The sequence below is a fragment of the Natrix helvetica genome, assembly GCF_964273705.1.
Source record: "Natrix helvetica genome assembly, chromosome: W".
In the NCBI taxonomy this organism is placed as follows: domain Eukaryota; kingdom Metazoa; phylum Chordata; class Lepidosauria; order Squamata; family Natricidae; genus Natrix; species Natrix helvetica.
In genome coordinates, this window is record NC_138555.1 from 31,111,841 (window position 1) to 31,256,019 (window position 144,179).

General features: G+C 44.2%; 1 protein-coding gene across 11 annotated transcripts; it reads left to right on the top strand.

Annotated features, from left to right (window-relative positions):
• Positions 1–39,152: 39,152 nt before the first annotated feature.
• On the top strand, positions 39,153–100,039 carry LOC309400672 (uncharacterized protein; the record flags this gene model as incomplete). 11 transcript variants are annotated; one of them, XR_014176690.1, is made up of 16 exons in its annotated part: positions 39,447–39,607; positions 41,049–41,396; positions 42,389–42,493; positions 42,655–42,822; positions 43,182–43,259; positions 43,412–43,474; positions 46,120–46,170; positions 46,256–46,342; positions 46,436–46,625; positions 47,097–51,877; positions 56,350–56,583; positions 65,738–65,863; positions 65,959–66,075; positions 76,049–76,212; positions 77,938–78,092; positions 81,739–81,878. XR_014176690.1 is itself a non-coding variant. In XM_081969257.1 (16 exons), exons 2-16 carry the CDS (start codon positions 41,158–41,160, stop codon positions 81,858–81,860), a joined length of 2,499 nt encoding a protein of 832 aa, XP_081825383.1. In that variant the 5' UTR covers positions 39,450–39,607; positions 41,049–41,157. The 11 variants fall into 11 exon arrangements, 10 of the variants coding, with proteins under 10 accessions (XP_081825385.1, XP_081825387.1, XP_081825381.1 ...); XM_081969257.1 differs by lacking the exon at positions 76,049–76,212 and having other exon boundaries at positions 39,450–39,607; positions 47,097–47,517; positions 51,535–51,877; positions 81,739–82,817; XM_081969259.1 differs by lacking the exons at positions 39,447–39,607; positions 76,049–76,212 and adding an exon at positions 39,153–39,422 and having other exon boundaries at positions 41,122–41,396; positions 81,739–82,817.
• Positions 100,040–144,179: the final 44,140 nt, after the last annotated feature.

Below are 144,179 nucleotides of genomic sequence, written 5' to 3' on the forward strand. Positions count from 1 at the left end.
CAAAAGTCAGATTAGGAACACAAATTGAAATAGGGAAGAAAATGCTAAGTGAGCACCTGTCTACCTTAGAAGACTTCAAATCACCAGGACCGGGTGGATTACACCCCAGGGGTCTGAAGGAACTGGCAGATGAGATCTCAGAACCACTCAACTATATCTTACAGAGATCCTGGAGCACCGGGGAACTGCCAGAGGACTGGAAAAGAGCTGATGTGGTTCCCATCTTCAAAAAGGGAAAAAAAAAATAGGCCCAGGAAACTATAGACCTATCAGCCTGACCTCAATGCCAGGAAAGATTCTGGAAAAGATAATCAAGCAATGAATTAGCGAACACCTAGAAGTAAACAAAGTAATAGCCAAAAGCCAACATGGGTTTGTCAAAAACAGATCATGCCAGACTAATCTTATTGCATTCTTCGACAAAGTGACAAAATTAGTGGACCAGAGGAATGTCGTCGATATAGTTTACTTGGAGTTCAGTAAGGCATTTGATAAGTTAGACCATAACCTACTACTAGATAAAGTAGAAGAATGTGGGTTTGACAGCATCACCACCAGATGGATTCGTAACTGGCTGACCAACCACACTCAACGTGTAGTCCTCAATGGAACTGCATCTACATGGAGGGAAGTATGCAGTGGAGTACCCCAAGGCTCTGTTTTAGGCCCAGTACTCTTCAACATCTTCATCAATGATTTGGATGAGGGAATAAATGGGGAACTCATCAAATTTGCAGATGACACCAAGCTGGCAGGAATAGCCAACACTCCAGAAGATAGGCTAAAGATACAGAAGGATCTTGACAAACTTGAACATTGGGCACTATCTAATAAAATGAAATTCAATGGTGAAAAGAGTAAGGTTCTACATTTGGGCAAGAAAAATGAAATGCACAGGTACAGTATAGGTGGTACCTTGCTCAATAGTAGTAACTGTGAGAGGGATCTTGGAGTCCTAGTGGATAACCATTTAAATATGAGCCAGCAGTGTGCAGCAGCTGCTAAAAAAGCCAACATAGTTCTAGGCTGCATCAACATGGGGATAGAATCAAGATCACGTGAAGTGTTAATACCACTTTATAATGCCTTGGTAAGGCCACACTTGGAATACTGCATTCAGTTTTGGTCACCACGACGTAGAAAAGATGTGGAGACTCTAGAAAAAGTGCAGAGAAGGGCAACAAAGATGATTAGGGGACTGGAGACTAAAACATATGAAGAACGGTTGCAGAAACTGGGTATGTCTAGTTTAATGAAAAGAAGGACTAGGGGAGACATGATAGCAGTGTTCCAATATCTCAGGGGTTGCCACAAAGAAGAGGGAGTCAAACTATTCTCCAAGGCACCTGAGGGTAGAACAAAAAGCAATGGGTGGAAACTAATCAAGGAGAGAAGCAACTTGGAACTGAGGAGAAATTTCCCGACAGTTTGAACAATTAATCACTGGAATAGCTTGCCTCCAGAAGTTGTGAATGCCCCAACACTGGAAGTCTTTAAGAAGATGTTGGATAGCCATTTGTCTGAAACAGTATAGGGTTTCCTGCCTAGGCAGGGGGTTGGACTAGAAGGCCTCCAAGGTCCCTTCCAACTCTGCTATTGTATTGTATTGTATTGAATTGTCTGTGGTGAGTTGTCCCATGGCGAGTTGGCTGCAATGAGATGACTGGCAAGTTGGCCGTGATGAGTTGGCTATATAGGATATACAGTATTTTTCAAAAGGGAAACGAATAGAAGGCAATGTATTAATCAGTACACTGATGTGATGGAAACAAGGATGAGTTAAAGTAAAAAGGCATTAATAGCTGTAGTAAATGGTGTTGGCATCAATTACTATATTTTTCAGACTATAAGATACACTGGAGTATAAAACACATCAAGATTTTGAAGAGGTAATTTTTTTAAAAAAAGTTTTTGCACTTTGCAGGCCTCCCAAACCCTCTGCACGAGAGTTTAAGGAGCCTGCAAAGTGCTTCTGGGGGCGGGGGGGGGGGGGGGGGAAGCAAGCAAAAAAGGGGGCGGGTTTTTTGCAGAAAACAGTGCATGCATAGGCTTTGGGAGGCTTGTAAAGTGCTCCTGGGGGCTGGGGGGGGGCAAAACGAGCCAAAAAAACAGCCCGTTTTTGCAAAAAAACAGGACATGCATAGCAGGGGTGGGTTTCATTTTTTTTTACTACCCATTCGGTGGGCGTGGCTAGGTAGGCATGTGACTGACTAGGCGTGGCCAACTTGACATCACTCGTGCACATGCCCACTCTGTCACATCCCCCCCTCCCACTTAGCCACATCCACCGAAAATTTCTGTTTTGCCAGCTGGGAGGCTGGCAAAGAAGCCTCCCTTTCCCTGCTGCCGCCAAACGGTCCGTGCCCTCCCCCTACAGATTGATGCTGCAAGAGGAAAGGAAAGATGCTGGTCTTGGGAGAGACCTTCCTGTTTGCCCAGCACTCGCTCAGAGACCTCCTAGCTCCTACCCCCACCCCCCCCACCCACCCCCCAACAGTTTGGGGGGGGGGGCTGGGCACAGCCACTCACTGGTTCTTTCTTCTTCTGGTTCCAAAATAAACCCCGGTTGGTTGGTTGATTAAAGTGTGGGTTGGATCCTAATATTCCATCACTGGAGGCTTTTAAAAGGGATAAATTTTCGGTGGCTGGCTGGCAAAGAAAGCTCTCAGCCATGACTGGCACTGCTGACGCTGTGAAAGGGAAGCCTCACGGAAGTGGACGGAGGCTATGGCCTCGGTCTGGCATGAGCTGCGGGCCTGGTCTGGGGAGCGGCTCTCCCGGGCAGCTGCTGCGACAGCTGCGGGAGGAGCACCCCTTCTTGCCTCTGACGGGCCTTCCCCGCTCCTGCTGGCACACTAAGCTGGGCCGCAGGGCCAGCCAGGTCCCATCCTGCGTGTTGCCCCAGCCTTCGCTCACGCCTCTGTGTCATCTTTGGGCGTACAACACACGGGAGATCCTAGCTGCAGTTTACTCATGAGCAACATCACCCAGTGAAATACTAGAACAGCGATGGCTAACTGTTTTTGGATCATGTACCAAAAGTGGGGGGAGCACAGGGGGGTCATGTGCGGGCGTGCCCACACCCATAATGCTATGCACACGACACCAGTGATAGCACATTCGCTGCATTCAGTGTATAAGACGCACCCAGATTTTCACCCTTTTTGGGGAGAAAAAGGTCCGTCTTATACTCTGAAAAATACGGTAGTTTTTATTAGATTTTCTTTCTTTTTCTCTTACCTCATTGTTTTTCTTCTGCTTACTACCACTTGTTTGCTCCAAAGGGCAATATGGAAAAGCACCCCTAGATGAGTGGTTTGTGAAATATTTTCTTTGTGTTACACACAGGGCTATAAACCACAATAATTTTATTTATATATTATTTATGCTGACTCCCAATGACTAATACAAATCATAATGGCTTGGTTGGCAAACTATGCTCAGTCTTTTCTGTCCCCCAGAGCCTCCTATCAAGGACCCCAAAACTGGGCTATTTTAATTTCTGGGTTCAGAGACAATATTAAGGAGCAAATAAGGCAAGAGAAAAAGAAAGACAATCTAATACAGTCTAAGCCAACACAATTCATCTTAGCTCTTCATGCTTTTCTACTGTAAGGCTTACAGAAAGTTAGCGATCAAATGCCTTAAGTTACTCAAACTGTCCAATCCTTTATAAAGCCATCCAAGTTGGTATTTGGAGTAGCCAGGCTTTTGTTTGATTCTGTAGAGCTCTTGAGACCTATAATATCTTTTCCCATTTGGTCCTCAGATGAATTGGGCTATACTTCCCAGCAGTCTGGGTTTTATGGCCAATGTCTTGGGAAAAGGAGATTGTCCATACTAGAATATAGGATATTGCATGGGTCGAAGCAAGGCTGAGAAGATATCTGCAGATCACTCACATCCTGGACATAAACTGTTTCAACTCCTCCCCTCAGGATGATGATATAGGGGAAGGGGTGTCAAACTCAATTTCATTGCAGGCCAGTTCAGCATTATGGTAGCCTTCAAAGGGCCAGGTGGGTGTGGCTGGGTGGTCATGTGACCAGGTGGGCATGGCCAACTCGACCTGGCCCACTCAATGTCGCTCACGTCGAGGGGCACCTGTGATGGGCCAGACAAGACTGGGAGGGGTGATCCAGGGTGAGGGCCAAAGCCTGGGGCGACCAGCTGAGCATCCGCACTTGCATGAAGCTGGGGAGGATGCCTGGAGGGGGGGTGTCAAGCGGTGCTGGGGTGCAGGGTGGGGTGTCGAACTGCCCATTCGGTTTTAGGCTGGTGTCCAGACACAGAGGCAATGGTAGTGGGGAGAGGTCAAAACGGGAAGCCCCTGTCCACCACTGCCTGCCCATTACCCACGGCGGCTTCCCATTTTCACCCCTCATCCCCATTGCAGTCCGTGCAATACTGTTCGACCCCCCGGCACCCTCCTCAGCCACACACAAGCACCGATCCCCTGCAGTTCGTGCAGTACTCTAGTGCAAGATCACACAAGATCAGTAGCTCGAAATCTTGCACTACCAATCTCACACTACAGTAGTTTAGGTCTCTGTTCTCTGCTGAGGCTTGTACCAGATCCAGCTGAAGAGCGTTTGTAAGACAATGAGATTTTGGGGCAGTGAAATCACCTTGCTTGAAGCCTCCCATCGGCTTGAAAATGCCTTTCACACCGTTCCAGTCTCGGCACGAAGTGTGTTTACAAGCTCATGGGAGGTTTCAAGCAAGGCAATTTCACTGCCCCAAAGTCTTGGCAGCTTGCAAACACTTTTTTAATGCTGTCCCAATCTTCCTCCGCACTCAGGAAGGGATGAGGGAAGGGGGAGAGATTGGCAGCACTGCTGCCGGCCGTGGCTTTCCCACGCAGAGGCAGGGTGATCCCAGTGAAAGGGGGCTGTGACGCTAGGCTGGCAAGCAGGGCATGGAGGTGCTGGTGTGGGCATGGTGCTGATCTACAAATTGGTGTGGCCATACAGGCTGGAACATGGTCAGCCTTAGATCCAACCTGCCCAGCCACCCTGGAGCCAGCGAGAGACATGGACAGCCTTAGATCTGACTCAAGAGGCTGCCCCCCTCCCCCCCACCCTGGGTATGTGCACAGGAGGTGGCGAGTGCTGCCGTCCTGGATGTTAAGTACTTTGAATATGTTAAGTACTTTGAATGCATGTAGTTTCCATCAAAGTCCTCTACTACCAGCAGGAACTCATTTAAATCTGATTGGCCGAAGGCCCTGCCAGAGCCCTATAAAAGGGCTGCTGCAGGACAGAACCTTTGCTGGATTGTAGATAGCAGTCACTGAATAAAGAGCTGTTGTTACTGAGCCGGAGTCTGCCTCATCCGTTCACCCGATCTAACACTGGCGACGAGGATGGGATTGGAAGGCAACTAGGCACCGAAAGAGTACAAACAATCCAGCAAGTAATCCAGCCCGGAGCGAATCGGGGCAGCAAGCAGCCATCTCAAGCAGAAAATTTGAATCGACTTCAACCAAGACAAAATGACTACACACACCCCACCAGCTCCGTACGACCAAGCCGCCGAACACTGGGAGTCCTACATGATGAGGTTCGACTGCTTCCTCGAAGCCAACGACCTCCTGGGCCTGTCCAAAGGCTGGAAGAAGGCAATGTTTCTAAGCTACTGCAGACCAGAGGTGTTCGAAACAGCGAAGGACTTATCCAAGCCAACACCACTCCATTCGGTCGCTTGGTCAGTGCTACAACAGACGCTGTGAACGCACTATGCTCCCAGACCATCTAAATATGTGCGGAGGCACAAATTCAACCTCTGAAACCATAAGGCTACTGAGTCCTCAACCAAGTCGACAGAAACATTGCAGAGACAAAGCAGCCCGAAGAGCATGCAGAAAACACCAGCGTGCATCATGAGACCATGGAGCCAGAAGCGTCAGGTAACGATGACGATATCTACCGCATGCGCACTGACCACAAGAAATCGGCGCGGAAATTCAAATTACATTCTCCACCCTGGACAGTTTTTCCCCTCGTGCCATCACTCTGCTGAACACCTAATTCTCACAGTGTTGTCTATGTATATTTACCCATGTAGTGTGGCTGTAGCAGGTCCTAGGAAAATAAGATATTTTAGAGAATGTTAAAAAGACAGAAAATTTCCCCTAAAAGGGAGGGAGAAACTCACACACGGACACCCCTTGTCAATGGGCCATTAAGGCCTGAGTCAGTCTATTCTACATAACAAAGATCTACCCCCTTCAGCTCCAGGATGATGGGATTAATACATGGCCCTCGGGACATGATAGGATTAGCCTTCTACCCATCTAGCAACAGAACTCATCACATGGCACCTGGGGAGATTACATCACCCAGCAAGATTCAGCCAGGCCTGAGACACAGTCAGCCTACAAAGTTAGCTAAGACCCCCGCCCCCTGGGAGTCTGTCAGCCAATGGGTTACATTTCTTGGACAGGAACAGGAAAACTCAGGCTCTCTCAGCATCTCTTCCCTTTTTTTTTCTTCACCCAACATCATCAAGGCATGTGATCCTGTCCACCATTAAAAACCATCTTTCCAATCAGCCTCCATGTTTCCAATGTCTTTTTCCCCACTTGGAACTGAACCCAAATGGACATTTCTTCCAACAACGTTTCCTTGCATTTTGCCCACTGTAATGCAGATTTTAAAAATTAATACTGCCACTGTAAGGTTCGAGAATACTTGAGATCCATAGAAGTTTGAGAATACATCCAAGTCACAATGAGCCAAACATGAGACTTAAAACGGAGGCTTGAATAACAATCATCATTTAATCTTTTATCAAAGTTTAAAGACATGATGGTCAGTTGTTCCCAACATACCCCAAGGATATGCAGGGAAGAACTACCCTTCAGAGAAGGTGTAGCTCCTTTTTATACAGTCAGAGACATAATCACTAGCCTTATCAGTCTTATCTGATCAGTCTTATCTGATCAGTCTTATCTGAGGAGAAATTTCTTGACAGTTAGAACAATTCATCAGTGGAACAGCTTGCCTCCAGAAGTTTTGAATGCCCCAACACTGGAAGTCTTTAAAAAGATGTTGGATAGCCATTTGTCTGGAACGGTATAGGGTTTCCTGCCTAGGCAGGGGGTTGGACTAGAAGACCTCCAAGGTCCCTTCCAACTCTGCTATTGTATTGTATTATCTCTTTCCTGTTCTCACGATTGGCCATTTGGCCCCCTGTTGTGAAGGGCACAGATCAAAGGTGAGATAGTTCTTAGGCAGAAGGGGGACAGATCAAAGGTGTCAGTTTTACAGCTCCATTCTGGGACAAGTTCTATGCCCATAGATTGCAGATTGATAAGAGTTCAAATGGCAAGGATCACACTTTTTGACATTTGCCAGGTAAAGACACTAATAACAGGGCCACAGGAAGTCAGTTGCAGGGAACAAAAGGCACTTACAGCATGCAAGCATATACGTTATAAATACAAGGCATAATATATGTGTGTTACAGAAAACAAATGTTTTTACTAAAACCAACAAGTTTGTATCCTTATTACTGAAGGGGAATAGTAATAAGGATACAAATTTGTTGATTAGTAGAAATATTTGTTTTCTCTAACACATATATATTATGCTTTGTATTTGTAACATATAAGCTTGCATGCTGTAAGTGCCTTTTGTTCCCTGCAACTGACTTCCTGTGGCACTATTGTTGCAGAAATGAGACTAGACCAGCTCTTTGTTAAAGCGAAAGGTTTATTGCGCAAGGTTCAGCAGCGATTGGTCAAGCAAAATCTGAACCCCGAAGGGCAGTCGTTTACAAGCTTTTATACTCTTTAACCAGAATATCGATCAACCCAAAGTACACTGTCTTCCTGGGTCACATACACCTCTTTCCTGTGTCACGTAGGCCTCGTACACCTTCTCCCCTACTGTGACAGAACATTTGTTCAACTTACTCAATTGCTCCCCAAAAGGGAGTATTTGTATCAATATCCTGGTTTCTTTGTTTTAGCTTGGTGAAGCAGACAGAGTGATTGACAGAGTGATTAACCCTTGCCCCGTTTCTCAAGGGAAGAAACTTTAATATCTAGCTCTATTTATCTAGTTGTCAACTTCTCTTTGATTCCCCCCTTTGAAACTCTTCCGCCTTCATAGGAGGAGTGTCACAATCGTCTGTACCAGCTATTTTCTCGTACTCCCACATTGCCATTACCTGCGTCACTGCCTCTCTCTTTGCTAATAATGATAGGCTATTAGTTGTTTTTACAAAGATAGGGTGAACACATGGGATGACAATACAACCTGCAGCAATTAGACCTATTAGAGCTACTATAGCTTGTAAACCAGGCAGTTTAGGAAACCATTCGCCAAAGATTTCTTTAAAGTTATATCCACTCCATTTCTGATCAGCATTATGAGTGAGTTGTCTCATTTCTGTTGTCAATTGCTTAATGACCTTTCCCATCTCGTCAATCTGTAGACAGCAGTTAGAGAGGTTGAATTTTCCACACACACCTCCCTCCCTAGCTAAAATATAATCCAGGGCCAATCTATTTTGATATACCGCTATCCTGAGTTTGTCCGTGGCTTCAGATAATATGTTTAGGGCCTTATCTAGCCTTTTACCAACTAAATCTAGCACTGCTTGCAATTGGATAATTCTGTTTAACATATAAATAGGTGTCCTGTATCCATATGACCCATCTTCTGCCCAAGTGGCTTGTCCATAAGTACAGACTATTCTTTCAGAGTCCCAGATGTCAGTCTTCTCATATTCTGCCAACTCTTTACAGGGGAAGTTAGAGAAGGCCGTGTCCATGTCTCTTCTACGCCTCTGCAGGCCTACTGGGTCATAAACAGGGACCCCTAATACCTGCCTAGATTGGATGGGTAAAAGGAAGAAGGAGGGCTTGATCCACCCAAGAACACAGGATCCTGACCAATTTCCTGGTAATCTCTCATATGCCAGGTTACCACATATCCAATACATATTGTCCGGGGCTATCCACACTTCTGATTTACCACCCAAATAATGAAGTATTGTAGCGTCAAATTTTTCAGGCTCTGTTCCATTATTAGGAGACGTCCAGAATTTATATTCCTGGTCCCACAGCCCTAAACATATGAGGTCTCCCACCGGTATACTCTGGTTTCTCGTAAAACAGTTTCTTCCCACTGGGTTGGTTGATAGAGTCCAGACAACACCGGCAAAGCGAGTTCTGGCCGTAATGTTTCCTGCTCTAAACATGCTATTAAAGACCTGTGAGCTAGCTTCCAAGACTTCCCATGGCCACTGCTCACCCATGTTTGTACCACCACACACAAAACAGTTCTTTACAGTCAGTGTTTTTGCTACTTCTTCAGCCATTTCCATAATAATAATAATAATAATAATAATAATAATAATAATAATAATAATAATAATAATAATAAATTTGGATTTATTAGCCGCTCCCTTTCCAAGTAGGACTCGGGGCGGCGTACAATGGAGCATAAAACATAAAAGATATATAACAACACAAAAACGTACATACATACACAACACACATACATACACGGAGGAGGAAACAAATTACATCATTAGACAGTTAAAAATCAACTTTAAAATACCCCAATTGTAAAAACCCAATAAGAATTAATATTTAAGGACAATTAAAAAACAGTTAGGAGGAATGAGGAAATTATGATTGCGATTGAGCCAGGCCAGATAATTGAAAGAGGTGAGTCTTCAGCTGTACACGGAAGGAGCGGAGATCGGAAGTAATCCTGATGTCACGGGGGAGGTCATTCCACAGGGCTGGGCCCATCACAGAGAAGGCTCTGCTCCTGGGTGTCGCCCCCCGGCACTGTTTGGCGGACGGCACCCGGAGAAGTCCCTCTCTGTGTGAGCGAATTGGTCGTAGGGATGTGTGGGGCAGGATGCGATCCTGCATATAACTAGGCCCTGTGCCATGAAGCGCTTTAAAGATCATAATCAAAACCTTGAAACGCACTCGGTAGACCACAGGAAGCCAGTGCAGCTCGCGCAGGAGAGGTGTTACAGGGGAGTATCTAGTCCTCCCCATAATCACCCGCGCGGCCGCGTTCTGGACCAACTGTAGTCTCCGAGTGCATCTCAAGGGAAGCCCCATGTAGAGAGCATTGCAGTAATCCAGGCGAGACGTCACTAGCGCATGGGTGACTGTGCGTAGGGCATCCCGGTCCAATAAGGGGCGCAATTGGCGCATCAGGCGGACCTGATGGAACGCCCCCCTTGCCACGGCTGTTACATGGTTATCCATGGACAGCCGGGCATCCAGGAGGACGCCCAAATTGCGCACCTGTTCCATGGGGGCTAGTTGGACGCCCCCGATGGCCAGAGATGGAAGCACCTGGTTGAACCGGGAGGCCGGAAGCCACAGCCACTCCGTCTTGGAAGGGTTGAGTTTTAGTCGGTTGCCATCCATCCAGACCCGTACGGCCTCCAGACACCGGGACATCATTTCGACGGCCTCATTGGGGTGGTTCGGAGTGGAAATGTATAGCTGAGTATCATCAGCATACAGATGATATCCCACCCCAAAACCACGGATGATCTCGCCCAGCGGTTTCATATATGTGTTGAACAGGAGAGGCGAGAGCACCGATCCCTGTGGCACTCCACATGTGAGTGACCTCCGGGTCGAACTCTGCTCCCCTGTCAACACACGTTGCGTCCGATCAGAGAGGTAGGAGCCAAACCACCGTAAAACGGTGCCCCTGACTCCCAGCCCCTCTAGCCGGTGCAACAGGATACCATGGTCGATGGTATCGAACGCCGCCGAGAGATCAAATAGGACCAGGATAGAGGAACAACCCCTATCTCTGGCCCTCCAGAGATCATCAACCAATGCGACCAAGGCCGTCTCCGTGCTGTGCCCGGGTCGGAAGCCGGACTGGCGCGGGTCTAGATAATCATTTTCCTCCAGGTGACGTGGGAACTGCTGTGCTACCACACTCTCTACAACCTTCGCTAAAAAAGGAAGGTTGGAGACTGGACGATAATTGACTAGGTCCGTTGGGTCCAGGGAAGGCTTCTTGAGCAGGGGCCTCACCACCGCCTCTTTCAAGGCGGCCGGTAGAGACCCCTCGCCCAACGAGGCGTTCACCAGGCCCAGGAGCCAGTCGCGCGTAACCTCCCAGGATGCCAGTACAAGCCAGGAGGGACACGGGTCCAATAAACATGTGGTGGGTCGCAGACGTCCACGCAACCTGTCCAAATCCTCGATGGCAACCGAGTCAAACTCCTCCCAAAGCGGTCCCTCAAGACTCGCAACGGGCGTCTCTACTGAACCACTGAAAGGGGTCCATCCCATCCGGATTTGAGCGACTTTGTCCTGTAGATAATTCCCAAACTCCTCTGCTCTGCCCTGTAGTGGGGCTTCCCGTGGTCTCTCAAACAAGAGGGAACGGGTCACCCGAAACAGGGCGGCAGGGCGGTTATCTGCAGACGCAATAAGAGCGGCGCAATGTTGACGTTTGGCCGCTCTTAATGCCACAAGGTACGTCTTCAAATAGGCTCGTGCCTGTGCTCGGTCAAATTCGGAACGGGAGGATCTCCAACGACTCTCTAGGCGTCTCTTGTGGCGTTTCATCACCCTTAGCTCCTCGGTAAACCAAGGTGCCAGGGTGGTTCGTCGCCGCAGGAGAGGCCGCAAAGGCGCCACCCGGTCTAGGGCCCCGGTAGTCGCACTATTCCATGCGTCTACCAGGTCCTCCACTCGGGGGCGGGTCAGGTCCACAGGAGGTGGCCCAAGTTCCGTCTGGAACCTATCCGGTTCCATCAGGCGCTTGGGGCGGAACCATCTAATACCTTCCGGTTCCGCCTCCTCGCGGCGGGGGGTAGCACCAGGGAAGTCCAGCTGGAGAAGTGAGTGATCCGACCATGACAGGGGAATAGTGTCTAGATCCCCTATTCCCAGATCACTCGTCCACTGGCCAGAGACAAAAACAAGGTCCAGGGTGTGGCCTCCCTCGTGAGTAGGGCCCTGAATTAACTGGGTCAGGTCCATGGCTGTCATGGAAGCCATGAACTCCCGAACCCCCTCAGACGCTTCTCCCATCGACGGCAGATTAAAATCCCCCATCACTAAAAGTTTTGTAAATAAGTTATTAGCCTTGGAACTTATTGGGAGCGGGTCCTCCTCCAATTTCCTCAGGTTGTCATATACTGACCAACCCAGGGATCTAACTTGTCCGTCGTAGATTCTTTCCATCCTCACAGTTAGATAAGTTAAGGGGTCTGTTCCTATTCCATCAATCCCAAATCCATAAACCTTTAAAGATGGATGGTTCCTATATATTTTCAACTTGACCCGATTACTATCTCCTACCCTAGTGAAATCACCTAATCCTGGGCACCCCCGGTACCCGCCTCCGGTATACTCACAGACACACTCCCATCCTGCACACCGCACTGAGCCTACACAAGGTAGCCATTTATTCTGTCTGGCGGTGACCCAGGTGGTGTCTGTCCCACACATATATATGTGATTTCTTTTGTACGTTTCTTTCCAAGAATCAGACCCACACCCCACCCTTCCTGTTTTGCCTGGTTGATCTATTGCCATGCAAGCATCAAACTCCAACATTATCTTTTCTTTTCCTTGTCTCAGGACAGTAGTGTGATTAACATATGCATACAGACCTTCTATTTTTCCATTATAGACTTCACCAAAGCCTGTATACAATGTGACATTTAGTCTTTCAGGGGTCTCAGGTTTATAGCAGATCTCTTTCCCCCCTAATCTACACAGAGTGTACATGATCCCATCTCTCTGGCACATCTTTCCTGTTGGCTTACATTCTCTCGGGGCCTGGGTATGATAGACTAGTATAGTGACTGTAGCCAAGCCCTGCCTGGCCTGGGTGACGCACTGTTGGCAGTCATCAGGTCCTTGCTTAGATGTCTCCTTAACTTCTCGACGTCTCCGGTCCCCCTGGTGGAACTGATGCATAGCAAGGGCTACTAAGGACGGATGTTTCTGAACTTTGCACAACCCTGCCCATCCTTTCCTCAGCTGAAAAGGGCTGATTGTTTGTTCGATTATGAAGTAAGGGGGTTGGCCACAATCCATAGCCATTAAAGGTAAACCAGTAGGAGTTAGGAGGTGTCCACATATTCCAACTCTAAATAATCTTCCTATGTGTTTGCATACTTCAGGATCTCTAAGCTCTATTTCCATACACATTATGGATACATGCAAATCAAACCCTTTGAGGTCATCACATGGCTGGGGCCATCTATCTTCCCAATATGCGGGATCTATCCTAAGCACTTTGTTAAATCCATAATCCACCCTTCCTATAGGATCACTAAAAATAATCCTATGTCCAGAACCCCATTCACCTAAGTTTTCAATATATACATCCCCACATCCCAACCACATATTGCAACCTATTACTATAAGCATTATTATAAACCTTGAATCCATTCTTCCACCATGCGTAGAGGATCAGATTCCGGGGTGAACCAGCAAAGCATCTTCAACACTGTGTGCAGGGAACCTATTGCCAGTAAGGTTCAGCAGAGTGTCCTTTCAGGTAATACAGCCTAGTAAAGTTATTTGTGTTGGAACCGGAGTACCAAGGGTTTATCCATGGATTGTGCTTCCCACTGGACCGGGTCGCTCTGGGCTGCTGCTTTTAGTCTGGTCTAATGAATCCACGATTTAGACTCCAGTACTTTTACTGCAAGGGGAGAACACATGGCCACCGTATATGGCCCTTTCCATTTAGCCTTAAGAGGTTCATTTTTCCAATGTTTTACCCATACCCTATCTCCGGGTTTAAAGGAATGGCATTTAGTACTAAGTAGAGGTGGCGTTTGTTCCCCTGCATATTGTTTTATTACCTCGAGCTGTGTATTCAACCCCTATAATTGTTTGATCAATTCCCTATTACCTATTCCCCCCTTTTGGGATAATTCCGGCCATCCTACAACCTCTCTTCTTAAAATTGTTGGAGCCCTACCATACATCATCTCAAATGGGGATATATGATACTTTTTGCGAGGGGCCGTCCTTATATTGTATAAGGCCAAGGGTAATGCATCAAACCAACTCAAATGAGTTTCTATGCATATTTTAGTTAGTTTGTCTTTCAGGGTTCGATTAACCCTTTCAACTCTTCCACCGGACTGGGGGTGAAACGCACAGTGGAACCTACACTGTGTCCCTATTGCCGGGGCCAATAGTTGATTGGTCTTATGTTCTAGCAAGTGTGGTATATATGGTCTGCCATCAGGAAGGATATACCATCCCTCTTTCAATTCAGCTTTTAAATCATGGACCGCCCGCCGGACTTCAGAGGCTGAATAGGTGGGAGTTACTGTAGTAGGAATAGCACCTATGTCCATTACTACAAAGACATTAAGGTCTGGAGTAGGTTCGTGTCTGACGAGCCTCCACATCTGCCTTCCTGTTGCCGATGGCTATAGGATCCAAGCCCCTGGGGGTATTCCATGGCGACTGTGTAGGACATATGATGTCAGCTTCCAAATATTTATTAATTAGTGTATGAATAGATTCAGTGGCAGCCAGAGTATAGTACCTCTGCTTAATCCTAACCGGTACCGCTGACGCCTTTAATTCTATCACCACAGGGTTTTGGTATTTTGCGCATCCAGGGGGGTTATCCTCCGCCCAAACTCCTGGGACTTAAAACTCTTGCCACTTATTGTCACCCGAGGCCGCTTCTTGTATCACCATCAGTCTCCAGGTATGTTCAGGATGGTGGGCCAATATCAGTTGGTTACTTTCTGGAGCAAAGGTGACAGTTGCTTTTAGCTTGGTTAACAAGTCCCTCCCTAAAAGGGGAATGGGACACTCCGGCATATTCAAAAATTGGTGTTGTAGAACAGTATTCCCAAATTGACATATTGCAGGTTCAAGAATTGGCCTCCCCAAAATTCTCCCGGAAACCCCTTGAATTTCAATCTGTCTACCAGTAGGTGGTGCTATTGCCTTATTAACCACCGACCGGCTAGCTTCCGTATCCAAAAGGAAGGTTGTGTCTGTATCTCTCACCTGCATTTTAACCAAGGGCTCGGGGGGGGGGGGGGTCCTCTAAGGCCTGACCCCTTCAATCAGTCCAATCCACTTCCGCTAATCCTATCAACTCCCTTGTCTCCTGCTGACTCGCTCCTCCCCTTCTTATTATATATTGTCCTCGTCCTCTAAAACTCTGACCCCTTTGGGCCACTGGAGGCAACGCCCTGCCTCTTCCTCTGATTCCCCACGACCCCTTGTCCCCATACGCCGTGGGCACTCTTGTTGCCAATGTCCCTCTCCCTTACAGAGGGCGCATTGGTTGGGTCCTAGTGAAGTTGGCTGCTGCTAGAAGCTCCGCTTTCTTATGCATTCTATTGTCTCTTTCCCTCTTTTCAACTTTATCCCTGTTTACATATACTTTCCTAGCTATCTCAAGTAATTGAGTTGTGTTCATCCTTAACGCTCCCTCCTGTTTCTGAAGCTTCCTTCTCATGTCATCTGCGCTTTGGGCGATAAACCTTTCATTTAGCATAGTTAAATTTTGGGGTACACGTATGTCAATCTGGGCATACTCTTCATAAGCCGCAACCAACCTTTGAAAAAAGGACTCAGGACTCTCCTGTGGTTCTTGAATAATAGTTGCAGGTTTAGAGAAGTTTACAGGAGGTTTACCTGCTCGCTTTAAAGCCTCCATTGTCAAAGCCCTATATTCCACTAAGTGGTTCATATGGACCAGGTTATTCACATCCCATTGAGGATCTTGGTCCGCAGCTCTAATTCTTCTATCATTTATATCTGCTGGGGTCTCATTGGGGAACCGCTCCTTTAGAATCCTATCCCTTGCTGTCCTCCACTTTTCCCTATCTTCGGGGCTCAGCAATGTTCCCAACAGCTGCCCAATGTCACCCCATGTCGGGAGGTGGGTCTGCATGATGGTTCGGATCAATTCGATCACTTCCCGTGGTTTTTTTTAGAAAGGACCATAATGCTGTTTCCAGTTAAGGAGATCAGTCGTGGTGAATGGAGTATATTGGAAGGCTGATACTAATTGTGTCTGGTTCTGCACATCTATGATCCTCTGGTCCATTTGTCTTAACGGAGCCATCAAGGAGGCTTGTTCAGCTTTGCTTCTCGTTCTCCCCGCGATCGGGGATTTCTAATCTGAGTCGGAATCAGCTTCTGTTTTTAATGGAGCCGATGCCTCCCGCTGTCTTGGCCTGACAGGACCTTCTTTCAGAGCTGATTCACATACTAATGGGGGCGGCGGGGGTACTGGAGGATAATGGGGGGCGTAATGCGGGGGGCAAGCATTCTCCTCTTGTTCTCCCGTTAAAACTGCAACTGCTCCTTTTCTTACATTCAAAGTTTTCTGCTTTCGGGCAGACTTTAAGGTATGATTCACACATACTCTCAACATTTTGGCTTTGCATTTCTTAAGCCACTCGGGACTTTCTTCAGCTGTGATTTGCCATTGATCAATATATTGGTATTGATCTGGATGGCCAGTTCCTGCGCCTGTTACAATTTGATGAACTAAGTTTATGATTCTAGGATCTAGAGTTGCCTCTGGTGGCCATCCTACTCCAAAGGTGGGCCACTCTGACTCACAAAGCCTTTTTAAGTTAGACGGGGTTGCTGGGGGATCCCCATAGTCTCCACTATATGCCTTTTTAAAATTCTTCAACATACACTGGAGGGGTGTCCTTGGGACACTACCTCCTCCTCCCATGTTCTAAAACACTACCACTGTCCCATGGCACCGGACCAGTGGTGGGATTCAGCCAGTTCGCAACCACTTCGGGAGAACCGGTTGTTAAGCTTCTGAGCAGTTTGGTGAACTGGTTGTTGGAAGTAATCATTAGGTCAGAGAACCGGTTGTTAAATTATTTGAATCCCACCACTGCGCCGGACACTCGACAGTCACCAAAGGGAACTGCAGTGGTTTAACCTCCCACACAACCTAACACAGACTTCTTTAGGATCGACGTCCCGAGTCCAGGGTGGTGATCAGGCACCCTCTTCTCTCAAGCGGAGTAGGTACACAACACTATATCATACTCGCCTGCCGGCAGGTCTTATACTCCCTCTCGTCCTGGCCAGGATTCGTTCAGATTTTCTCCTTTCCTTTTTCACACAAAGGGTCCTTGGGCTGACTGGAATTTCCCTTGATGGTGGAAGGTGTCCTCCCACGTTCCTCCAAAGCAAGAAGCCTCGTGGCGCCTGAGGTACCCGGGGCTCGGATCCTTCCGCCGGCGTGGGGTCCTGGTCGTCCGGAGTGAAAGATCACCTGGTAGTCCCGCTGTGGGGTGCCAGAAATGTTGCAGAAATGAGACTAGACCAGCTCTTTGTCAAAGGGAAAGGTTTATTGCGCAAGGTTCAGCAGCGATTGGTCAAGCAAAATCTGAACCCCGAAGGGCAGTCGTTTACAAGCTTTTATACTCTTTAACCAGAATATCGATCAACCCAAAGTACACTGTCTTCCTGGGTCACATACACCTCTTTCCTGTGTCACGTAGGCCTCGTACACCTTCTCCCCTACTGTGACAGAACATTTGTTCAACTTACTCAATTGCTCCCCAAAAGGGAGTATTTGTATCAATATCCTGGTTTCTTTGTTTTAGCTTGGTGAAGCAGACAGAGTGATTGACAGAGTGATTAACCCTTGCCCCGTTTCTCAAGGGAAGAAACTTTAATATCTAGCTCTATTTATCTAGTTGTCAACTTCTCTTTTACTATTAGGGTTTGCAGAATATCTGGCAAATGTCAAAATGTGTGATCCTTGCCATTTGAACTCTTATCCATCTGCAATCTATGGGCATAGATCTTATCCCAGAATGGAGCTGTAAAGAGCTGTAAAACTGACATCTTTGATATGTCCCCCTTCTGCCTGAGAACGTATCTCACCTTTGATCTGTGCCCTTCACAACAGGGGGCCAAGTGGCCAATCGTGAGAACAGGAAAGAGATAATGCTGATAAGGCTAGTGAGGAGTACTGTAAAGCCAGGATATTATTCTATGATGTCTCTAACTGTATAAAAAGGAGCTACACCTTCTCTGAAGGGTAGTTCTTCCCTGCATATCCTTGGGGTATGTTGGGAACAACTGACCATCATGTCTTTAAACTTTGATCAAAGATTAAATGATGATTGTTATTCAAGCCTCCGTTTAAGTCTCATGTTTGGCTCATTGTGACTTGGATGTTTTCTCAAAATTCTATGGGTATCAACGTATTCTCAAACCTTACATTTGGCGCCCAACATGATGGAACTTGGAGGCTCCATTTTCCTTCAAGGTACCCACATCTGGCTTCCCATAGAGCTGAACTCCTTTGAAGTTCGGCAGGCCTTCAACATGGTGGACTGGAGAAACTGGCATGGGCCACAGACGATGTCAAAGAGCGCTCCCGGTGAGTTTGGACCGGTGACATGGGCTTGGCCAGACGCCAGCAGATCCTGAATCCATCCAGACCTTAATGCCAAAGAGGCTTGAATCAGGTAGTGGGGAAGATTGTACTCTGCTAGGTGAGTAGAGATTTTTTTTCTTTCTTCCTTTCTCCTCCCTTTTCCCTCCCCCCCCTTTTCTCTCTTTTTGGGTGGGGAGGGAAATTCCTACTAGAGGGTTGCCTTCCAAGTGATTGTGGAGATCCAATTTGCGTTTCTGATTATTCGCGAGAAGATCAGACAGAAATGATCGCGTTGAAAGGTGTGTGACTGTTGGAATAAACATAAAACTCTGAATTGCAAGGGAGGGGTCTGACCAAACTCCGAGTCAGCAGGGGTGGCCCGAGAAATCCTTTTAAAAAAAGGAGAGTTTGTCAGTTCTGAGCTTAGAGAAGCCCGAGAACCCCCCCCCCCCAACTGAGAAATCCCCATAGAAACTCAGGGGAGGGTTTTAACCAACTCAAACCCTACTAACAGAGCCCGAGAAATTCTTTAGCAAAAGAAGGGTCTTTTGCCATGCCTCGAGCTTGAGTCAGGAAAATCCCCTCAGAAAGAACCTCTTTAAAAGAGTGGAGCCGTGTTCCCTTTTGGACTGTGTGCCAGCCCACAGGGACACATTAGAGGCTGCTGCAACAATGGGCAACCATAGTGGCAGCCTGTTTGCAAAAAGTAATGTTGTAAGAAAATCAGAGCCATGTTCACCTCTGGACTGTGTGCTAGCCCATTGGAACACAGTAAAACCTATTGCAGAACCTATTGTTCTTACAAAAAGGAAGCTAAAAACCCTCTGCACATCTATCTGGCCAACCTACTCTATTGGTCCTAAGGTAGGAACCTGGCCTCCAGAGGGGCAGCTTTGATTTTGATTTTGTCAACAAATTTGCTGATTTTCTGGCCACCATCAGACAAACTGAAGAGGAGCGCTACCTGAGTTTCCTCTCCAATCTGTGTGGGCTAACTCCCAGACCCTCTTCTAAAATTTGCCACCATGTCACTTTAAAAACAATGGGGTGGGGGAAGCTCCCCAAAGTGACTGGGATACCTTAAAAGCTGTTGCAGCAATAATAGTTAACTTTAAAAAGAAAAGTAGAGCTCAAGAGCCCCACCCAGATGCAAACGATGTGTTAATGAAAGTATCTATACATCTTGATCTTTAAAAATATACCAGCGCTTGCTGGGAGATCCAAGCTAGAAAAAGATACAGAACACCCCAGGGTAGAGACAGGTAGTAACAATCTAGTGCTTAAGGAGATAGAACAATGGGTGTAAACTTCGAGCAAAAGTAAGAAAATTTAGCAGGTAATAAAAAGGTAAAGCCTGTCTGAATGGGAAGACCTAGGTAATTGGACTTGATTAATTTGATATGAAGATTTAGATAATTTGACCCGATTGATTTGATGTGATTTGTTAAAATTCTTAGGTGTGCATCTATACTAATAGCATGTATAATTGTGTGCATCTATATTAATAGCATGTAGAATTGAATGGGATTGAATTGATTGTGATATGTTTGACCAGCTGGCAAAATAAGTAAGTTTCTCAGCTTGGGCTTGGAGCTGTAGGGAACGGGAGAGTAGTTAGGATTTAAACTGCTCTCTGAGTTTTCCCACTGCTTGGAGAATGAGCCACAGGTTCCTCAAGGAAAGAAAAATTGAAGATTTAAAGGGACAAACCTCCCCCAGGTCTGAAAATGTTGTTCCATGGTGTGTGTGTATGTGTATGTGTGTAATCATTTCCAGACCTGGAGAGAAGTTGAGTTCCTTTAATAATAGAAAATGGAGCTCATTGACATACTGTACTTCAGCTCCCTGAAATAATTGTAGTGATTGCTTTGCATGAAGAAAGAATGAAATGGGATTTTTGTATGTGAAATTGGTTTACACAAGCAGTCTGGTTGCAGTGCAAATGTGAGTATGTTGATGGTAAAAGTTGGTGTGAATGTACTTTGAGTCCCTTTCATATAAAGAAACAGTAAGTTGCAAGGTTGTTTAATGCTATGTGTGTGTATGTGTGTTATCATTTCCAAACCTGAAGGGAGGGTGAGATCCTCTACTAATATGAAATGGAGCTCATTGCTTGTGGAAAAAGCTTCCTGAAATACCTATGATTGGTTGGCATGAGCAAGCATGAAAGTCTGATTGCAGTATGAATGTTGGTGTGTGTCCCCATGCCCTGAGGGAGTGATAAGTGGAAGGGATCCAGAGACTTGTGATTGCCTGTGCGTATCCCCCTTCCCTCTTCCTTCTGGGTCATTCTTTGGAGGGAAACAGGCAAGGGGAGGAGTGTGGGTGTCTGCTCATTTTAACCATGAGTGTGTGTGTGAGATGCCCCCAGTGATACCTGTGAATCCCTCTGTGTATCCCCCCCTTCTTTCCCTCCTTCCTTCTGGGTCAATAATGGGGCCTAATAATTCAGTTTTTCTGCTCATTTTAACCACTTTTTTTCTCTCTCTCCTGAAAAATTTGGGGTAAATGGGTGACCTGCTCCTGCACCTTTACCTTTCACTGTTTTGATCTTTTTCATCTGCATATAAAAGCTATGCAGTTATATTTCCTTTTCTGCTCTGAAAAATATTTTGATTTTTCTTTTGGAAATTTTTGAGGTTTAAAATGCTTAATTAAACCTATAAAAAGAAATGATTTTGAGATATTTTGCTTACATTTGTAAATGTTTTAACATACTTAATGGAATCTGAATTTGACCCAACATACCGTACCTCATTAATTTTGTTTTATTTTGAAGCTGTTTAGCTTGTTATTTTTGAAGCTATTCTTCCTACCTACCTCTTTGATGTCGGAGTCAAAGTGCTCCATCCTATGTCATTGTTTGTTTGTCTCTGATACTTGCCTTTTGAGAATTTGCTTCCATCTGAATTGAATCTGATATTTTGGAGTGTTGACTCAAAGTGCCTAGTTTGACTTTGAGTGCCTCTCAAAGTGACCTAGTTACCTGCGGGATCACATCCTGCCCCATACATCCCTACGACCAATCGGCTCACACAGAGAGGGACTTCTCCGGGTGCCGTCCGCTAAACAGTGTCGGGGGGCGACACCCAGGAGCAGGGCCTTCTCTGTGATGGGCCCAGCCCTGTGGAATGACCTCCCCCTTGACATCAGGATTACTTCCGATCTCCGCTCCTTCCGTGTAAAGCTCAAGACCCACCTTTTTCAATTATCTGGCCTGGCTCAACCATAGTTTATCCTTTCCTCCTGACAGTCCTTTCAAATTTGTAATTTTATTATGGGGTATTTTTAATGGTTAATTTTATTATTATTATTGTGATATATGTAATTGTTACCTCCTCCGTGTCCGTGTACGTGTATGTATATGTATGTGTATGTGTGTATGTTTATATGTATTTATGTATGTTTTTATTGTACGCTGCCCCGAGTCCCTGTGGAGAGGGAGCGGCTAACAAATTAAATTATTATTATTATTATTATTTTTGGATAGCTTGTTTTATTTTTTGAAGCTGTTCTTCTTCCCTCCCTCTTTTATGCCTGAGTGCATTTTTAAATGCTTATGAGTCAAGGTGCTCCACCCTATGATATTTTGTTTGTTTGTTTGCAACACAAGTTGTCCTTTTTGGAATTATTACAGAGATGAGTTAGAAATTACAATATATAGAAAGTCCTCTGGGGTGGCAGCCATTGCATCTTCTGTGCCTGCCACTCCTCATAATAAGCCTGCAAATTTCACAGTCCTCCAAACTATCCCTGCTAATTATGCATCCTTCAGTCATCATGATAGAAAGAATTCTATCGTTTGAGAAAAGGGGAGAAAAATGAAGGGAACAGTAATTTTTTAAAAAAGTAATGAGTATTATTGCATTAAGTAGACACTTGATATTTAATAGACATTTGTTCTATTGTAATATGTATATGTGTTGTGCTGCTGTAAAGGTGTTTTCCTTTTGAACATTTGGTTGTTGGGCACTTCTGGCACATGTGCCTCTGCGAAAGCATGTTCCTGTGGTTAGTTATATCCTTCCTGCATTGGGATCTGAATCATTCATGGGTCCTTTTCCTTCTTCTACAAATGCCATCTGTTTCCTTCAGGAATTGGCACATAACTATACTCTATCTACTACCAGAGCAATCCTCACACCTTTTGTGCTGTTAATAGGCCAATCAGGAATAACAAAACATAAACACGGCCAGAAAGGAATCTGTCTGATGTAAATCTAAGTTAGGATATATGACTTGAGTTTTACAATGTAGTTAGATTATGATGTGATTTGTTTTTGAAAATTTCTGGATACCGTGAATTGTGACAAATATGTGAAATTTACTCATTTTACTGCAAAAGTGCTTCAATCATAGAGGCAGTGGGAATGTCATGTTCCATGAATCACAATCATGGGAAAGACTGCTGACCTGACAGTTGTGCAGAAAACCATCATTGACACCCTCCATAAGGAGGGAAAGCCTCAAAAGGTAATTGCAAAAGAAGTTTGATGTTCCCAAAGTGCTGTATCAAAGCACATTACTAGAAAGTTATGTGGAAGGGAAAAGTGTGGAAGAAAAAGGTGCACAAGCAGCAGGGATGACCACAGCCTGGAGAGGATTGTCAGGAAAGGCCATTCAAAAGTGTTGGGGACTTTCATGAGGAGTGGACTGAGGCTGGAGTCAGTGCATCAAGAGCCACCACACACAGACGGATCCTGGACATGGGCTTCAAATGTCGTATTCCTCGTCAAGCCGCTCCTGAACAACAAACAACATCAGAGGTGTCTTACCTGGGCTAAAGAAAAACAGACCTGTTCTGTTGCTCAGTGGTCCAAAGTCCTCTTTTCAGATGAGAGCAACTTTTGCATCTCATTTGGAAACCAAGGAACCAGAGTATGGAGGAAGAATGGAGAGGCACACACTGCAAGATGCTTGAAGTCCAGTGTGAAGCTTCCACAGTCTGTGTTGATTTGGGGAGCCATGTCATCTGCTGGTGTTGGTCCACTGTGCTTCATTAAGTCCAGGGTCAACGCAGCTGTCTACCAGGAGATTTTGGAGCACTTCATGCTTCCTTCCGCAGATGAGCTTTATGGGGATGCTGACTTCATTTTCCAGCAGGACTTGGCACCTGCCCACACTGCCCAAAGCACCAAAACCTGGTTCAATGACCATGGGATTACTGTGCTTGATTGGCCAGCAAACTCACCTGACCTGAACCCCATAGAGAATCTATGGGGCATTGCCAAGAGAAAGATGAGAGACATGCGTCCGAACAATGCAGAAAAGCTGAAGGTCGCTGGTGTACGCCGCGTGGCTTTTTGGAGGTGGGCGGCGGCAGCGGCGGCGGCATTGGGGCTAGCTCACGCCAGCTTACCACTTTTGCGAGGGAAGGCCTTCAAGCCTTTGCTCGCGAAAGCGGCGAGCTGGCGTACGCCATGTGGCCTTTTGGAGGTGGGCAGAAGTGGCGGCGGCAGCGGCAGGGGGGGAGAGGCTAGCTCACACCAGCTCGCCGCTTTCGCGAGGGAAGGCCTTCAGGCTTTCGCTCATGAAAGCGGTGAGCTGGCGTACACCGCGTGGCCGAAAGGGGGTTTCCTGCTACCCTCCCGCCCCCTCACCCCATCTCCAGTCTCACCTGGCTGGCTTAGCTGACCCGGTTAATAATAATAATAATAATAATAAATTTAAATTTATTAGCCGCTCCCTTTCCAGACAGGACTCGGGGCGGCGTACAATGGAGCATATAAAACATATACAAACACATAAACATACATATATACAGAACATACATGCACGGAGGAGGTAACAAATTACATCACATTGGACAATTAAAAGTCACCATTAAAATACCCTTGTCCCTTCAGTCCAGCTTACCTGCTGCTTCATCACCTGCCTGCTTCCTGCAGCATCCATCGCATCGGAGAGCTGCTGATTCTGCCTGCTGGTAAGTGACCCGTTTTTTTTTTCTTTTATGCTTTTAATGTTTTTTTAAAAGAATATTTTATTTATTGTGTATAGATTTTTTTTTAATTGTTTTATTTAAAATTATTGAGTATAGAATTTTTAAAAAAGGTTTATTTCAATTTATTGTTTGTAGAATCTTTTTTAAATTGTCTTAGACTATTTAAAAAAATATATTCTATCAACAATAAATTGAAATAAACCATTTAAAAATATTCTATACTGAATACATTTAAAAGTATTGTTTATAGAATATTTTTAACAGTTTTATTGTAACGTATTGTGTATGGAATATTTTTAATGGTTTCATTTTAAATTATTGTGTGTGGAATCTTTTTTTAAATTGTCTTAGACTATTTAAAAAAAAAATATGTTATTAACAATAAATTGAAATAAACCATTTAAAAAATATTCTATACTCAATACATTTAGATGCCCGGCTGTCAATGTGGCAGCCGTGGCAAGGGGGGCGTTCCACCAGGTTCGCCTGGTGCGCCAATTGCGCCCCCTACTGGACCGGGATGCCCTACGCACGGTCACTCATGCGCTGGTGACGTCTCGTCTGGACTACTGCAATGCTCTCTACATGGGGCTTCCCCTGGGACGCGCCCGGAGACTACAGCTAGTCCAGAACGCAGCCGTGCGGGCCATCATGGGGAGTACTAGGTACTCCCAGGTAACACCCCTCCTGCGCGAGCTGCACTGGCTGCCTGTGGTTTTCTGGGTGCGTTTCAAGGTGTTGATCACCATCTTTAAAGCGCTCCATGGCACAGGACCTAGCTACCTGCGGGATCGCATCCTGCCGCATACATCCCTGCGACCAATCCGCTCTCACAGGGAGGGACTTCTCCTGGTGCCGTCCACCAAGCAATGCCAACGGGCGGCGCCTAGGAGTAGAGCCTTCGCTGTGATGGGCCCAACCCTCTGGAATGACCTCCCCCCCGACATCAGAACTACCACCGACTTCCGCTCCTTCCGACAAAAACTAAAGACTCACCTGTTTCGATTAGCCAGCTTGGCACACTCATAGTTTTATTTTACCTCCTGGCAGATATTTTTAATTGGAATTTCTGGGGAACTATTTTAAATTTAATTCTTTGGGATATTTTTAGGGGTCGTTTTTTAAATATTGTATTTTAAATGCTTTACTTGAATGTACAGTTTTTATAACCTCCTCCATGTAAGCATTTAATTATTTAAGTATTTAAATATTTAAGTATTTGTTTATTTATGTATTTTTATGTATTCCATCGACTGTACACCGCCCCGAGTCCCTTTTGGGAGAGGGGGCGGTCTAGAAATATGAATAAAAGTAAAGTAAAGTAAAGTATAGAATATTTTTAACGGTTTTATTGTAATGCATTGTGTATGGAATGTTTTTAATGGTTTCATTGTAATTTATTGTGTATAGAATATTTTAATGGTTTCATTGTAATGTATTGTGTATGGAATATTTTAATGGTTTCATTGTAATTTATTGTGTATGGAATATTTTTAATGGTTTCATTTTAAATTATTGTGTGTGGAATCTTTTTTGAAATTGTCTTAGACTATTTTAAAAAAATATGCTATCAACAATAAATTGAAATAAACCATTTAAAAATATTCTATACTCAATACATTTAAAAGTATTGTGTATAGAATATGTTAATGGTTTTATTGTAATGTATTGTGTATGGAATATTTTTATGGTTTTTAAGGACTTTTTATTATTTATAGATTTTTTAAAATTATTTTTAGGGAAGCTTTATTTATTGTTTATAGAATATGTTTATTACAAGAAATGTTATTCCTTTTTGCAAATGGTTTATTTGTGATGCAATATGTTGCTTTTAAGTGTGCAGGTTGGTGCATGGTTTATGTGTGTCAAAGTGGCTGCTTTCTATGGGCAGGCCAGGTTGATGCAAGGCAGCTTTGCCAGATTTTGTGTGTTTCTGTGTGATACCTGGTTGTTTAGGTAATTGTGAGGTGGTTGCTGGTTCTGTGAGCTTCCTGGCACTGTCCTTTATAATTTCCCACAATGCTTTGATGGTTTTTATTCCAGTGGCTTTGTCTTTCCTGTTCTTAGGGTTAGGGGAAAAAACTGGTTTCAACTGCAGTCTTTTGGGGAGAAATTGTTATTTTTTGGTGTTTTCCTGGCACTGTCATAGTTTGTGTCTGTGGGTATGTAATGTCCCGCAGTTATCTACACATTAATAATGATCAAGTACTAATAATATTTCCTTATACATTTTAGTGACCTTTCCTTACATAATTGGTGTTTTCTTTCATACTTTTAGATTTCTAATTTCTGTTTCTGTTAGTTAGCAATTTCTAAAACAAATCCCATGTGAAAAAGTATTCAAAGCCTTCTTGATTTTAATTGTCAATTCATTTATTCCTGCACATTCTAATATTTATTCATTTTCATATCTGTTTTTCCACTGTTGTGCAAACACAGTTCCAGCAGCTGCTAACATGTGTAAAATTAAATATGTATTGTATTCCCTTTCAAATAGCCAACAAAATATTTCTGGTTTTAAATCCATATCTTGCTTTACCATTGTTTCTAATCACTAACTCTTGAATAGCTACTTGGACCGACCTAAGTACTGAACCTAATTCATATATTCCTGTTTTTTTGAACTGAGAACTAAATTTCAGAAAAAGAAATCTGTATTGCTCTGTGAATCTACCTATGACATTCATTCTTGATCTAACTTCTTGGATGAAAGACTATATATTTCCTGTTTGTTGGGGGACATACTTCCTGAAAAGACTGTACATTGTTGAGTGAAAGCAGAGGTCCCTTCTGTTACCTGTAGTCCTCAGCTTACAACCACAATTGAGTCCAATATTGTTTTCTTTCTTTTGCAGTTAGTATTATTTAACAGAATGAAGAAGAGGCAACAGAGTATGACCGCTTTCTTTTCCAAAAAAAACAAAAGCTGAGGAATCAGCTGATCCACAACAGTCACCAGCACCACAAGCACCAGCACCACAAGCACAACCACTTCCACCACTTGAGGTCGGAGAAAGCAGCAAATCCATCTCATCCACTGAAGTTCCACAACTTCCTGACTGCTGGAATTTGCAGCAATATAGACACTTCAAGGACAAGTATGATGGACTGGCAGTATCCGACAAGAAGTTAGGTTGTGAGTACTGTGCAAAACCCATGTTCTCATTAGAGAAAGGTATTCATGTTTCTAAAGAGTGGAAACATTTCCAGGTTGTGCCAGTAGGGAAAACTAAGGAGACAGAACAAGCATCGCTCAGAAAAAAATTAAAGGAACATTTTCAATCAAAAGCACACCTTATTTGCTTGGAGAGCAGTAAACAACGGGAGCACACTTTGACCAAATCTGTAGATAAGTCAACTGAGAAACATTTATCCAGTACTTGCAAAATATTTTCTACTGTTTACAATCTGGCGCAAAGATGTAATCCATTCTCAGACATCGAAGCACAGGTAAATTTGCTAACCACGGTTGGAGTGGATGTGGGAGTTGACTTGCATTCACGGTAATCCGCAGTGAAAATAGTTGAATTCATTGCGAGCGAAATCAAAACCACCATGTTTTCCAGGATTATTGCAAAGAATCTAAAGGTGTGCCTAATAATTGATGAAGCCTCAACACTTTCAATGAAAGCAGTGCTGATAGTTTTTACAATACAATACAATACAATACAATACAATACAATACAATACAATACAATACAATAGTACAGTTGGAAGGGACCTTGGAGGTCTTCTAATCCAACCCCCTGCCTAGGCAGGAAACCCTATACCGTTTCAGACAGATGGCTATCCAACATCTTCTTAAAGACTTCCAGTGTTGGGGCATTCACAACTTCTGGAGGCAAGCTGTTCCACTGATTAATTGTTCTAACTGCCAGGAAATTTCTCCTCAGTTCTAAGTTGCTTCTCTCCTTGATTAGTTTCCACCCATTGCTTCTTGTTCTACCCTCAGGTGCCTTGGAGAATAGTTTGACTCCCTCTTCTTTGTGGCAACCCCTGAGATATTGGAACACTGCTATCATGTCTCCCCTAGTCCTTCTTTCTCTTAAGCTGAACATACCCAGTTCCTGCAACCGTTCTTCATATGTTTTAGTCTCCAGTCCCCTAATCATCTTTGTTGCTCTTCTCTGCACTCTTTCTAGAGTCTCCACATCTTTTTTACATCGTGGCGACCAGAACTGAATGCAGTATTCCAAGTGTGGCCTTACCAAGGCATTATAAAGTGGTATTAACACTTCACATGATATCGATTCTATCCCACTGTTTATGCAGCCTAGAACTGTGTTGGCTTTTTTGGCAGCTGCTGCACACTGCTGGCTCATATTTAAATGGTTGTCCACTAGGACTCCAAGATCCCTCTCACAGTTACTACTACTGAGCAAGGTACCACCTATACTGTACCTGTGCATTCCATTTTTGTTGCCTAAATGTAGAACCTTACTCTTTTCACCATTGAATTCCATTTTATTAGATATTGCCCAATGTTCAAGTTTGTCAAGATCCTTCTATATCTTAAGCCTACCTTCTGGAGTGTTGGCTATTCCTGCCAGCTTGGTATCATCTGCAAATTTGATGAGTTCCCCATTTATTCCCTCATCCAAATCATTGATGAAGATGTTGAAGAGTACTGGGCCTAAAACAGAGCTTATCCAGTGCTACATCAGTTTTTTCTGGGCAATGAAAGATTCCCAGGCATGGCTTCCCATTTTGAAAATCTAAAATTTTTGAAGGATTTGCCCCTCATGATAGATATTCTAAATGAGATTTCTCGTCTGTCAAATGCCCTGCAGGGGAGAGACACAGATATCATCAAGGCCAAAAAGTTAGTATTGCGAACAATCAAATCTTTTGAAGTGCTTAGACAGAGAAAGGGCACATATGAAAACAACACTGTACAATGCTAAAAACACAAAGCTTCAAAAACATCAATTTAGCTCCAAATCAACAATTTGTTGCCCTTCCTCGTGACAAGATTCTGTCAAGCATCATCACCAATTTGAACAAAAGGCTGATGGATTGCGACCATCTAAAAACAGGTAGCCAATTGCTAGCCGCAAACAAGTTATACTTTATCACATATTTTGAGCCAGATTACTGGAACATTGAAGATGTAGTCGTTCCATGGGCTGAGACAGAGGCAGCATTGTTTGAACCACCTTGAAAGAGGCGGTGGTGAGACCCTTGCTCAAGAAGCCTTCCCTGGACCCTACGGAGCTGGCCAATTATCGTCCTGTCTCCAACCTTCCCTTTCTGGTGAAGGTTGTAGAGAGTGTGGTGGCTTATCAGTTTCCACGACATCTGGAGGATGACCCGCGCCAGTCCAGCTTCCGCCCTGGGCACAGCACGGAGACGGCCTTGGTCGCGTTGGTGGATGATCTCTGGAGGGCCAGAGATAGGGGTTGTTCCTCTATCCTGGTCCTATTAGACCTCTCGGCGGCTTTTGATACCATCGACCATGGTATCTTGTTGCGCCGACTGGAGGGGTTGGGGGTCGGGGGCACCGTTTTACGGTGGTTTGGCTCCTACCTTTCCGGCCGGACGCAACGTGTGTTGACAGGGGAGCAGAGGTCGACTCTGTGCCCCCTTACCTGTGGGGTGCCACAGGGGTCGGTCCTCTCGCCACTCCTGTTCAACACATATATGAAGCCGCTGGGTGAGATCATCCGTGGTTTCGGGGTGGGATACCATCTGTACGCTGATGATACTCAGCTGTACATTTCCACCCCGAACCACCCCAACGAGGCCGTCGAAATGATGTCCCGGTGTGTGGAAGCCGTACGGGTCTGGATGGATGACAACCGACTCAAGCTCAACCCCTCCAAGACAGAGTGGCTGTGGGTTCCGGCCCCCCGGTTCAACCAGTTAATTCCATCTCTGGCCATCGGGGGCGTTCAACTTGCCCCGGTGGAGCGGGCGCGCAATTTGGGCGTCCTCCTTGATGCTCGGCTGTCCATGGATGACCATGTGACAGCCGTGGCAAGGGGGGCGTTCCACCAGGTTTGCCTGGTGCGCCAATTGCGCCCCCTATTGGACCGGGATGCCTTGCGCACAGTCACTCATGCGCTGGTGACGTCTCGCCTGGACTACTGTAACGCTCTCTACATGGGGCTTCCCTTGAAATGCACTCGTAGACTACAGTTGGTCCAGAACGCGGCCGCACGGGTAATTATGGGGAGTACAAGGTACTCCCATGTGACACCTTTCCTGCGCGAGCTGCACTGGCTCCCTGTGGTCTACCGGGTGCGTTTCAAGGTCTTGATAACGATCTTTAAAGCGCTCCATGGCTCAGGACCTAGCTATTTGCGGGATCGTATCCTGCCCCATACATTCCTGCGACCAATTCGCTCGCACAGAGAGGGACTCCTCCAGGTGCCGTCCACCAGACAATGTCGGGGGGCGGCGTCTAGGAGTAGAGCCTTCTCTGTTGCGGGCCCAGCCCTGTGGAATGACCTTCCCCCGGATATTAGGACTACCTCTGACCTCCGCGCCTTCCGGATAAAGCTCAAGACGCACCTATTTCAAGTAGCTGGCCTGGCTCAACCATAGTTCGTTCACACTGCTCCTGACGGGTTTTTTATTTTTTGTGACTTTTAGACTTTTATTAGGGGATTTTAAACTATGTTTTAACTGTCTTTTCTTATCTTCATACCTCCTCCATGTACGCGTGTTCGTTTATTCTGTGTGTGTATTGTCCATATTGTTTTTTATGTGTTTTATTGTACGCCGCCCCGAGTCCTTCGGGAGAGGGTGCGGCTAAGAAATAAATTTATTATTATTATTATTATTACTCTCCATCTCATGAAATCGGCCCCCGGAGAAGGCCTCTGGCCCAACCGGGAAGATTGAGCCCTGGTTTTCCACAACTGGTGACCCCGACGTGATTCCGCGGAATACGTCTCGGACTGCCCACGCTTACCCGCCTGGAAGAGGCCTGCGCATTCGACCTGTCTGAAACACGACGTGGTTACTCCGTGAGTATGGGAAGAAAATTCTCTCAGCCGCAAGTTGAACATTTGCATGAACTAAGGGAATTAACCGAATTTCTATAAAAATAGCTTTTCAAGGGGGTAAAACTCTTCCCCAATTAAAAAAGAAGGAATTAAAAATTCTTTCTCCAAAATTATCTTCAATTGGTCTCATGGAGAGGTTAATTTTTCTTCTCCTCCATGGTTAGAGGAACAATTAGCAAAAGAGGAGGGGAATAAACATATGTTTTCTGTCTCTCCACCTAAATTGATTCCACAAGATCATGAAGTAATTAGTTTAAAGGATTGCTTTTTTTCTATCCTTTTTTCTTGCTTTGCAAGAAAAGTCCATTTTCTGTGTGTCTGCGTCTTATCTCTTCTCCCACCTCCCCCTCTCCGGGATGATGTTGAATAGTTATTTGTCTGAAACGGTATAGGGTTTCTTGCCTAGGCAGGGGTTGGATTAGAGGACCTCCAGGGTCCCTTCCAAGTCTGCTATTGTATTGTATTGTATGAATTGCAGATTGTTCCAGTAAAAATCACTGCATGAAATGTTACAATCTTTTTTGCTCCAAATTTTTTTGTTTAAATGAACACGGAGGTATTTTGCTAATTAATTTATGGCAGCTATTGGGGAACCTTTGTTTGGGTTCGTCCGTCTGCGTCTGCCGGTTTACTTAAAGTTTTTTATTTGATTTTTTTTTTCCGTGCCCTTGCCACAGTTGAAAAGATTAATGAGATTTTGAGCATTCCATTTGTGGTTTGCGTAACTTGTCAGCTAATTATTTTGATGTTTTTTAAGACAACAGACTCTGTTTTAAAATGTTTTGCCATTTTTTTAGGCAGTGGTTGAATTAATAACCTTGGGTTTGTTGTAGAAATTGGACTGATTTAATTAATATTATTTTTCCTATTCCAAAATCTGATTTTTAACTTTGTTTTCAGAATAACTTCTTTCTTCAGTGTACTTTAACTGACTATGTGGTCTGTATTTCATATCATTTGCTTAAAGATCTTTGGCTTGCATGTTTAATGACTTTTCTTTTCCTACCTTGCAATACTGTTGTTCTTGCAACACTAAAAATTGTCTGTTGCTACTTTAACTTTTCACATCCTTTTTCAACAAGCTTTTAAACTACATTTCTGACTTTCATTATGTGTGTCAACTTATTTTTAATCTTCTAGGTATTTTTTTAACTACGTTTTTTCTTCAGATTTATTTATTTTTTGATAATTTTTTCATCAAAATGCCTGGGGACTGGCACAATTTTGCCATATGCCACTCAACCAGGTCAAGCAAATTGTTTCATCTTGCCCCCAGTGTTTTGGGGCATCCTCCTCTGGGGACACGGAAATTAATTCCCATGATTTGGCCTCTAATTATTATGGCAAATGGATGTCACGTATGTTTCCTTTTTGGCTCCTTAGAAGTAAATTCATTTATCTATTTTTTTTGGCCACATTTTAATGAGAAGAAACAGCTAATCATGTTTTTTTCTCACCTTTTTTCAGCTTTTACTGACTTGGGCAAACTTTTCATTTTAAAGACTGATAATGGCCTGGCCTATTTTTCATTGGCCTTTTTGTAATCTTGTACTAATTGGAACATTGTTTTAATTTTGGGGGTTTTTTCCCCTTACAATTCCACAGGTTAAGCCATTGTGGAACGTGTTAATTGGTCCTTTAAGGACTGTCTTCTCAAACAAATAAAAAAGGAGGGATTTGGGGTACCTAACAATTTGGTGTACCCCAATTTGGCTAATTTGGCATAGGTAACATAATAGATTTAAAAAGTTTGTTTGCCTCCCCCGCAAGGGGGACGAGGACATGCTGTGCTTGCTTCTACAGATCTTTGTGGATTCTAGCATGTGATGCTTGTCCAGCCAAAAATATTGTCGTACCAGTTCCCAAATCCAGTTCCAGAGATGACCAAGATGACTTTACAGACAGCACAGGGGCTAATACGATCTTGCCAAAACAGCTGTCCAGTGATGTGAAAAACCAAAAACCACCAAAGCAGTGCTGAAACAACGACACGTGGAACTAATGCGCTGCCATTTTTGCCAATTCCCTAGTCATCATTTGTTTATGTTTACTTGTTCTGTCATCTCACCCAAAAACTCATTTGAACAGTGACTGAAGTAAAAATCTATGGGTGCAACTAACATCACACACACTGATTGTACATGAAACGTTTACTTTCTACATGTTTGGATCCTGCTTGAATCTTGCCTGCAGTAATTCAACACTTCATTGGTTCGAACTATAAGACTATCTTTTATTGGGGATTAATTGCTTATGATCCTCGCCCTGATGGCAATCTGGACTGCAGAACACAATCAACATGTGACGGCCGCCGCGATCAACCAGCCACTACTTCCACTGATGCTGATGCCACCGCTCCAGTTAATTGATTGCCACCGCTCCAGTTAATGGGACCACATCTTTCACCTGCATCCTTACCATGAGTGGCCCTGGACCAATGATTTTAACGTGGGCCCGGAAAGGCGAGGAGGAACATCAGCTGTCCAGCTCTTCTACCATTACAATTACCTCTCGTGTCAACCCTACATCATCTATGCTGACCTTTCATCACGCCCAACTCTCAGACTCTGGTGTTTACCGGTGCCGGCTCCTTTGTACCTGCCTTCCCACTCACCAAGTCATTTCTTCACTTGACGCTTTTCTTAAAGTTTCTCACCTGCCAAGACGAAAGCAAGCAACCACCCTTTCTCAGGATTGTGCGGAATGCATCCAGACCACAAAATCAGGCACTCGCACTCGTCAGACATTAATCTATCACACACTGAAGCCAGACTGTACAAAAGACCTAGACTCTTGTACCCGAAACAACACTGTGTATGCCCGCTGCACCACTTCGTCAGGAACTCAGTGTTATCACCCGCACGCCCTGGGCCCTGTTTATGCTTCTATTCACATATACGGGTATAAAGGGGGTAGTTGGCATCCGAATGCCAAATTTCAAATACCCTCAACTCTCTTTTCGCTTGCCCAACAACGATCAGGGTATGTTGCTCACAATACCTCCCGGAATCGCACCTCAAATAACCCAAAGGGCTCAGTTTCTGTTTGTTTTGACGCTTGCACAGCCATAATTAAGGGGCAGGGTGATGTGGCTGTGGGGTTCACCTGTGGCTCCTTTTCATGGGAGCAATCATACTTAACTGTACAAAAATATCTTTTTACTCTTCGCAAGGTGCAATTCACTGGGCACGTTAGTTTTCAAAAGGCTTATAACTATTGGTACACAGGCCTGATTGGAACCATCCAATCTGGCCCTGAGGGTTTTAACTTTACCTTAGGCCCGGCTGCCACCACATGTTCCACTGGCCACTGTAACATTGTTTGTTTATCAGCCCCTACCACGCACTTCCCTTCAACCCATTATTATGGATTTGGTCTTGGTATTGATGTCACTGGAAAGATAATGATTGGCCCCCCGAGCGCATTATCAATTATTATGACCCTGCTACATGGGCCCAAGATGGCACTTGGGGCTATCGCACACCCATTTATATGCTTAATCGCATCATAAGACTCCAAGCAGTGGTAGAAATCATTACCAACAAAACAGCTCTTGCCTTAAAACATGTGCTCAGAAGAACTATCTCTGGTAATTTTCCACTACGTGTAGGCCTCTGGAAGGAGGCTGAACCATGTTAGGAGGAAAAACAAAGGAGACAAAAGGATCTCATCACCACAATGCCAGGATGAGCAGCCAATGTAAACATGACCAAATAATAATAATAATAATAAATATTTATTTCTTAGCCGCACCCTCTCCCGAAGGACTCGGGGCGGCGTACAATGAAACATATGAAATAAATATGTGGACAAAACAAACATATAACAGAGACATATACCGAGACATACACAAGGAGGAGGTCGGCTGATAAATAAAACAATTAAAATACAGTATTTAAAAACCCCTAGATAATTAAATATAATTAAAATACCCAGTAAAAACCCGTCAGGAGCGATATGGTTAGATCAAAGTTGAGCCAGGCCAGCTGCTTGGAATAGGTGGGTCTTGGTAGTGTTAAACCTAGTACAGGTACTAAACTAGTACAGGTACAGTAAATATGGTAGTGTTAAACCTAGTACAGGAAGCATGACCAAATATGGTAGTAAACCTATTACAGGAAGCATGACCAAATATGGTAGTGTTAAACCTAGTACAGGAAGCATGACCAAATATGGTAGTAAACCTATTACAGGAAGTGTGACCAAATATGGTAGTGTTAAACCTATGTATGTACCCTTTACTCCGCCCTTCCTTGTTTACCAATAAAAGAGGTCCCCAGAGGCAACTCTGGGCGCGGCTTCATCCCGAGGAATCCTGCGTGGTGCCTTCACTCTCCATCTCATGAAATCGGCCCCCGGAGAAGGCCTCTGGCCCAACCGGGAAGATTGAGCCCCGGTTTTCCACAATGATCCATGAATAAAGACCAAGAAAGCTGCAACTGAGGAGTCTGGAAGCCTAAGAACAATATGGAAATATTAACAACCAGAAAACCAATAACACAAGTAAGTACTTGAGTGTATCTCTTTCATTGTGTTATTCTTATGTAAGTGCATGCGATTAAAGTCCTCCTTTGTGTCTCTTCTTTGTGCAGGTTATTGGAGCAAGGTGGTGAGGTGGTGGTGTGCAGAACACCGGCAAGGCAGTAATCTTCCCTCTGTAAGTAGCTGTCTTTATTGCTGGGTGTGCTGGGTTCACCCTTAATATAGTAAGTGCAAGCAATTAAATTCCTCCTTTCTGTGTCTCTTCTTTGTGCAGGTTATTGGAGCAAGGTGGTAAGGTGGTGGTGTGCAGAAGACCGGCAAGGCAGTAATCTTACCTCTGTAAGTAGTTGTCTTTATTGCTGGGTGTGCTGGGTTCATCCTTAATATAGTAAGTGCAAGCAATTGTTGGAAGTTATCACCCAGCCCTCTCCCAGAAAAATGAAATATCCTAGGAAATATTGAAAAGGCAGAATATTATATTTTCCTGGATGTGAAAAAGGGAGAAACACATTTTAAACTCAAAGTAAATTCCTGCAGTTTCCGGCCCATCCCCACTTTGTCAATGGGCCATTAAGAAGGCCAAGCTAGTCCACTTTACATAATAAAGAGTTCTCCCCTTCAGCTCCAGGGGGATGGGAATGAAGGCATGATAATATAAGCCTTTACTCAACTGATCACATGGCATCTGAGAACTCAACCAAACCTGGATTCAAAACTCAGCCTAGAGTGTTGCCCTTGCCCGGGCCCATGGGAGTCTGACAACCAATCAGAATACATTTCTTACACAGGAACAGGAAACAGATAGGTGGGGCAGAACAGATTATAAAAAGGCCTGCATGCCCTTCTTCACTCCCTTCTCTCCTCTTCTTCTCCACCAACATAGAAGCATGTGATCACCTTTTCTGTTCAGGACTCAAGCCATGTGGTCTTGTCCACCATTAAAACCATCTTTCCAAGCAGCCTCCATGTCTCCAGTGTCTTTTTCCCCACTTGGAGCCGAACCCAGAAGGACATTTCTTCCAACAATTGGCACCCCCCAGATGGGACTCCAAGCTAGCCTAACCAGTGGATATGGCCCAGGTAAGCCTCCCATGCCGGCACAGACCCCATTGAGTCTGTGGGTGGACTTTATCTTGGCCTTAGCCATTTGGATCTAGGCTTTAAAGGGTTTTTGAGTTTGAGCTCAAAGGCTACCTGGAAAGAAGGTGAGTACCTCTAAATTTTAATTCTCTAAAATTTAATTTTAAAGCATGGGAAATGTGTGTATGCCTGCCTGTGTGTGACTAGTGTGTGTGAAAATGGATGGAAAAGTGAATGATTTTTTTTATTTTTTTGGTTGTTGCTGCTGTTTTTGTCCTGTGAGAGAAAAAAGCCAAAGCCCATAAGAAAGGTAGAGAAAGGAAAAAAAGGAGGTACGCATACCCGCTCCAACAGAACCCCTCCTGGGTAACTGTGCGGCTGGTCCTCCGGGTCTCTCCCCAAGACTTGAAACTGTAAGAAAAGTCCCTGGGTGAAAGGGCGCGAATAGAGAGAAGATTCCCGCGATGAGGAACGCGAAAAGTCCCTCCGAAGGGCACACAGAAAAAAGTCCCTCCGAAGGGCACACATAGACCCTCCGAAGGGCAAACAAAAGTCCCTTCAAAAGGGCGCGAAAGTCCTCTAAGGACACGAAATTGAAGCGGGGAATACGAAGTGGCAAACCCAGCTAGGACGAAGTGAGCCCACATCTGAACGGGATCATGGGAAGCGGTAGCTCGCAGGTGGCCACGGAAACCCCCCTAGGGGAACTGTTGGGGGCCTGGGACGAAAAGGCAGATGCCTGTCCTGGCCGGAATGAAAAAAAAAGGAAAGCAAAACAGATTGTAGAAAAATGGGCTTTGCTGAAAGATGATACAGGAAGTCATCTTCCTTCTGTAAATAGCTCTTTTATTGTTTTGTGTACTTATTTTAATCTTATTGTAGCTTATCCATTGGGGCAAAGAATTCAGTGACATCGTCTTGGCCTCTCCCACCTGGTCACATGGGTGGCAAGCCACTCCCACCCAGTCACATGGGCAGCAAGCCACTCCCACAAAGCAAGCCATACCTACAGAAGAGGTTCCAAAAATTTTTGAAACCCACCACTGCTTGGATGTTTTCTCAAACTTCTATGGGTATCAACGTATTCTCAAACCTTACATTACTATTCCCCTTCACCACTTTCATTGAAGTCAATGTATCACATCGTCAAACAGAAAACAGCATTTTTAAAAGAAAATGGAAGGTCCGTGCGTGACGGGAAAACATAAGCAACATGTAATCCGCCCTCTGCGGCAGTACGGAAGATTTTAAAGTTTTCCACACCACTTTACGGAGAAATCTCTCTAGGACCGTGATGACGAACCTATGGCACGCGTGCCACAAGTGGCACGCGGAGCCATTTGTCAGGGCACGCGAGGCGCTGCCCTTTCAGCTGGCCAGTGTGCATGTGCGCGCTGGTCAGCTGACTTCACCTTTTTAAAAGCTATTTTTCGCCTTCCCCAGGCTCCAGAGGCTTTATAGGAGCCTGGGGAGGGCGAAAAGAGCCTCCCCCGCCCCCCCGGAGGCTTCAGGGACTGTCCCTGAAGCCTTCGGAACGCTTAAAACGACCCTCCGAGCAACCTGGAAGTCACTTCCGGTTTGCTCGGAGGGTGGTTTTAAGCGCTCCGAAGGCTTCAGGGACCGTCCGAGGCTTCCCTGATGCCTTCAGAGCGCTTAAAACGACCCTCCGAGCAACCCGGAAGTCACTTCCGGTTTGCTCGGAGGGTGGTTTTAAGCGCTCCGAAGGCTTCAGGGAAGCCTCCGGACAGTCCCTGAAGCCTCCGGAGGGCCTCCGGGGGGTCGGGGGAGGCTCTTTTCGCCCTCCCCAGGCTCCTATAAAGCCCCTGGAGCCTGGGGAGGGCAAAAAAAATGTAAAAATGGGGAGGTTGCGCGTTGTGCACGCATGCGCACTGGGGGGTCGCACGTTGCATTATGGGTGCAGCACGCCTGCACTCGACCCCCCTGCGCTCCCCCCACTTGTGGCACGCGAGCCAAAAAAGGTTCGCCATCACTGCTCTAGGAAAACAATTGACTTCCTTTTTATTTACTGAGGGAGTTCCCAATTCCAACTGGAATGTGTAGTCCCCTTATATAAGATACTGGGGCGACAGCTTTGACAGGAAAGTCATATCTTAACTACAATTCCCAGCATTCTTCAAAAACCCATGCTCACAGGAATAGTGTTTCAGGAACGTAGACACGATGTACATGTCCTCCGCCCTAAAATTCTCGCGAGATTTACTCTCCCCTTCACCTCTAATTTAGAACAGCGCGATGGCTGACGGGAGGAACGGATATTTACATTCCCTTTTCCCTCTTCCAAACCCCAGGATTGGCGCTGTATTTCCTGAAGTGTACTCTGTGTCTGTCTGTGTGATGATAGCGACTAAAGGACAGAGAGAAAGGCTGGAAGGGAAGTGAAAGGAGAAACCGAGAAAATTCGGTCCCGAGGCAACCTCGCTTCCAACAGAGCGCTTTAGGAAATGGCGGCCGACCTTCGTGCTGCCTGCGAGGCAGCTCGGGACGAGTAGTTTTGACTCTCGTCCTTTGTGGGTAGGGAGGACTTACCAACCCTTTACGAACTCCGTTTCCCATAAGCCAACGGGCGGAGAGGGTTCCAGGCGAGAGCGAATTGGAGGGGACGGGGGGAGGTTCCAGGCTACCTCTTGCCCCCCACTTCCCCTCACCCTCCGCCTGCGCTGCGGCTGCTGCGTCGGGTGAGGGAGCGAGTGGCGCAGGTAAAAGCCAGAGGAGGGGGTGTGGGATGCGGCGCTGTGCGAGGAGAGGGACGCGGGGAAGCAGCAGCTTGGAGCCTGGGGTGGTGCGGCAGGCCTGGGAAGGTGTGTGGAGAGGAGGGCTAGACGGTGCCGCGGGCTGTGTGTGTGTGTAGGTGGGGTGGCCTTTACAGGTGCTGAGGTAAGAGGCAAGCAAAGCTTGCCCTTCGTGTGTTGGGAAGGCAGGGAGGACCTCTAAGCAGGAGTAAAGGTGAATCGCGGGCCTCAGCAGGCCTTGAGGGAGGAGGCCTAATGGGCTGGGATGTTTTCTAAGGGAGGAAGGTCGAATAGGGAGCTGACTAGGCCTTGCAGTTCGGTAGGTTGGGGACTTTTTGGAGGGAAGGTAAGTAAACGTCACAGCAGATGGCAGCACCTACCAATCACTTTGGTTGATTAAAAAGAAAGCAAAGCAGTTTTGGGCGTGATTAATATGTATAGATGGGGGACCACTATGCAATTCTCAGACTGTTAGATTAGTCTAAGGATTTTTCTTTTTTTTTAAAAGACACCGAGCAAGCTATTTCAGCTATAATGTTGCTAGAGAAAACGATATGGAAATGTATATGTAGTTATCAGTTTATGTTTGTGTGCTGAGCTGGACTTCAGATCATTTGAGGAGTAGAAGGCATGAACGTACTTAGTTCTTGAAAAGGTAGGGGCCTGTAAAGGAAGGAGGAGGATAATACAGTATAAATCATTATTACTAGTAAATAGGTAGGTGGGTAGCTTTATATGGATGTTCAGCTTTCTTTAAAAAGGGTTCGATGATATGCTTGTAAAAAGATTAGAGGATGAATTGTGCAGGCCAGTTCTTACTCAGAAGTAAGTCCCAGTAAGTTTTCATGTTAATATATATAGGATTGCCTCCTTTTTTGGGGGGGGGGGGGGAGATGTTGAACAGAAACCATTGGAAAGAAACCAGATACCTGTATAATAAAACCCAGAAAGGGGGGTTTAATAGATTTGTCCTTGGAGCACAGGATATATACTGTGTTAAGATAAAACAAATCTGAATGCAAGTGTTGGAATCTTGAGAATTGAGGCAAAACTTGTAGGCCGAATAATTTTGGATAATTGACTACAGCTTTTGGTTGGGGAGAAGAATGAATAGTTGGGAAGTGGTTGCAGTGGTGTAGGGTTATGAAATTATTTAATAAAAGGGTTCCTCTAGAAAGCATATACCATTAAATTCTGCTCCACTGTTGAGAAAATTAAAATATGGGATCTGGTGGTGAGGTATAAATGAGTAGAAAAGAAATAGGCATTTTTCAGGAAAAATAAGAGAGAGAGAGATAAAATGTGTAGTTGTCTGGAACAGGGAATGGATGTGAGAATAAGGAACTTTTAACAAAAAGGAAAAGTAGTCAGTTGATAGAAAAAAGACTGCAGTCTTTCTTGATTGCAGGTGGTGGAGGATATTACCCATATGGTGATGTGAAAAAAAGTTTTCTTCTGCCTCTTCTCATACTGTCTTTAAGTATCAAAGGCACCAGAGGTGCTAGTCTGTGCGAGCCATGTACAATGGGATAGGACTCTCCACTCCTCGGGGCAGTGGCACCAACGGTTATGTGCAACGAAACCTCTCAGCAGTGCGTCACAAGAAGGATCGGGCTGACTACAAGTCAGAAGAGGAGCTGAGGAAACTGGAGTCATCTTTGGTTAAAAAACCCAACCAGGACATCCTGGATCACGAGCGCAAAAGGAAGGTTGAGTTGAAATGCTTAGAACTGGCTGAGCTCATGGAAGAGCAAGGGTGAGTTGTTACAGGAAGGTCAAGGCTAAGACATTTTCAAGACATGATGAGAAGAGCAGTGAGAATAATAATGGTCAACTGGTAGGGGCAAATAAACCAACACTGCTATTAGAATATACAGATTTGGGAATGATATGGTCAGTATGCTTTGCATCCAAATTTTTTCCTTTCCAGTTTTTAGCACTCCGTTTTATAAAAGGAGGTCTCATTTGTTTGGAATTATTAGTAGAACAAATATTTTAAATATATCTATTGGGTAAAGGAATACAGTGTTGTGTGATATTAGCTGTATGTTTTTTCTATGCTCAGTTTTCATTTTGACCAATGGAATTTGTTCAGAAAACATTTCTTTGCTTATCAAAATTTAAGAATATTTTTTTACATACTTAAGTAGAACTTTAGTTATAAGTCTTTTAAAATTAGATAGTCATATTTGGGATATACTGGAAATGAAAATGGTTGAAAATAATGTGTTTTGTACTAATACTGCCTAATATTATAAAGCATCTTAATATTCTATAGAGATTCATGGTAATATGCAATAATACATGGAATAGTCTAGTAAAGGGCTGTCAAGCTCCTGGCCCATGGGCCGGATGCATGACATGCTGGCCACTCCCACACCTGGTTTAGCAAAGGGGAAAAAAGTCCCAATACATCAGGTGAAGTCGTGAGTTTGACACCCCTGGTCTAGTAAGGTACGCTATTGGCCACATTTTTCAGAGATTAATGGCCAGAAGGCTTAAGAGACTAAGTGATTTGTGAAGATGTGCTAAAAGATTCATAGTAAAAGCAGAATTTGAACTAAAACTCTTGGTTTACATTTTGGTTTTAATATTCTATACTAAGTTATGTATTTTCTAGAGGGTGGGTTCTTGGATCTTTTATAATCCATGCATTTTAGAAATGTTTTCTTACCTCATTTGAGTGATTAAGCTTTTAAATGGAATGTCTCTATAGTCCACTAAATTCTATTCTGATGCATACAATAGGTATGGAGAAGGGGAGATTCAGGAGAAGGTAGCCACTTTTCGGATGATGCTTCTAGAAAAAGATGTGGCAGTTGTCAAAGAGGGGGAACAGCAGCAGAAGTCTAGGTAAGTAAGGCATTTGTGGATTTTGTGTTGTTTTGTCATGACAGCTACTTTTCATCTTAAGAGAGGCTGTTCCAAAAATATGCCATGTTTCAATCTGCATATTGATAGGATCCTTGCATTGTGTTATATTTGTTCTATTAACTGTTTCTTTTCTTCTCCAGTATTACAGAGACCCATCAGCTGGCTGAGGCCAATGAAAAGAATGAGAGGCTACGAGCTGCTTTTGGGATCAGTGATAGTTATGTGGATGGCAGCTCTTTTGACCCCAACTGCAGGGCCAAGGAGGCAGCAACAGCTGCAGTGGCTAAACAACAGCAGCGGCAGCACAGGTATGAGGAATCCCTACTGGAAGAAAATAAGCAAGAAGAGGTGACAAGGTAGCTCTGGTTATGTCTACTACAGTAAAAGAAGGCAAATTCAAAGTACCTGAAATGTAGGAAATATCAAACAAGCATTGCACATGGGCAGTAAGATTACATCTTAATGAAACCACTATAATTTATGAGGTGGTTCATGGTTGATTGCATTCTTGATTAGAATTTGTGCATAATTGACTTGTACCTGTGAGAGATTTTATTTTTGTAAGAAAAATATTGAAAGATAGGATTCATAATAGGCTGCTGCTTATATAGAAGGTTGTGGATTGAGTTCTTGAATTTTGTTTATTATTTGGATTTTGTCTCCTCAGTCTTATCAAAGACTTCAGCAGTTCCTGGTCACCATCTCCAAAACAAAAGAAGAAGAAAAAGAAGAAAGACAGAGGCAGGTGGGTGGGTGAGCCCAAGATACTTGAATTTTCCCCCCAGACTCATTAGATTCAGAGGAGGGGGGGGGGAGATTTAGATTTACAAGTAAGAAAAGGAACTTTTACATTTTAAATTTTCTCAGAACACGTATCTTCCCTTTTGGTTTTTCAAGGTCTGAGAGCAGATCACCTTCTGGAAGAGAAAGAAAAAAAAGCTCAAAGAAAAAGAAACATAGGTAAGGGGGTTGTAGGGAGGTAAAAGTGACTGGCCTAGTGAGGATTGGATTTTAGGGACATCACAATTTGACCATGATGAAGATTTACTAAGTCTTTTGTAGTGCTATCTTCAAAAATATTTTTTTGCATTAAGAAAGCTTCATTTTTTTTCTCTGTGGTAAAAAGTATAAAAATTAGGAGCATGCTATCTAATAGGCTTGTAGTTCTCACTCTGTATGCTGCATTTACTTTTCCAGAAATCTGCTTACAACCGTCTTCGATGGGATTCATGGGCAGAATTCACATTTAATCCAGCATCAATTTTGAACATCAGCCTTGCTTTGCTAAAGTTATTGGGCATGACATCAGTTTTCTGGTAACTTGGGAATAAAGTATAATATTGGAACAGGAAACCTTAATGACATGATACAAATTCTATCATTTGTGTTCATTAGACACACTGGCTGCAACTGATGGAAATTATAAATAAAAACATCTGCAAAATCAGAATGCCAACTCCTACTCTGTTCGTATTCTCTGAATCACCTAAGCTAGGATGTCTAGTAGGGCTCCACAGCTCTGATTTTCAAAGGTGCCTTAGAATGTGTGAGAGTTGCAAATATAGCACTGGTTTTCAACACCTTAAAGCAGTGGTGCCTTTTTTTAATTAAAGTTTTTTATTTTTCCATTTTCATAACACATAACCACATGTATACTATTACATAACCAACATCATATTGTATTGTTAAATGTTTAGGTCAATTCATCTTACTAACAACTCCCAAAAACCAATTATTGGCTCTTCTCTCCATACACCATATTTGTACTTTATCCATCCCTTTCTTCTCCCCCTCTCCTCCCCCTCCCTACCTCCTTTCTTCCCTCTGTCCTTCTCTTCTCAACTTCCCCTTCCTCTCCTCCCTCCCCTTACCACTCCTCATTTCTCCTCCTCTTCCCCCCCCCCTTGCCCTCTCTCCTATCCCTCTTTTCTTCCCTTCCCTTTCTCCTCTACTTTCCACTCTTCATCCCATTTACTTGGTGTATTTCAGCTTCTGAGCAAGCTCCCTTTTATGTTGATGGTATTTATAATTCTTTTTCAATATGCATATTTAATTTTTCTCTTTTTTAGTAAAAAAAAGTGATACAACAGAAGTATACATATATAGTCATTGTGCTTTTAACCCCCCCCCCCCCCCAAACCTAATTTTGGTCGAGCTGTAGACCTGCTTACAATTCCCAGCTATTCTCATCATTATCTTTATATAGTTATACATCCTTACATGCCCCCAATTTGTGATTCTGTCTTTTAATCACAATAGTTTCCCATTGTAGGTATATTTCATATTCCCTTTCCATTTTTCTATACCTTGAATTAGGTTACCGTTAGTTATCTCTAGATGACATTCTTCGCTGTTCAGTGTTCATTACACTTCCCTTAATGTATTATATAAAGTAACAAGCAGTAAACATCTCACTTTGTTCATCATCTTAAAGGTTCTATATATGTAAAGGTTCTATATATGTCCATGTTACATAGATTTTAACCCATGCTTAGTTGTCTTTCTATTGTCATATTTACTATATTCACAACTCAATTTAGTTACCATGTTAAAAAGGTAAATCACAAACCTCTGCTTTACAAGCTCCCCATATCAGTTTCATATTTATCCATATTCCATATAAACTTTTATTTAGTTATCTTTCCATTATCATGTTCAACCAGATAGCAACTCCATTTTATTATCATATTTAGGGATAAAGCCCTTATCTTAACTTTATATTTCCCATATAGTAATTTCTAATTATCTGGTTTTTCCCTGGTAAGTCTTGTCCCACTTCTCTGTTCCTGTCTTCTCCCTTTTCTTTATTTTAACACATCCACTCCCTTCAAATTTCCTCAGGTGTTAGGGGTAACCACCTGCTTCAATTTTCCTTATACCACTAACAGCCTCCAAGATCACTTTTGTCAGCTTTCTTTTCCCTTTTGTTGGGACACCTTCCCTTTTCACAATTTTCCCTACACCATTGCTGGGACCAAATGAGTTTTTTGTCTGCTTTTTATTTCCCTCCATTTCTATGCCTTCAATGTCTGGCCCCTCTTCTTCTTTGAGTTCTTCTATAGCTATCTGCTTATTTGGATTCAAAATTCTAATTAGGCTTGATTTTACTGATTTATGTATATTCTTTAAAATTCCACATAGTTCTTCAAATTCCCAGTTTTCCATGATGTCCAGTTCCAAAGTTACAGTTAATTATACAGTTATGCAGTTCTTATTTCAAGAGTTCTGTTCCACCTTAAGTTTGTCTGGTTCAATTGCTATGGGGGAAAAACGATGGTGGCCATCTTAGTCTTTTGTTCTACCTTAATGATGCCTTTTCATGGGATCCTGATCCTAGGGAAAAGAGAAGGCTGCTTTAAGATTTTATAGACAGCAGCTGTGTTTGTGATCCCATGCACTCTACACTGTTTTCAGAAGCTGTGTATCGACATCTAAACTATACATTGGTCTCCTGACTGTGAATTTGGAGTTGGTATGTTAGGGACAGTTATTCTTGGGTATTGCTAGAATAGATGAACTATGAAGGATATGAAAGGAACAGAGGGAGAAACAGTCACTGCATATGTCACTGTTCAACAATGATTCAAAACAAACTTTTCCCCCAGATCTCCAAGTCCCAAAAGCAAACACAAATCGAAGGAAAAGAAACAGAAGAGGTAAAAGCCACCTGTTCTCTACCTGTCCTGTGCAACTAAAGTTGATCTTTTTTGCAGGCATCTGATTGTCATTTTTAACTCTCAGGTCCAGTGAGTCTGCATCTCAGAAAGATCATCGGAATCACTCTTCCTCCTCAGATGGTGCTTCTTCATCAGTTGCTTCCCACAGCAGGTACAGCTTGGAGAATCAAGCTCTGTGTCTTCTAATTAGCTATTAAACTTGGGCAGAGTCTTGTGGATTAACCTAATAATTATTTGTTTACAGATCAGGCAGCCCCATTGTTCAAAAAAGGAGCTTCCTTAGACGGCAGAGCAAGTCTCCTTTGTCAAGTTCACAAAAACCAGACACTGAAGCGGTTTCTAAGAATTTAGGAGAGAAAGAGCGTTCATCTTCTGGTGAGCCTGCCCAGCGAGGCAGGAGCACAAGTCCTCGAGACAGCAGAGAAAAGCGGGAGGTAAAGAATAATACATACATTAGGAAAGTGAGAAACATTTACATAAATAAAGTCGCTTGGTACAAAATGACTTCAGAATACTGATTGGTTCATTAAAATTGGAGAGGAGAAATGGTGGATTCTAAGTTCTTTAATATGTTAAAGTAGTGTCTTCCTCAAGCTTAAAATCTAATTATAGTTTGTTGAACATTGTGTCCAACTTTTTGTGATATGTGGACTTCAACCCTCAGAATTTTCCATTGAATATACCATTGCTAAGCATTCTGGGAGTTGAAGTCCACACTAAATCACCCAGGTTAGGAAGTGCTGCTGTAAAATGACAGCTAATTAATGAGATGCCTAGAGTTAAACAAGAACCCTAGTGATCTTTTCACTTTCAAAACACTTGTAATATAGTTGGGAGCTGGCTGCTGAGCCTTTTTGCCTTTTCAAAGGATAGTTCTAGTTACTGTTTTTTATATTCCTGTTTAGAAAATATCCAAGCATTCTCCAGTACGTGAGACCCTTCAGCATTCTCCAAGTCCTTCATCTCCTGCCAAAGAGAAAGAAAGAGACAAGGACAGAAAGTCTGCTCGTCATGGGGGTCGAAAATCCACCCCCTCACTTGAGCATGTTCCAAAGTCCATGCTTCATTCTCCTGTGCTGAATGATCGTTCTCGAGAAAGGCGTCCCCCTTCTAAAGCGGAGAGGTCTCCTCCTTGTTCCTCTCCATGTGCTAAGAAGCAGTCAGAGGATCGTAATGGGACTCTTCCACCATCCAAGGCTAAGATTTCTCTTGACCACAAGGAGGAGCTTACAGCTTCCCCATCTGTTTCTAAGGCTGTTGAGAACAAGTTGAAGAGATCTCATGAGAACTCTACACCTCAGCTCTCACTTTCACCTCCAGAGAGTGGTAGTTGCTCCTCTTCCTCCTCCTTTTCTCCTTCCCCACCAACTAAGGCTGCTCCAGTTTCTCGCAACTGTTCTCCAGAGGGCCCTCCCAAAAGGCAAGACAGAGAGAAAGCCTCTACCCAGAGAGAGAAATCTAGCTCATCCCCTGAAGTCTCTCGTTCTGGGCAAAAACAGTCTTCTAAGACATCTCGATGTGAACCATCCAGCACCCCTCCAGCTAAAGGCTCCAAATCAATAGTCGGTCGGAGGGACAAATCTCTCTCTCAAACATCCAGTACTCGTAGAGGTAGATCTTGGTCCCGGACCCCACCTAAGAGAGGTAGATCACACACACGTACCCCACCAATGAGGGGCAGGTCTCGTTCTCAGAGACATGCTCGATCTCGTTCAGGTACTCCTTTGAGAAGGGGATGTTCTCGAACTCCCCCGTGGCGAGCCTGTTCAAGAACACCTCAACGATGGGTTAGATCATGTTCAAGTACACCTCCCAGATGGGGTCGATCTCGTACACCTCAGAGGTGTGGTTGGTCTCGTTCTAGAACTCCCCAAAGGCATGGATGGTCTAGAAGCAGAAATAGTGGAAGATGGGGCAGGTCACGAACACCGCCTAGAAGAGGGAGGTCACATTCAAGAACACCAAGAAGAGGCAGGTCTGGATCAAGAAGTCCACCCAGGCGAGCAAGATCCCACTCCAGAACACAACCAAGAAGAGGCAGATCTAGAACTAGGACGCCTCCCAGGAGAGGAAGATCAAGTTCATCTCCAGGAAGAGAGAAATCCTTGATTTCAGCCAGACGAACCAGATCTGTGTCATCTCCAGATTGCAAAGTTTCTAGAATTTCTTCTAGAAGTCGATCTGATTCATCTACAAGAATGAGGGAAATATCTAGAAAAGTGCTAAGACATAGTCTTTCTGGTTCCTCTCCTGAATCAAGGTTAAAAGCATCTCCCAGACGCAGTCGGTCTAGATCACTTCCAAAAGCTAAAAAGAAAACTTGGTTGTGTCCAAGAAGGAGTCGTTCAGGTTCTTCTCCAAGGTCAAGGAAGAAAAGAACAAGAACACCTCCAAGGCGCAGTCGTTCTAGTTCTTCTCCAAGAGTAAAAAAGAAATTGAGATTAAGCATCAGACAAAGTAGATCTGGTTCTTCTCCAACACCAAACAAGAAATCAAGATCACCTAGTAGGCGTAGCCAATCCAGGTCATCTCCAGCCCTCAAAAACAAAACCAGAATGTCCTGTTGGAGCAGTTCTGGTTCATCTCCAAGGCTTACAAGAAAGTCTGATGTTTTTTCAGCAGCTGAAGGAAAAGCTAAAAACACTTCAAAAAGAAGTAGATCTGGTTCCTCTCCAGCACTGCGAAACAAATCAAAGTCTCCTTCAAGACGTAATATATCTGGGTCCTCTCCAGAACCAAAGATGAGATTACCAAGAAGGCGAAACAGATCTGAGTCTTCTCCAGAAGTGACAACAAAGCCAAGGATAGGATCACCCCCAATGCTGAAAAGGGAAATGGGATCATCTCCAAGGCAAAGTCGGTCTAGTTCCAGTCAATCATCAGCAAAGGAAAACTTATTGCCAATAAGGCAAGCAGCTTCTCCAGAATCAAAGTTTGTATCTCCACTGCAGCAAAGCAGATCTGGAAGGTCTGTAGGAACAAAAGAAAAACCTAGATCATTGCACCGAAGACAGAGCAGGTCTAGATCACCTCTGGCTTTGAGAGAGACATCTCTTTCTCCTCCAAGGCCAGTTGCTTCTGGATCTTCATTAGAAATTAAGAAGAAATCTTCACTTCTGGATAAATGCAAAAATGATTCCTTGGAGTTAAAGAAGACTAGGACATCTCCAAGGCAAAGCACATCTGGCAATCTTCCAATGACCAAAGAACAGCCAGGATCACCTTCCAGGACCAAGTCAAGATACTCTCCTGAGATGACAAAATCTTCACCTTTGAAGCAAGTCAGATGTGGACTGTCCCCTCAGGCAGTGATAGAGAAATCTCCCTCCAGGAGAAATGAATCCAGATCATCTCCTGAACTAAATGGCAACTCTAAAACACCTCCAGAGCAAAATAAATTCCAAGAACTGAAAACAAAATCTGGATCTTCTCCAGGGGACAAGTCTAGTTCCGTGGCAGTAATGGAAAGTGCTTCACTTCCATGCCAAAAGATTAAATCAGGTTCATCTCTCTCTGGAAAAGAAAAATTGCAGTCTTCCTCAAGACAAATGCCATCACCAGTACTTAAAAAACCAGATATTCCATCAAGGCGAAGTAGATCTGGATCTTCCTCCTCCTCGTCCTCCTCCTCTTCCTCCTCTTCAACTTCATCAACATCTCCAGAAGATGATAAATCTCAGTCACCTCCCAGATTTAGTTGTTCTGCGGGACTGTCAATCAACAAGAATAAATCAGTTTCATCCCCAACGCATGGCAAAGCATATTCTTCTTCAGAACCAGAAAACAGCACATTTGCAATGGTTACAAAGCACAATAGACCGGGATCTCCTCCGGAAATAAGAGAAACTTCTAAAGCTGCAGTGATGGTGCCCAGATCACCTTTAGAGAAGAAAGGGGCATTTAAAGAAGCATCTCGAAGAAGTGGACCAGGTTCTTATTCTGGAACTAAAGAGAACCCAAAAATGCACTCTAGTGAAAGCAGTTCGGATTTTTCCCCAGAATGGAAAGAGAAATCTGAGAGCAGATCTGTGTCGCCACTCAGACCAAGAATAAAATCTAAATCACCTCCAAGATGCAGAACATCAAGGTCACCACCTAGATCTAGGCCAAACTCCAGAACACCAAGACCTAAGTTGAAGTCCAGAACTCCTCCAAGACGATGTAGGTCTGGCTCATCTAGACCCAGAATAAAGTCTAGAACACCACCCAGACGACGTAGATCTGGGTCATCCCCAAGGTCGCAAATAAAATCCAGAACACCACCCCCACACCACTGCAGAGTTGGATCATCTCCAAGACCTAGAAGGAAATCTAGAACCCCTCCACGACGTAGGTCTGGCACACAGGCAAGAGAAAAGTCTAGAACACCAGTTACAAGAAGACGGAGATCTGGATCATCAATGAGTCCTAGGTGTGAATCTCGAACACCTCCAAGATGTGGACAGTCTAGATCACTCTCCGGAGAAAAATCAAGCACCAGCACACATCCACATCGGTCTGAGTCATCATCCTATGGTGACAGGCCCAGAACTTCTTTGCGACAAGTAAGATCTGGCTCGCCCTCATGGAGGAGTCACTCCCATTCATTCTCCAGGCAACGAGATAAATCTTGGGGTTCGTTGCAGAGGGAACGGTCAATTTCCTCTCCAGCTAGAAGCCGCTCAAGATCCTCTTCTCAGGAGAAATGTAAACTACCACACAGAGGTAATTACCAATTGCTAGTACAGATGTTGCAGTTGTCCCCAGAGAGGACTGCAACAAATCAGAATGCATCTCGTTCACCTCCCAGATTAGATACATCACGTGTAACAGCATCATATAAAGGCACTGGGTCCAGAATATCCCCTGATTGTCAGTTATCTCCTGTCAGGAAGCATTCCAGATCAGGTTCCCAGGAAGCCTGCACATCTCCAGGAAGAAAGTCTCGCTCTCCTCCTGTTCTAGAGAGATATCCCAAGTTTGACCTCCAAGGGAAGCCAGCAAGCTCCTCTCTTTGGCATAGCAAAAACATTGCCATTTCTTCCGCTTTAATTCCACCTTGTGAGGAATCTCCTAAATTGCAAAACCTCTCTCCTGATCCATCTATGCTACATGACTTGCCTCCAGTATCGAACAATGGTGACTCCATAGCCATCCAAAACAGCCCAGGAGATAGGAATCAGAGTATGCACCAAGCTATAATTAAAGATGATGCAGAAGCTGGTGCACCTTCGCCAGGGAGAAGCAGTTCTCATGCAGGCTCCCTCTCTCCTGTAAAAGCTAAATTGTCGTCCCACTCCTCTTCCTCCTCTGCTTTCTCCTCTGCTTCTTCAAGCCCCTTACTAGCATTGATTTCTGTCCTAGTGCCATCCCCCAAAGAAGAGGAGATTGCATCTGAAGGAAAAGTAGCAGACAGGTCTGAGTTTCACTTACCTACCCTTGAGGCTGAGTCGCAGTTGGCTTCTGTCACCATAGAGGATGACACCAGGAGCAGTTGTCCCACAGTCCTACAACTTACTCTTCCCTCTCCTCCACCCTCTGCCCCTTCGAAGGCAAAGAGAAGTTCATCTGCTTCATCTACCAGTTCATCATCATCCTCGTCTTCCTCCTCATCTTCTTCAACTTCTGATTCTGAGTCCAGCTCATCTGAATCCAGTCCCCATTATCAGGCAACAAAGGATCTTGAGGCCGAGATTGAACTGAAACAGTAAGAACTTTTCTTCTTAGTAATCCCTTTTTTCCATGTCTTTTAAACTGTCAGCAGTCACTGCCTTGTAATACCCAACATCCAGTTTCTTGGTCAATTAGAATGTATATGCACACACACATTTTATTCATGTCCTTGTCTTTTATCCCTTCTAATCCCAGTCTCTGGAATGACATGTCTGCCATAAAAGATGTTGTGTGGACCCATAGTCCATAAGCATTGTCTCAGATATTCTGTGCAAATATAAAATAGATACAGGCAAGCATAACACAACCAATAATGTTTTTGTTTCTAGTATTGCTAGATTTAAAATCTGAAGTTTTGATTTAACTCTTGCATCAGTTGAATTCTAATCTAGCCGCCTATATAAGCAAATAGAAAAAGGGCAGGAAGCTGTATTTTTATGCTTGGTTGTAATATGGGGAAAACAAACTCTCTTCCTCTATAGGGAAATCAAATTAGCTCAAGGAGCAACAAAGTCTTACTTGATTCTAAAAGAATTTCTGGTGATAGATAATTCCAGAGAACAGGAGCCAGATGAGGAAAGGATCTTTGTTACAACATGACTATTTTGATATGAGGAATAACCACTTGATCCTGGCTCAGTAGTCTGATCAACTGCATAGGCACTGGCAGGTTCTGGATGTGCCCATGTACAGAGTGGTTGCTGTGTATACCTTCCAGCATCTGTATTTTTCTGAGTTCTCATATTAATAGTGCCAGTTGAAACACAGGTTTCCATGCATCTCTTCATATGTTTGGTTTTTTCTTTAATTTCTATAGCTGCCAAAATCAACTAAGTGACTGTTCAGTATGTAGTGTGTAGACCTGATATTGTAGACCCTTCAGAATGCTTCATCATTGGTCATGCTTTTGAAAGATTGTAATGATGGCCTTTGTCCACCAGAGGTCGCGTTTACTGATGTTACTGGGTACTACTAATAGATACCATACTGCAGGGATGTCAAATTCAAGGCCTGTGGGCTGCATCCGGCCCACGAGGTGCTTAAATCTGGGGCTGCGGGGTGGCCTAGAAATATCAAAGGAACAGTCCGCAGTGGCTCTGCTGGCCAAAACAGGCCACGCGGAGGCCCCACATGGTCCGTTTTTGGCTTCCTGCAGCACTCTTCTGTCTGAAAACGGGCCACGCAGAGGCCCCCGCACGGCCCGTTTTTGGCCTCCAGCAGCACTCTGCCGGCTGAAAATGGGCTGCATTTTTCAGCTGGCCAAAAAAGGCCCTGCGCTGCATGTTTTCAGCTGGCAGAGTGCTGCTGGAGGACTGGATTGGACTGGATTACAATTATGTGGCCTCAAGTAAGTGCCTGATCTGGATAGAAAACAAGCAACATCCTATGTTAATACTACAGTTTAATGCCAGACTTTACATATTGTAGGTCCATTGAATCTACAATCAACAATCTATAATTGACAGCCATTTCTATTTACTATCCTCAACATTTACCTAAGCTGTTAGATCTTGTATTATGTTATTTATGCTATTATATTTTTATTATTAGTTGAATAATAAAATACAATGGTATAAACAGCTTTTTCTACCTGGAAAAACAATTTGCTATTAAACAATGGTGTATAAATTTAGAAATAAAAAGTTTAGTTGTGTATGAAGAATAAGTAATTAATGTTTGCCAGTAATATCTGGTAGCAGATATAGGAAAATGGTTATAGTAAAGAACTGTGGAAAGAAAGAAGGGAAAAATGCATCTTGAGCCTGTGTCAAACGCCCACCCATGGACACGGACACACACACCGGCCCTCTGAGGTCAAACACAACCCTGATGCATTCCTCAATGAAATCGAGTTTAACACCCCTGCCATACTGTATTCTTATGGAATCAAATTTTGCTCTGTATTATCTTTATTGGGTTTTGTGCAAGAGTTGTACTGCATCAGAATACAGGTGAAACTCAAAAAATTAGAATATCATGCAAAAGTTCATTTATTTCAGTAATGCAACTTAAAAGGTGAAACTAATATATGAGATAGACTCATTACATGCAAAGCAAGATAGTTCAAGCCGTGTTTTGTCATAATTGTGATGATTATGGCTTACAGCTCATGAAAACCCCAAATCCACAATCTCAGAAAATCAGAATATTACATGCAATCAATAAAACAAGGATTGTACATAGAACAATATCGGACCTCTGAAAAGTATAAGCATGCACATGTATACTCAGTACTTGGTTTGGGCCCCTTTTGCATCAATTACTGCCTCAATGCGGCATGGCATGGAAGCTATCAGCCTGTGGCACTGCTGAGGTGTTATGGAAGACCAGGATGCTTCAATAGCAGCCTTCAGCTCTTCTGCATTGTTCGGTCTCATGTCTCTCATCTTTCTCTTGGCGATGCCCCATAGATTCTCTATGGGGTTCAGGTCAGGCGAGTTTGCTGGCCAATCAAGCACAGTAATCCCACGGTCATTGAACCAGGGTTTGGTGCTTTTGGCAGTGTGGGCAGGTGCCACGTCCTGCTGGAAAATGAAGTCAGCATCCCCATAAAGCTTGTCTGCAGAAGGAAGCATGAAGTGCTTCAAAATCTCCTTGTTAGACGGCTGCATTGACCCTGGACTTAATGAAGCACAGTGGACCAAGACCAGCAGATGACATGGCTCCCCAAATCAACACAGACTGTGGAAACTTCACACTGGACTTCAAGAATCTTGCAGTGTGTGCCTCTCCATTCTTCCTCCATACTCTGGGTCCTTGGTTTCCAAATGAGATGCAAAAGTTGCTCTCATCAGAAAAGAGGACTTTGGACCACTGAGCAACAGACCAGGTCTGTTTTTCTTCAGCCCAGGTAAGACGCTTCTGACGTTTGTTGTTCAGGAGCGGCTTGACAAGAGGAATACGACATTTGAAGCCCATGTCCAGGATCCGTCTGTGTGTGGTGGCCCTTGATGCCCTGACTCCAGCCTCAGTCCACTCCTTGTGAAAGTCCCCAACACTTTTGAATGGCCTTTTCCTGACAATCCACTCCAGGCTGCGGTCATCCCTGCTGCTTGTGCACCTTTTTCTTCCACACTTTTCCCTTCCACATAACTTTCTATTAATGTGCTTTGATTCAGCACTTTGGGAACATCCAACTTCTTTTGCAATTACCTTTTGAGGCTTTCCCTCCTTATGGAGGGTGTCAATGATGGTTTTCTGCACAACTGTCAGGTCAGCAGTCTTTCCCATGATTGTGATTCCTACTGAGCCAGACTGAGAGACCATTTAAAGGCTCAGGAACCCTTTGCAGGTGTTATGGCTTAATTAGCTGATTAGAGTGGGGCACTTTGAGCCTAGAATATTGCACCTTTTCACAATATTCTAATTTTCTGAGATTGTGGATTTGGGGTTTTCATGAGCTGTAAGCCATAATCATCACAATTATGACAAATCATGGCTTGAACTATCTTGCTTTGCATGTAATGAGTCTATCTCATATTAGTTTCACCTTTTAAATTGCATTATTGAAATAAATGAACTTTTACACAATATTCTAATTTTTTGAGTTTCACCTGTATGCCTGCAAAAATGGTTGATAATCTTTCCTGCAAAATATGTAACAATTTAAATGCAGCCTTGGCTTATGTAACTTTTATAATTCTTTCAAGATACTAGTATGGAGGAGTAGGGTTGGGGTGTTTTGGTTTTTTTTAAGACTTGGAATAGCAGAGCAAGGAAATGTGCATAGAGAAATAATGTGATAGTAAGAGATAGCTTGATAGAACCTGTAATTAAAACATAGTTTAATTACAGATAGGAAATGAGTCTGCATGAAGTAGCAGTAAACTTTTGTCAGTGGAAAACCTAAGCTACTGAGTTCCCAGCACGGTAGATTCTTTTAATTAAAAGAAAATAGTGTGTTGCAAAATATTATTAGTTTTGATTTTACTTTATTTCCAGTAATGTCTCTATACTTCTCATAATCCTCAGGAACATATATGGAAGGTGGCTGCAATGAGAGGCTTGGTTTGAAGTATATATGTGTGTGTGTATATGTATGTATGTATGTATGTATGTATGTATGTATGTATGTATGTATGTATGTATATATATATATATATATATATATATATATATATATATATATATATATATATATATATATATATATATATATATATATATATGGAAAAAAAGAAAAAATATGGAGGGTTAGTGTGGTAAGAAGTAACAATATCAGTTTTCTTTGTGGCATTTTCGGACTGCTTATTCAAACCAAGGTTGTCATTTTGTGAGGCATAAGGATCACTGTTACAACTATTTTTGACAGATAATGGGCTGAATATGCTGCTAAGAAAAAAAATGAAAAGACTCAGGTCAGCTGTTTCCCTAGACGTTTCTCATAAATACCATGAGCTGGACTTGTGCGTCAATTCAGAAGTTTGAGTTTCTTCAGTTAACCTTCCTCTGTTGCAGCCACCCAGTCTTTAATTATACCCTCTTCCCTTTACTTTCCTTGTAAAGGCCACCAAGCCCAGTGCTGAAAGAGACTAATCGTGATGAGCAACCTCTGGAAATGGGCAAACGTAAGTGCCATTCTCGAAGCTCAAGCAGTTCAAGCAGCAGCTCTTCCTCTTCCTCATCTTCCTCATCCTCATCTTCCTCATCTTCGTCCTCCTCAACGCCACTGCTTAAAACAGGACTCCAGGCAGTGATGAAGGGTCCCCCAAAGAAGAAACCATCTCCAGAGAAGAGAAAGTAAGTATTCGGCTAATGAAGAGGTATACTTTGCACCTGAGAATCAGTGTTCTTTTATTGGCAATGTTGTTGAAGTGTGGAGGCGAACCAGCTCTTCTTCCTTCCTTCCTTCCTTCCTTCCTTCCTTCCTTCCTTCCTTCCTTCCTTCCTTCCTTCCCTCCCTCCCTCCCTCCCTCCCTCCCTAAGAGAATTACCTTGTCCTGTTTGCTGAATGTTTAGAATGGCTTCTGGCATCACATGCCTAGTGCAAATGTCATGAGATCTTGGGGAAATAGTCCAAAAAGACTGCCAGATGCTAAAAGAGCTCTGGAAGATTTGTGGCACTAGCTTTTTGGGGTAGAGGGACAGGTGTATCAGTTACAATAGGACTACACATGGTAGGCTATACCTAAAAGTACTTTAAAAATATTGCAAAATACTACAGGTAAAATAAATGCTAAGAATGTTGCAACTTATAAAGTGATGGTATTTCATTACAGTATCTTGTTTTGCCAGGTTCTCTCATGGACACAGATGGTAAATTCTGGCTACTATATTTGATGGTCTTCTTCTTTTTTTTTAATATTTTATTGTTTTAATTAAAAAAAAACACACAAAAACATTCTTCATTACATCTTCCAGAAAGCATGTCGATTGGTTACAAATTAATTTAATGCGTTACTACAATCATTCTTTATATTTCATTCATATTGAATTGTACATTTTAAATCAAAAATCTTTATGCCATCAATATACCATCATTCTTATTTAACTATATTTGTTTAAACGTGCTTTTGTCTAGAATCATTTATATATTATAATAAATCTAGACAAAAATTTATTACTAGAATTTATAAGTACCCAGGAGAGATTACATCTTTATAACAAAATCTAAACAAAAAAATATATTAATAAAATTAGTAAATCTTTTCCCCAGGTCCCATATTATAGTTTATATCCAAATTGTTTTTACCAGTTAGAGTTATTATTTCATTATTATTGTCATGATGGGTTATCTGTTAACGAATAAACATTTTAAAAACAAAAACATTCTATAAGCATCTACAACGTTCTACTTATTAATCACCAAAAATTAACAAAATTTTTATTTTTATTATTTTTTTCCCCATTCAATTATGTTTTATTTGGGTTTCACCATTCTTAACTTTCTTATTTTACCCATAACTATTATTTTTAAGTTTTGTTACATTCCTTCATTGATTCTTGTTTCTTTCCTCCATCCACCTATACCATTTATCCCATATCTGGTAGAATTCTGATTCTTCTTTTCCCTGAATTTCTTTAGTTAGTTTGTCCATTTCAGCACAGTCCATAACCTTTCTTATTATTTCATCTTCACTTGGAGTTAGTTTGTTTTTCCATTTCTGGGCATAGGCAATCCTTGCCGCTGTTGTTATATGTAGTATTAAATAGTGGATTTCTTTTTTGTATTGCGCAGACATTATTCCTAATAAAAAGATTTCCAGTTTCCATTCTATTTTAACTCCCGTTATTGCCTCCAGCCAATTTTTGATCTTTTTCCAAAACTTTTTAGCCTCCTCACAGGTCCACCATAAATGGTAATACGTTCCGTGTATCGATTCGCATTTCCAACATTTTGGGGAGGTATTTGATGATATTTTAGCTAACCTTGTTGGTGCCAGGTGCCATCTATAAAACATTTTGTACTGGTTTTCCTTGTATGCAACTGAGAGTGTCATTTTTAAGTTTGTTCCCCAAAATTTTTCCCATTTGTCTAATTCAATATTATATCCAAAGTTCTGCGCCCATTTAATCATTTGTTCTTTCACAATTTCCTCTTCCATTTTATACTTCAGGAGAAATTTATATATTCTCCCTATCATTTTTCTATCTGGGCTTTGAATGATTTTATCCAATTCGTGTGGTTCTGTTTCAATGTTATATAATTTGTTATCTTTATTGTATTTAGTTTTGATTTGAAGGTAAGTTAGCCAGTCAACTTTCATGTTCTGTTCTGCCAATTCTTCAATTGTTTTTAAGTTTCCCTGTCTATCAATTAAGTCTCTATATCTTAGCATTTTGTTCCAATCTATAAAATTTGGATGAGCCGTCCTTTCTGTCGGTGATAGCCAATTCGGAATTTTCACATAGTAGGTTTTTTTTATTTTGAGCCATTTTTGCAATAACGCTCTTCTAATTAAATGATTTTGAAAGTATTTGTGCGTTTTATTTTTGTCATCCCATAGGAATGTGTGCCAGCCTGCTTGCAAATCATGGCCTTCCAAAGTCAAAATTCTTTTATTCTTTAGCTCTATCCAATCCTTCACCCATGTTATAGATCCCAATTTGGTAATGCTAAACCTCCCCTCTCCTTGTTGTCTTGCATTGACTTTAGTTTAATCCTCGCTTTTCGTCCCTGCCAAATAAACCTAGCAGTTATTTTGTTTAATTCTTGAAAGAATTTTTTACCCGGATTAATAGGTGCGGCTTGCAACAGGAATAAGATTCTTGGTAGAATATTCATTTTAATTGTCGCTATACGTCCCATGAGTGATAGTTGAATATTTTTCCAAATTTTCTAACTCTTTATTTGTATCACTAATTATTATAGTTATCATCTTTAATTGTGGAACATTTTGCCGATACCCAGATCCCCAAGTATTTCACTTTCTTAGTTATTTGCATTCTGGTTGTTACTTCCAGTTCCTCTTCTTGCTTTTTTGTCATGTTCTTGGTTATCATTTTTGTTTTGTTTTTATTGATCTTTAATCCTGCCACTTCGCCATATTCTTCTAATTTTTGAATTAATTTCCGACTGGATTTTAATGGGTCCTCTAGTACAAATACTAGGTCATGGGCATAGGCTTGGGCCTTATATTCTTCATTTTTGAGTCTTAAACCTTTTATTCCCTGGTCCTTCCAAATTTCATTTAATAAAATTTCCAAAGTCAATATAAACAGCAAAGGAGAGAGGGGGCATCCCTGTCTGACTCCTTTTTTTATTTCGATCTTCTCTGTTAGTTCTCCATTCATCAGAACTTTGGCTGTCTGATTGTTATAAAATCCTATCATTTTTATAAATTTTTCACCGAATTTCATCTCATCCAATATTGTTATTATAAATTTCCAGATTACGTTGTCAAATGCTTTTTGTGCATCAAGGAAAACCAGTACCATTTGTTTTTCTGGATGCGCCTCATAGTACTCTATTATATCTAGGATGATTCTCGTATTATTTCTAATGTGTCTGTGGGGTAAAAATCCATTTTGGTCTGGATGTATTCGTTCATTTAAAACCTGTTTGATTCTTCCTGCCATAATTGCTGCAAATATTTTATAATCGGAGTTTAGTAATGAAATTGGCCTGTAGTTTTGAATTTCTTGTAGGCTGGTTTCTTCTTTTGGGATTAGCGATATTATTGCTTCTATCCATGATTCCGGTATCTTGGCTTTTCCTAAAACTTCATTAAATATTTCCACCCCTAACTCTTCCAATATTATTTTATTATACAATACAATACAATACAATACAATAGTAGAGTTGGAAGGGACCTTGGAGGTCTTCTTGTCCAACCCCCTGCCTAGGCAGGAAACCCTATACCGTTTCAGACAAATAGCTATCCAACATCTTCTTAAAGACTTCCAGTGTTGGGGCATTCACAACTTCTGGAGGCAAGCTGTTCCACTGATTAATTGTTCTCACTGTCAGGAAATTTCTCCTCAGTTCTAAGTTGCTTCTCTCCTTGATTAGTTTCCACCCATTGCTTCTTGTTCTACCCTCAAGTGCTTTGGAGAATAGTTTGACTCCCTCTTTGTGGCAACCTCTGAGATATTGGAACAATGCTATCATGTCTCCCCTAGTCCTTCTTTCTCTTAAGCTAAACATATCCAGTTCCTGCAACCGTTCTTCATATGTTTTAGTCTCCAGTCCCCTAATCATCTTTGTTGCTCTTCTCTGCACTCTTTCTAGAGTCTCCACATCTTTTTTACATCGTGGCGACCAGAACTGAATGCAGTATTCCAAGTGTGGCCTTACCAAGGCATTATAAAGTGGTATTAACACTTCACGTGATCTTGATTCTATCCCTCTGTTGATGCAGCCTAGAACTGTGTTGGCTTTTTTGGCAGCTGCTGCACACTGCTGGCTCATATTTAAATGGTTGTCCACTAGGACTCCAAGATCCCTTTCACAGTTACTACTATTGAGCAAGGTATCACCTATACTGTACCTGTGCATTCCATTTTTGTTGCCTAAATGTAGAACCTTACTCTTTTCACCATTGAATTCCATTTTATTAGATAGTGCCCAATGTTCAAGTTTGTCAAGATCCTTCTATATCTTAAGCCTATCTTCTGGAGTGTTGGCTATTCCTGCCAGCTTGGTATCATCTGCAAATTTGATGAGTTCCCCATTTATTCCCTCATCCAAATCATTGATGAAGATGTTGAAGAGTACTGGGCCTAAAACAGAGCCTTGGGGTACTCCACTGCATACTTCCCTCCATGTAGATACAGTTCCATTGAGAACTACACATTGAGTGCGGTTGGTCAGCCAGTTACGAATCCATCTGGTGGTGATGCTGTCTAACCCACATTCTTCTACTTTATCTAGTAGTAGGTTATGGTCTACCTTATCAAAAGCCTTACTGAAGTCCAAGTAAACTATATCGATGGTATTCCTCTGGTCCACTAATTTTGTCATATTATCAAAGAATGCAATAAGATTAGTCTGGCATGATCTGTTTTTGACAAATCCATGTTGGCTTTTGGCTATTACTTTGTTTGCTTCTAGGTGTTCGCAAATTCGTTGCTTGATTATTTTTTCCAGAATCTTTCCTGGTATTGAGGTTAGGCTGATAGGTCTGTAGTTTCCTGGATCTATTTTTTTCCCTTTTTTGAAGATGGGAACCACATCAGCTCTTTTCCAGTCCTCTGGTAGTTCCCCGGTGTTCCAGGATCTCTGAAAGATATAATTCAGTGGTTCTGAGATCTCGTCTGCTAGTTCCTTCAGAACCCTGGGGTGTAATCCATCCGGTCCTGGTGATTTGAACTCGTCTAGGGTAGACAGGTGCTCACTTACCATTTTCTTCCCTATTTCAATTTGTGTTCCTAATCTGATTTTTGTGGTGCTGCTTTTGATAGGTTGGACTGTTTTATCCCTTTGTGTAAAGACAGATGCAAAACATGAGTTAAATAGTTCTGCTTTCTCCCTGTTGCTTGTCACCTTCTTGCCACTTTCTCCTAGCAATGGACCAATTCTTTCCTTAACTTTTTTCTTGTTTTTAACATGTTGGAAGAAGCTTTTTTTTGTTATTTTGTACTTTTGTGGCAAGCCTTTCTTCATTGTGAGCCTTAGCTTTCCTTACTTCATCTTTACAGGCTCGGGCTATTTGCTGATATTCTGCCTATAACTCCTTCCACTTTTTATACTTAACTTTTTTGTCTTTCAGTTTGTCAGATAGTTCTTTATGCAGCCATGCTGGTTTCTTTTGGGAGCTGTTATTTTTCTTCTTCATTGGTATTGTGCTAGACTGGGCTTTTGTAATCTCATTTTTCAAAATTTCCCAAGGTTCTTGAGTTGTTTTCCCCTTGAGGATTCTCATCCATGGAATTTTTCCCAAGCTCTCTCTAAGTTTATTGAAATTAGCTTTCTTAAAGTCCAAGACTCTAGTTTGACTTTGTTCTACTACTTGTGTTTGCATAATGTTGAATTCCAATATTGCATGGTCACTTGCCCCCAGGGTTCCTATGGCTTCAACACCTTCTATCATTTCCTCTCTGTTAGTGAGAATTAAGTCCAATATGGCTGATCCCCTTGTTCCCTTCTCTACTTTTTGGAAAACAAAGTTGTCTGCTAGGTTTGTTAGGAACCTGTTGGATCTTCCACTTGGTGCAGAGTTTGTTTCCCAGTTGATGTCAGGGTAATTAAAATCTCCCATTACTATTGTGGTGTGCTTCCTACATACCTTAGTTAGCTGACTAGCAAAAAGTTCATCTACTTCCTCTGCTTGGTTGGGTGGCCTGTAGTATAGACCTATGGCAATGTCATTTCCCCCACAACCTTTAATATTGACCCAAATTATATTTGTATAGCTCCACCGGTTTTCCATCTGGTCCTGGTGTTTTATTATTTTTCTGGTTTTTCAAGACTAGTTCCACTTCGGCTAACGTTATTGGCCTGTTTATCGCCTCCCTTTGCTCTTTTGAGATTGGTGTTATCTTTGCTGTGTTTAAATAATGCTTTATTTTGTTTTCCTCCATACTATCTTGTGCGTATAGTTTTGTGAAGTATTTATGAATAATTTTCTTCTTTTCTTCTGCTTTGTATTGAATGCTTCTAGTTTGTATCTGACTTTTCCCTCTCGCGCCCTCCTTTTCTGCTCTCTCTCTTTCTTGCCTCTGTTCTTCTTTCCTGTTTCTTTCTTTGTCTTCTGATGTTTCTTCCTCTTGGCCTCGACTTCCACTTTCTAGGTCCTCTTTACTTCCTTGTTCTTCTTCCCCTGTGCAATATTTCTCATAGAATTCCTGCGCTTCTTCTATATTCTCTATCTCATACCTTTTTCCTTGCCAAGACACCAGTACCCCTTCTGGTATCAACCATCTGTACATTATTCTGTTTTTATTTAACTGGTTTGTTAAAAATTGGTATTGTCTACATCGTTCACGAATTCTCCGTGGAATCTGTTTAAGCGTGATCAACTCTTTTCCCTGATATGTAATCGTCCCTTCTCTGGTTTTTTTGTATACTTCATCTCTGGTTGGTTTTTTGGCAAATCTTACATGCACTTTTCTCGGGAGCCTGTGTCTTCTGGCGTAATTAGTATGCACTCGGTAAGCTTCATCAATATCCCCTCTCAACTCTTGTTCTTTTCTCTGTAAAATTTCAGTGAAGATTTCATTCATTTTTCCTTTCAGGTCTTCCTCCTTCTCTTCCGGTATGTTTTGGAATCTTAAATAGAATGCAGCTCTTTCATTTTCAAGTCAAATTATTGATAACTCTAGTTCTTTATTCACTTGTCTATATTCTAGCTCCATTTTTTCCATCTTCTGATCTGTTTGTTCTATTTTTGTTTCGATGTTCTGGATTTTCTGTTCATTGATTGCTAAGGCATTCTGTATCTTTTCAATTTTGTCATCCACGGTTTTAATATTTCCTTTCAGTTCTCCAATTTCATTTTTCATTTCTTCATGATTCCTCCTTGTCTCTTCATGATTTGTAGCTGTCACTTCTTGGTTTTTCATAAGTGTCTCTTGTATCATTTGAAGCATTAATTGCATACTTTGCATTGTTGGTGCTGGTCCTGTTGTTTCTGCCATCTTTCCGCCTTTCTCCAGTCCCAATGCGCTCTCAATTGATCTTTGATTTGAGGAGGGGGGTGTTGCCGAAGTCATATTAGGTGTGGTTTTTTTAATTAACTTTCCTGAAGTTGCCATTCTTATCCCCCTCTTTATCCTTGTCCACAATTGCATATAAGTTCTACTTTACTTCTACTTTATCAGCAATATCAATGTTATCAATCTTATCAATAATTATATATCTCAGTATTTAGTAATAATTAACCTTCCTTAATATCACGTTTCAATATCTACACATTCTTATGTATTATTCCATTCTATTTTGATCCTTAATTATCATATATCTTAGAATTATATATCACACAGTTATCTTATACAAATAGATGTCTCTCAATTGTATCAATTATAAGGGTAATAAGTAATAAGTTTCTCTCTATACATATATATCAGCTTATGTCACCGGTTTCTTCAGACCGCAGGGTTCAAATTTTGATCCACTAGGTGTCACCCTCTGTTCAGTATCACTGTTAGTGTCAATCAGTTAATGCAACAAGTCCAGCGACAAAGCAAAATAGGGGTAAGTGTGTGGGTAATGCCCTCTAATCGTTCCAAAAGAGCAAGAAGAAAAAAGTCAACAAGTCAACAACCAACCTGAATGTTGAACAATCCTTCTGTACTTTACACGTCTTCTCAACAGTTACTATGTCCTACTCCTGTTATCCGTGCCGGGTTTTTGTTCTCCCTCTGGCCAATTTAGTTCAAGTTATTTACGCTGTCAATTCAAGGTCAGTAATTCTGCTCTCACAGCTTTTCGGCAAAAGTCTGAAAAATCTCCTTCTCAGAGCCTCCTTCTTTCCAGCTCGCCCTTTCTGCCAGTTACGCGTTGTTTGAGTTGTCAATAATAGTAACAGATATCTCAATTTCAACTGCTTTCTCTCTTTGCTTCCTTCTTATGCGGTCGCCATTGCTCCGGTCCTGACAAAGTGGCAGGATGATTCCTCGTACGTTTAGTGGGTTTCTCCTGCCGCTGGGAGGATTTGCCTTATCACCCCAGCGTCTTCAGAGTTTCCCCCTTAATCTGTTGGTCCCTCCAGGATCCACAGCACTCAAAAATGAGCCCAAACGAAGAAGTTAGAGTTAGAGGTCAGGAGAGCTCCCGTTCCTCAACTCCAAGCACGCTGACATCACCACAGGAAGTCTGATGGTCTTCTTTCTTTTAGAGCAGTGTTTCTCCTATTTACAATATTTTAAGTTTTTTTAAAATATGAAATACAAATAAAAGACAGTGGAAAAGGGGAGGTAAGGAAAAGGAATGGAAGAAACAAAAAGCAGTGACTTCCAGCTTCTTTTGTTGCAGTGAGATACATAATACAGTTACAGTATCATCTTTTTACTTATCTAAAACAGTAAATACCAGCTGTTTCTATAATCATGATCTGCTTAATCATCAAAACCTAAAATGAAATTTTTATTTTTTTTCTCTCGAGTAGAAAGTCCAAAAAATGTTTCCAGGTGGACATGAACTATTTACATTATTTCCCCTAATTAATGCAGTTAAATTTGCTATGTCTGCCAATTCCTTCATCTTTGCCTTCATCATGGTGGGGCAGTGGTTAGAGTGCAGTACTGCAGGACACTTCTGCCAGCTGCCTGCAATTTGGCAGTTCAAATCTCAGCAGGCTCAAGGTTGACTCAGCCTTCTAGCCTTCCGAGGTGGGTAAAATGAGGACCCCGATTGTTGGGTGCAATATGCTGACTCTGTAAACCACTTAGAGAGGGCTGTAAAGTGGTATATAAGTCTAAGTGCTATTACTATCTTTTCAATTCATTCCTCATTTCAGTGCCTCTTTCCATTTTTGACCATTTTTTTTTTACCATTGGCTCTTTCTATTGCTAGGTCACACAGCCCTAGAAAACCAATTGATTCATTGAGAGATTCCCACTCTCTGAGCTACTCTCCAGTAGACTGGCATCAGATTTCCCCTCCTGCCCAACTACCCTCTACTCCAAGGGATCGGCGAAGGTAGGTCACTTGTCTGAGAAGTTGTTTAGGGATTATTTCCACAATGCATTTAACATTGAATCCAAGTCAGTTTCATACCCCCATTCTCTATCCAGAGACAGGTCTAGGGATAGGTCCTTGCAGAGAAACAGACAAAGCATCAGCAGGTCTCCAGGACGAAAATACCGACGCAAATCTCTCAGTCCCCGAGCTCCTTGTCGCAGAACTTCAAGGTAATGAGCATGACTTTCTAGTTTTAGAAATGCCTAACAATTACTAAAGGTCCTATTAAATGTAATGATTCGACTGACTTGCCTGTACTTATTATAGTTTTGTTATTTGTGAAACTGTGTTCCTACTCATTTCCTAAAGGTATGGTGACATTGTGCTAGTGTCTAATCCTAAAATCTCCACCTTGAAGTCTGTGAATTCTTCTCATTTACATCTAGATATAAATAAATGGCTTACTTCAAATAAATTGCCAAAGTACCAATATATTTATTTCTATGAGTGTGACTGAGCATTATTTGTTTAGTGGGCCTATCTATCTGAAAAAGACAAAGCTAAGCTGAGATAATGATATAGAACAAGGGTGTCGAACTCGATTTCATTGAGGGCCACATCAGGGTTTTGTTTAACTTCAGAGGGCTGGGGGGTGGGGCATGGCTGGGGTGGCATGGCCATGGTGGGTGTTTGACTCAGGGTCAAGATGCATTTTTTCCCCTTTGCATTCAAAACAGCTATTCCAGACAAAGGGAGATTTACTTTCTGGCACAAATAGTCCCAATTCCATAATGTAGAGATTAAAGACATGTAAAGCCCCCAGCTGCTATGGGGCTTGACTCTTTTGTATAGGAGCAGAGCATAAATGAACTGACAACTTCTCCAGATGTCTCTAAAAACTGTCTGTCCAACAGTCTATCAAAATCTTCGTTACTACCTCTGACATAGCCCTAGAGGAGGACTTAATATTAGTAATAATTTACAAAATTGATATACCTCTCAATGACCCTGGGTGTCTCACAACAATAAAAAAAATTACAATTAAATCAATCACAGGTAAAAGATTAAGATAAAAGATGACAAACTCAGTGATAAGAGGGGGCTCACTCACTCTCATCAAAGACCTGGGTAAAGAGTCAGGTGTGAACAACAGCCATCCAGATCTTGGAGGGCACCTAGTTCTAGTTGGTAGATGCTGCTAAAGAGAAGGTGAAGAAGGTGCTGCCTCCTGCAGCACTCTGCCAGCCAAAACAGGCCGTGTGGTGCCTCTGCCTCCTGCCCACGGGGCCAACATGTGAGCGACCCCCTCCCCCAGGCCCATTTTGGCCAGCAGAGGCACGCAGGCCAGTCCTTTGATATTTCCAGGCCGGTCCTTTGATATTTCCACTATGCTTCTTACAGTGACGTGCGGTGAGGTTTATGACTGGTGAGGCACTGACACAGTGCTGAGTTTCAAATATTTTTAGACTTGTGGACTTCAACTCCCAGAATTCCACAGCCAGGCATGCTCAGTTCCAATTTAAAGCGACAGCATTTGTTTTTCTCCTTTGCTCCTTCTTTCTTTTTCTTCTCCTTCCCCTCCTTCCTCCCTCTCTCCCTTCCTCCCCCTCTCTCAAACACACACACACACACACACACACACAAGTTGGATTGGACTATCTCTCCTACCCCTTCCCTCTCTCACTCACTCTCAAACAAACCCCCCCACTTACAAAAGTTGGATTGGATATCTTTTCCAGTGGCTTGAAAGCAGCTCCTCTGCCATCTCCCCCCCCCCCCATTCCCCTGCTGCCTTTCCCAAACACCTCCACCATTGCAAATGCACCCTGCTGTCTGGGTGGGAAATGCCTGGAACACAATAAAGCCCACCCACCACCTCCTGCTGGCAGGCTGGGGTGAGAGGAGAGGCAGAGAAGCCGGAGGGGAGCCTTCCAAAAGCCTTCCAAAAGAAAGAGGCTGGGGGGAAGTGTGTGTACTACAGCATGGCTCTTTGCCTGGCTTCCTGCCTCCTCCTGTGGTCTCCTCAGTGCTCGCTTGTGCTCTCCCTCCCCAAGTGTAGTTTGATTGCAGGTGGAGCCACGTTGCCTTTTCAAACTTGTAATCAGTGAAGCTGGGCTAGATTTTTATATAGTTTTATCCAGCTGTGTGTGTGTGAGAGAGAAATGAATGGGGGCCTGGGGAGGAAGTCACTACACTTGGGGAGGGAGAGCAGAGTCATCCACGGTGAGGCAGCAACTAGCTCAGCTTTTTCCTTTTACTTTTTTTTTTCATGATGAGAGTGGGGAGGCTGTGCCTCACTTGACTGCACGTCACTGGACGTCACTGGACGTCACTGGACGTCACTGGACGTCACTGGACGTCACTGGACTCTTATCCACCTGCTCTCTGTAATTCAAGCTCACTTGTGAACTGAAAGCAGCTGGGGCCTGTTAATCTCAAAGTAAAATCCTTAGCATGAACATACCCCATTTTCAGAAAATGCTCTGCTTCATTCCCCTCTGATTTGAAGTGTGAGATCCAGAGAGCTATACATGAAGCATTTATTCCTTTGTTCTTTTGAAACTTATCAGAGCTGACTTCTTAAATTCTGTAAGACATGACCTCACTACTTCTTTATTTAAACTATGTTGTATTCTTTGGCGTAAAAAACTCCCATAATAAACTCTACTCATTTTCCGGTGGACTCGAGGGAGGGGTCACCTGAGGGTTTTATCACAGCCTGATTGGTCCATAGACTGAGAGAAAATTCTTAAATGCTCCTTCCTTCCCATTGGCTCTCAGTTTCCTCAGTCTTTTGGTGCAAGCACTGTGTTTGATTTTGGTAGGAACTTTAATCGATTTAAATTATTTTTATTGGATTGTAATTGGATATTCTAAATTATAGGCTGCGACCCCAGGGACAGTCCCCTCTGTCTCGGGCGGTTTTGGAGGGCCCCGTGGGGCATTTCCCTCCCCCTCCGCAGGCCAGGAGTCCTGAACTGGTCCCTGGGCTGCGGGGGTGTCATTCTCCGAAGCGCAGCCTCAAGGAGCTTGTAAGCCCTGCCTGGCGCTGGAGAAGCGCACGAAGAGCTCCATTTGCACGCCGCTGCCTTCGTTGCCTCGCGCTGACTGTCCCGGCTTATTGCGGACCACGGAGGTGCTTAGAGCCTCGTTTCCAGCAGTAAGGGCTCCAGCAGAAGGAACGCGAGCCGCAGCAATTTAAAACACAAGCCGCGGCCGCTTATTTATCAAGAGAAAGTTCTGGTGGCCATTTTAGAGCTCCGGTGGCCATTTTGAAGAGCGCCACGTGTGCAGGCCATTAGCAGCCGCGTGGGCCTCACAGTCTCACTCAGCGGCAAGAGGGCTCACGCAGCAGGGCAGAGCGGCAGGAGGCTTCCTCGGATACTGACAACAGAAGGTGTCTCTGCACCTGGCACGTGAGTGAGGCGATGGCAGCTCAAGCTGATCCTTCTCAGGCCCATGAGGAGGTGCCTATGGAGGTTGGAGAGTCCCAAATGGACAGGCCTAGAACCAGGTCTGAAGCGTCCAAACCCCTGTCTGATCAGCGCCCCTCCAGGGCAGCTACAAAAGACGAATTAAGGAGCCAGAAAGCTTTGGAGAAGACCATTGCCACGGCAGAGAGGCAGGCACAGGCCTCCAGGCCCAGATCTAGATCCAGGTCCCCAGTCAGGCCTCCCTCTGTTCAGTCAGGATCTTCACCCAGGGGGTTCAGTCCCTCTTCTCCTTCAGTATCCCCGGCTAGATCCACCAGGGGCTTCGGGCAAGCTGTGTCTCCTTCTCCCCGTCCCCCCCAGCCTCCCTTACATCTCTTGGTGGGGGGGAGGCAGATCCTTTAGAGGGTTCCTCTAGGTCCTTTCAGCCTGCACCCAGGCTAGCCCCACAGGACCCTGGCCCTCTCCAGACAGATCTTGAGGATTTGGGGCTTTTGCCTGAAAGCATTAAGAGGGTCATTTCGGCAGCCATCACACGTGGCATTACGCAAAGGGACAGGGTTCCCCATTCCAGCAGACTTCTCAGACACCATCTTTCCAGGGCCTCTTCCCCTTCTATAGTCGCCTGTTGTGGCTCCGCAACTGGCAGATGGACATTAAGGCTAAGTGGAGTCTGGCGGCAGCCCCCTATGCGGGCCCCAATCTTTTGGGGGAGGCCCTGGACCCCATCTTAATTGAGAACGAAGATAAGAAGAAGGTCCTTCCTTCCAATGTTAAAAAGACATATTCCAGGCCCACCCCATACCGCAGACCCTCTTATAGGGCCCCTGAGCAGGATCATCAACAGAGATACTCCCCTTTCAGGTCGGACAGGCAATTCTCTCGCCCATACTATCAGGACCGTAACAGGTTCCAAGGTCAATCCAGACGGCCCTTTCGGGGGGGGGGGTGCCCCTTCCGCAGGGGGAAGTGAGTCGAACCCGAGTCTTCCCATAGGCAAGCGCCTGAACCAATACCTCCTTTACAGGCGCTTCAAAATGTCTTCCCTCAGGTCTATCCTCCAGGGCATCCGGCGGGGGGATTATCTGGCCTCGATAGACCTGACCGAGGCCTACCTTCACATCCCCATCCTGCCATCCCATCACAAATACCTAAGGTTCTCTCACGGGGACCTACACTTTCAGTACCGGGCTCTTCCATTCGGCCTGGCCTCAGCTCCTCGCACCTTCACAAAGGTTCTGGCGGCATTGGCTGCTCACTTGCGCTCGATGCCGGTGAGACTCCAATGCTACCTGGACGACGTATTAGTTCAGGCAGGTTCCCTTCCCCAAGCCACCTCCGACCTCCAACTCACCATCCAGTGCCTTCAGTCCCTGGGGTTTTCCGTCAACTTCCCCAAAAGTCATCTCAACCCGTCCACACGCATCTTACGTCTAGGGACAGTCATAGATTCAGTGACAGGGGTAGTCCAGCTCTCCCCAGACCGGCTTGCCAGTCTTTGTCAACTTGTAGTCAAGGTCCGCAAAAGTCGGTCAGTTTCCATCCTAACCTTCTCTCAGCTACTTGGCAAGATGGTCTCCTGCATTGGAATAGTCCCGTGGGCCCGTCTTCACCTACGTCCACTCCAGTGGGCCTTGATTCCATACCGGAAGAGGAGGATGAGCAACTCCCTGCAGACTCTTCAGCTTCCAGCAGCGATCCAAGTGTCCCTCCAGTGGTGGCTTTCCCCGGCCCTGCGTCAGGACAGCGAATTCTGGGAACCAGACAGAGTGACAGTGACGACAGATGCCAGTCTGTTCGGCTGGGGGGCTCTGATAGATGCCAGGATGACACAGGGTCGTTGGACTGCCTCAGATCTCCGCCACAACATCAATTGGCTGGAACTGAAGGCGGCTCGCCTTGCCCTTCAACACTTCAAGGTCTTGGTGAAGGGATGTCATGTGCTGCTTCTGACAGACAATGTTGCCACGAAGGCCCACATAAACCGTCAGGGGGGCACGCACTCCCGGGCCCTCTGGCTGGAGGCGCTGAAATTGGGCGCGTGGGCAGAGAAGCACTTGTCATCTTTGGTGTCAGAGCACATATCAGGGGAGTCCAACCATCAGGTGGACTGGCTGAGCCGAGCGACCCTCGACAACGGCGAATGGCAGCTCCATCCACAGTTGTTCCAGAAGATATGCCTGAGTTTCGACACCCCGCAGGTGGACTTGTTTGCCACCCCACTCAATGTTCAGCTCCCGAGGTTCTTCTCCCGATTCCAGAACCGGTTGGCGGAGAGAACGGACGCCCTCAGGAGCAGATGGCCTTGGGGCCTCCTTTATGCCTTCCCTCCCATTCCCCTTATCCCAGGGACCATCAGGAAGGTAGTGTCAGAGAGGGCCCATGTCATCTTACTGGCCCCCTATTGGCCCAGGAGACCATGGTTTGCGGACCTGGTGCAACTTTCAGTTTCCCATCCATGGAGGATCCCTCAGGAGGAGATCGTCTTATGCCAGGGGGGTCCTGATCCACCCAGAGCCCCAGTGGCTCCACCTGACCGCCTGGCACTTGAACAGCAACTCATGAGAGGAGCCCACCTGTCCACCAAGGTCATAGAGATCTTGGAGGCCGCCAGGCGTCCATCCACCACCAGGATCTATAATTCCACCTGGTCGGCCTTTGTCAGGTGGTGTGTCCCGCTAGGTCTTGATCCGACCAAGGCCTCGGTGGCTAACATCCTAGACTTACTTCAAAAGGGGTTGGATAGCGACTTGGCTCTAAACACCCTGCACAGGCAGGTAGCCGCTTTAGCCACTGTCCGGGGGGGGAGGGCTCCCATTCCTTCTCCCACTCCCATCTGATCAAGCGGTTCCTCAAGGGGGCAGCGAACCTCAGGCCCCCTCCGGTTCACAGGTTTCCCACCTGGGACCTCCCCCTGGTACTCAGAGCCCTCACGGGTCCCCCGTTTGAACCCATCCGGACGGTTCATCTGTGACTGCTGACCTTAAAGATGGCATTCCTAGTGGCCATCACGTCAGCCAGACGTATCTCGGAACTGGGTGCCCTGTCCTCCAGGGATGATCTTTGCATATTTCATCTAGATAGGGTGGTCCTTCGGCTTGATCCCACCTTTCTGCCCAAGGTGAACACCCCGTTTCACAGGGCTCAGGAAATCATTCTCCCAAATTTTTGCCCGGCCCCTTCCCACGAAAGGGAGCGACTCTGGCACTGATTGGATGTCCGATGCGCGCTGCGCATCTACCTTAGACGAACGGAGGGGGTGCGAAGGTCAGAGGCCTTTGTTTCCTTTCAACCGGGGTCACTAGGAGCTAGGGCAGCAATGGCGAACCTTTTTGGGCTCCCGTGCCAAAAGCGGGGGGAGCGCAGGGGGGGTCGTACGCAGGTGTGCCATAACCATAATGCTATGCGCATGACCCCCCGTTGCGCATGCACGGAAACACGCCCTGCACATGCGTGTGACCCCTCCCTTTTGGCAAGCGATAGACCCGTTTTTCACCCTCCCCAGGCTCGAGAAGCTTTCAAGGAGCTTGAGGAGGGTGAAAACAGCCTCCCCCACCCTCCCGAGGCTCTTTGCTGTCTCTCGGACTGCACTGGGGGAGAAGCATTTGCAATTGGTGTCTGCCCCGCCCACCTCCCCCACGGCAGCTTCTCCTTCTTCTGGCTGCTCCAGCATCCCAGCCAGAAGCAGCACTGTGACAGCCACTGGGGATGAGGGGGCAGCGGTGGCAAGCATGGACAAGCCCTCCCCACACGAGCAGGCTGCTTGCACGGCTCTAGCCCGCGGCTCTAATAAAGATCTGCAGTCCGGAGCGCTGCTACTTCCAGCCGGGATATATTCTGCCAGACCCTTGGCGGCATCTTTATGTGGGTAGCTCGCCTCCCTGCCAGCAGCTCATCCAGCGTCCCGGCTGGAAGCAGCAGCGCAACAGCTGCTGTTACCAGGGGGGAAGGGGTGGCGGTGGAGAGAACGGGCGAACACCGCCCCTTCATCCTCTCCCCAACAGCGGCTGTTGCGCTTCTGCTTCCAGCCGGGATGCTGGCAGAGAGGAGAGCTACCCGCATAAAGACACCACCGAGGGTCTGGCAGAATATATCCCGGCTGGAAGAAGCAGCGCAACAGCAAAGGAGTAGCGATTGCAAGGACGGGCGGTCTCAGGCGTCCCTCCCTCCCCTCCCCTCCCCCCTGCCTGAGCAGACTTCTTCAGAGCTCCAGCCTGCAGCTCTGATGAGGATCCACGGTCTGGAGCGCTGCCGCTTCCAGCCGGGATATATTCTGCCAGACCCTCGGCGGCATCTTTATGCAGGTAGCTCGCCTCCCCGCCAGCAGCTCCTCCGCCAGCATCCCGGCTGGAAGCGAAAGTGCAACAGCCGCTGTTGGGGAAGAGACAAAGGGGCGGCGGTCGCCCGTTCTCGCCACCGCCACCCCTTCGCCCCTGGTAACGGTGACTGTTGTGCTGCTGCTTCCAGTCAGTGGCTGCCCGGTTGCTTCTATGCAAGAAGCCCACTCACACGGGGGAGGGAGGGAAGCCCCGACCACAACTCTACTAAGAAGCGATAGCCAGGAACCCCTCTCTGTGTCTTTGGGCATTTTGCTCTTCCTGTTGCTGGTTTTTGGTGTGCATGCGTGCCAGGAACCAGATCACCAAATGGCCGACACGCAGGTGCACCCTGGAAACAAAAAGATCATTTTCCTAGCGCGCGCATGCGCACCGGGCGGCTCCACTTCTGCTTTCTGGCACGCCAATGCGTGTCAAGACCAGCTGGCTGCTGCGCCTGAACCCGGAAGAGGAACTGGAGATGGCTCCGCGTGCCAGGAGAAATGGCTCTGCGTGCCACAGGTTCGCCATCACGGAGCTAGGGTGTCCTCGGTGGCTACGTCAGGCCATAGTGTCGGCCTACGAGGCTTCAGGCCAGGTTCCCCCGGCAGGCATCACGGCCCATTCGACTCGAAGCGCGGCTACCACGGCAGAATGGGCCACCAGGGCCCCATTCGAGGACATTTGTCGGGCAGCCACGTGGGCTTCCCCGACCCCTTTCATCCGTCACTACCGTTTGGACTCCTTTGCCTCTGCGGAGGCGTCCTTTGGTCGTAGGGTCCTGCAGAGGGTGGTGGCTGACCCTCGCCCGGGGCCTTAGTTTCCCTCCCTGGGACTTAGCTTGGGTATGTCCCTCAGGTGACCCCTCCCTCGAGTTCACCGGAAAAAGAACGTTGGTCTTACCTGAACGTGTCTTTTCGGTGGATGAGAGGGAGGGGTCACTTTTCCCACCCTAGACAGTTAGAGTAGGACCTGGGGAGGGCCGGGAGGTTCCCGGGTCTTCTTGTGCTTCCTTTGTACAGATGCAGTACCTTGCCTTCGTGGAAACTGGGAGCCAATGGGAAGGAAGGAGCATTTAAGAATTTTCTCTCAGTCTATGGACCAATCAGGCTGTGATAAAACCCTCAGGTGACCCCTCCCTCTCATCCACCGAAAAGACACGTTCAGGTAAGACCAACATTCTTTTTCTGCCCTTGAAGTTGTAATCTAAAAATACACAGAGAAAAGGAAATGAGAAGCAAAAATGCTTCTTAATTTATACGTAATATTTTATGGTTCCTAGAACAGAGACTGGTATGATGAAAATGGATTATTCAGAGAACCTCAATGATGCTTTCTTTCTCTTTACAGAAAAGAACAAATACAGGTAGTCCTTGACTTAAAATTCATTTAGCGATCGTTTGAAGTTACAACGGCACTAAAAAAAAGTTACTTTTATAATCATTTTTCACACTTATCACCGTTACAGCATCCCCATGGCCCTGTGATTTACATTTGGATGCTTGACAACTAGTTCATATTCATGACAGTTGCAATGTCCCATGGTTATGTGATCCCCTTTTGCAACCTTCTGATAAGCAAAGTTAACAACCATGTGACTAACTTAACAACTGCATTGATTCACTTAACAAATTTGGCAAGAAAAGTCGTAAAATGGGGCAAATTCACTTAACAAATTTCTCACTTAGTAACAGGTTTTGGGCTCAATTGTGCTTGTAAATCAAGGACTACTTGTGTTCCTGCTGTTATTTCCCAAGGGTAGTTGATTCTAAGGCCGTTTGCAAAGAAGGTATCCAAACCCCAACAATTAGTGACAGTAATGCGTGAAGGTGGTAGTTTCTGATATTTGTTGCCACTTTAGTAATATTGGTTATCTTTCCTCAACTTGGAGGAGTAAAGCAATAGACTTCCCTTTTAAATACTGTTAGGGAAATTTGCTATAACTTATTTCTAAACAAAAATGGCTTCTCTATGTTCTCTATGTGTGAATTTTAAGTATATGGGAATCATTTTATTAATCTGTTTTCATCCTTAGTACATTGGAAATACATTGGGCTCTTAAAATTGTTCCAGTGGTGTTATACATTTCAATATAGACACTTTTCCCCTTTGAATTTCCTTTTTTCTCCTCAGTCATTATCTTTGTACTTTTCAATGTTGAGCATGGGGAACAGACAAAGAGCCAGATTCCAGCAGTACTGTTTATTCAAGATAAGAACATACTATAAACCAACATGCAGCTTCCGGCTGACAGCCCCTTTTATGGGAAGCTGTCAGCCATTAACCAATAACTTTAAAATACACCCCACACTTCCATGGCAGAGGAAAAGCCTCTGCTCGTGCCTGCGCGAACATAACACCCCTTCCCAACCGCACAATGTTCCATTAACTTCGTACTACACAAACATAAATCGTCCAGATACATTGGTCTAAGATGGCTTCGTGTCGACTTGCAGCTCCTGTATTTCTATCAGGCCCCCACCCGTCGAGTGCATCCTCAACGCTTCTCCGACTACATCAGATGGATTACTAATACTCTCCGGGGCCTCCAGCTGGACATATCCCTCAGCCAGAGATGAAGAGCGAGACGGACTTCGTGGCAGTGGACACTCAATAACAGGTGTTTCATTCTGCACTGGACTCTGCCCTTCCGATACCATTTCACTGCATTGTCGCCCCTCTCGCTCTTCTGGATCCCCACCCCGGTTCGCGTTTTCCAGCTCCCTAGCAGCTGTCCCCATCGCATGGCTCTGAAGCTGGTCAATATATCAATGCCACAGTCATCCATCCTCGAGCTCCACCCGATATGAATGGGGACCCATGACTTCTGTGATATGTGCAGGCACCCATAGGGGTTGACCGGTATAATTCCAGGCATATACTTGGTCACCTTGCTCAAATGTTTTCATCATATTTTCCCAGTCTGAAAGGGTTTCTCTCAAATAATCTGGATGTATTCTGTCTAAATTTGTTCTCAAGCGGCGACCCATAAGTAATTTGGCTGGGCTCCTGCCGGTGGCTACACAAGGAGTGACGTGTTGGTTGAAAAAATACTCCTAATGGTCCCTGGGGCCCATTCAAGTCAACACCTCTTTTGTCGTTCACACAATTCTTTCCCCCTGCCCATTACTTGCGGGGTGAAATGGCGCGACAAGGGAGTGACGTATTACTTGATTTTCTAGGAATACCTTGAATGCAGTTGCTGTAAATTGTGGCCCATTGTCCGATACCAACACATCCGGCAACCCATGTGTTGCAAACATTTTGTTTAGTACCCTGGTAACGACGTCCATTGTAGTTGACCTCATCATGGCCATCTCCAGCCATTTGGAATTTGTGTCGACAATTAGATAAGACATTCCATTTATCGGCCTCGTAAAATGGATGTGAATTCTAGACCAGAGGCCTTTTGGTGTTTCCCAGTCCCGTGGTGGTGCTGAAGGAGGTGCCGGTCTCAATTCCTGGCATGCTTGGCACAACGCTACCCACTCTACGATATCTCTATATTTGGCCACCACAGATAGCTACGAGCCAACACCTTCATCCTTACGATCCTGGGGTGGCCTTCATGTGGAGTCTGTAGCAGTGATTTTCTTAGCCTTGAGTGTATCACTACCCTGTTCCCCCACAACAGGCAACCCTTTTGCACAGAACATTTGTATTGCCTTGCACGGAATGGCTTAAACTCTACACTTCCTGTCCCTTTAGGCCATCCCCTCCACACCCAGTTTAATACTTGTATGATCATTTGATCTTTTCTTGACTGGGTTGCCACTTCCGCGGCTGTAACAAGTTCGGACGGCATAGTCTCTCAGCAATACCGATGCTGCTGGAGCCGGATCCTCCACTAGATTTGGTAGTAGACAACGGCTTAGACCGTCAGCATGGCCCAGTTCCATGCCAGGTCGATGTATAAGTCGATAGTTATATGCTGCTAAAAACTCCGTCCAGCATGTCATCCTTAGGGACAGGACCTGCAGTGTTTGCCGGTCCCCCGCAATTAGTCCCAGCAGCTGCTTATGATCTGTTACTAAATCGAATTTCCTTCCATAAACATATTCTTGGAATTGCTTAATACCAGCAACCGCAGCCAACTCCTCTTTATCAAGTTGGCTGTAGTTCCTCTCGGCTGATGATAGCGTCCTAGAAAAGAATGCTATTGGAGCCTCACAATTGTCTGGAAGGCGATGACTTAAAACTCCCCCGACTCCAAATGGGGATGCATCACATGGCAGGACTAACGGCAGGCGTTTATTATATTGGACTAGGAAATTAACTTCTTCGGCCCCACAAATGCGGCCGCTTCTCTGCACCCCCAAACTCACGGAGTCTTTTTCCCTAACAGCCGGTGTAGTGGTTCAGCGACAGATGCCTTCTGTCACAAAAACACTATAGAAATTGGAAAATGGCCTGGAGTTCCATCTTATTCTTTGGTGTTGGAGCAGCATGTATTGCTTGAACTTTCTCTTTGGTGGGGTGCAATCCGGACGCATCGACCAGGTATCCCAGAAACTCGACTTGATTTATTGCTACTTTACACTTTTCTTCCTTTACCTTTAGCCCAGCCTCTTGGAATCTTTGTAACACTAGTCGTAGTCGTTCAAATAGTTCAGGTTTACTGGCAGCGGATATGAGCACATCATCAAAATAGGGGACAACTCCAGAGATGCCTTGTAACAAACGTTCCATCAGGCTTTGGAACAAACCTGGGGCCATGCTTACCCCAAACTGTAGGTGATGAAAACGGAATGCCCCCCAATGCGTTATAATGGTTGGGCTTCAGCAGTGGTGTTGTCCACGGGAAGCTGTTGATAAGTTTGGGCAAGATCTAACTTTGGGAAGATCTTACACACACACACACACACAGAGCGAATGTAACAAGTGCTGCACCACTAGTAATGGGTATGCGTTTTGTTGAAGAGCCCTATTCAGAGTACATTTATAATCCCCACAAATCCGGACCGACCTGTCTGGTTTCACTGGCGTCACAATAGGGGTTTCCCACTTCGTGTGGTCCACCGGTTCCAGTATGCCTTATTGAATCAATTTATCCAGTTGTTCATCAACCTTGAGCTTTAATGCAAACAGCACCTTCCTCAGTTTCATTCTTATTGGTGCCACTTAAGGATCGAAACTGAAGGATATCGGGGTACACCTATATTCTCCCAACCTCCCGTTGAACACTTTGGTGAACTCTTTACTCAACTCTAATGGTCTCCCCCAGGATTTTGTGAACCCCAGTAATACCTAAACCCAAAGCCACAAATCAATCCAGTCCCAGTGAGCCTTCTACGACAACCAATTTATTTCTTTATATTCTATGTAGAATGTTCCACTTCCCTTGATAGGGATGTTATTTTCCTGATAATCTCTCAAACGGATATGGCTTCGCGTAAACTTCCGCTCGGCTCCGTGTGGCACCAATATCTGTAGGGTCTGCCAGGATACAATTATTGTTGCCAACCCTGTATCAACTTCCATCTCTCAGGGTGATCCCACAATACAGATGGTAATGTAAATTTTACTACTTCCCAGAATCCTAGTTTGATTGCTCATCCTGTCTAAACGACAGGTATCTGTATTAATAATACAGTAATAGCCAAAAGCCAACATGGGTTTATCAAAAACAGATCATGCTAGACTAATCTTATTGCATTCTTTGACAAAGTGACAAAATTAGTTGACCAGAGGAATGCCGTCAATATAATTTACTTGTACTTCAGCAAGGTATTTGATAAAGTAGACCACAACCTACTACTAGATAAAGTAGAAAAATGTGGGTTGGACAGCATCACCACCAGATGGATTCGTAACTGGCTGACCAACCACACTCAACGTGTAGTCTTCAATGGAACTGCATCTACATGGAGGGAAGTATGCAGTGGAGTACCCCAAGGCTCTGTTTTAGGCCCAGTACTCTTCAACATCTTCATCAGTGATTTGGATGAGGGAATAAATGGGGAACTCATCAAATTTGCAGATGACACCAAGCTGGCAGGAATAGCCAACACTCCAGAAGATAGGCTTAAGATATAGAAGGATCTTGACAAACTTGAACATTGGGCACTATCTAATAAAATGAAATTCAATGGTGAAAAGAGTAAGGTTCTTCATTTAGGCAAGAAAAACGAAATGCACAGGTACAGTATAGGTGGTACCTTGCTCAATAGTAGTAACTATTGGTGGACAACCATTTAAAAATGAGCCAGCAGTGTGCAGCAGCTGCCAAAAAAGCCAACACAGTTCTAGGCTACATGAACAGAGGGATAGAATGAAGATCACGTGAAGTGTTAATACCACTTTAGAATGCCTTGGTAAGGCCACACTTGGAATACTGCATTCAGTTTTGGTCGCCACGATGTAGAAAAGATGTGGAGACTCTAGAAAGAGTGCAGAGAAGAGCAACAAAGATGATTAGGGGACTGGAGACTAAAACATGAAGAACGGTTGCAGGAACTGGGTATGTCTAGTTTAATGAAAAGAAGGACTAGGGGAGACATGATAGCAGTGTTCCAATATCTCAGGGGTTGCCACAAAGAAGAGGGAGTCAGAACTATTTTCCAAAGCACCTGAGGGTAGAACAAGAAGCAATGGGTGGAAACTATTCAAGGAGAGAAGCAACTTAGAACTGAGGAGACATTTCCTGACAGAACAATTAATCAGTGGAACAGCTTGCCTCCAGAAGTTGTGAATGCCCCAACACTGGAAGTCTTTAAGAAGATGTTGGATAGCCATTTGTCTGAAACGGTATAAGGTTTCCTGCCTAGGCAGGGGGTTGGACTAGAAGACCTCCAAGGTCCCTTCCAACTCTGCTATTGTATTGTAATAGTAAAACACTTGTCCTCTGGCCCTGCTTCCCCCCAATGTTACGAATTGGAGTCTGTCCTGTTGGGGCGGCAGGCAATGCAGCACAGCAAACTTGCGCTAGATGAGCCTTCTTCCCACACCGTCTGCAAATAGTATTTTTATGGCGACATGTAGCTCTTGGGTGGTTTCTGCCACAACCTATGCACGAGGACAGCTTCCAATCCTTGGTCAATCTGCGATCCTTGTTGGCCGCCCCAGTGTGATTATCTTCCTCATCTTCAGTGTCCCCCTGCAATTTTGTCTCTCCCCGTTGGAGAGTTGCCCCCCTTTTAGCCGCCTGGGGGCTGCCTGACTTATGTATCTCTTCCGTCGATCTATTTGATGATTCGGCAGCTTGTGCCTTCTCTACTGCTGTCTGTGGCGTTAACGTCGGTTTTGCCAGTAATCGTCTCTGTAACCGACCATCCCAAACCTCACAGACCAATCTGTGAGTGCTTCATCTAGGTTGCTAAATTCGCAGTAGATAGCTGCCTTCCAGAGGGGCTCCATATAACAGCTGATAGACTCACCCTCCGCCTTGTCCCTATGGTAAAAAGCATGTCTTCTAGCAATGCAAGATGGTTGGGGAGCATAATGTTACCGCAATTTACCCAATAATATGTCCCAAGGAACCGTCTGAAAAGGTTGGGGCGCAATGAGGGCCCTCGCCGTCTTAAACTCTTTTCTACAAATGCTCAAAAAAAGCGCTTGTTTGTGATTGTGATATTTGTATAGTCGTTACCTTCCAATATACAGTCAAAAAGGATTTAAGTACAAATCCCATGTCTGTGTTTCAGGATCAAATGGTGCAAACTGTGGTGGGTTAGCCATTCTCTTTCCAAAACAACACAGTCGCCACTCATGCGTGCCCCTTAATCTCTGCGACCTCTCAATTAGCAGTTCTCAGGGTTGCCTTTGAGCCCAGGAATCCCACCTTCATCGCCAATGCAATGTTGAGCGTGGGGAACAGACGAGGAGTCAGATTCCTGCAGTACTGTTTATTCAAGATAAGAACATACTATAAACCAACATGCAGCTTCCGGCTGACAGCCCCTTTTATGGGAAGCTGTCAGCTGTTAACCAATAACTTACGTCCCGCACTTGCACAGCAGAGGAAAAGCCTCTGCTCGCGCCTGCGCGGACATAACACAGTAGTATTTCAGTGGTGATGTTTCCTTTAATACAATGTACTTTAAAATATTTCTATGTGGTTATACCAATCACCTCTAGGCTAAGAGCTTAGATTGCCATCTTGTTTTGCATTGCTTAATTTTTTTTTCTCCTCCCTTTTATCCCCAAGGTCCCCGTAAGCCTTTTGGAGAGCGGAAAGTTATTGTCCTCACAACCACAGACTGCGCCACCTCCAGTGCTGTTCCAGGTGGGAGTCACCCACTTGAAACCAGTGTGTTTGTATGGGTGTAGGTCTCTTCATTTGCCATCACCTTTTTATTCTCATTAGTGTTTTCCTTTACTGTCCCTGTCTTTATTGCCTGTCATTTGTCGGCAGTTACATTCCCCTTGTCCCTGGACATTTCTGCTCAACACCCGCCAGGATCCACACCCTCTATGCTCCTCTTCCTCTTCTTCCAACAGTTGGTGATGTTCATTTTGATTTTTTTTCCTCCTGTGAGCATTTTTTTCCTGTGTTTTGCAGCTAAAATCTTTATTTCTGTGTTTTGAGAGAGCTGTCTCCTTTTTGTTGATTTAGACATAAAGTTTTTTTTAAAAAACAACACAAATGGGTGGGTGGGAAGTAGAGGGATATGTGATCTAATCTGTTTGATTTAGTGTTTCTCAGGCCCCCATGGAAATGGTGGAGGGTTGTAATAAAAAGTTGGAGCGCATGTTACCAACCCAGAATTCGATGGAAGACTGGTATTTAGTAGCTCCTTCCTTTGTTCCCCACTGTTTCTATCAAGCTTTTCTTCAGAAAAGCAGGCAGCTTCTTTCAGTAGCCTGCAACAGTGGAGTCGATTCTTTGGGCCAAAATTGAGAGTTAAACTATTCCTGCCTGCCCCCCCCCCCCCCAACAAAATGAATTTAATATGCAGTGCTCTTTTTCCTTTTTATTCCTCCCTCAAATGAGACTCTTTCATATTGATCAGCTGAGCCCGGTCATGAGGGATTAAGTTTGGAACTGGAACAGGGGCATTCAGGCATTTTAGGGGGAAGGTGACTGAAATTTTGCTGAGAAGACGCTGAGAAACCCTAAATCAGGGAGGCTGAGAACAGAAGTTTCTTCATATTTCTTAGAAGCATTTAATTTTTTTTTATATGTACAGCAAGGAGATTTTTTCTGTCAAATAAACTTATGAAATGCAAAGTCTGTTGCTGAGTCATTCAGAATTTTCTCTAAGCCTGGTCAAAGGAGATCTTCAATTAAATACATAGGCTTTTCAACGTTACTGTTGCTTCTTCCTCTATTTAGTGCTTTTGGTTTGTTTGAAGGTTGAATGAATAGCTAGAATAAAAGTACTTAAGCCCCATCTATTTAGAACACATGCATGCACACATTTCTCTATTCAATCTGCTGAAGATTGTTAACTAAATAACATAAAATAAAGGTAACTGTTTCCCCTGTCCAGTCACATCCAACTTTAGGGGACAGTGCTCATCTCCACTTCTTAGCCAAGGGAGCCAGTGTTGCCTGAAGACATTTCCATGGTCATGTGTCCAGCATGACTATATGCCAAAGCGCATGGAACACTGTTACCTTCCCAAGGAAGTACCTATTTATCTACCCACATTTGCATGCTTTTGAACTGCTAGGTGGGCAGGAGCTGCAGCAAGTAACGGGAGCTCACCCCATCACGCGTCGCTCAGGTCTTCAACCCGGGTTGTCAGCTTTCCACATGACAAGCTCAGCATCATTAATCATTGAGCCACTGTAGTTAAACCAAACCCATAAGTAACCTTAGTAACCCAAAATTTCTTAAACCTAAACGTCCAAACTACTTCCCTTTCAAATAGAAGCTTTCAAGCAGACTGTGCAATATACCTTATTTACACCTATGGTATGTGTTCTGTCCCGTGATTCTAAGGAATATACAGACACAGACTTGGCTGTCTGCCACGACTAATTACAGAGATAAAACCACCCCTTGGCTAGGAGCCTAGAACGCTATCTTCAAGAAACCAAGATTAGACTTACGGAATGCTTTCTCAACGGCTAGTAAAATGGACTGTTGTTTCCTGCAAAAATTCCCCTCCCGTCGCTCTACCTATAAACTCTTTGGGAGGGGCCACAACCATAGCCAGCTGTCCCTATTTCCTTTTATGACGTCTTCTCCACAGCTGCTCCCTTCTCCTCTCAGCTCTATGCACACGCACATCAGGGACAACCTCCCTCTGTTTCTCCTCACTGCTCCCTGACTCAGATGCCACCTGGTGGCCAACAGGCCTTTCTAGTTCCTGCTCTGACTCCAAACACCCTCCAGAGTCTTCCTCATCCTCCAGAGCAGTCCCATAATGGTCATCGCTGTCAGAGTCCACCAACAACTCAGCCGGCCGCTGCTGGGCCACAACAGTATGTGACTAGATATACATAGAGAAATCTTATCTTTATTTTAAAAAATCAGCGATCTTTGTGCATTTGAAACATTACACTCAGGAGAGCAAATTCAGATTTGAAGAAACATGCCTGATCAAAACAAGATTATCCAAGAACAAAAGGAATAGTTATAATGCCCCTAGCTTTTAAAGACTCCAATATTGTTTTCTCCCAGCTTCCTACCAAATTGTGTTTATCTTCCTTGCAGCTGTCTGCTGTTAGCTTTTGGTTACTTGTCTACATAGGGCTCTGTTAAAGCCATCCTGGTTTGCCTTTTGCCCATTTCAACCGCTGTTCCCATCTTCAAAAAAGGAAAAAAATAGATCCTGGAAATTACAGACCTATCAGCCTGACCTTAATATCAGGAAGGATTCTGGAAAAGATGAGCAACGAATCACTGAACACCTAGAAGCAAGCAAAGTAATAACCAAAAGCCAACATGAGTTTGTCAAAAACAGATCATGCCAGACTAATCTTATTACATTCTTTGACAAAGTGACAAAATTAGTGGACAAGAGGAATACTGTCGATATAATTTACTTGGACTTCAGTAAGGCATTTGATAAAGTAAACCATAACCTACTACTAGATAAAGTAGAAAAATGTGGGTTGGACAGCATCACCACCAGATGGATTCGTAACTGGCTGACCAACCGCACTCAACGTGTAGTCCTCAATAGAACTGCATCTACATGGAGGGAAGTATGCAGTGGGGTACCCCAAGACTTAATTTTAGGCCCAGTACTCTTCAACATCTTCATCAATGATTTGGATGAGGGAATAAATGGGGAACTCATCAAATTTGCAGATTACACCAAACTGGCAGGAATAGCCAACACTCCAGAAGATAGGCTTAAGATACAGAAGGATCTTGACAAACTTGAACATTGGGCACTATCTAACAAAATGAAATTCAATGGTGAGAAAAGTAAGGTTCTACATTTAGGCAAGAAAAACAAAATGCACAGGTACAGTATACATGTGGTACATCACTCAGTAGTAACTGTGAGAGGGATCTTGGAATCCTAGTGGACAACCATTTAAATATGAGCCAGCAGTGTGCAGCAGCTGCCAAAAAAGCCAACACAGTTCTAGGTTGCATAAACAGGGATAGAAACAAGATCACATGAAGTGTTAATGCCACTTTACAGGTGAAACTTGAAAAATTAGAATATCATGCAAAAATTCATTTATTTCAGTAATGCAGCTGTGTTGACCCTGGTCTTAATGAAGCACAGTGGTCCAAAGTCCTCTTTTCTGATGAGAGTAACTTTTGCCAAAAGCACCAAAAAGTGATTCAATGACCGTGTGAAGGTTCCAAGAATTTCCCTAATTAATTTACGAGCCCCGAGACGAAATTCAAAAAAAACCATTTGTTTATTAGGACTAACATGTTGGCACGGACTTCTGTGTAGCTGAAACACTTAATGGCGTCTGACCTTTACGCCCGTGTCCCCTCCCCTCTGGCTGAGGTCATCAATCACATTCTCCAACAGGACGTTATGGCAGGGTTCTGGACATGCGCATTCACATCCCAGTACAGAAATATGAGACTTTTACTCTGGCCAAAAGTATGCATGGCATTTCCCTTCCCCTTCTCAAGGTGATAGTAGTCATGGAAAGGCCTTAGACAGACAGTGGGATTACTGTGCTTGATTGGCCTCTCCATTCTTCCTCCATACTCTGGGTCCTTGGTTTCCAAATGCGATGCAAAAGTTGCTCTCATCAGAAAAGAGGACTTTGGACCACTGTGCTTCATTAAGACCAGGGTCAACGCAGCTGTCTACCAGGAGATTTTGAAGCACTTCATGCTTCCTTCTGCAGACGAGCTTTATGGGGATGCTGACTTCATTTTCCAGCAGGACGTGGCACCTGCCCACACTGCCAAAAGCACCAAAACCTGGTTCAATGACTGTGCGATTACTGTGCTTGATTGGCCAGCATACTCGCCTGACCTGAACCCCATAGAGAATCTATGGGGCATTGCCAAGAGAAAGATGAGAGACATGAGACCGAACAATGCAGAAGAGCTGAAGGCTGCTATTGAAACCTCTTGGTCTTTCATAACACCTCAGCAGTGCCACAGGCTGATAGCTTCCAGGCCACGCCACATTGAAGCAGTAATTGCTGCAAAAGGGGCCCAAACCAAGTACTGAGTACATATGCATGCTTATACTTTTCAGAGGTCCAATATTGTTCTATGTACAATCCTTGTTTTATTGATTGCATGTAATATTCTAATTTTCTAAGATGGTGGATTTGGGGTTTTCATGAGCTGTATGCCATAATCATCACAATTATGACAAATCACGGCTTGAACTATCTTGCTTTGCATGTAATTGTTGTGGAAATTGAAGACTCAAAGACCAGCTCTTTGCAATGCAAGAAAGTTTATTGCGCAGGTTCAAACAGCTAAAATAGCATATGGGGGTTTGAACCCCGAACAGTCTCAAACAACAATCTTATATAGTCATTTTGACGTAAGCATATACGCAGGCATACATTTGCTAAATTGATAAAAGGAGAAATGGAAAAGTACAGAAAGAGCCGAGAATAAAAATACGTCAAGGAACATTTAACATCTGCGAGACAAACACGGGACTATCCCCTGTCCTAGACAGATAACAGGATACACCCCTCATGGTCTGTCTGAACATACAGATAAAAATATAAATGTTATGCCTCATTGATCTTACCCTGCCTCTGTCTGGAAATATCTTTTTCCTTGACCAGTCTTTTGCAATGTTATAATGAACCAAAGTCTGAACCAAGATTCAGGGCCTGTCTTCCCGATTCAGGGCCTGTCTTCCCTCCTTCCTTAATCCCCCCTTTGTGACTCATCTGAGTTTCCCAGAAGAGTCACATATTCTTCCAACTCTATTGTAGGTCTTAAGTTCTCATATTCTAGCACAGCCATCACCTGAGCAGTTGCCTTTCTTTCTGCTAATAAAGACAGACTATTAGAGATGGTTCGAACAAAAATTGGCAATACACAAGGAAGTATCACACATCCCGCTGCAATCAACCCAATCAAAGCAACTATGGCCTGTAATCCTGGAAGCTTGGGAAACCATCCCCCAAACACCTCCTTCAGATTAAATCCTCGCCATATTTGAGTGGGATTATGTGTAAGTTGTCTAATTTCTGTAGTCAGCTGTTTTACCACCTTCCCTGTTTCATCGATTTGGAGGCAGCAGTTGGACAAATTAAACTTTCCACACACCCCTCCTTCTTTAGCCAAGAGGTAGTCTAGGGCCAATCTATTCTGATACACAGCAGTTCTTATCTTATCAGTGGCTTCCGACAAAACATTAAGTGCTTTGTCTATTCTTACCCCTGCCAGATCCAGAACTGCCTGTAACCGAATGATTCTGTTTAACATGTATATAGGGGTGTGGTACCCCCATGATCCATCTTCTGCCCATGTTGCTCTTCCATATGTACACACTATGCGTTCACTAGTCCATTTCTCATCCTCCTTATCATAAGCAGAATATTCTTTACAAGGGAAGTCTGTGAACACAGTTTGCACTTCCCTCTTTGCTCTCAATCCTACTTGTTCATATAAGGGGACTCCTAATATTTGTTTTGATTGAATTGGTAACAAAAAGAAGGATGGTTTTATCCAACCTAAGACACACGAACCTGACCAATTAAAAGGGAGTTGCTCATAAGCTAGTTTTCCACATATCCAATACATGTCTTTAGGAGCTACCCATTCATCAGCCGTCCGGGATGAGTTCAGGTAACCTAGATATGTTCTATTAAAATGTTCAGGTTTTGTGGCATTACCTGGTGATGTCCATTGGTTATACTTTTCATTCCAAATTCCTAAGCAAATAAGTTCTCCTACATAATGTGTACCATTTCTAGCAAAACAGTTTCTTCCTACAAGATTAGTGGTGAGTGTCCAGACAATACCTGTACGCTGTTCCCTCTTTGTAATATTTCCTGCCTTGGAAAGATTATTATAGATCAATGGATGAGCCTCCAGCGCCTCCCATGGCCATTGTTCCCCCATATTAGTTCCTCCACACACAAAACAATTCTTGACTGTAAGGGTTTTAGCTACTTCTTCGGCAAGCTCTACAAAAAGATTATTGGCTTTTGCGCTTATTAAAAGGGGAGTTTCTAATTTCCGTAGATTATCGTAAACCGACCATCCCAGGGATTTTACTTCACCTTCAAATACTTTCTCCACCTTTATAGTAAGATACGTTTTTGGATCTGATCCTGTGCCATCTATTCCAAATCCATAACTTACTACAGCAGGATGCCTTCGGTCCACTTCTAACTCTACTACATTTCCACTGCTTCTTCTAAAGGAAGTAATATACTTACAGCCCTTATAACCCCCTCCAGTATAATCACAGATGCACTTCCAGCCAGAACATTGGGTGTTTCCAGCACAGGGGAGCCATTGGTTTGGGTTGCCATAAGCCCAATTCAAGTTAGCGGAACACAAATATTTATGGTTTGCTTGGTAGGCTGTTACCCAAGACTCGTCTCCACAGGTGGAACCCCATCCTTTGCTCAGGGCGATACATGCATCAAAGCTTATTCTTAAGGGGTCTTTTCCTCTTTCTAACTTTAGAGTATAATTGAGAAAATACAACTTCCCGTCACCTTCAGGGGTATTACGGGAGCCATATTTAGCCAATCCAGCATATATGGTCACATTCAATCGTATGGGAGTACTAGGGTTATAACAAATAATTTTTCCATCATGGTTGCACAAACTATACATGGTTTGGTTATGTATGCAATTGACAAGCTGAGGCTTACAGTTTCTAGGTGATTGTGTGTGGTAGACTAAAGTGTTAAGAATGGTTCTCCCTACTTGTGCCTTTGTAATACAAAGAGAACAGGTGTCAGGGGCCTCGGTGGAGTGAGGTGCCCGTCTAGGTGCTTCTCTTGGTGTAACATGAGATTTTGGTGCACGTGTTTGTGGGAAAAGTCTTTTTACGTGTGCTTTGGTGGGTGTTTGACGAGGGGGTGGACAGTGATTCAATGAGCCTTTGCAATCCTGATAACATAGTACCCCTTCTGTTCCATTACATCTTTTGTATATACTTAGACCTCTTCTCCCGGATCGAGCACAAGTGGTTAAGTCAAACCTGGTACATGTTTTTGGTTTCTCCAAACGATAGAAGATGGCTCCATCATTTAAACATTGAGTACAGGGTCCTTCCCCTAAAGGCCATTTTTCCCCAACACTTCGCTGTTTCCTTCTCTCCTTTATGCGGCTATGTTGTAAGGTACATATCCCTTTCCATCCAGGTTTTAACTGATTGATATGAGTAACCCGTTCCCAACCCCGAAATATTGGATCCCCACAGTCTAATATAATAGGAGGCCTTTCCACTCGATATGAAGCATAGCTACACATTCCCTTTCTGAGCACATAGCCTACGTACTTGCAGAGGAAATGGTTTGTGTACTTCCGAGCTAGACAGGCTTCCTTGACTAGTTGATCAAATGCATGGGGGGCTTGACAAGGGTGAGGTAAGATTTCATTCCAGCAACCTGGTGTAAAGACAAGAGGAGGATAGCCCCGGCACTGTCCATTGCCTATTACATAAGACTGGACAATACCTGGACGTTCCTCAGGTCTATTCCACTGTCCTAGATTTTGCACGCACACCGAATTACCTAACACCCTTGTAAATAAAACACTTACCCCCAACCAACCAAATGCACAAGTTAACCTCATCCTCCGTTGTATCCGGGTTGTCTGCTTCTTCCTGACGCATCTGGATGGTTTGATTTACAGTAGGACAAGGTTTAAGTGTACAATAATATTTGTTATCTTTTTGACCTATGTATGGTGATAATGCGTCCTCTATAATTTTTACATCACATTCAATTCCACAATGTGAGTATGCAATACAATCAATACAATGTGTACAGCAACAACACCCACACTTACAATCACAAAACCAACACATATAGACTTATCCTATTTGGTTATATAATAAGCATATGTTAATAATATGTATGCTATACTAAGTATTACTTATCCAATCTTCACCCGTGCTTTGAAAAGTCAGCTTCCAGGGGTGACTTTAGCAGGGGTTTCTTCTTTCCTCCAGGAACTCAAGCCACGTGATCTGTTGTTGGCCCTCAGGAGTTGGAGTGGGCAAGGGAATCAGAGGATCCACAGGCTTTGGAATACCACAAAATCGCTCACGACAGTAGTAGAATAATACTATCATTAGTGATCCTATTGCTAATATCCAAAGTCCCCACACCCGGGCTTCAAACATGAGTCCATACCAATCTTCAGCCGTGCTTGGGAGACAGCTTCCGGGTTGTGGTCCCTGCAGGGCTAGGTCCTCTTCTTCCGCCTTCTCAACACAACCTGGGTACACTTAACCTATTTATATACATAACACAAGTGATTTAAGCACGTTTGAATGTCATTTTGGTAGGATTTCGGTGGTCCACTGAAACGCTCCAGCCTACGTCCGCAGCCTTAACCCTCGTCCAATGAATCCAGGCCTTGGACTCTGCTATTTTCACTGCCAAGGGTGACACCATTATGACCATATATGGACCTTTCCATCTCCCTTCCAACTGTTCCTTCTTCCAATGCTTTACCCACACATTATCTCCTGGCTTAAATGGGTGACATTTAGTCACTAGTGGTGGGGGGTTTTGCTCTTGAACATAATTTCGGAGTTTCTCAACTTGCTTGTTTAATTCTTGCACCATCTCCATATTCCAAACACCCCCCTTATGTCCCAAATCAGGCCACCCCGCCAAGTTTCTTCTCAACAATGTAGGTGGACGCCCAAACATTAACTCATAAGGTGACAGTTTATGTTGGCGTCGGGGAGAACACCTGACAGCATACAAAGCCAATGGAAGGGCATCAGTCCATTTCAAATGACATTCCGCACAGATTTTAATGATCCTTTCTTTAAGGGTTCTGTTCATTCTTTCAGCCATCGATCCCGATTCAGGGTGATTTGCACTATGGAACCTCCACTTGATCCCCACTGCGTTAGCCACCGCCTGGTTAATGTGATGGACAAACTCAGGCCCATTATCTGATGAGATATGGGATGGAAGTCCGAACCTAGGGATTATCTCTTTAAGGAGCAGTCTAGCCACTTCTCTAGCTTGTTTTGTTTTTGTGGGAAAAGCCTCTGGCCATCCGGTATACATATCAACCATAACCAACATTGCTTTATAAGGGCCACATCTTGGCATGTCTGTAAAATCAATCATCAAATAATCCATTGGGAGATAAGACACCGGGATGGTTCCAGGGGGCAAGAGTGGTCCCTGCCTCGGATTCACCTTAGCACATATAATACATTTGGCCACAACTTTCGCTGCTATTCCAGCCAGTCCATTAATGAAATAATCCCTACTCAGGGCGGTTTCTAAGGCAGTTTTCCCCATATGAGTAGTTTCATGTGATAGCTGGACCAATGTCCATGCTACTGACGTCGGCACATATATTCTTTTATCTGGCATCACATACCAACCTTCTTTTATACTAGCATGTAAATCATGAGTGGCCTTAATACACTCCTGTTGAGTGTATGTTGGCTTTATTTCTGGTGGAATCACTCCTAAATCCATTGCCACATGAATTGCTAAATCAGGAGTAGGGCCCGCTCGCTTGGCTGCTTCTCTGGCTTCCAAATCTGCTAGTCGATTTCCCTGGGCTATCCTATCGTCCCCCCTCTGGTGGCCTTTACAATGCATAACAGAAACCTTTGCAGGTTTATGTACTGCATCGATGAGGCGACTAATCAAATGTCCATGCTGGACATACTTCCCTGCAGAATCTCGAAAACCCCTTTCCTTATAAACTGCTCCATGAGCATGTAAGGTCAGGAAAGCGTACTTGCTATCAGTCCACACATTCAAAGTCTCTTTCTCTGCTCTTTCTAAAGCTCTTGTTAATGCCCACAATTCTGCCACCTGAGCACTCCACTTCCCTCCTATCGGTCCGCTTTCTACAACACCTTCATCATCCACAATCGCATATCCGGCCACACGTTTCCCCTCATGCATGTAACTAGAGCCATCTGTATACCAATAAAGTTTTGCATCTGTCAAAGGGATATCAGATAAATCGGGACGAGTTGAATACACTGTCTCTAATACTTGCAAACAATCATGTTCCTTTTCAGTTTCTGTGGGCAACAATGTAGCTGGATTCAATCTATTGGAAACTATCAACTGTACTTGAGGATTCTCGATCAACATGGCTTGATACTTAGTCAGTCTCTGGTTACTAATCCATAAATGTCCCTTATTATCTAATACTGACTGTACAGCATGTGGGGTGTGCACATTGATAGGACAAGAAAATGTTAGTTTGTTACAATCCTGTAACAACTCAGCAATTGCAGCCAAAACCTTCAGGCAGTGTGGCCATCCTTTGGCCACTCCATCCAATTGTTTGGATAGGTAGGCAACAGGTTGTTGCCACCTTCCAAGTTTCTGAGTGAGTACTCCTAGAGCCATATTTTTGCTGGTATCCACATACAAATTAAAAGGTTTCCTCAAATTAGGCAACGCTAAAGCAGGTGCAGAAGTAAGAGCTATTTTAATACTTCTAAAAGCATTTTTCTGTTCTCCTTCCCAAAGGAAAGGATCTACATTTGCTCCTTTGGTAGATGTATATAGAGGTGCTGCTATCAGAGCAAAGTTAGGGATCCAAATTCTACAAAAACTTGCTAAGCCAAGAAATCCCCTAAGTTGTCTTCTGTTTTTGGGTTCTGCTATTGTTAAAATTGCTTCTTTTCGTTCTGGTCCTAGCGATCTGCGTCCTTGTTCAATATCATAGCCTAAATATCTCACTTTCTCTTTTACCAACTGCGCTTTCAGTCTGGATACTCTATAACCACAATCTAATAACAAATCCAACAACCTTTTGGTATTCTCCCAACAAGTATCCTCACATTGTCCTGTCACCAACACATCATCCACATATTGTAAAACCACATCTCCTTCTTGTCTGGGAACAAAGTAGAGCAGATCCTTGGCCAAAGCAGTTCCAAATAGGGTGGGTGAGTTTTTGAACCCTTGTGGTAATCGAGTCCAAGTGAATTGCATCTTAACTCCTGTTCCTGGGTTTTCCCATTGAAAGGCAAATAATGGCTGACTAACCGGGTGAATGGGTATTGTGAAAAACGCATCTTTTAAATCTATGACTGAAAACCACCTAGCTTCCGGAGGGATCAAACTCAAAAGCGTGTAAGGGTTTGGTACCACCGGGTGTAGGGTCACAGTCATACTATTCATGAGCCTCAAATCCTGAACCGGCCGATAGGAGCCATCCGGCTTCCTAATAGGAATGATCGGGGTGTTCCAAGGAGACTGAATCGGTACTAATATACCTGCTTTCAAGTACTTCAATATACTTTTATATATGGCGAGTACGACTTCCCTGGAATATGGGCGATACTGTCCAATTTGCACAGGCATAGCAGTAGGTTTTAAATCTACAATAACGGGAGGATGGTGGGCTGCAAAACCCGGAGGATTGTCCTCTGCCCATAATTCCGGTACATCGAATTCTCTCCATTTTTCATCCGATTCCTGCCCCCCAACAACATCCAGTACCATTACCCTCCATGTGGCTTCAGACCGGTGTCTTACAGACACCCGCTGACACCCTTCATCAAATGAAATCGTAGCCCCTAATTTGCTAAGCAGATCCCTTCCCAACAAAGGAATGGGGCATTCAGGAATATACAAAAACTCATGTTCAATTTCAGATCCATTCAATACACACTTCACTGGTTTCAAAACCTCACGTCCCACCACCTTTCCTGAAATCCCCTTCACTTGTAATTTGTATGGTCCAGGTGACGTGACTGGTTGATTTACTACCGATCTCCCTGCTCCTGTGTCTACCAAAAATGTGGTTTGTTGACCCCCAATTTGCATAGTAACCAAAGGCTCGGGTGGGGCCTCCCCTAAGCCAGGTCCCCGTCAATCTGTCCATCCTGTTTCTGCCAATCCAATTCCTTCCACCCTGTTCTCTCTCTCTGCATTCACATATCCTCTGCCTCTCACACCTCTGCCTCTCCCTCTGCCAGGGAATCTTCCAGACACCATTCCTCCTCTTCCTCCTTGGCCGTATGTTTGCCTCTCAGAGTCCTGTCTATTTCCTGGTCTATCCCCTAAACCTCTTCCCCTCATCATCTTTCTGGGACATTCTCTCTGCCAATGTCCTTCTCCTTTACAAAATGCACATTGGTTGGGTCCCAATCCAGGGCCCCTCTGCAGTGCCACTGCCAACAATTCTGTCTTTTTCTGCATCCTAACATCTCTTTCCTTCTTCTCAACTTTGTCTCTATTCACATACACTTTTCTCGCAATCTCCAACAACTCAGTAGTATTTTTACTCAATGCTCCTTCCAATCTTTGTAACTTCCTTCTAATATCCTCATAACTTTGGGCTATGAAGCGCTCATTCAACATTCGCACATTGTCTGGGGCTCTGGGGTCTACTTGAGTATACAACTGGTAGGCTTCAATCAACCTTTGCAGGAAACTCTCAGGACTTTCATCTGGCTTCTGCATCACTAAAGATGGTTTAGACATATTAACAGGGGGTTTTCCCGCCATTCGGAGTGCCCTTACTGTCAAATTCTGATAGTCCTTGAGTCTATCCATATGTGTATTATCCCGGGTGGACCAATGCGGGTCTTCCTCGGGTGCCTTTTCTGACAATTCCTGTTGTAAATTTGGAACATTTGGCGACTGTTCCTGAATGCACTTTCTAACTGCTGTCTTCCACTTTTCCCTCTCTTCTGGGGTTAATAAGGTATTTAGAAGTTGTTGGATATCATTCCAGGTTGGATTATGAGTTTGCATAATTGTCTGGAATAAATCCGCCATCTCTGTAGGTTTTTCACTCAACGGACCATAATGTTGTTTCCAATTCAATAAATCAGTTGTTGTAAAAGGGACATACTGAAACATAGGCACAATTTGCATCTGCCCGTGAGCTCCCGGCACTTGTTGGTCCGTTTGTCTCAAGGGAGCAAGGAATTCCTTCCTCGCTTCTGTTTCCTCTCTAGCCGTAACAGACCGCGTTTTCATTTTAACAACTTCCTCCTTATCTTCTAACCCCCCTTCTCCCCCTTCTTCACTGACAGACATTTCTCCACTAAGTTCTGCTTTTTTCTCACCATCTGCCACTTTTTGTTTTCTACGGACTATAGGTTCCCCCCCCCGCTGCCAAAGCAACTTGATGTTGTGCATATAATTGAGGTGGGGATGGCGCATATGGTGGGGGTCTTATACTAACATCATCTTCATCCTCACTCAATATTTTCTTTTCATTCTCTGTCTTTCTTTCAACCTTTGGAACATTTCTCGGCTTCTCTTTGTCACAGATGTTTTTAGTTATCTTGTTCTTATTTCCTCCCTGTCTACTTAGACACAGTTTCACCATTTCTGCCTGACATTGTAACAATTTATCACTTCTATCAAGGACTGCGTTACGCCACTGGTCTATATAAGGATATTGGTTAGGATATTTCTCCTCATTTTGGTTAACCACATCCCACAGCCTTTGTATAATCTGTTCTCTAAACGTCCCATAAGACGGCCACCCAACCCCTAGATGAGGCCATTCACTTTCGCATAAGAACCTCAATCTTTGTTTGGTGATTTTGGGATAGGGAAACGTGTATTTGACCTGATTGAAATACTCATCAAAACCTTCCAACATGCATTCCAACGGGGTGTTGGGAACGCTTGACTTTCCACCCATCTCTAACCACACAACTACCGACCCTTAGTCTCGGATGCACATACGACCACTAAAGGGAACTGCGGTAGTAACCACCCACACAGCCTGACACGGAGTTCTTTAGGGTCGACGCCCCGACTCCAGGGGGGTAATTAGTCCCCCTCTTCTATCTTCAAATGAGATAGGTACTTCACAAAGTTAACATATACTCGCCTGAAAAGTCTTCACACACGTCCTGGCCAGGAAAAGAGGTCAGACCTTCTTTCTTGCATTCAAGGGTTCTTGGACTAGGTTTTCCAGCACCGTCGATCCCACAGGAGGCCGCTACCTTTTCCTGGAGATAAGTTTTCCCCACGGCGCCTTGGAAGTCGGGAGTGGCCTCCCCTGGATCCGAAGGGTGAAACCTGCCCTCAGCGAAATTTCGCCTCGTCTAAGAGTCCCATCTGGATGGTGCCATGTTGTTGTGGAAATTGAAGACTCAAAGACCAGCTCTTTGCAATGCAAGAAAGTTTATTGCGCAGGTTCAAACAGCTAAAATAGCATATGGGGGTTTGAACCCCAAACAGTCTCAAACAACAATCTTATATAGTCATTTTGACGTAAGCATATACACAGGCATACATTTGCTAAATTGATAAAAGGAGAAATGGAAAAGTACAGAAAGAGCCGAGAATAAAAATACGTCAAGGAACATTTAACATCTGCGAGACAAACACGGGACTATCCCCTGTCCTAGACAGATAACAGGATACACCCCTCATGGTCTGTCTGAACATACAGATAAAAATATAAATGTTATGCCTCATTGATCTTACCCTGCCTCTGTCTGGAAATATCTTTTTCCTTGACCAGTCTTTTGCAATGTTATAATGAACCAAAGTCTGAACCAAGATTCAGGGCCTGTCTTCCCGATTCAGGGCCTGTCTTCCCTCCTTCCTTATAATGAGTCTTATCTCATATATTAGTTTCACCTTTTAAGTTGCATTACTGAAATAAATGAACTTTTGCACGATATTCTAATTTTTCGAGTTTCACCTGTATAATGCCTTGGTAAGGCCATACTTGGAATACTGCATTCAGTTCTGGTCACCACGATGTAGAAAAGATGTGGAGACTCTAGAAAGAGTGCAGAGAAGAGCAACAAAGATGATTAGGGGACTGGAGACTAAAACATGAAGAATGGTTGCAGGAACTGGGTATGTCTAGTTTAATGAAAAGAAGAACTAGGGGAGACATGATAGCAGTGTTCCAATATCTCAGGAGCTTCCACAAAGAAGAGAGTGTCAAACTATTCTCCAAAGCACCCGAGGACAGGACAAGAAGCAATGGGTGGAAACTAATAAAGAAGAGAAACAACTTAGAACTGAGGAGAAATTTCCTGACAGAACAATTAATCAGTGGAACAATTTTCCCCCAGAAGTTGTGAGTGCTCCAACACTGGAAGTTTTTAAGATGTTGGATAACCATTTGTCTGAAGTGGTGTAGGGTTTCCTGCCTAAGCAGGGGGTTATTCTGTATTCTATTCCATGCCCCACCTTTGTTCTCTGTGCCATTCCATTTCTGTTGCTAGTCTTACATATGCACTAGGTGCTAGTGAAATTCGAAAGGCTGTTTCTCAGCATGAAAAAAAAAACATCCTGAAATTATGAGGAATTATATAACTCCAGGAAATAAAACAGCAGTTCCCTATCTGGCCTGAGCATTTACTAGCTATGCAACTTTAGAAAACAGGTATAAAGAATGTGTTAATATATTTAGGCAAATGTTATTTTATTGGATGAATGCAATACATTAATTGCATTTATGTACTCTAGATGTTTCCTGTTCAGTAAAAGTATTGAAACACATGGACCCATTTTGAGTAGGCTGGAACTGATAATTTTTGTCCTTGAGGCTAGCATGGACAATGAGTGGCAACAGGTGTAATGTGGCACTGTAAATATTGAAGGGGCCCAGGCTCAATTTGGGAGTTTCAGAGACATTGATAGGGTTATCCTATCACAGCTAAACCTTTCCATCCTTTTTTGGGGTGGGTGTTAAAGTAAGAACAGGAATGAGATTGCTGTGGAACAAATGCCATTTGCACTTTTTAACCCTGTAAAAAAGCCTTAAGTTTACTTATGGCTGATTCTGGCCTGATTTAAGGACTTTAAAACAAACCACTCTGATTCGCATTTGTAAACACTGAAGAGGAGGGAAAACTGATCTGAAAAGCGTTGTTTGTGTGAAAGGGTAATGGTTAAGGGTAGCAATAGGAACAGGAGTCACTTAGAAGCTTCTTGTTCCATTTCCAACCTTTTATTTTAAATAAAAAACAAAAGTTACATCACTAAAATGTAGCCATTTTGTAGCTATATTTTGGCTTGACCTTGGAGGGAGGACCATATACAACCCATGGACTGCCTATTATTCATGCCTGCTGTTTGTTTCTCCTCCTTGCCATCTTGGCATGTATAGATGGGAGATTTTAAGCTTCTTTCTAAATGTTGAGGTCATGTACCTTCAATCCTGGTAAGAAACTCATGTTGATTTTAAGGAATAAGATGACATCTCATGTTCTGGGAACTCCTGAGAATCCAATTTCCTTCTCTGTCCCTTTCCTTACCATAGTTGTAACAGCTCTTTGAAATACACAGCATCAGAAATAGTAATTAAGACACCAGAACCAAGAGGTGTAGCCATGATGGGAAAGTTCTTGAATCTACATTTCAGTACTTTAATCCTTGAGAAAGATACTCATCTGGAAGTGATGCCTGCACAAGATTTTCAGGTAAACTGAATTGTGCTTTAATCTTCCCATGTGGCATGCAGACTTTAAAACAGATGAAGGTAGTTGAATGTAACAAGACTGTGTGTGTGTGTGCTAGTACCTTTAATGCCTGATGATTGCTTTGACAAAATCCCTGCAATCTTCTTGCCACCATTTTTAGAAAGTAGTCGACCATTGCGTTCTTCGGAAGGCTGAGAGAGACTGAATCAGTGGTGGGATTCAATTTTTTTTACTACCGGTTCTGTGGGCGTGGCAGGGGAAGGATACTGTAAACTCTCCGTTCCCACCCCACTCCAGGGGAAGGTTACTGCAAAATCCCCATTTCCTCCTGATCAGCTTGAACTCAGGAGGCAGAGAATGGATGGGGGTGGGGCCACTTAGAGGTGGTATTTACCAGTTCTCTGAACTACTCAAAATTTCCACTACTGGTTCTCCAGAACTGGTCAGAACCTGCTGAATACCACCTCTGGACTGAATAGCCCACGGTCATCCAGTTGGCATTGTGCCTAAAGCCAGTACTGAAGCACATGGTCTCCTGGTTTCTAGCCTAGTGCCTTTAACCCCTACACTCTTAGATTTCCTTTAAATAACATAATATTTGATTGATTGGATAAATTAACTACTGTGTTTCCCCGAAAATAAGACAGGGTCTTATTTTCTTTTGACCCCCCCCCCCAAATAAGCACTTGGCCTTATTTTCGGGGAGGTCTTATTATTTTTGAGTTGCAGGAGGCGGCAAGTGTGGTCACCTCATGGCTGCTGCTGTGTTGCAATATTTTCGGGGAGGGCTTACTTTTGGGGGATGGCTTATTGTAGCGCATGCGCTCAAAAGCCTGATTGGGCTTATTATCCGGGGAGGTCTTATTTTCAGGGAAACAGGGTATTAGAAGCAGAGTAAGAAGCTAAATCACTGATGTTTTTACAAACAAGGTCCAATTTAGGTTACTAGATTATTTAATATTTTTCTCCAATGGAACCTAATGCAACTAATGTTGTTTGTATCTAACCAGCAAACTGGTTGAGAACGCAACAGAACTGAATTTGAAGTTTTAAAATGCCTGTGTTTGTTAAGCCGTTAGCTTCTCCAACCTTTGTGAATAAATTCAATGTACATTTGTGTTAATATTTTATTTTCATTACACTAATGGACATGAAATATTTCAGTATTAAGGGAGCCCCTTCTACATACATAATTACTAGCTTATCCTGTCATCATCATCATTCTTCGCACTTCAGCAAACCTCTTCCCTAAATGGCAAAATTAATTTAGGTTTGGAGGGAACTATAATGAGTTTCTAAATGTAATCAGCAAAAGAAACTTAATGAGTTTTGAATTCGGCTTTGCTTAACTAAAATATTTTTGCTTGACTCTTCAAAAACATAGAATATAGCTGAGGAGAGAATATGACTCATGGAAGGCAGAGGAAATAGCAAAATTGCATGAAGAAAAAGTACAAGCCAAATAACCACTTAGTTAGCTTTTCTCCTTTATTTTACTTAAACGCAAAAACATGCAAAATTGTCCTAAATGTAGCTTGGGGAATTTTGAGTCCAAAAGCTGGGAAAGAGGGATGAATATAACGGCAGTACATCAAAAGGAATCTGTACCTAAATAAAATGTGCAATACAATCTTTGGACAATCTGACAATACTTACACATTATGCTGCTGCTTCTGTTTTCCATTTTTTATTGTGTTGTCCCTTGTTGCCCTGTTGCTCACAGTACACTCATCCATAAAGTAGGAAACACTACACTTGGACACAAGCGTTTAGTAGTGCTTTCTACTTTATGGATGAGTCCACTGTCCATAAAATGTAGCATTGATCTGTGACACTTTCACTGTTGTCTTTATCCAGAACCACCTTCTGAACTGTCCTCCTAGGTCTCCCCTACCCCATCCGCTGACAGCTCCGTGGTGGTTGATAAAACAGGGAGACGCTAGCAGGAGGAGAGGTTTGACAGTCTGTTTTGTGGGATAAGAGTGAGACAGTATTTTTACTAGTATTAAAAGTACTGTTGCTGCCCAAATACATTCACAGCCTATATATATAGTTTCCACTGCTTCTAGCAACAGAGGATAAAATGGTAAATAAATTAAATCTGGATGGGTTCGCTCCTTTACTAGGATACACATGACAAAATTGTGTAGAAAATAAGCTTCCAAATTCTCTGAATGGCTTGATTTTTTTATTTTTCTCTTCTGTTTCCTTCTATCTGAACATAAAAGACTAACTTGTGAATTAGGTTATAAGTAAAAACATTTAGAAAAGGAAAAACTGGTGCTTGACATTCCACTTTTTTAGATGGCCATTTCATATGACTCCTTTGAACCAGTTCACGTGGCAAAGTGCTGAGAATATATGAATATGTGCACAGCAGAGGTGGGTTGCTGCCGGTTTGGCCTGACCGAACTGGTAGTGGCAGCAGCAGGAGGCTCCACCCACCCGCTCAGATGCTTCTGCGCATGCACGTGTACAAGCAAACTGGTAGTAAACCGGTTAGCAACCCACCACTGGTGCACAGCCTGCACTTTTTAGTAGTGTGTTCCAAGTCCAGCGTAGAAAGCCAATGCTCATTTTGCATCCCAAATTCTTTTTATGCATCTCTTCCTATCTTAACTTGGTTCTCCTGTGCAGTCCTGATTTCTGGAACACCTTCCCTAAATGTCTTGGGGTGGGGGTGGGGCAAATTTACTAGTTTTCTTTTGCCCATAGAAGGCACATTTTGGGTAAAGGTGCTAAATCAAAACCTAGCACTGTGAAACTGAACTAAATTCATCTTTCCTTTTCCATTCCAACTTCCTCACCCTCTTTAAGTGCTAAGCATATTGGTTATTTATACAGGGATTTCACTAATAATGACAGAATTATTTTTTAAAAAACAGATGTCTGATGTAATTGGTCCTGAAGTAAGTGGTAAAATCTGGCTTACTCAGTGCTTGTTTAACCAAAGAAACTTTTTCCCAAATTGGTAGCCATCACTCCAGCTTACTTAACCTTCCATAATTGTTTACGCTGAATGTTTATCTCTAGAGATTACCCAGTAAGAGGTGTGATATTAGAGTAGAGGTAGGTAAACTGATGCATTTCAGTTTTTCTGCACATGCACTGACCTCCACTCAAATAGCACTTGGAGCTGCAAGATTGTAAATTGTACTTCAAAACTTTGAAAGGACAGGAGATCACTTCCGTTTCCTGCAGGTGACGGACACGCTGTCCGCCGCTCGTCTCCTCGGTGGGCTCCGTAAGGAGAACAGGGGGGCGTGGAGGGGTCTCCTGCCACAGGGCGGCTCGCTGGAAACCCCTGGACTCGGCGGCAGCCGGCGGGGGTGTTTTTCAGCCTCGCCCCAGGAGCCGGGGAGCGGAGGGGGGGCATGGTACAGCTTCGGGCTGTCCGCCCTTTCACCGAATGGGCTCCGGGAGGAAGGAATTAATCCAAGGAAGAGCGGCTGAATGCTGGTGGTGGAGGAGCCATCCTGATCTCCTTAATCGTCGTTAAAGGATAAGCAGCAGACTATTGTAAATTCATGTTCAATTTATTTGAAACTGAAGATTAGAGGGGGGTGTTTCTTCTCTTTACCCCCCCCCCCCCCGGATTAAGCGACATTTGAATTAGCTCTCTCTATATTGGAATGGAGAGAGAATAAAGGCTGACTCGTCACTTGAACTAAGTATGTGAGAAAGATTGCTATCACAATTGCAAGAGATGATTGCTGAGCTGTTCTTTTTAAAAAAACTTTATGGAGATCTCCGTTTTTCTCCCTGTGAAAGGAGGAGCCAAGATGGCTCCCTTCCGTCTTTGTTTTTGCACTTACAAATGAAGTCTGCCTTTTGAAACTACCTTCGGGGGGAAAAAATCCCTCTGGTATTGTTTTATTACCCTCTCTGAGGGAAACCTTGGCCTCTCCTGTTACGTGGTCTTCCTGGACTTTGATTATTTGACTTTCCCCTTTCTGGTGTGCCTCGGTGTCTTGGAACTGTGAAGGAGAATTAACTTTTCCCTTTTGGATTTGCCTGCCCCCTTGGACCGGCACAGCTGCGCACTCCGCTGACACCATTTTCTTTGTAAAAGACTTATACCATCTCTGAACTCAAGACAATGGGGCCTAAGAAACCACCAACGGGCAAGTCATTTTCGGCTCCTGCGTCTGCCACCTCCAGTCCAAGCATGCAGCAAACGAAAATTACTTCATTGTTACAACAAGAAGGGTCTGGAGAGAGTTCAAAAGAACTATCTGTTATCCAAATGTTTCAAGAAATAATGAGGGGTCAAAATGAGTTGAAAAAAGAGGTGACAGATCTTAAAGATGAACTCAGAGGTGTTCAACATCATATTTGAGAAGAAAAACAGAGAATTGTGGTGTTGGAGGAGGGGGCGGCTGGGCTGGGGGAGGAGGTTAAGGCAGTCCGGAAGGGAAATGTAGACTTGGAAAACTTTATGGCAAAAATAGAATTTGAAAGGATGTCCTTTTTTCTCAGATTCCAGAACCTACCAGAGACAGAAAATGAAGACCTTAAGGATATTATGAGTACAATTTTAGCAGAATACATTAAGAGAAATAAAGAACAGTTGTGGTGGGACATGGATCTGGTTTACAGGATTAATTCATCATATGCTAGAAGTCATAATGTTCCAAGGGAGGTACATGTTAAATTTCTCAGGAGGACCACAAGGGATGAGGTTCTAGGGGCCCAAAGGGAGGGACCACTAAAATATAAAGATGAAGAAATCACCATTCTTAAGCAAATTCCGAAAAAGATAAGAGAAAGAAGGAGGAAGTATTCCTCCTTATCAAAGAAATTATACAATAAAGGAGTTTGGTTTAGATGGTTATTGCCAGAGGGAATGTTGATTTTTTGGGAGGGAAATAGAATTAGAATTAATACAGTGCAGGAGGCTGAAGCCTTCATTAAAAAACACTTTTCTCTCCTGGAGGACGAACATAGGGAAGGTAGTGAAAAGGGTAGCAAGGTACAAGATATGAAGGGGGGGGGGCTGTGGCTCCACCTGGGGACAGGGAGGAAGGAGCAATATCGAACAGGCTCAGGTCACAAAAATGAAAGTATTTGAAATATTTGTAATTGTTGATATACTAGAAAGTGACAAAGGAAAAGATGCTTGAACACATGATTGATACAATGTAGAATAAGATTCTGTTTTTTGCTTATCTTTTACACATTTTTAATATTGTAAAAATTGTGAGTTTTGGAGGGATTTCTACCACTAGCGTGGGAGCTGCCAAAATTTTCTATATACCCTCTTACCTTTCCCCAAAATGTTTAAAAAACCAATAAAATCCTTTTTTAAAAAAAAAAAACTTTGAAAGGACACAGAATTACTCTATACTGGATTAGATATAAATTGTCTGTGCTTGAGGTTTTAGCAGAATGCCTGATCATTGAAGACTGGTGATGAATTGGAAAAAAAAATCTGAGTGAAAGCTGTTGAATGACATTTCTTTGATACTGCATTCCCCAGTCCTCACCTTCAAATCTCTTGTTTTCTTTGGCAGAATTAGATGTTTTCCAGATTGTGGAGACAGACGTGTGTAGTTCAGGTTTTGGTGTAGAAAGCAAGTATTTCTGTTGAGAATTTTTAAAAAAGTGAGCAATTAGCTTCGAAAACCAATATAACTTTAGCAGCCTGGTAACTGCTGCATGTTAAGAAGTTGACTTCATCTTTTTCAAAAGTCAGGATTTAACTTTCAAAAGCACCCTAATTTAGTTTTAGTTAATAAAACATTTTTTTGAAAAAGAAAGATCTAGCACACTAAATCCTATTTGAAAGTCCTGCCTTTTCCACTTAGTTTAGAAAAACAATAAACAGGTCAACTTTCAGTCAAACTTAGCTTCATAACATTTTGGTGTAGATAAAATGAAGAGTGATCCTTATGTAAACTGCATTAAGTTCCATGAGAATAGTGGAAAATAAATCCAACATAAATAGATTTAGTAGAGATAACAGGTGAAAGCTGAGAAAAGCAGCCATCCACATTGATCAGCTCCTTACTATCATCTTTAGACAATGCAGCATAGTGTGAATAGCATACCTGTTTCACAATGCCCAGTCAGACAAGGAAGACAAAGTATAGCCATTTTTCAGGGTACAGTACTATAAAACCATGCATTAGCTTGTTAAATGGGTAAATGTAATTTTTTGGGGGCAGCTACAGGTAAACAGGTTTAGTATGACCTGTAAGAGATGAATGTTTTGCAGACCTATCTTAATTACATTTTGGGTTGAGAAATGAGATATTTAACTAGGATAAAGAGCATTTCTTTAGAGAGTGTTTGGTTTTTGTTTTAATTTCAAAAGTGATAGACAATTTACCAGAATACAATTTGATTTAGGTAAATATGTTGTTTTTCTTTTTCTTTTTTTTAAACAAAGTTTTATTGGTTTTTTAATATTTTACAAAGGGAAAAGGTATGGGAAAGATTACAAATTTTGGCAGCCGCGAAATGCGGTAGGTGCACCCCCCCCTCCAGACTCATAGTATACATTTGCATAAAGTTCAAATATTACATAATAGCATATAGTCAGTGTGGTAAATTCAATTGGTAATTTCGGTCAGTTTATATCACGTGGATTTTCTTACTCATTTGTGTGATCTGAGCTTTCTTAATGTCGCCCCATCTCCCCCCGTTGGCAGTGCTCCGGCCCCTCCCGTGTCTTGTATATCTACTGAAGTGTCTTCTGGTTTTTCTAGGAGTAGTTTATTTTTTTCCATAAAGGCCTGCGCCTCTATGGGTGTATTAATTCTAACTCTTGTCTCCTCCCAGAATATTAGCATACCTTCAGGCAGTAACCATCGAAACCACACCCCCTTCTGGTATAGTTTATTCGCCAATTGCGAATAAGATTTTCTTTTCTCCCTCATTTTCTTGGGGATCTGTTTCAGAATGGTTATCTCCTTATCTTTGTATGTCAAGGCTTGCCCCCTTTGTGCATTCAGGATTTCATCTCTTGTGTTTTTCCTAAGAAATTTAATGTGTACCTCCCTGGGGACATTGTGTGTTCTAGCATACGCTGAGTTCAGTCTATAAGCCAGGTCTATTTCCCACCCCATCTGTTGTTTTTCCTTCTGAATATACTCAGCCAAAATGGTTGTCATGATGTCCCTTATGTTTTCATCATCTGTCTCCATCACGTTCTGAAATCTAAGATAAAAAGACATTCTCTCAAACTCTATTTTCATTTGTTGGGTGTCAAGTTCTTTGTTTCCCCTCTGCACACCCTCTATCCCCCCCCTCATCTCAGCCGCCCCATCCTCCAAAAGATCCAGTCTCTGTGAGTTCTTATTAATTTTATCCTGGTTCTCTTTAATTTCTTCTTTCATCTCCTTCAATTGTCTCTTTATTTCCTCTTGTCCCTGTAGAATTTGTTGAAACATTTGATGAAACTCCAGGTCCGTAGATTTAGGTTGCTTGAAGGCTGTTAACGTTGATTGTGTGCTAGGACTGGAGGTTGCAGATGTTGGGGCAGAGGCAGCAAAGCCTGACTTTCCAGGAGGTGGTCTTTTAGATGCCATTGTTTATAAAGTAAAGAGTCCAGTCAGTATAAAGAAGGATCAGTCAGAGGGGTAGAACAGCCAAGAGAGTCCAGGAGACAGAGAGTCCAGGCACAGGGGAATTTTCTAATCACCCTGGCAAAAGAGCAGACGTTTTTCACTCCAGGAGGTTCAGAAGCAAACAATCCACAAGAGAATTATCCAGGTAGCACGGAGACAAGGACCGGAAGCCTGAAGCTAAAAGGAGTCAAGTTTCACATTTCATGAAGACAACGGAAGTGTGCCATCTTGCCCTGCCAACTTCGGATATTGAGGCAACAAATAAAGTTTTCAAAGTTCAAAGTTCCCAGGGCTTCCAGATCTCATTGTCTTAAAACTTAAAAGTTTAAATCTGAAAATCCATTTAGTAGGGGTGTGACATCTTTGGTTTGGCTCTCCCCCTCCTCCTTCCCTTGGGGCTGAGAGCTCACTTGTTTCCAGCCGCTTGTCCAAGGGGGGGGGGAAATCCCCCTCCCCTCCAGCCGCACCTCTCCAAATCAAGCCAAAAGTTCAAATTTGCACAGCTGACAGATTTTAAAGTTGGTAATAGGAATGAAGGAAGTCTACACCTCACCGCTCCGCCGCCGCATCCTTCAGCTTTCTTTTTTCACTCCGAACAGCCTCTCAGCGAAGACGCCCATGCGTCCTCCGATCTGCTCCCCGGTGCCTTGGGCGAGCGGGGGACCTCCCGCCGGCCGCCGCCGATGCAGGGATCCCCCGTGATGCCGCCCCTCCGGCAGGACGCCTCTGCGGGGCGTCCTGTGCCCCCCAAGAAGTGGGGAAGCCCACCGGGGAGCCGGAGCAAGTAACAAGTTGCCTGCTGCCGTCAGCCGCCGGAACCGGAAGTCCCAATATGTTGTTTTTCAATCACCATATTATAGGACATATGATGTAATGTGTTGGTTTACAAAGATTAAAAAATAAAAAATAATATATCCATTGGCTCAGAGAGGATCTCATTTTGAATGTAGGTCTGACCACATTTACTTGAATATGAACTTTACAAATATCAGCTTGACTTATTTCTAAATAATATAGTATATACAGCAAGCAGAGCCATAGAAGAGTAGCACAAGAATTTATGGCTGTTTTATCAGTAAACGTTTTTGAAATACGGTGCAAAGAACCTGTTGGCTTGTTCATAATCTCTTGGAAGAAATCCAAGTCTTCAATCATTTGGTATAATCCCAAATAAATGCAGTGGAATGTTTAAATAAAGAATTTAATATGCTATTAAATATTTTCCAAAATGAGCCAAAGAGCTTTACAAAGCAGCAGGTTCACAGATATATTATTAATGTGATTTTAAAACAGTGGAGATAAATTGATGACATTTCTTTCCCCTAATTTTTTCTCAAAATATTGACATTTAAAGAATATTATGGTTAATTTATCTAGAGATCCCATATCATCTTTCTTCATTGTCTTTGATCTCTCCCTGCCCTTGTTCCTATTGAAGCAGCAGTTTATACATTTTCTTTTATGAAATCATTGCATTGTGATTGAAAGCATTAGGGTCCCATTACAGAAGCACCATACTATGTAGGATCACTCTGACCCTCAACTGAAATTATTTTTTTTAAAGACCAAAAATTTTGAGAACACAAAACTCTCATAGTTTATTTGCTATACTGCTTCTGTCTAAAATCTTAGGAGATTTTGGGAGGAAAGCCAGAGTTTTAAACAAGAATACTAAAAATCTTGGAGACTTGTATTCTCTTTGGGTTTTGGCCATTTTAAGAAAGACACTTATTTCAGCATCCATGCTAGAGGCCACCCACAGTACTCTTGCAAACCATTAGTGGCCTCTGAATCACATGTTGAGAATGATTGAACTAGATCCTTTGTGCATTAACTTAGACAATTTATCTACTTCCTTCAATGATTTTTGGCAAATGCCTATCAACTTTGCGTTTAGAGCACTATTGTTAAGTAAGTATCAAGTACTACAGCAGTGAGTCCCTTTCCTACAGAGTATGCTTTTACAAAGTCTTGAATATGAAAAGATCACTTATGCTCCATTCTGTCTTTGACATTGAATTTCACTGTGGTTCCAAAATGGAGGAAAAGAAATCATGCATCATGTCTTACCAGCCAGTCTTGGTCCAGAGGCAAGATTCATGAAGGAAGATTGATTGTATCCAGAGTCAAAGGGGAGTTTTCAGATCAAAGTTCTGTGTAAAGGTACAGGGATTTCCTTACACCCAAAGAACATAGGTTTTTATACAGAAAGAAACAGCCTTAGAACAAGTGAACAATGGAACAGAAGGTAAATAATTCCTTTAAAACACCATTAACACTTTTGGGTGGGAGAGATGAGTTGGTTTGAAACGAATTTTGATTTTCTTTCTCAACACTAGAGGGCACATGATTAAATTTCAAAGTTCCCTTACACAGTGCCTGAAGAAGCCAAACTGTGCCCTCACTGGCATCTCCGCCATATTTCCTCTTGTTAAGTCAGACTATGACTTACGTAACTTAACTTCCCAATTTTTGCTTCCCCTCCTAAATATGTTTAAAGTAGGATAATGTGAGGAATAGGGATTTATTTATTTTTGTCTTGAAACATTTACTTGCAACCATAGATATAGGAATTTAACGGACTTAAGGACAACAACCCAATTTTTTATTTTCCCTTTAGATGATTTTGCCCTAGTTCTTGCTCAGAATATTTGACTTAACACACTGGTAAATGAGACTCTCAAGGAGCCCATGGATCCATTGTCTTCCATGAGACAAATGATTCTTCTAGGTTCATAGCTGGGGCTAGAAACTGGAGCAACTAGCCATGGAGCCCCACCCTTCCCCTTAACAGCCCATAGCAATTTTGTAAAGCTACCTCTTGTTGTTTGCAATCTTTCCGGACCACCAGGGAAATCAGCTGCCAAATGAAGTAGAGAGAGATGGAGCCTTGGCCCATTTATAGACGATGCCTTGTCACATCTCCCTGCCTAGTTTCTCCTCCCACTCGAGAAGATAATCACATGACTCTTGCTATCTCTCCCTTCCCTGCCAGGCCCAAACCACAGGACGTCTCAAGAGTCCTCTCTTCTCTTAAGTAGAGCAGGAAATTATATCTACCCACCCCAATGTCTCAGAGTTTTGCCTCCACCCCTCCCCATATACCAGGGAGCTGTGGTTAAATCTATTTGTGGGGTAGCTCTCAGCTTCTGAAGCTATAGTCTTGGTGAGGCTTGGGCACCTGTATCCTTTGAAAATAGTGTGATCCTGAATCTACAGCAGCTGTAAGTGAAGTTAGACTTAGCAAAGGATGTTGAAATGTGCAGTAGACAGCCCCACTCAGCCATGCTGTATTCAAATGTAGGATGGTGCAGACATGCTCTGTGGAACTGTGGAGTAGAAGCCTTTCTTTTTTTTTGAAAAAAAAATTATTGGTTTTTTCAAATATTTTGGGGAAAGGGGTACATAAATATGGAGAAAAATTTTGACAGCTACATCATACGGAAGGTGGTGCCTCCCTGGGATCTTACATCTCTCTCTTATTTTATACATATCAAAATATCATTACTACATACACATTAGCAGTTTAAATTTCAAATTCTTTAACATCTTCAATCATTTATTACATCACTTCTAACCATTTCATTGTATTAACAATTGCAATGTACTTTTAATTCATTTCTGTGATCTGAGCCTCATTGCTGCCTCCTCTCCCCTGTCTGTTGGCAGAGCCATGGCCCCTCCCTCTTTCATATCTTGCGCACTGTCTCCTGTTCCGTCTAGAAGGGTCTTGTGTTTTTCCATGAAGGCTTCTGCCTCCACCACTGTATTAATTCTCACTCTACCTCCCTCCCAGAAAATTAACAACCCTTCTGGAATTAGCCATCTAAACAAGATATTTTTTTCATACAATTTTTTGGTTAAAGCAGCGGTTCTCAAATAGTGGGGCGCGCCCCCCTGGGGGGGGCGCGAGGCTCCGTAAAGGGGGGCGCGAAGGCTCCCTTTCCATCTGGGTGCAACGGCGGCGAAGGCGTGGGCGAGGCATAATATATCCCGCCTGGAAGTGGCAGCACTTCGGACTGTGGATTTTCATTGGAGCCGCGGGCTGGAGCTGTGCAAGAAGCCTGCTCGGGCGGGGGTGGGAGGGAGGGAAGCATGGGACCGCCCGTCTTCGCCACCGCGTAGCTCGCCTCCCCGCCAGCAGCTCCACCGCCAGCATTCCGTCTGGAAGCGGAAGCGCAACAGCCGCTGTTGGGGAAGGGACAAAGGGGCGGCGGTCGCCCGATCTTGCCACCGCCACCCCTTCGCCCCTGGTAACGGCGACTGTTGTGCTGCTGCTTCCAGCTGGGATGCTGGAGGAGCTGCTGGCAGGGAGGGAGGGAAGAAGGGGAGGAGGGAGTAAGGATAGACAAGCAAGAGGGAAAGAGGAAAGAAAGCAGGAGGGCAGAAGGGAGGTGGAAGGAAGGAAAGAAAAGCAGACACGCCGGAGGGAAAGAGGAAAGAAGGCAAGCAGGCAGGAAGGAGGCAGAAGGAAGGAGGGAAGAATGGAACTGGAAGGGAGGCAGGGAAGGAGGGAGGGAGAAAGGAAGGATAGGAGGATAGGGAAAGAGGAAAGAAGGCAGGCAGGCAGAAGGGAGGGAGGTGCAAGGAAGGAAGAAAGCATAGATAAGCAGGAGGGAAAGAAGGCAGGCAGGCAGGGGGAAAGAGGAAGGAGGGAACTGGAAGGGAGGCAGGAAGGAAGGGAAGGAGGAAGGGAGGGTGGAAGGAAGGATAGACAAGTAAGAGGGAAAGAGGAAAGAAAGCATGTGACTACGGTGGGAGACGAGGAAAGACCGGTGTGCTATGTTATGCAGAGGTGTACTTATAACAATTTTATAGACAAATGATACTATTTACAGTCGCGCGGGGGGGGGGCGCGAAATGTTTTCTTCTTCCTAGGGGGGGCATGACAGAAAATAATTGAGAAGCACTGGGTTAAAGAGTAAAATTTCTTCCTCTTATCTCTTATTTTTTTTGGTATCTGTTTTAAAATGGTTATTTCTTTATCCTTATATCTTAAAGGTTCCCCCCTTTGAACCCTTAGAATCTCATCTCTTGTAGTCTTTCTAAAAAATTTAACGTGAACTTCCCGTGGAACATTGTGTGTTCTAGCATATGCTGAATTAATTCTATATATCAAGTCAATATCCCACCCTAGCTGTTGTTTATCTCTTTTAATATAGTCTGCTAACATTGTTGTCATAGTGTCTCTCAAATCTTCACCCTCTGCTTTAGGTATATTTTGAAATCTAAGAAAGAAAGACATCCTTTCAAAGTCCATTTTTTCCATATAGTTTTCAGTTCCAGCGTTTTGTTTTTGTAGTGCCTTCACCTCTTCTCTCATCCCCACAGCACCCTCCTCCAGGATGTCTATTTTCTGTCTATTTTGTGAAGTTTGTTGTTGATTTTCTCTGAGTTGTTCCTTTAAATCCGCTAGCTGCTTTTTAATTTCATCCTGTCCCTTTATAAGCGTCTGGAACATTTGTTGAAACGTTTCTTGAGACGGCTGTTCCCCCTCAGAAGTTTTAGGTTGTAAAAAAGAAGATAATTGTGTTTGTTGGGGAACAGGGCTTGAAACAGAGGATGTTGGAGCCAACGCCGATTTGGGGGGGGGGGCTTCTTTGCAGGCATTGCGAAACTCGGAGAAAGTTATAAGTGTAGACAGAAATATGGCGTCTGTAGAAGTGCACCGTCAGACGAGATCCACAGGCAGGGAAAGTCCAATGTGGGATATTAGTCTTTCAATACAGCTCCCCGCCAGTTAAAATCAATTTTTTCCAATCCAAGGAAGATTATCCGAAGAGATGCCTCTAGGATTCACTGGGGTATAGTAATTCCAACCCAGAAGATTTTTCAGAAGAGACAGTTCATTTGTAAAGGCAGTGAGAAAGGGGGAAGAAACGCCATTTTGGCTCAGCCCTCCCAGAGGATCAGAGAGCAACAGTTCAGAAAGTTTCCATACATAGTTTATAAAGTCAGCTCAGATTCTTTCTTTCGCAATTGTTCTAGAAAGTCCTTACCCCATTGCTTGAGAGAAGTGAGTATCAAAAGAGTTTTTTCCAATTCTCTCTCTCTCCTCCGAGAGTGAGATCGTATAAAGCTGCTTTTCCGAGAGGGGGGGGGGAGAAATCCCCCCTCTCCAATCTTAACACTTTTCCAGGATCGAAGAGTCTTAGGAAAACTGCTAATCCTTATTTACAAGTTTATTCAGAAAAGAAAAAAGGAGACCCCGGGGGAACTCCCCTCTCACTGCATTTCAGCTGTTGCCTTCACGTATAGCGTTTCTTCCGATCTCCTCAGGACGAAGGCGCGCATGGCATTGCGCACCCCCTATGCCTCCCGGCGTCTAGGGCAATGCTGGCAGCCCCCCTGCGGCCGCCGCCGCTCCAGGGGGCTCCAGCAAGCAGCCCCTCCGGCAGGACGCCCCTACAAGGCACCCTGTGCCCCCCCTAAATCAGGGGGAGCCCACCAAGATGGCGAACGGCGGACAGCATGTCCGTCGTCCCCAGAAACCTGAAGCGGAATCGAGTAGAAGCCTTTCTTCAGTGGAAGAGATCTCTCTTTCAAGAGAAGGTTGTGTGGTCCCTTCTCTATGCCCACAATTAGTTCTCTATTCTCACCATAGATATATCAGTACACATTTTGGAGGACCTCTGTATGTAATGATGAAACTTGACCAACTATTGGTGGCTTTACTGATCTGTTACTTCTCACTTTGATTATGTAGTTTATCATTTTTGTTTTGCAGTTGGGATATGTCTATGGAAATCTGTTTATCCTCCTTTAGTAATTTACCTTGCATTAACATATGCCTGTGAATAACCATCTGACCTATACATCTGGATTTTGGCATGGGCAAATTGGACAAAATTCAGGTCCATGTTTGTCTGGAAGCATTTCTTTCCATGCTGGTCATTCCAAGGATGGTCCTGAATTAGGATTGGTGGTATTTGATTTTAGTTTTAGCAGCATACGGTACTTAAGCACTGGCCTTGGATTGAGAACAGAGTATCTTCTGTTACTACAGATTTTGGGGGTTAAATTCAGTTGATATAGGGAAACTGTCAGATGCTTATGTACTTGGGCAATCTTTTGTACTATGCTCTATCTTCCTGTCACCTGCCTGGAACTAATGATAAATTTTGGTGGTATTTTTAGGTCCTTTCCTCACAGCTTCTCCTAACAATGTCTTCATCATTCCTGATGAATGTTGTGCTTTGCTTTATGTTTTCTCCAAGGTTTTTCTGGGCATGTTTAGAATTTTGAGAACATGTGATTAGCAGTTTTATTAAATGAATTCCATGCATAATGTGGCAAGTCATTACATCCATATTTACTTGAAGGCAAACTGCTGGACTTTTTCCTACCAGTTTTTCTAGGTTTCTACTGCTTGAACTTGCTTTATTATTTTCTGGGCAACTAGATTCACTTCCAAGCAAAGCCTAGTCTTTTATTTTCTAAGAATATCTGTGGAAACTTCGAGGAACCCAGGAACATTCTTGGAAATAAAAACAATGTGAAAGGCATAAAAATAATAGAAATAAAATAAAATGAGCAAGACCCTGGTAAGGTCCAAGAAATGTGTGACTGAGTATGTTGCCACTCCTTGCTGAAATATTGGGGATCCAGGGAGTAATCAGTATTTGTCTAGACACATCATGAATCCTTGTAAAGATGTTTTTCAGACTCTGTTGAACCCAGATTGCCATTAACACTTTATGACAATTTTGCAACAGGCAGATGTCAGAAGTAGTTAAACATTTTTTAGCATCTTGTTTACCACTGCTAATTAATTGAAAGAGTCTGTATCTACAGGTGAAACTCGAAAAATTAGAATATCATGCAAAAGTTCATTTATTTCAGTAATGCAACTTAAAAGGTGAAACTAATATATGAGATAGACTCATTACATGCAAAGCAAGATAGTTCAAGCAGTGATTTGTCATAATTGTGATGATTATGGCTTACAGCTCATGAAAACCCCAAATCCACAATCTCAGAAAATCAGAATATTACATGCAATCAATAAAACAAGGATTGTACATAGAACAATATCGGACCTCTGAAAAGTATAAGCATGCACATGTATACTCAGTACTTGGTTTGGGCCCCTTTTGCATCAATTACTGCCTCAATGCGGCATGGCATGGAAGCTATCAGCCTGTGGCACTGCTGAGGTGTTATGGAAGACCAGGATGCTTCAATAGCAGCCTTCAGCTCTTCTGCATTGTTCAGATGCATGTCTCTCATCTTTCTCTTGGCGATGCCCCATAGATTCTCTATGGGGTTCAGGTCAGGCGAGTTTGCTGGCCAATCAAGCACAGTAATCCCACGGTCATTGAACCAGGGTTTGGTGCTTTTGGCAGTGTGGGCAGGTGCCACGTCCTGCTGGAAAATGAAGTCAGCATCCCCATAAAGCTCGTCTGCAGAAGGAAGCATGAAGTGCTCCAAAATCTCCTTGTTAGACGGCTGCATTGACCCTGGACTTAATGAAGCACAGTGGACCAAGACCAGCAGATGACATGGCTCCCCAAATCAACACAGACTGTGGAAACTTCACACTGGACTTCAAGAATCTTGCAGTGTGTGCCTCTCCGTTCTTCCTCCATACTCTGGGTCCTTGGTTTCCAAATGAGATGCAAAAGTTGCTCTCATCAGAAAAGAGGACTTTGGACCACTGAGCAACAGACCAGGTCTGTTTTTCTTTAGCCCAGATTCCTACTAAATTCCTACTGAACCAGACTGAGAGACCATTTAAAGGCTCAGGAACCCTTTGCAGGTGTTATGGCTTAAATCGCTGATTAGAGTGGGACACTTTGAGCCTAGAATATTGCACCTTTTCACAATATTCTAATTTTCTGAGATTGTGGATTTGGGGTTTTCATGAGCTGTAAGCCATAATCATCACAATTATGACAAATCAGGGCTTGAACTATCTTGCTTTGCATGTAATGAGTCTATCTCATATTAGTTTCACCTTTTAAGTTGCATTACTGAAATAAATAAATAAAAACACACACAAAAACACTCTTCATTACATCTTCCAGAAAACATGTCGATTGGTTACAATTAAATTTCCCGCGTTACTACAATCATTCTTTATATTTCATTCAAATTGAATTGTACATTTTAAATCAAAAATCTTTATACCATCAATATACCAACATTCTCATTTAACTATATTTGTTTGAAAGTACTTTTGTCTAGTCAAATGTCAAATGTCATGATGAGTTTTCTGTTAACGAATAAACATTTTACAACCGAAAACATTCTATAAGCAGCTACAACGTTCTACTTATTTATCACCTAGAATTAACTAATTTTTTATTTTTATTTTTCTTATTTTTTTCCCCATTCGATTATGTTTTATTTGGGTTTCACCATTCTTAACTTTCTTATTTTACCCATAACTATTATTTTTAAATTTTGTTACATTCCTTCATTGATTCTTATTTCTTTCCTCCATCCACCTATACCATTTATCCCATATCTGGTAGAATTCTGATTCTTCTTTTCCCTGAATTTCTTTAGTTAGTTTGTCCATTTCAGCACAGTCCATAACCTTTCTTATTATTTCATCTTCACTTGGAGTTAGTTTGTTTTTCCATTTCTGGGCATAGGCAATCCTTGCTGCCGTTATTATATGTAGTATTAAATAGTGGATTTCTTTTTTGTATTTCGCAGACATTATTCCTAATAAGTAGATTTCCGGTTTCCATTCTATTTTAACTCCCGTTATTGCCTCCAGCCAATTTTTGATCTTTTTCCAAAACTTTTTAGCCTCCTCACAGGTCCACCATAAATGGTAATACGTTCCGTGTATCGATTCGCATTTCCAACATTTTGGGGAAGTATTTGATGATATTTTAGCTAACCTTGTTGGTGCCAGGTGCCATCTATAAAACATTTTATACTGGTTTTCCTTGTATGCAACTGAGAGTGTCATTTTTAAGTTTGTTCCCCAAAATTTTTCCCATTTGTCTAATTCAATATTATATCCAAAGTTCTGTGCCCATTTTATCATTTGTTCTTTCACAATTTCCTCTTCCATTTTATACTTCAGGAGAAATTTATATATTCTCCCTATCATTTTTCTATCTGGGCTTTGAATGATTTTATCCAATTCGTGTGGTTCTGTTTCAATGTCATATAATTTGGTATCTTTATTGTATTTAGTTTTGATTTGAAGGTAAGTTAACCAGTCAACTTTCATGTTCTGTTCTGCCAATTCTTCAATTGTTTTTAAGTTTCCCTGTCTATCAATCAGTGACGTGCTGTGAGGTTTATGACTGGTGAGGCACTGACACAGTGCTGAGTTTCAAATATTTTTAGACTTGTGGACTTCAACTCCCAGAATTCCACAGCCAGGCATGCTCAGTTCCAATTTAAAGTGACAGCATTTGCTTTTCTCCTTTGCTCCTTCTTTCTTTTTCTTTTTCTTCTCCTTCCCCTCCTTCCTCCCTCTCTCCCTTCCCACTCTCTCTCAAACACACACACACACACACACACACACACACACACACACGTTGGATTGGACTATCTCTCCTACCCCTTCCCTCTCTCACTCACTTTCAAACAAACCTCCCCACACACAAAAGTTGGATTGGATATCTTTTCCAGTGGCTTGAAAGCAGCTCCTCTGCCATCCCCCCCCATTCCCCTGCTGCCTTTCCCAAACACCTCCACCATTGAAAATGCAGCCTGCTGTCTGGGTGGGAAATGCCTGGAACACAATAAAGCCCACCCACCACCTCCTGCTGGCAGGCTGGGGTGAGAGGAGAGGCAGAGAAGCCGGAGGGGAGCTGAGCCGAGCCTCCCAAAAGAAAGAGGCTGGGGGGAAGTGTGTGTACTATAGCATGGCTCTTTGCCTGGCTTCCTGCCTACTCCTGTGGTCTCCTCAGTGCTCGCTTGTGCTCTCCCTCCCCAAGTGTAGTTTGATTGCAGGTGGAGCCACGTTGCCTTTTCAAACTTGTAATCAGTGAAGCTGGGCTAGATTTTTTTTTTTTTTTTTTTTTTTTTTTGTAATAAAATTTTATTGGTTTTTCAAAATTTATAGGGAAAAGGGTAAATGGACAGGTATACAAATTTTGGCAGTTGCAAAGTGTGTGAGGCCCCCCTCCCTCCATACCCATAGCGTACATTTATATATAATGCATTAGTATATAATTGATTATAATCAGCATATTAGTTCTATTATTAAATTCAATCAAATTAAACATTACAATATAAAATCCAAATATAATTCCATTTTCACTTTCGGTCAATTTATAATAATATGATTTTCATATTTATTTCTGTGATCTGAGTCTTCTTGCTATTGCCCCATCTCCCTCCACTGGCAGAGCTCTGGCCCCTCCCGTGTCCTGCGTGTCCGTTGTAGTGTCTGGTGGTTTCTCTAGGAGTGTTTTATTTTTTTCCATAAAGGCCTGCGCCTCTATGGGTGAATTAATTCTGATTCTTGTCTCCTCCCAGAATATCAGCATACCTTCAGGCATCAACCATCTAAACCACACCCCTTTCTGGTATAATTTATTCGCTAATTGCGAATAATTTTTTCTTTTTTCTCTAATCTTCTTAGGGATCTGCTTCAGAATGGTTATCTCCATATCATGATATGTCAATGCTTGCCCCCTTTGTACACCCAGAATTTCATCTCTTGTGGTTTTTCTAAGGAATTTAATGTGAACCTCCCTGGGTAAATTGTGTGTTCTAGCATAAGCTGAGTTCACTCTATAAACCAGATCTATATCCCACCCCATCTGTTGTTTTTCTTTGTGTGTATAGTCAGCCAGAATGTTTGTCATGATGTCCCTTATATTTTCCCCATCTTCTTCTATAACATTTTGAAATCTAAGATAATAGGACATTCTCTCAAATTCTAATTTCATCTGTTGGATGTCAAGATCTTTGTTCCCTTTCTGCACAGCTTCCACCACCCCCCTCACCTCCTCCACCCCCCCTTCCACAAGATTCAGTCTTTGTGAGTTCTTATATATTTGGGCTTGATTTTCTTTAATTTCATCTTTCATTTCCCTTAACTGTTTCTTGATTTCCTCCTGGCCCTGTAGAATTTGTTGAAGCATTTGTTGAAAGTCCATCTCTGTAGTCTTATGTTGCATCAGTTCTGTTATCTTTGACTGTGTGGCTGGACTGGATGTTGCGGATGTTGGAGCAGAAGTGGCAAAGCCAGGTTTTCCAGGAGGGGGTCTTTTAGATGCCATCCTTTATAACGTTAAAAGTTCAGTCCAAATATGAAGTAAGCAATTAGAAAAGAAGGGTAGCCAGGTGAATCCGGGAGCAGAATAACCAGGCAGAAGAGAATCTCTCCAATAAGTCTGGCAATAGATAGAAAATTTCCCCTAGAAGGTTAAAAAAATACCAATCCACAAGAGGTTCCTCTGGGAGACACGGAGACAAAGACCGGAAGCCTGAATTTTAAAGGTGGAGTCAGGTTTCAGAGTTCATAAAGACAACGGAAGTGTGCCATCTTGCCCTGCCAGTTTTGGGCACAGAGGCGTAACAAAGTTTTAAAAAGTTCCAAAAGTCCTCAAATCATTGTAATATGTAAAATTAAATTGAAAAGAAAATCATCTCAGCCTAAGTGAGGCTTCATTCGTTGGCTCTCCCCCCTCCTCCTTCCCCGGGGGCTGAGAGCAAAATTGTTTCTTGCCGCTTGACCAAGGGGGGGGGGAAAACCCCCCTCCCTCCAGCCGCACCTCCAAAATGCTCCGAAAGTTGTTTTAAAGTTTTAAAAGCTGAATCAAATCTTCATGCAAAGTAGGGGATGAAGAGAGAGGCAACCTCACCGCACCGCAGCTGCTTCCTTCAATTGTAGCATTCTCCAGTCGGCTTGTAGCGAGGCGCGAGGCGTGGAAACGCGATGCGCCCTCCGAGCTTGCTCCCCGGTGCCTTGGGCGCGCGAGAGAGCCCCCGCCGGCTGCCGCCGCTGCAGGAGACCTCCGCGATGCCGCCCCTCCGGCAGGACCCCTCTGCGGGGTGTCCTGTGCCCCCCAAGGAGTGGGGAAGCCCACCGGGGAGCCGGAGCGGGCAAAGAGCTGCCCGTCGCCGCCGCCGCCGGAACCGGAACTCCACGTTGCCTTTTCAAACTTGTAATCAGTGAAGCTGGGCTAGATTTTTATATAGTTTTATCCAGCTGTGTGTGTGTGAGAGAGAAATGAATGGGGGCCTGGGGAGGAAGTCACTACACTTGGGGAGGGAGAGCACCAGTGAGGTTAAGCAGAGTCATCCACGGTGAGGCAGCAACTAGCTCAGCTTTTTCCTTTTACTTTTTTTTTTCATGATGAGAGTGGTGAGGCTATGCCTCACTTGCCTCACCTGACTGCACGTCACTGCTATCAATTAAGTCTCTATCTCTTAGCATTTTGTTCCAATCTATAAAATTTGGATGAGTCGTCCTTTCTGTCGGTGATAGCCAATTCGGAATTTTCACATAGTGGGTTTTTTTTTATTTTGAGCCATTTTTGCAATAACGCTCTTCTAATTAAATGATTTTGAAAGTATTTGTGCGTTTTATTTTTATCATCCCATAGGAATGTGTGCCAGCCTGCTTGCAAATCATGGCCTTCCAGAGTCAAAATTCTTTTATTCTTTAGCTCTATCCAATCCTTCACCCATGTTATTGATACTGCCGATGCGTATAAATCCCAATTTGGTAATGCTAAACCTCCCCTCTCTTTGCTGTCTTGCATTGACTTTAGTTTAATCCTCACTTTTCGTCCCTGCCAAATAAACCTAGCGGTTATATTGTTTAATTCTTGAAAGAATTTTTTACCTGGATTAACTTTTGCACGATATTCTAATTTTTCGAGTTTCACCTGTATATCATGGTTCCTCAACTAGAAAAGATAACCACTCAGATCCCCCCACCCCCACCCTGTAAACATCCATATTCTTTGAGGGACACTCTATCATATTATTTTGTTTTGTTGATGGCCTTACTTTGGCCACAGAAACATTAGAACCCATGTTTTGGAGTTACTATTAGAAATAATTTTATCAAAATTGGAATCCCTACAGTTTTGACTTTGTAATACCTTAATTTGGGTAAGAGGATAAACTTTTCCACCACCACATAGCTGTACCCAGTGTCAAGTAATTGGCTGATCTGCATCTGTCATCGTTGCAGAAATGGGCCAATTACCTGACATACCACAAGCCAGCACCTTAATATGTAATGATTTTTCAGATTTCTTTAAATCTCTTGGATTCTATGCAGTGCTGTACTTCATACTTAATGCCAGTTTCTAGAGATAGCCTATATCAGATTCAAAGCATTTATAGACATTATGTAGAACCCCTTTTCTATACCAGCATAAAGATTATTTTGGAAGTATTCTTGTTTCAATGAAAGGGGCAGAAATAGTTGTGGTGACTCTAGGCTTTTTTTGCCTAAACAGTTTGACCCCAAAAACATTTGGAGTAAAGATGCTCATTAAACTACATAAAAGCACGTTTTGAGATTGTCTATGAATTTGGGGGTAGGTTAGTTTCTATTCTCATGGACATTGATGCAAGTAATTTCGTTTCTCTGAAAGACATTTTTTACAATTCAGCACTGAACCTAAATATATTTATTATAAATACAATTACTATTATTAACCTGCCTCTCCTGCGGCGACGACCCACCCGGGCTCCTTGGTTTACCGAGGACCTGAGGGTGATGAAGCGCCATAGGAGACGCCTAGAGGGCAGGTGGAGGTCCTCACGCTCCGAATCTGACCGAACACAGGTAAGAGCCTATTCACGGACTTACCTTGTGGCATTAAGAGTGGCCAAACGCAGACATTGTGCCACTCTTATTGCGTCCGCCGATAACCGCCCTGCCGCCCTGTTTCGGGTGACCCGCTCTCTCTTATCACAGAGGACGCGGGAAGCCCCTTTACAGGGCAGAGCAGAGGAGTTTGGGGAATATCTGCAGGACAAAATCGCTCAGATCCGGAGCGGATGGGCCCCCTTCAGTGGACCAGAGGAGCCGCCAACAGTGAGTCTTGTGAGACCATTCTGGGAGGAGTTTGATTCTGTTGCCCCCGAGGATTTGGATAGGTTGCGTGGACGGCTGCGACCGACCACATGTTTAATGGACCCGTGTCCCTCCTGGTTGGTACTGGCATCCTGGGAAGTGACACGAGGCTGGCTACTGGGCTTGGTGAACGCCTCTTTGAGCGAGGGGTCCTTACCTGCCGCCTTGAAAGAGGCGGTGGTGAGGCCCTTACTCAAGAGGCCTTCCCTTGACCCGATGGAGCTAGCTAATTATCGTCCAGTCTCCAACCTTCCCTTTTTAGCGAAGGTTGTAGAGAATGTGGTGGCACAGCAGTTTCCACGACACCTTGAGGAATCCGAATATCTAGACCCACGCCAGTCCGGCTTCCGGCCCGGACACAGCACGGAGACGGCCTTGGTCGCGTTGGTCGATGATCTCTGGAGGGCCAGAGATAGGGGTTGTTCCTCTATCCTGGTCCTATTAGATCTCTCGGCGGCTTTTGATACCATCGACCATGGTATCCTATTGCGCCGGCTGGGGGGGATGGGAGTTGGAGGCACCGTTCTGCGGTGGTTCGGCTCCTACCTCTCCGACCGGATGCAATGTGTGTTGGCAGGGGGGCAGAGGTCTACTCTGAGGCCACTCACTTGTGGGGTGCCTCAGGGGTCGGTCCTCTCGCCCCTTCTGTTCAACGCATATGTGAAGCCGCTGGGGGAGATCATCCGTGGTTTTGGGGTGGAGTATCATCTGTACGCTGATGATACGCAGCTGTACATTTCCACCCCAGACCACCCCAACGAGGCTGTCGAGGTGATGACCCGGTGTTTGGAAGCCGTCGGGGTCTGGATGGGGGACAACAGACTCAAGCTCAACCCCTCCAAGACTGAGTGGCTGTGGCTACCGGCACCCCGGTTCAGTCAGTTGATTCCATCACTGACCATAGGGGGTGAGCAATTTCCCCCTGTGGAATGGGCGCGCAATTTGGGCATCCTCCTAGATGCCCGGCTGTCAATGGATGACCATGTGGCAGCCGTGGCAAGGGGGGCGTTCCACCAGGTTCGCCTGGTGCGCCGATTGCGCCCCCTACTGGGCCGGGATGCCCTACGCACGGTCACTCATGCACTGGTGACGTCTCGGCTGGACTACTGCAATGCCCTCTACATGGGGCTTCCCTTGGGACGCGCTCGAAGACTGCAGCTAGTCCAGAACGCAGCCGCACGGGCTATTATGGGGAGTACTAGGTACTCCCACGCAACACCGCTCCTGCGCGAGCTGCACTGGCTGCCTGTGGTCTTTCGGGTGCGTTTCAAGGTGTTAATTACCATCTTTAAAGCGCTCCATGGCTCAGGACCTAGGTACTTGCGGGATCGCATCCTACCACACTCTTCCCTGCGACCGATTCGCTCTCACAGGGAAGGACTCCTCCGGGTGCCGTCCACTAAGCAATGCCAACGGGCGGCGCCTAGGAGTAGAGCCTTCTCTGTGATGGGCCCAACCCTCTGGAATGACCTCCCCCCCGATATCAGAACCACCACCGACTTCCGCTCCTTCCGACAAAAACTGAAGACTCACCTGTTCCGTTTAGCCGGCCTGGCCCATTCATAGCTTATTCTACCTCCTGGCAGATATTTTAATTGGGTATTTTTAGGGTTATTTAAATATTGTTTTTAATTGCTTTGCTTTTTGTACAGTTTCTTATTGCCTCCTCTTTTATGTTTGTATTTATGTTTTGTATTTTCTATCTATTGATGTGTTTTATCTGACTGTACACCGCCCCGAGTCCCTTTGGGGAGAGGGGGCGGTATAAAAGTCTAAATAAAAGTAAAAAAAAGTAAAGTAAAAGTTACATTTTAAAAAGTCTTTAAAAAATTAAAAGATAAAATGTGGCAGAGACCCTATTGGGTACCCTGGTTTTAGATGATCCATCTTCAAAAATAAATTAACTTCTGTTCTCACTCATAAAATTGGTTAAGCATACTGTGTGAGGGACTGACTCCTGAATAGATGTCTGTGTGCATTATTATGGGCTATTTCAGGTATTATATTTGTATGTTGCATTTTTACCTTCATATCAATCCTGTAGCTTGAGTCTGTGTGTAATTGGTTTGTAGCCCATGAATTCTATAGTTAAATATGCCATTAAACCCCAATTCTTCTCATCCCCAGGCCAAAAACTCTGTTGCCTTCCTCTCATAATTGTGAACAAAGAGTTAAACTCCTGCTTTGTTTCCTAATTAATGAAATCATGTCACACATTGTAAATCCATTTACATCCTATGGCATGTTTACCTGGGGGTAACCTTACATTTTCATATACCTCCAACTCTTGTAAGGATTTCAGTTCCCTGTTCATTGCTGTTTTCCAAACTATCTGCCCCTCCTTAGGATACGTGGATAGTTCATGATACGTAGCAGGAACTTTATCTACTTGACACGCTATACTAGCTTGATATCTGTCAGGTGGTCGTGTTACACGGGTTGAACGTCTAGGCAACTCAGGGCTCAAGAGTGGACTCTCCTGTTGTGTCTGCTCCCGTTCTTCTAACCCCTCCTGACTCTGCACTTCCTCTTTAATTGCTATAGCTGGTTTTTCTATTTCATCACTAGGGAATACCTGGGTGTCAATAACTACATCATTGTTATATTCCAATTTATCCCAACCAACGGAATCAATAAATCGAGCACTAGCGCTACAGTATACTTTAGTGGTGCCTTTTTCCCAAAATCTAAACGATCTATGGTTGGCCTCGTGACCTACGAAAAATAACTGTCGAGCTCTATGTTGTCCCTTCAGTCTTACTTGTGAGGGAATATGCACCCATGCCGGAGCTCCAAATGTGTGAAGGTAGCTTAAATCAGGTTTTCTGCCATGCCAACGAGTGAATGGCAATTCACCAGTTGTTGTATTTACCACATTATTTAAAACATGGTTACTACACATCATAGCTTCACCCCACAGTGTTTCAGGCAATCCTGAATCAACTAACATGGTTCGAGCCATGGCTTGTAATGTTTGCCCCCTTCGTTCTATAAACGAGTTATGTTGTGGCCTATAAGGAGCAGAACATTTATGCGCAATACCAGCTGATCTCAACATTGTTTGAAATTTACAGTTTGTAAACTCAGTTCTGTTATCGGTTACAACAGTAATCACCTTAGTTCCAAGTTCTCATTTCTTGTGTGTTTTGTAGAGGAAGTGTCCCCCTCTGTTGCAAATACAGGCACCAGGGAGGGCTGGAACAGACCAGACTAATATTCACATAAATCTGTAATTCAGGAATTAATCTCTCTCATACTATTCTTTAACTCATTTTATGAGTGTGAACAGAAGTTAAATTGTACTAGGGATGAATCATCTAAAGCCAGGGTAACCAACAGGCCCTCTGCCTCATTGGAGTTTTTTTTAGTTTTATATATTGAAACAAGAAGGTAGCATAGGAAAAGGGTAGATGATACGAAATTGTCCAAACTTGAAGATTTTCAGCCCTTATTTTGCTGCTTTGGTGAAACCAGCATATTGTTCAGACTTCTCCCAACTACCATATTTTTCAGAGTATAAGACGCACCTTTTTACTCCAAAAAAGAGGGTGAAAATAAAGCGCTGACAGATGTTTAGTCCCGCCCTGCCATGGGAGGGGTAGAGAAAAGTGGATTTGAGATCGTTAAAAGCCTTACCCTTTAGGAAGATCGAGCCCCCATGTGTCACGTTTTTGCCCTCCACAAGAAAAAACTAGAGTGCAGAGTGCTCCTGGGGGCCGGGGCAGGCAAAACCTTTTTTTAAAAACTTACCTCTTCAAAATCTTGATGCGTCTTATACTCTGAAAAATACGGTAGCTAAATTAGGGTACAACTCCCCTTATCCCAGGCCAGTGCAGATGCCCATATTGGCTGGAGAGCTTGAGGGAACCAGTTCGGAGAAGACTTAAACTTCTTTGTTCGCCTCTCTCCTTCCCTCATCCCCAAGCAACATGACATTATTCAGTTTTTCCTTGTGGTTTCTTGAACGTACAAGAACATCTTATCTGATGAGGCAATAGTGCTTTTTATCTTTTAAGGAAAGCAATGGTGTTTACAACTAAGATACTAGCGTCTCAGCTAACGCTCTGTTAAGCCTTTTTAATGATAGGCAGTTGTGTGACTGTTGTCTTGGGCATCTGCTTGTGGATTTTCCAAAGGCATCCAAATAATCAGTGTGGCAAGCTGAATGCTGGATAAAATGGGCCTTTGGTCTGATCTATCAGATTCTCCTTTCATTTTTAGGAGAGACAGTTTGGGAGCTACAGACAAAATCCCCCCCCCCCCCCCCTTTGCAGAAGTAAGGTGACTTCAGGGGAAAGGGAAGTTAATAGTATGTGGGCAGTCTGGATGCATCACAGCTTTGTTGCAAGAAATATTTTATGACAGAGATTACTTTCTAGTATGTCAGACAATTCATCTAGATAGGGGGACAATCTTCAATGTCACAAACAGAAGAACTCTTTCTATTATCTAGACTTGTCACTTTAAATTTTTTAAGGAGGATATACTTAACTGCAAGATGCAGCACACTTAAAAGAAAATAACTATTATAAACTCAAGCAGCAGATTGCGACTTGATGAAATGGGAAAATCTACAACTATCAATGATAGGGAGAACATCTACATTTAAAATGAACATCTTACCCAGAATTTTATATTTGTTCCAGACAATCCCAATTAGATTAGGGAAAGACTTTTTTGATGAATTAAATAAAATAGTGCTGAAGTTTATTTGGCAAGGGAAAAAAGCAAGAATAAAACTAAAATTGTTACACGATGCTAGAGGAGGATTGGGCTTGCCTAACTGGGAACTACAGTATATTATCAGGCAGCAAGTTTGATGTGGGTCAATGAGTGTATAACATTAAGGAACTTCAAATTATTGACTGTAGAAGGACATGACTTACTGTTGGGATGGCATGCTTTTTTATGGTATAAGGCAGGGGTGTCCAAACTTGGGAACTTTAAGACTTGTGGACTTCAACTCCCAGAATTCCCCAGCCAGCCAGCCAGCTGGGGAATTCTGGGAATTGAAGTCCACAAGTCTTAAAGTTCCCAAGTTTGGACACCCCTGGTATAAGGGAACTAAAACACAGGGTTATTTTAGAAGACACTATTTACGGGAGGCTTTGTTTTTAAACTGGGAGAAGATCAAAAGGCAGTATTACTTAAAAATTCCAATTTGGCTATTAACTATTGAAGCTTTTTCATATCCAATAATATACAAAAAGGAACAGTTAGATATGGTGAAATACTGAATGCAGAGGGTGAACTTAAATCTATGCAAGAGCTGAAACAGGAAGGAATAGGAATGAATTGGTTTTCATATGTGCAAATACAATCTAGATATGACAAAGACCGTAAAATGGAAGGTTTTTATGATAAAATGACTGAATTAGACAAAATTTTGACAGGTACTGATGAAAAAGTAATTAAAAATTATATGGACACTTACTAGAGGTTAAGTTGAAGGACGAACAAGTTAAAGAAGCTATGATAGCTTGGGGGAAAAAATTTGGTCATGGGATTGAACTAGAGAAATGGCAGAAATTGTGGTCTCAAAATTATAAAATGACAATGTCAACAGCATGTAAGGAAAATTTGTATAAGATGTTTTACAGGTGGCATTTACCCCCAACGAGAATAGCAAGAATGTCCAAGAACAAGTCGGAAAAGTGTTGGAAATGTCATCAGACACCCGGTTCATATTACCATATGTGGTGGACTTGCATAGAAGCTAAAAGATACTGGACTAAAATCCACACATGGTTGGAGAAAATGATACAAAAACACATAGACTTTAAACCAGAGATTTTTTTATTGGGAATTATACCAGAAACATACAATAAAGATTTGAAATATTTGATTGTAAATGTTTTAACGGCAGCTAGAATTGTATTTGCAAAAAAATTGGAAGAACGAGAAAATACCAACGCAGGAGGAAGTTATTCAAAAAATAATGGAAATGTGCAGAAATGAGTAAATTGACATTTGAAATTAGAGAGCAAGAAGATGAACAAATTTATAAGGTATGGGACTTGTTCTATCAGTGGTTAGATAAAAAACATGGAAATGAAAAATTTTGGAGAAGTTTTTTATATTGTAAGAATAATAGAATGAGATAGGTGATATCATAAAGGCATATTGTTAGATTTATAATGATGTAATGAAATATTGGTATATATATAAATTGAATATTTAGAATACTTTATTTAAAATAAAGGAATAACAACTGTAGTTGAACATATGATGTACAATGATACCAACGTATCTCTGTATTCTTGATGGATAATTTGCAATTTTATATACAATTGAAAATGGTGATGCATAAGTATTCTTTCATATTGTAAGAACAATAGAATGAGATAGGTGATACTATAAAGACATATTATTACTAAATAGACTAATAATGATGCAATGGAATGTTGGTATATACATGAATCTAATCTTTAGAACATTGGTTTAAAATGAAGGAATAACAATTGTAATTGAATATATGATTTACAATGACAATAATGTACCTATGTATACCTGATGAACAATCTGTGACTTTATATATAATTGAAAGCAGTATGCACAAACGATTTGTAACCAAACGACATGCTATATGTATATGTAATTGATGAGTTTATGTTTTATGTATTTTTTGTCCTTGTCTGTTTTTAAAATAAAAACAATTTATATTAAAAAAATTTTTTAAGGAGGCAATGGGTTAAACGCAGGGCTACTTCTGAACACAAAATATATATTCTGAATATGTTTTTTTCTCTTTTGATTCAGGGATATGAATTGTGAACAAGTTTAGTGTCATGTGCTTTAGAAAAACAAATTGGAAATTATTTTTTACCTATATATTATATCTTCTGGTTGATTTACTGAATTTGGCAGTTTCCTAAAAGAGAAGGTCTATTGAGCATCATAATTAATTGATAACCCATCCATAGAGATCCCACCTCTAATTAGTAATGTGTTATAATGTTATTACAGTCAACTACACTCTGCCTTCCTTGAAACTATCTCTGTGTCCCATAATATATAAAAAATACTTTATAGAAAACAGATTTTCTATGTGATACTTTTCAGATATTTAAAATATATTCTTCTTAGTCATCATTTCTCGGCACTCAAACATACAGTTCCCTCGATATCTCTTCATAAGACTTAATTTTCAATTCGCTATTATCCTTATTAACCTTTTTGCCTGTTTCACCCAATTCTTGAGTCTTAATGGTGTCCAGAATCAGAGATAGTAGATCTCAATTATTGAGAATAAAGTGAAAAGATTACATTCTCCAACTTGGAATTCTGTATTTCTTTTTAATAGCTGTGTAACTTCATATTTCATATGCTGCTTTGTTATTTATTTGTGCTCACCTTCAGAATCCATTTCATACTTATTATTGCAAAATAACGGAATAAGAGAGTTGGGACTTTGGAGGTCTTCTAGCACAACCCCCTGCTCTGGCAGGAAATCCTATACCATTTCAGACTATTGGTTGTCCAATCTCTTCATAAAAACTTCCAGTGTTGGAGCTTTTAGAACTTCTGGAGGCAAGTTGTTCCACTGATGTGTTGCAGAAAATGACAGGCATTAGACTTCTCAGGTTACAGGAGGAGTTTATTTGGCAGCCAGGTTCAGAAAAGTTAGCCCATGGCTAACGTTGCGAATTTCTGAACGACCTTCATTATCGAAGCATGCATTCTTATACATTCTCAAAGACAGTGTAACACGGAAACACTTAACTCATTTCTTATTGGTTACCTTGAGGAAAAAGCCTTATAAGGAGATGGGGGTCTTACTTCTCCTTTTGTTACAGGTATGGACTAAGTGCCATTAACGAACTTTAATTGAACCTTGTGGTTTTGGACTTTTGACATAGGGACGTTTGCTGGAACATGTTGTGGTTGAAGGCTGATGACATTTCCCTGTCCCTTTAAGCAAGCTTCTAACTGTCCCTTTTATGCCACGTCTTCATTCTTATATTTTAATCCATATTTTATTCTACTTTATTTCCCCCCTTCTAGACGCTATTAATACCCACAATTGAGTCTAGCCTGTCAGATTAACAATATAAGCATGCAGGATACAGAATAGCGAAAAAGCAAGGATACAAGCAATACACATCTTAGGGCTTATCTTCCAAAATCACTTTCTCTACTTCTAAGAGTGCAATTTGAATATCATCTTCCTTGAGGGTATGTGGTATTAGGCTTTCTATTTAACATTAACTCCTTTTCAGCCCGTGTTTCTTTTACAGACCTCATAACGAGTTGTTTAAGCAAGTGTATTATGCAAGGGAGGAAGGCTAAACTTGCGATTCCACATAATAAAAGAAATAGCATTTGCTTGATCCAACCTGTTCCCGGTAGCCAAAAGAACCACACATCTGTTCCTTGTACTTTTTGACCAATATAGGAAGCTCGAACTTGTAGTTCTTGGACCAACCCCCAGACTGCCCCTGATCTATTCATATAGAAACAGCAATCCTTTTCCACATAAGAAGAAGAGTCCATTTTACCCTACACACACTCCTATGTTCATAGAAAAGGCATGGGCTCGGAGGTTCTTTTCATTAGTTCAGACCTATAAGGTTCCTGCCAAGTACATACCAGTCAGGGACTGTAATGGATCTTCTTGGTTAGGGTCCATTTGCCTATCCCTGAGAACTGGTCCTTCAAAGAGATAGTGGGAACTGGTGTTTCCAGGGGGAAAATGAACACAAAAATCCCATGGTTGATTGTATTGAAAGCCAAACGGGAAGTCGGGGTGGTTGGAATGGCCTTGGGCACCTTCCAGTAGTCAGATTCCCCTCCCATCAGTTAAAAACGAGTGGAGGTAGGAGCGAGAAAGTGACTTTCTGTTGGAAGAGCTTGTGAGCAGAGGGAGACATGCTGCAAGTTAATTTCACATCTACAAGGGTTTTCCTGGGGGCAAGGTACATTTCAGATGGGCATTGTTCCTCTGATAGTGACCTCACAGGAATGCCAGGTTCCTGATATCGTTTGATGCACAAGGACTATCGTAGCTTTGTTGTTGTTGTTGTTTTCAAAGATCTGGCTCAACTGAAACAGCATGATAAGGTAAAGATCCAGCAGACAGACACAACCAGTATTTTTGACCCAGGGTAGGATCAGACTGATTGATTAAGCTTTGACCTAACTCCAGCACTCTTTATAGTCCCCTTTTCTCAATTGTTGCAGGGGTCTGTTTTCCCTATGCTTTGCCCTTTTTCTTACAGGGTTTGTCAAATAATTGACTTTAGGTGTTTGGATTGGCTTACGGTTCCATCCCCAAGCATAAATACGGGAGCGGACCTGTTCCACATCCTGTAACTTGATTCCACCCTGTTCTCCAGGATTTTTAGCATTTATTTATTTATTTATTTATTTATTATTTATTTATTTATTTATTTATTTATTTATTTATTTATTTATTTATTTATTTATTTATTTGATTTATAAGTCGCTCCCTCTCCACGAAGGGACTCGGGGCGGCGTACAATTAAATATACAAGCATATGACACGGAGGAGGAATATGCATAAAACATTTTTACAATTCATAAATAAAATAGCCATAAAGTTAAAAGCAGTAACAATAAAATTAAAACAATTTAAAATACCCTAAAATTTGAAATTTATCATTTAAAATTGCCAGGGGGATTAGAGAATATAGTTCTAATTTAAGCCAGGCTGGCTAGTCGGAACAGGTGGGTCTTGAGTTTCTTGCGGAAGGAGCGGAGATCGGTAGTTGTCCTAATGTTGGGGGGGAGGTCATTCCAGAGGGCTGGGCCCATCACAGAGAAGGCCCTACCCCTCGGCGCCGCCTTCTGGCATAGCTTAGTGGACGGCACCCGGAGGAGTCCCTCTCTGTGAGAGCGAATTGGTCGCAGGGATGTATGGGGCAGGATGCGATCCCGCAGGTAACTAGGTCCTGTGCCATGGAGCGCTTTAAAGATGGTAATCAACACCTTGAAACGCACCCGGTAGACTACAGGGAGCCAGTGCAGCTCGCGCAGGAGAGGTGTTACATGGGAGTACCTCGTACTCCCCATAATTGCCCGCGCGGCCGCGTTCTGGACCAACTGCAGTCCCCGGGTGCATCTCAAGGGGAGCCCCATGTAGAGAGCATTGCAGTAGTCCAGACGGGACGTCACCAGCGCATGAGTGACTGTGCGAAGGGCATCCCGGTCCAATAGGGGGCGCAATTGGCGCACCAGGCAAACCTGGTGGAACGCCCCCCTTGCCACGGCTGCCACATGGTCATCCATAGACAGCCGGGCATCTAGGAGGACGCCCAGATTGCACGCCCACTCCACGGGGGCCAGTTGCTCGCCCCCAATTGCCAGCGATGGGATCCACTGGTTGAACCAGGGGGCCGGTAGCCACAGCCACTCCGTCTTGGAGGGGTTGAGTTTAAGTCTGTTGTCTCCCATCCAGACCCGTACGGCTTCCAAACATCGGGACATCATTTCGACAGCCTCGTTGGGGTGGTTCGGGGTGGAGATGTACAGCTGCGTATCGTCAGCGTACAGATGGTATCCCACCCCAAAACCACGGATGATCTCACCCAGCGGCTTCATATATGTGTTGAACAGGAGGGGCGAGAGGACCGACCCCTTCGGCACCCCACAAGTGAGCGGCCTCAGGGTCGACCTCTGCTCCCCTGCCAACACACATTGCGTCCGGTCGGAGAGGTAGGAGCAGAACCACCGCAAAACGGTGCCCCTTACCCCCAGCCCCTCCAGCCGGCGCAATAGGATACCATGGTCGATGGTATCAAAAGCCGCTGAGAGGTCTAATAGGACCAGTATAGAGGAACAACCCCTATCTCTGGCCCTCCAGAGATCATCTACCAACGCGACCAAGGCCGTCTCTGTGCTGTGCCCGGGTCGGAAGCCGGACTGGCACGGGTCTAGATAATCAGTTTCCTCCAGGTGACGTGGGAACTGTTGGGCCACCACACTCTCTACAACCTTCGCTAAGAAGGGAAGGTTGGAGACGGGACGATAATTAGCTAGCTCAGTTGGGTCCAGAGAAGGCTTCTTGAGTAAGGGCCTCACAACCGCCTCTTTCAAGGCGGCTGGTAGGAACCCCTCACTCAATGAAGCGTTCACTAGTCCCAAGAGCCAGCCTCGTGTGACCTCCCAGGATGCCAGGAAAAAGCCAGGAGGGACACGGGTCCAATAAACATGTGGTGGCTCGCAGTCGCCCACGCAACCTGTCCAAATCATCGGTGGCAACAGAGTCAAACTCCTCCCAGAATGGTCTCTCAAGACTCGCCTCGGACGTCCCCCCTGGATCACTGAGGGGGACCCATTCCCTCCGGATTTGAGTGATTTTATCCTGCAGATATTCCCCAAATTCCTCTGCCCTGCCCTGCAAGGGGGCTTCCCGTGGCCTCTGTGACAGGAGGGAGCGGGTCACCCGAAACAGGGCGGCAGGGCGGTTGTCTGCGGACGCAATAAGAGCGGCACAATGTCGGTGTTTGGCCACATTGTGCCGCTCTGCACACTGCGCGGGCAGTCATGGGGAGTACTAGGTACTCCCACGTAACACCGCTCCTGCGCGAGCTGCACTGGCTACCTGTGGTCTTTCGGGTGCGTTTCAAGGTTTTGACCACCATCTTTAAAGCGCTCCATGGCATAGGGCCTAGTTACCTGCGGGATCGCATCCTCCCACACACATCCCTGCGGCCAATTCGCTCTCACAGGGAGGGGCTTCTCCTGGTGCCGTTCACTAAGCAATGCCAACGGGCGACACCAAGGAGTAGGGCCTTCTCTGTGATGGGCCCAACCCTCTGGAATGACCTCCCCCGCGACATTAGAACCACCACTGACTTCCGCTCCTTCCGGCAGAAACTGAAGACACACCTGTTCTGACTGGCTGGCCTGGCATAATTTTTAACGTCTACCTCCTGGCATATATATTTCCTACTGGTTTTCTAGGGGACTTAATTTTATAGGACACTGGGGTTTTAAATTTTGTATATTTTAAATTATTTACTTAGCAATTACAGTTCTGTCTATTTTTATCCTCCTCTTATTTATGTATCTATCCACTTAATAATTTTAATTGTTTAAATTTTATAGTTATTTATGGTGCTTTTGATATGGACTGTACACCGCCCCGAGTCCCTTTTGGGAGAGGGGGCGGTCTGTAAGCGCTAAGAAATAAATAAATAAATAAATAAATAAATAAATAAATAAATAAATAAATAAACTCTTAATGCCACAAGGTATGTCCTTAAGTAGGTTCTTACCTGTGTTCGGTCAAATTCGGAACGGGAGGATCTCCATCTGCTCTCTAGGCGTCTCTTGTGGCATTTCATCGCCCTTAGCTCCTCGGTAAACCAAGGAGCCAGGGTGGTTCGTTGCCACAGGAGAGGCCGCAAAGGCGCAACCCGGTCTAAGGCCCCGGCGGCTGCATCCAGGAGGACGCCCAAATTGCGCGCCCGTTCCATGGGGGCCAGTTGCTCGCCCCCAATGGCCAGAGATGGAATCATCTGGTTGAACCGGGGGGCCGGAAGCCACAGCCACTCCGTCTGGGAGGGGTTGAGCCTGAGTCTGTTGTCACCCATCCAGACCCGTACGGCTTCCAAACACCAGGACATCATTTCGACGGCCTCGTTGGGGTGGTTCGGGGTGGAGATGTACAGCTGAGTATCATCAGCGTACAGATGATATCCCACCCCAAAACCACGAATGATCTCACCCAGCGGCTTCATATATGTGTTGAACAGGAGTGGCGAGAGGACCGACCCCTGCGGCACCCCACAAGTGAGAGGCCTTAGGGTCGACCTCTGCTCCCCTGCCAACACACGTTGCTTCCTGTCGGAGAGGTAGGAGCAGAACCACCGTAAAACGGTGCCCCTTACTCCCAGCCCCTCCAGCCGGTGCAGTAGGATACCATGGTCGATGGTATCAAAAGCCGCTGAGAGATCTAATAGGACCAGGATAGAGGAACAACCCCTATCCCTGGCCCTCCAGAGATCATCTACCAACGTGACCAAGGCCGTCTCTGTGCTGTGCCCAGGTCGGAAGCCGGACTGGCGCGGGTCTAGATAATCATTTTCCTCCAGGTGACGTGGGAACTGTTGGGCAACCACACTCTCTACAACCTTCGCTAAAAAGGGAAGGTTGGAGACAGGACGATAATTGGCTAGCTCCGTTGGGTCCAGGGAAGGCTTCTTGAGTAAGGGTCTCACAACCGCCTCTTTCAAGGCGGCCGGTAAGGACCCCTCACCCAATGAAGCGTTCACTAGTCCCAAGAGCCAGTCTCGTGTAACCTCCCAGGATGCCAGTACAAGCCAGGAGGGACACGGGTCCAATGAACATGTGGTAGCTCGTAGTCGCCCACGCAACCTGTCCAAATCTTCGATGGCAACAGAGTCAAACTCTTCCCAGGATGGTCTCTCAAGACTCGCCTCGGGCGTCCCTCCTAGCCCACTGAGGGGGACCCATTCCCTCCGGATTTGAGCGATTTTATCCTGCAGATATTTCCCAAATTCCTCTGCCCTGCCCTGTAGAGGGGCTTCAAACGGCCTCTGCGATAGAAGGGAGCGGGTCACCCGAAACAGGGCGGCAGGGCGGTTATCTGCGGACGCAATAAGGGCGGCACAATGTCGACGTTTGGCCGCTCTTATTGCCACAAGGTATGTCCTTAAATAGGTTTGTACCTGTGTTCGGTCCAGTTCGGAACGGGAGGATCTCCATCGGCTCTCTAGGCGTCTCTTGTGGTGTTTCATCACCCTTAGCTCCTCGGTAAACCAAGGGGCCAGGGTGGTTCGTTGCCGCAGGAGAGGCCGCAAAGGCGCCACCTGGTCTAAGGCCCCGGCGGCCGCATTATTCCAGGCGGCTACTAGGTCCTCTATCCGGGGGCAGGTCAGGTCTACAGGAGGTGGCCCAAGCTCCGTCTGGAACCTATCCGATTCCATCAGGCGCCTGGGGCGAAACCATCTAGGATATTCCGGTTCCGCCTCCCCGCGGCGGGGGGTTGCACCAGGGAAGTCAAGTCGGAGAATAAATAAATAATAAATAAATATTTATTTCTTAGCCGCACCCTCTCCCGAAGGACTCGCGGCGGCGTACAACGAAACATATGAAATAAATATGTGGACAAAACAAACATATAACAGAGACATATACCGAGACATACACAAGGAGGAGGTCGGCTGACAAATAAAACAATTAAAATACAGTATTTAAAAACCCCTAGATAATTAAATATAATTAAATACCCAATAAAAACCCGTCAGGAGCGATATGGTTAAATCAAAGTTAAGCTAGGCCAGCTGCTTGGAATAGGTGGGTCTTAAGCTTAATACGAAAGGAGCGGAGGTCAGAGGTATTCCTAATATCCGGAGGGAGGTTATTCCACAGGGCTGGGCCCGCCACAGAGAAGGCTCTACTCCTAGGCGCCGCCCCCCGACACTGTCTAGTGGACGGCACCTGGAGGAGGCCTTCTCTGTGCGAGCGGATTGGTCGCAGGGATGTATGGGGCAGAATACGATCCCGCAAGTAACTAGGTCCTGAGCCATGGAGCGCTTTAAAGATTATTATCAAAACCTTGAAACGCACCCGATAGACCACAGGAAGCCAGTGCAGCTCGCGCAGGAACGGTGTCACATGGGAGTACCTAGTACTCCCCATAATTACCCGCGCGGCTGCGTTCTGGACCAACTGTAGCCTCCGGGTGCATTTCAAGGGAAGCCCCATGTAGAGAGCGTTACAGTAGTCCAAGCGGGACATCACCAGCGCATGAGTGACTGTGCGTAAGGCGTCCCGGTCCAGTAGGGGGCGCAATTGGCACACCAGGCGAACCTGGTGGAACGCCCCCCTTGCCACGGCTGTCACATGGTCATCCATGGACAGCCGGGCATCCAGGAGGACGCCCAAATTGCGCGCCCGCTCCACGGGGGCAAGTTGAATGCCCCCAATGGCCAATGATGGAATTAATTGGCTGAACTGGGGAGCTGGTACCCACAGCCACTCCGTCTTGGAGGGGTTGAGCTTGAGTCGGTTGTCATCCTTCCAGATCCGTACGGCTTCCACACACCGGGACATCACTTCGATGGCCTCGTTGGGGTGGTTCGGGGTGGAAAAGTACAGCTGAGTATCATCAGCGTACAGATGGTATCCCACCCCGAAACCACGGATGATCTCACCCAGCGGCTTCATATATGTGTTGAAGAGGAGTGGAGAGAGGACCGACCCCTGTGGCACCCCACAAGTAAGGGGGCGTAGGGTCGACCTCTCTTCTCCTGCCAACACACGCTGCGTCCGGCCGGAAAGGTAGGAGCCGAACCACCGCAAAACGGTGCCCCGGACCCCCAACCCCTCCAGCCGGCGCAGCAGGATACCATGGTCGATGGTATCAAAAGCCGCCGAGAGGTCTAATAGGACCAGGATAGAGGAACAACCTCTGTCTCTGGCCCTCCAGAGATCATCCACCAACGCGACCAAGGCCGTCTCCGTGCTGTGACCGGGGCGGAAGCCGGACTGGCGCGGGTCTAGATAATCATTTTCCTCCAGATGTCGTGGAAACTGGTAGGCCACCACACTCTCTACAACCTTCGCCAAAAAGGGAAGGTTGGAGACGGGACGATAATTGGCCAGCTCCAAAGGGTCCAGGGAAGGCTTCTTGAGCAAGGGTCTCACCACCGCCTCTTTCAAGGCGGCCGGGAGAGACCCCTCGCTCAGCGAAGCATTCACTAGGCCCAGGAGCCAGTCTCGTGTGACCTCCCAGGATGCCAGTACAAGCCAGGAGGGGCACGGGTCCAATAAACATGTGGTGGGTCGCAGTCGTCCACGCAATCTGTCCAAATCCTCGATGGCAACCAAGTCAAACTCCTCCCAGATCGATACCTCAAGACTCGCCATGGACGTCTCCATTGGATCACTGACAGGAACCCAATCTTTCCGGATTTGAGCGATTTTATCCTGCAGATATTTACCAAATTCCTCTGCCCTGCCCTGTAGGGGGGCCTCCCGCGGCCTCTGAAACAAGAGGGAGCGGGACACCCGAAACAGGGCGGCAGGGCGGTTCTCCGCGGATGCAATGAGAGTGGCACAATATTGGCGTTTGGCCACTCTCAATGCCACAAGGTACGTCCTTAAATGGGCTCGTGCCTGTGTTCGATCAAATTCGGAGCGAGAGGATCTCCAACGACTCTCTAGACGTCTCTTGCGGCACTTCATCACCCTTAGCTCCTCGGTAAACCAAGGGGCTAGGGTGGATCATTGCCGCCGGAGAGGCCGCAAAGGCGCCACCCGGTTCAAGGCCCCGGTAGTTGCATTATTCCACGCAACTACCAGGTCCTCTACCCGGGGGCGGGTCAAGGTTACAGGAGGTGGCCCAAGCTCCGTCTGGAACCTATCAGGTTCCATCAGGCGCCTGGGGCGGAACCATCTGGAACTTTCCGGTTCCGCCTCCCCGCAGCGGGAGGTAGCACCAGGGAAGTCAAGACGAAGGAGTGAGTGATCTGACCATGACAGGGGAGTGATGGTTAAGTCCCCTCCTCCCAGATCACTCAACCACTGGCCAGAGACAAAAACAAGGTCCAGAGTGTGTCCTCCCTCGTGTGTCGGGCCCTGGATCATTTGAGTCAGGTCCATGGCTGTCATGGAAGCCATGAACTCCCGAACCCCCTCTGATGCTTCTCCCATCGAAGGCAGGTTAAAATCCCCCATCACTAAAAGTTTGGGGGTCTCAACCGCCACCGATGCGATCAGCTCGAGGAGTTCGGGCATGGCCGCTGATGTATAGCGAGGAGCCAGGTATACTATCAGCAGGCCCAACTGTCTCCCAGGCCCCCATTTCACAACAAGGGATTCACATCCGGACGTCTGTGGCACAGTAGACTCCCTCGGCTCTAAGTCCTCCCGAATAATTACTGCCACCCCACCGCCCCTTCCCTGGGCCCGGGGCTGGTGAAATGCTCGGTAGCCTGGTGGGCACATTTCGACGAGGGGAAGACCTCCCTCGTGGCCCAACCAGGTCTCCGTTATTCCCGCGAGGTCCGGCTCCCCCTCTAAAATTAGATCGTGAATGAGGGGGGCCTTGTTAACAACGGACCTCGCATTGCATAACAACAGCCTCAGGCCTTGGGTCTGTAACTCTTGACCACCTAGAACGCGGGGGTTGGTACAAGCGACCGGGTGTAACCAGCAACCACGGTCTCCCAACCGACTGTAAGTTCTTAAGCTGTCCTCGTATCTGCCCCTCCCTGCGACCGTTGGGATTAAAGAGCCCTGTATAGGAATGGTGTCCTCCCCCTCCTCCTCCCTTCCGCCCCTTCTGCTCGTGACCACACCTGGAGGCCCGGCTCTCACATCGCTCCTGGTCTGACCCACCCACCCCCCCTCCCTGGAACCCCCTAAAAACAATGTAAAACATTTGACTAAAAATCCCCTCAGCTTCCGTTTCTTCCACCTCTCGGGGTTCACAAACCCGTCATCAAGGCAGGCCCTTGTAAGAGCCAAGGGCCATACCTGCGAGAGAGGGGCCTCCCGCAGGCGGAGCAGGTCTAACCTTGAATAAATTGATAGAATATAAAAGCCCAATTGGGTAAGGGTGCAGGTAGTAAAAGTCAATAGCCGGAGGGCTAAGGTCTTAATGGGATACTAAAGCTGGAGGCTTTAGTATCCAGATAGTACTTGGAAAGAGGGCGGGGGGGAAATGTTCAAATATTCCCAAAGTGGAGCAAGGCAGAGATGTCATAAAAATGGGAAGCAGTCTAAGAAGTGAGTGGTCTGACCATGACAGGGGAGTAATAGCTAAGTCCCCTATTCCCAGATCACTCGTCCACTGGTCAGAGACGAAAACAAGATCCAGTGTGTGGCCTCCCTCATGTGTGGGACCCTGAATTAATTGAGTCAGGTCCATGGCTGTCATGGAAGCCATGAACTCCCGAACCACCTCGGATGCTTCTCCCACCGATGGCAAGTTGAAGTCCCCCATAACTAAAAGTTTGGGGGTCTCAACTGCCACCGTTGCGATCAGCTCGAGGAGCTCAGGCAGGGCCGCTGATGTATAGCGAGGAGCCAGGTATACAATCAGCAGGCCCAACTGTCTCCCTGGGCCCCATCTCACGACAAGAGATTCACACCCGGATGTCTGTGGCACAGTGAACTCTCTCGGCTCCAGGTCTTCCTGGATAATTACCGCTACCCCACCGCCCCTACCCTGGGCCCGTGGCTGGTGGAATGCTCGATAGCCTGGTGGGCACATGTCCACGAGGGGTACACCTCCCTCGTGGCCCAACCAGGTCTCTCTTATTCCTGCGAGGTCTGGCTCCCCCTCCAAAATCAGATCATTAATGAGGGGGGCCTTGTTAACAACGGACCTCGCATTGTATAACATCAGCCTCAGGCCCTGGCTCTGTAGATCCTGGCCACCTAGAGTGCGGGGGTTGGTACAAGCGACCGGGTGTAACCAACAACCATGGTCTCCCAACCAACTGCAGGTTCTTAGTCTGTCCTCGCACCCACCCCTCCCCACGACCGTTGGTATGACAGAGCCCTGTACTGGAATGCTATTTTCCCCCTCCTCCCCCACTCCGCTCCCTCCCCTCCCGACCACACCTGCTTGCCTGGCTCTACTTTCCCTCCTGGCCTGAATCCCCTTCCCCCCTGCCCTGGAACCCCTTAAAACTGTTAAAAAACGATTGATTAAAAACCCCCTTAATTTCCACTTCCTCCACCTCTCTGGCTTAACAAACCCGTCATCAAGGTGGGCCCTTGAAAGGTCTGAGGGCCATACCTGCGAGAGGGGGGACTCTCGCAGTAGTAGTAGGTCTGACCTAGAATATATAGACTTCATAAGTTGTCATAGGGGCGAGCTCATTTTCAGGTGCTGTAGTTAAAATCATAGGTTTGTTCGTAAGCCAGGGCTCCCCACAAAAGGGGTATGCAGATGATGGTTGTCCTTACCCTGGATGGAAAGGGTAGGTTGGTGAGCTAGCCGGCTAGCCAGATTGGTCTACAAGTGGAGTCTCAAGGAGTACTGGGGAGCAGTTTGTAACAAGGTGGTACTAGGGAGCAGTTTGTAGCAGGGCGTTAAGGTAAGCCATAGTCAAGATAGTAATTTGAACAGGGGAGGGAAGTTGTCAGCAAGGATGGAAGGGTAAAAAGTCAAACCTTCAGCAAATGGCCACCAGTCTCCCAAGCGTCTCTATCCAGTCTCAGACATGAGTGGCCATTTGTCTCCTCGGCAACCCGGCTGCCCGGGGCTGTTGTTCCCGAGCCCGCAGGGCCATCTCGGCTTCCCTGAGCTTCCCTGCAGTCCTCCCGCTGATCTGCTAGCGTTCTCCGGAGCCCCGGGCCTCGTTCTCACCTCTTGCGGCCCCCCCCGCTGGTCCGGGATTCATGGTGGCCGAAAGGTCTGGCGTTCGGCGTCTCTGACCACCTCCACCACCGCAGTTGCCAAACCTTCGCCGCCTGGGCTGCATGGGTTGTCTGGCATTCCTTTCCTCCTCGGGCTGCCGCCGCACCGCTCCATTCTGCTCCATTCTGCTTTGCTCCGTTCCGTTCTACACACGAGCTGGCAATCGCCAGCCCCAGCACCAGCTAGCGCGTTTCTGCCTCTCCGTCTGGCTATCCGACCACCCTGGTGGTCCAGCTCAAGGCCAGGGCGAAGCCAGGGTGGTCATCGACAAATTTCCGGCCCTCAGGATGGAACAGAGGGCCGGCAGCACCCCTCCCATCAGGGAGGCCCCCCCGCAATCATGCGGAGCTCACAAGCCGACCGCCATTCCCTCCGGAAGCTCCTCCTCCTCAAAACAATATTTTGAGATATTTTGCTTACATTTGTAAATGTTTTAACATACTTAATGAGAATTTGCTTCCATCTGAATGGAATTTGATATTTTGGAGTGTTGACTCAAAGTACCTCTTTTTTTAATTGCAATATTTTTTTTTAAAAAAAAACTGTTCTTTCCTTTCTCTTTTATGCCTGAGTGCATTTTTAAATGCTTATGAGGCAAGGTGCTCTACCCTATGATATTTTATTTGTTTGTTTGTTTGCAACACAAGTTGTTGTCCCTCTTGGAAATTTACTCATCATTGCAAAAGTGTTTCAATCAAACAGGCAGTGGGAATGTCATGTTCCATGAAATTTACAACGTCTGCCTTCTGAAATAATGTTTGGATTTCCACACTTGGACAGAATGGGTGAGATTCCACGACATCAGACTAAAGATATGTCTGTAAAGAACTGTATTCTTGGCCTCTTTTTTTTTTTACCTCAGAAACAAAGGACTGCTAGCTCAAACCATAACTCTCCAATTTGCTGCTGGTGATTGCCTCCTGCTAAAACCTGACATGAGGAAAAAACTTAGCCAAGCCTGGGACAGACTACCAAGACTGACTGACCACTCTTACCAGCAAGCCAAACCTAATGCCATCCAGCAGACATTAAAAAGGATCCTGAGATGAAGTAAAGACCAAAAGACTCTCCAATTCCCAGAAGACAGCTGTAAAGACTAGAGGGAGGGTGAAAATTGATTGCAAAGTTTTTTTTCTTTGCCTCCTTCACAGAAATTAATTGTAAGGTTTTCTTTCCTGTCTCGTTTATATTGTAATCAGTTTAATGTATTCATGTAAGAATTGTATTTGAGAATAGCTGGCACAGCAAGATCTGAACACCTTAGATTTCTGTCTAGTGGGAGGGAAAATTTGTCAAAATGTCTGTATTTTATGTATTATAGAAGTAGCTACACACACACACACACACACAGAGAGAGAGAGAGAGAGACCCCATTCAGAATTAGATTGAAACAATCTTCTCCACACAAAGCTTCTCCTAGGTTGATTTTTTCCCTGAAAAAAAAAAGGCTAAGCAGTGGTATCTCCCTTTTAATCCCATGGGTGAGGGTCAATTCCCCTCAGGCAATTCCCCCACTTGAAGAGTAGCAGAAAGGTTCTTCAAAACTCAAACCCTGACTGTGACTCAAAAAAAAAAATGATGCTGCCCAGTTGCCCAGTAAAGCAGGACATGTTGCACTGGTGGTCTCTGATAGGAGTCCCTGGGCTCATTGTTTGTAATTTAAAAAAAACACTAAATAGCTTGTATTGCACACTAGCAAACTCAATTTGGCCTCACTAAAATAAGAGCTAGGACAGGTTCAAGAACCATCCCTTTGAAATGGGCAGCCTGTAACTTAAAGGAAAAGCATGGCTGTGAAGAATTTTGGGATTTCTGCTTACTTGTAACCTGTCTGGAAGCTCACAGAAAGTGATACCAAACATCTGAAAATAATTGGCATAGTAAATTGGATATTGTAAATTTCTTTCCAGAAATTGTGCCCTGGTTGCTAGACCTTCATGGTTGAAAGCTCTCTGGGAGCCACTGAAGGGATCCTTCTGCTGTCTCACTCAATGCCTTTCCATCAGAAAAATTAAGCCTCCCTGATCTGACCAAGTTTTATCTTTTGTCAAGAACATGTGCGTTCCACTCACATGTTTTGAAAAAAAAAAGGAGGGATTGTAGGAAGTTATCACCCAGCCCTCTCCCAGAAAAATGAAATATCCTAGGAAATATTGAAAAGGCAAAATATTATATTTCCCTGGATGTGAAAAGGAAGAAACATGTTTTAAATTGAGAATAGCTCCCTGTAGCTTCCTGTCTCCACCCACTTTGTCAATGGGCCATTAAGAAGGCCAAGCCAGTCCCTTTACATAACAAAGAGTTCTCCCCTTCAGCTCCAGGGGGATGGGAATGAAGGCATGATAATATAAGTCTTTACTCAACTGACCACATGGCGTCTGAGAACTCTGAGAATTCAACCAAACCTGGACTCAGCCTAGAGAGTTGCCCCTGCATGGGCCCATGTGAGTCTGACAACCAATCAGAATACATTTCTTACACAGGAACAGGAAACAGAGAGGTGGGACTGAACAGGTTATAAAAAGCCTAGCAAGCCGCTTTCCTTCCCTTCTCTTCTTCTCCACCAACATTGAAGCATGTGATCACCTTTTATGTTCAGGACTCAGGCCATGTGGTCCTGTCCACCATTAAAACCATCTTTCCAAGCAGCCTCCATGTCTCCAGTGTCTTTTTCCACACTTGGAGCCGAACCCAGAAGGACATTTCTTCCAACATTTCCATTTTAAATTTAAATTTTTCTTAACAGATAAGCAAAATCATTTTTTCGCCCTTTCAGAAAAAAGTATACCAACTTTGTCATTTCATTTTCCATTTGTTATTTCTAGTTTCTATATGCAGCATATATAATCAAATTCCATTTCAATATAACAAGCATTTTACTTAATTGGTTATCCACACTTAACAATATTATCTTATTGACTTCCGGTTCCGGGTGCTGATCACGACGGGCATGCTTTGCTCGCCCCGCGCGCTCTTGGTGCCCCCCCCCCGATCGGGGGGGCACAGGGAGCCTTGTAGGGGCCCCTGCCGAGGGGGCGGCTTAGCGGGGGGTCCCCTGTGTCGGCGGCGGCCGTGGGGGTGGTCCCTGCATCGCCCTAGGCACCAGGAGGCAAAAGGGGAGGCGCTTTCCTGCGCTTTCGCGTCGAGGCAGCTGGGCAAGACTGACGATTTGAAGGCTGCAGCTGCAATGCGGTGAGGTGGAAATCCCTCCCCCCCTTCCCTTTCTTGACTGAAGGAGGAAAAAAAGGACTGTCAGCTTTTTAGAAAAACTTTCAACCCGTTCCTGGGAAGTGTGACTGGAGGGAGGGGGATTTCCCCCCCCCCTTGGATAAGCGGCTCTAAACTGCTCTCCGCCCCCAGAGGAGGAGGAGGGGGGTGAGCTCTGGAATGAAGTCACGCTCATAGCAAACAGCAGATTTTCTCTACTGCAATTGTGAAAATGAGGTGATGATCTGACTTTTTGAAAACTTTGAAAACTTTTGGTTTGTTGCCTTCTGATCCCGGAGCTGGCAAGGCAAGATGGCACACTTCCGTTGTCTTCATGTACTTTGAAATTTGACTCCACCCACAGAAACCGCTGGCATCTTGTCTTTGTCTCCGTGACACTCAGAGATATATCTTGATACATTTTATCCTGGACCTGGAACAATGGACTTTACTGCTTGGATTTAGACTTTAGAAAAGGGCTGCCTGCCTCGTGATCTCTCTCGGCTATCCACTTTTACAATTGTTTCTTC